Source organism: Ictidomys tridecemlineatus, chromosome 2, assembly GCF_052094955.1.
Source record: "Ictidomys tridecemlineatus isolate mIctTri1 chromosome 2, mIctTri1.hap1, whole genome shotgun sequence".
NCBI classification, from domain to species: Eukaryota; Metazoa; Chordata; class Mammalia; order Rodentia; family Sciuridae; genus Ictidomys; species Ictidomys tridecemlineatus.
In genome coordinates, this window is record NC_135478.1 from 194,540,886 (window position 1) to 194,685,064 (window position 144,179).

Consider the following 144,179-nt stretch of genomic DNA (forward strand, 5'->3'; position numbering starts at 1 on the left):
AAACTGGGAAAAATGGTTGGCTCAAGGTTTGAAGTTTGTTAGCCCCGAGAAAGAGAAAATTGATACAGTGAATTTTTATTCAGTTTTTGTTTCATTCAGTTGTGGTTTTGTTTTGTGTTATCTTATTGGGTTGCGTTATCTTTATAGAAGATTAGAAATTATTAAAAAAGAAGCCGAAAAAGTGTTAAGTAAATTGTTAGAGATTCAGACCATGGAGGAAGACATTTTAGGTCAAGCAAAAGAGAAGGTCTCTCAAGCTAGTCAGAGAAAGGGAGAAAATTTAAAGGAAAAGGGGTTATTAGAAAAAAGGCCACAACAAGAGGCTGTCACTAACTCCGTTTTACCAGAGGGTGTAATTCAACCAACAGCCCCACCGATGGAGACAGCTGAGTGGCCCTCAAACCATATATATATATATATATATATAATAACTGATCTTATTTATTAAAATGAATGAAAGAGCAAGGCACATTGTAACATCCATAGACCAGTTATGCTCCCATAGGATGGTAAGAGATCAAAGACAATACCCAGAGATGGAATGTGAGATATAAAATTTACTGAGAAATGCTTATGGGGAAGATCCAGTGGCAACAGTTGGGCAGGTACTTTATCAGAAAGTCCAGTAGCAATGGGATGAACAGGGGCCTCACCACAAAGTCCAGTGGTGACTGGCTGGACAGGTACATCTCTGTTTCCACAATACTTTTATAATGTTTCATCAGAAAATAGCAGCTCCATTTCTATTAGGGTAGCTGGTGCAAATATTGACAAGAGACACATCTTTTGAGTTCAAACAAAGGTTTTTTGACAAGAGTGTCTGCCAGGCTGAGCCTCTGAAAGATGCAGCAGGTAGAGTAACTTAAATTGAGGTTTTAAAAATATTTTTTTAGTAAGAAACAAGAGAAAGCTGGGAATAACTTTGGATGGAGCAGGTTAGAATTGACTTTGGGTGCAGGTGGCTGTGTAACAACAGATATTTGTATGTAGGGACCTTGGAGGGGGGGCTGTTATAGGAATAGAGCATCCTAAGTTTCATTTTCTTGGCTATAAGTTTTGGTTCTGAGTCCCAGAATTAAAATGGAATTATTAATGTTTAGGCACCTTATAATTTCCCCTGATTCCTTTTCATCGTAGCTGACTGATAAGAATGTCCCTCTTCATGGTGTTCTGCTCCATCCTAATTACTCCAAGGAGAGGGGTTTACAAGTTAGGCTATAAAAGTAGTGGCATCATTAGTTTTCTTTGTTTTTTGTATGAACAGTATCTCAAAGAGCAGCTTTCCTGGTGTGTGTGCAAGAAAGTAGTTCTTGCAGATAACACTAGTTGACTGGCCCTATCTTCAATATGCTTCAGCAAGACAGAAACCTTTCCCTCAAGGTAGTATTTACCTGGACACTCAGTGGTGGGTCCACTCTTATCATTCCTCTGACATTGCTAGGTTCTTGAGAACTGAAAGGGACAACTTAGGAACAGGTGTTTTGCTGTCCTCCTTTTCTTTAAGGATGACAGCATGTAGAAATAAAAACAAAATAAAAATTCTGACAGTATATGAGAAATATGATATTCACTACCATGGAGAGAAAATACTCACTAAGGATTTGGTGAGAACTTCTAGACAATTGCTTATTCAACTTCAGAAACTATTATCAGTTTTCATTAAGTCAAATCCTTTGTGTTTTCTAAAATGCAACTTTTCCTGATTATAAAGGTAATTAATATTTTATGATGAAAACATTGAAAATATAGAGAGTATTGGTGGGCACAGCAAGAATTTATCACTTGACAATTAAGTTTAAAAAATCAGTGCTTAGTGTCTCTATACAGGAATATAAGAAAAGTGGACTTATGACATTCTCATAGCTCAAGAATGATTTCAAACTAATGTGTATTTGTGAGCAGATGATTAGAAAAGTGAAATAAGGGAGAAAAAGAACCATTTGGGGAATTATCTTTCTTTTAAAAAAACATCAGAAATTTATTAGTTGCTCAAAACATTACATTGATCTTGATATATCATATATCATACATCATCTTTCTAAGCAATGGCTGTAGAGGAAGGTGCTCAGACAAAGCCTTTTGTATTGAAGTCTTAGATGTATCCCTCTTAGTGAGTGAGACACCAGCTTCCTGAGCCAGTTGAGTGGATTCAGATGTTTGAATCAGAGAATTAATGTCCTTTTTCTGATAATCACATCAGGCTCATCAAGCCATGTCCTAGTAAACAGAATTCCGACATGACTTTTCTCCAGAGAGAATCTTCTAGTCAGACTAACACAATTGTCTAATCCACCTGATGATTTTATATTTTTTGTTATAAATTCATTGACATTGGTTTTCAACATGGGTTTCTGAGAAATTTTATGAACCTGAATCAGCATCTACCCTAATATACAAGTAAAATCAAGTTTCAAGCCCACTAGACTGAAGCAAGACTTTTGATAATGCTGAATTTTCCACTTTTAGTTGTCTTTTTCCTGGATGACACTTGTCTATATTAATACACATTTATTTTTTCTCCATTGGAAATTCTACAAGCAAAAGAATATAATGTTCCTGTAGATGTAGAGTAGATTTTGAGCACTATTTAAAGAATGCGGTTCTGTAAAGTTTTTAATACCTAGGGCATTAATAAATACAAATATTTACATACAGACATTTCTTAGAAAAAAGTTCATGACTAGTGAAAACTTAAAGTTAACTGAGGTATGCATTTAAGTAGTGCTTACTTGAAGGCACTATTTATGGTTCAGGATTTGGTAACTTATTAAATCAACTAAATATCTAGCATTCATTTCTTAGTCACTTTTTGTCTTCCTTTTTCTGTTGTGAACAATTTTATGCATTGTTCATTTGAGAAAGAAAACACAATCATATTGTGAGGCTGAGAGGGATGAGGACGAAATTTGACATGTCTAATAAATAATATGATGTTTCATTTGGAATACTTAATTTATAAGAATTTACTCAAATCCTTAAAATTATTTTAGACAGATTTATATATGTTGCATAATGTTTTCAGTATACGGATGACCTATATTTATTACAACATTTCCCCTAGTTGGGGACCTTAGCCTCATTTCTCATTGACTATTTCAATAAGATCCTAGTAAGTATATTTGGATGTAAAAAGTTCTCAGAGTGTGAAGGGCAATTTTCCTAAAATATCTGAAATGTTTTCATTTTGGAAAGTGAGTTGTTTTCAGGTTTCTGGAAATGCTCACCAGATTACAGATTGTAATATATATTGCAGTGCATGAAATTAAATTTGACTTGGCTTACAACCTTTTCAGAAATAAATTCTGAGACTCCATTACCCATCTTAATCCCCCTTCCCATCTGGTGTGGGAGACTAGCACTACTCAAACAAGCAAAGTAATTGGCAACTTTTTGAGATTTCTAGCAAAATCTCTTATATCCACAAATATTTAAAAGTATTGCTTAAGTATACATGAATTTATTTTCAGGATTTTAGACAGGGACTACTCTTATATTTCTTAAAAGTCGATGTGAACAACAGTTGGAATTGTTTAAACATCCTTTGATCCTGAGTATAAACAGCATTAAGGATCTATCAGTGAGCCAGGCGACAGAACCAGTTCCTGAGATGTTTGTTCACCTTTCTTTTAAGATGTGAAGGTTTTTTAGGTTTTTTCTTTCACTTTTTTAGTAAAGTAATAATAGTGCCTTTGATCTTAGCTTTGTTTCTTAGGCTCCTTAGCCAACACAAATTTTATCTCATTTCATAAATTAACATCTGGTGGTAGTTATGTATGTCTTTCAGATCCTTAGTATGACAGTGTTGGGGCTTTTAAAAAATTCTAAAATATGTAATATACACTTGTTATTTATAGTATGTATTATCTTCTTATCCAGAAAGATATATACCTTTAAACTTTTACTTATAATTTTTTTCTTGAAACAAGTGTAATATAAATAAATATAATATCAATATAAATATTTCACATTTTACATATTATTTTCCACAAGGAATTAAAAGCACCTTTCAGATATTGCTAAATTAATCTTTACTGTTATCCTCTAGAAATCATTTCAAGACATATAAATAAATTTAAACCTAAAGAATTACTCTTAAGCATAAGGAAACATTTACAAATGTAATAAGAGAACAAACATTTTTTATTAAATGGAGTTTTTTTTTCTGGTCATAATTTTTTTACTTAAAAGCACAGATTTCAATATTAGCCAGCCTCAGTTCTGTAAAGTACCTTCTCAAATAAATTTTCTCACTTGTATAATTTGCAGAATTCTAACTCCTCAGTCAATATTATTATAGATATGCAAATTAAGACAATCCTAATCAAGCAAATTGATAAAAAAACTAATATTTCCTATAACTATTATTCTCCAGTATTAGGCTTTTAAAAAATGGACAGGAAGAGTTGGGTGTGTAACAAAGTGAAAGAGCACTTTCCTGGTATGTGCAAGGTTCTTGGTTTATCACCAGCACTGCCACCCCCACCACATACATACACACATATTGGGAAAAATATTTCACTGAATTCTCAAATCATAATATGAATAAGTAGTTAGAATCAGATAATCTAAAGTAGAATATCATAATTATTACTTCTGTTATTAGTTTAGCATATATAAGTGTTTTGTGTTAAAATGATGAAATAAAAGGAAAATATGTTTCAAATTAAATTATACTGCACATTTTCTTAATTTAAGCTTGAATATAAAAAATAACTTGATAGCCCAGCCCTAATTCTCTTCTCTAAAAAGAATCACTAGCTAACAGATTCACTTGAAGTTTTAGTCATCTTTTAGAAACATGATTTGAATTGAGATCCTGTGTCATGTATTGGCCTAACTCCTGCCTCTCATAGAATTATCTCAATCAATACTAATTGAGAGCTCATGGTGTGCATGGTACTGGAGGAGCTATTTTAATTTAAAAGGTAGAAATGCATTAAATACCTATGGAATTCAGCTTAACTTGAGGTAGATTTTGATAAGTAGACTTATTCAGAACAATTTTAGTTCTCCTTTTATTAATTTGTCAAACTTTGCTTGATGATGTATTTGTTCATTTATTTCAAAAATTATTATTAGTGCCATTATGATTCAAGCACTATGCTAATGCCATAGTATAATAATATAAAGGGGCTGGGGTTGTGGCTCAGTGGCAGAGCACTTGCCTCTCACATGTGAGGCACTGGGTTCGATCCTCAGCACCATATAAAAATAAATAAACAAAATAAAGATATTGTTTTAAAAATTTTTTAAAAAAGAATATAAAGGAGATCTGATTGTAGCTCCATTCTTTAAAAGCTTAACATCTGAGGAAATCAGTCAAGGAAACATATATTTGTATCACTACGATAAGCAAAGAAATACCTGTCAACCATATAAGAAGTATTCAGTTTCTCTGCAAGGAACCACAAAAAAATTTGCAGGAGGATAGCCTGAATGAAAATTAAGTGATTTTATTTTGGTGTCAATGATTAATTCCATAAAAGAAAATTGTAAAGACAATTAAGTTAAAAGATTCCCAACATCTTGGTAATTATATTTTAGAGAATATTTCCATATAGACAAACCCTTGATTGATGTGATCTTCTGATGAATGACTGGAATTCTGCAATGGAAATACACCATAATCTATTAATCCCATTTTGTGAGACATTCATTTAGATCCTTTTGAGTTTATCTTACTGATGTGAGCAATCTTATATAACAAAAAGTAAATCTTTAAAAAATAATTGTCAAGTAGAATGTTATACTTTTTTTAGAATATGATTTAATGTTGCAAATAGTCTATTAAAATGTAATATGATAACACTAGATTATAGATTTCCCAATGCATTCATATTTTAATCTTTGAAACATCTTTGGAGGAAAGAATGAAGATTGTCTTATTTCCTATTTAAATGTTTTTCCCATTATATATTAATTATAGAGAATAGTGGATTTCATTGAGGCATATTTTTATCTGCATATAACAATTTGATCAATAAAAAATGAACAATGTTATCTCAGATTAGTTGTTTATTTTGAATGAATTGTATTATTCCAAGTAAGCCTTAAGTGAACCTATAATGTGGAAGAAATTGCCAAAGGACACAGGTGTTTCTAAATAAAATAGCCTGAGCTAAAGGAGTAAAGGAAGAAAAATGTGAGAAATTTTGCATGCTTTTGATCATGAGATAAGATGCATAAATGATAATCTAAGAGACATTGTTCAGAGCTGGTTTGTTCAACTAAGTTTAAACAAAAATCAGTGTTCCATGAGAAAGCACACAAAATTCTATGCAAGACACTCAAAATTGGAAAAATGACAATCAATCCATGCTTCAAAATTTTAGAAATACAACATGATGGTTCACGATGGACTCATCAAGAATCTCAAATAATATGTAGATGTATGTGTTACATGATAATCTTTTCCCTCAGAGAGTTAACTTAATCAGGGACAACCACCTAAACCTTTAGAACCCATCAAGAAATCTAATTTGTAAATGTTCTAGAATACAACTATTTTAATGATTTGTTAATACGGTAAATAGCTCTTTTACTTAGATGAATCAGAGATGGTTTTGGACATTTTACCACACTGTAAAATTTCTCTAAACTCAATAAAGAACAAGGCAGAAACCAACTCAATAAAGAACAAGGCAGAAACTGTTTTTTAAGATCAAGAATCTGTCAATCTTATTTATTTTTTCAAAGAACCAACTTTTAGTTTTGTTAATTTTTTCAATAGTTTCTTTTGTTTCAATTTCATTGATTTCCGCTCTGATTTTAATTATTTCTTGCCTTCTGCTACATTTGCTGTTGTTTTGCTCTTCCTTTTCTAGGGCTTTGAGATGGAGTGTGAGCTCATTTATTTGTTGGTTTTTCCTTTTTTTGAGGTATGACCTCCAGGCGATGAATTTCCCTCTTAAAACTGCTTTCATGAAGAGAGAGAACTCAAATTACTAACATACGGGATGAAAAAGGCAATATTACAACAGACACAACAGAAATACAGAAGACAATTAGAAATTATTTTGAAAACCTATATTCCAATAAAATAGAGGATAGTGAAGACATCGATAAATTCCTTAAGTCATATGATTTGCCCAGACTGATTCAGGAGGATACCCACAACTTAAACAGACCAATATCAATAGATGAAATAGAAGAAGCAATCAAAAGACTTCCAACCAAGAAAAGCCCAGGACCGGATGGGTATACAGCGGAGTTTTACAAAACCTTTAAAGAAGAATTAATACCAATACTTTTCAAGTTATTTCAGGAAATAGAAAAAGAGGGAGCTCTGCCAAATTCATTCTATGAGGCCAACATCACCCTGATTCCGAAACCAGACAAAGACACCTCAAAGAAAGAAAACTACAGACCAATATCCCTGATGAACTTAGATGCAAAAATCCTCAATAAAATTCTGGCGAATCGGATACAAAGGCACATCAAAAAAATTGTACACCATGATCAAGTAGGATTCATCCCTGGGATGCAAGGATGGTTCAATATACGGAAATCAATAAATGTTATTCACCACATCAATCGACTTAAAGATAAGAACCATATGATCATCTCAATAGACGCAGAAAAAGCTTTCGACAAAGTACAGCATCCCTTTATGTTCAAAACACTAGAAAAACTAGGGATAACAGGATCTTACCTCGACATTGTAAAAGCTATTTATGCCAAGCCTCAGGCTAGCATCATTCTGAATGGAGAAAAATTAGAGGCATTCCCCCTAAAATATGGAACAAGACAGGGATGCCCTCTATCACCACTTCTATTCAATATAGTTCTCGAAACACTGGCCAGAGCAATTAGACAGACGAAAGAAATTAAAGGCATAAAAATAGGAAAAGAAGAACTTAAATTATCACTTTTTGCGGACGACATGATTCTATACCTAGAAGAACCAAAAGGGTCCACAAAAAAACTACTAGAACTAATAAATGAATTCAGCAAAGTAGCAGGATATAAAATTAACACGCATAAATCAAAGGCATTTCTGTATATCAGTGACAAAACTTCTGAAATGGAAATGAGGAAAAACACTCCATTCACAATATCCTCAAAGAAAATAAAATACTTGGGAATCAACCTAACAAAAGAGGTGAAAGATCTATACAATGAAAACTACAAAACCCTAAAGAGAGAAGTAGAAGAAGATCTTAGAAGATGGAAAAATATACCCTGTTCATGGATAGGCAGAACTAACATCATCAAAATGGCGATATTACCAAAAGTTCTCTATAGGTTTAATGCAATCCCAATCAAAATCCCAACGGCATTTCTTGTAGAAATAGATAAAGCAACCAGGAAATTCATATGGAAAAATAAAAGGCCCAGAATAGCAAAAGCAATTCTAAGCAGGAAGTGTGAATCAGGCGGTATAGCGATACCAGATTTCAAACTATATTACAGAGCAATAGTAACAAAGACAGCATGGTACTGGTACCAAAACAGACGGGTGGACCAATGGTACAGAATAGAGGACACAGAGACTAATCCACAAAGCTACAACTATCTTATATTTGATAAAGGAGCTAAAAGCATGCAATGGAGGAAGGATAGCATCTTCAACAAATGGTGCTGGGAAAACTGGAAATCCATTTGCAACAAAATGAATCTGAATCCCCTCCTCTCGCCATGCACAAAAGTTAACTCAAAGTGGATCAAGGAACTAGATATCAAAACAGAGACTCTACGCCTGATAGAGGAAAAAGTTGGCTCCGATCTACATATTGTGGGGTCGGGTTCCAAAGTCCTTAACAGGACACCTATAGCACAAGAGTTAATAACAAGAATCAACAAATGGGACTTACTTAAACTGAAAAGTTTTTTCTCAGCAAGAGAAACAATAAGAGAGGTAAATAGGGAGCCTACATCATGGGAACAAATTTTTACTCCTCACACTTCAGATAGAGCCCTAATATCCAGAGTATACAAAGAACTCAAAAAATTAAACAATAAGAAAACAAATAACCCAATCAACAAATGGGCCAAAGACCTAAATAGACACTTCTCAGAGGAGGACATACAATCAATCAACAAATATATGAAAAAATGTTCACCTTCTCTAGCAGTTAGAGAAATGCAAATCAAAACCATCCTAAGATACCACCTCACTCCAGTAAGATTGGCAGCCATTATGAACTCAAACAACAACAAGTGCTGGCGAGGATGTGGGGAAAAGGGTACTCTTGTACATTGCTGGTGGGACTGCAAACTAGTGCAGCCAATTTGGAAAGCAGTATGGAGATTCCTGGGAAAGCTGGGAATGGAACCACCATTTGACCCAGCTATTGCCCTTCTCGGACTATTCCCTGAAGACCTTAAAAGAGCTTATTACAGGGATACTGCCACATCGATGTTCATAGCGGCACAATTCACAATTGCTAGACTGTGGAACCAACCCAGATGCCCTTCAATAGATGAATGGATAAAAAAAATGTGGCATTTATACACCATGGAATATTACGCAGCACTAAAAAATGACAAAATCATGGATTTTGCAGGGAAATGGATGGCACTAGAGCAGATTATGCTTAGTGAAGCTAGCCAATCCCTAAAAAACAAATACCAAATGTCTTCTTTGATATAATGAGAATAATCAGGATCAGAGCAGGGAGGAAGAGCAGGAAGGAAAGATCAACATTAAACAGATACAATAGGTGGGAGGGAAAGGGAGAGAAAAGAGAAATTGCATGGTAATGGAGGGAGAAGCCCATTGTTATACTAAAGCACTCATAAGAGGTTGCGAGGGGAATGGGTAAATAAACAAGGAGAGAAGTGAAATATAGTAGATGGGGTAGAGAGACAAGATGGGAGGGGAGGGGGGGGATAGTAGAGGATAGGAAAGGGAGCAGAATACAACAGATACTAATAGGGCATTATGTAAAAATGTGGATATGTAACAGATGTGATTCTGCAATCTGTATTTGGGGTAAAAATGGGAGTTCATAACCAACTTGAATCTAATGTATGAAACATGATATGTCAATAGCTTTGTAATGTTTTGAACAACCAATAAAAAATAAATAAAAAAAAAAAATTAAAAAAAAAAAATAAAAAAAAAAAAAAAAGATCAAGAATCTCAAATAGTAACAAAACTGCTATTTAAACCTGTTAGGTCTGAATATTTATGATAAGATACTTCTCAAATTGCAATTGTTTCAAATATGAGAAAAACATCTTATTCGAAGTAGTAATTTTGCTTGAGTTGTACTCAGATCCCAAATCTTCATTGGAATTTCTCAAGGACAAGTGATGATTCTTGACATGTTAACTTTCACTTTCCAAAACACAATACTAAAAGTTATCTACAGATAAGATAGAAAGTCAAGTCTGAATTCTTTCTGGAATATTTAATCCAAATGTAGTTTTACATAAAATTCCAGCAACTCTGTATGAGGGTAATCTGCTTGACTGCTAGATTTTACTGCAGGTGGGTTTGGAAGAGAACTAATTTGGGTCCAGGATAAGCTGGATGTGTTAGAAGGAACAATTCTCTAGATTGCTGATTCTGATGTTAATAACCCAGATGTTAGTAAAAGCTGCCAGCTGGGAACACAAAGACCAAATTCTCTGCATATGTACTCTAATGATGATGAGCAAATCATTTGACCACAACTAGCATTCTTGGCTTATCTATTAAGATAGTAACCTCATTGCCTCAGTTTAGGAAACAGTTTAGAAATTCAACAAAGTGGATGTTAATAAAATATCCTGTTTGTTTTCTATTTCTGTGCACTCAAAATATAATCTGCCTTTATGATTTATCTGCTTTATATGGACTAGTCCTACTCTTTGCACAAAAATCTAATCTCAGTTCAATTTTACCCACTGTAGGAGAATTAAGCAATGTATGAATGTCAGTTCTCAACTATTCCTTTACACAAATAATCATTTGAAATGATGGTGCTTCTCTGTCTTTAAACATGCTCTCTCTCCATAATTATATGGTTATAAGAAATTAGGTACATTAACGACTTGGTGAAATGAGGCTTGATCAAGAGATAAAAATGAAGATGAAACAAATGTGACCTTAGTTCTTATATTAGTATTGTTTTTTAGTGGACATATGAGCAATGTGACATGTGACCATTGTCACTTTGACATGTGACCATTATCACACAGCTGATTTAGTTGCACTTGTATTGCCTAAAACTGCATTTTTTCTCTCTTTTATGGTTTTCAGACACTGCCACCCATTATCCAACTCATATGTTTTCTATCATGTAGATAAAATCCACTGGGAAGATACCTGAAATTGAACCAATAAAATATGTGTAGGGTTAAAAAATTATAACTCATAATAATAGATTTACTTAGTTTCTTTCCTGGAGTAGTGAAAGAAAAAGGGAATCTATGTAATCAGAATTTTTTTTTCAAACTTAATTAATAGTAGATGAATATTTTTCTAAATAGCCCACCTAAATCCTTGTGAGAAAGATAAGAGCTAAACATTAAGTAGATTATCAACTTACAAAGTCTACTGGTTTACATGTGGATAAACATAAGAGAAATTTTACAGTCAAGCACATTATATAAACTCTCATCTTTTTGCACAGCATGAAAACATTTTAGAGCTTCTCAGATTGATGAAGAGAAATGCCTCATTAAATAACATATAGCCCCATACAGTATTTTAAAAACAGCATGTGGAATTTACAAAAGCTGTTTCTTAGGTTGAGCAAAGAGAAATGTCTAGGTAGAAACCAGAGAATTTGTCTGGAATGTGAAATCAGAGTAGAAAATCTTTTACCTTGAAGTGGATTAAAAGTTTCTTTATGCACACACAGCATTTCGTTATGTAAACTAAAACTAAATCAATTGTTTGTACAGAATATAATTTGGGAAACACTTTCCTTCTTAAACTTAAAGAAAATAGTTTAATCATATTATATTAAAATAGGAGGTTTATTTTAGGTTTTTGGTATTATCAAGCTAAAGTTCCTATTTTTTCCCTAAAATACCTTATTATTAATGATGAGTGAGTGCTTTAATGTTTCTCTAAAATAATAAAATGAATTTTCTCTTTTATTAAAAACAATTGTATTATTAAGTTTTCTAAGTCTAAATAGTATTTTCAATTCAAGGATTAAACTTTATTTGGCCATAATACTTTATGTACACATCCTGGACTTCATTTAATATTTACTTTGAATTTCTGCAACCATGAGCAAGGGATTTTGATGTACATTTCACATTTTTCATTTCAGCTTTATCTTATTTTGATGTTAAAATAAGGTAACATAAATATACAAAATATACAAAAATAAATATAGACTTGGAGCTTTCTACTTTAATTCTTAAACTTTGGTGAAATTTTGGCACTAATAAAACCATAAAACTTGAAATAATTATTCTTTCTTAGGAGAACATTTTTAGCTACTGTTAAAAATCTTAAGAAGTTAAAGGTAATTATGTTTTATGTCTATTATTCAGTCAATTTTTGAAATTTATTTTTCATATAATTTTGTAGAAATAATATACATTTTTATTCATGATTCCATTAAAATTTCTCAATCACTGTAGACTCTGTATTTGTTTATTGATTGTTTTCTTTTTCTTTTTTTATTTTTGTAATTTAAACTTATTTTAACTGGTACATGAAAATATACAAGTTGTTATGTTAATCAATACCATGTGGTATTTTGATATATGTATATAATGTTTAATGTTCACATCAGATTAAATATATTTATCTCCCCAATTATTTATCTTTCCTTTATGTTAAAAATGTTCAAAATCTTTTCTTCTGGCTTTTTAAAATATTCAGTACATTTTTATTATATACACAAAAGATAAAAACAATCCATGTGTCTATGAACTGATGAATGGGCCAACAAAGTGTGGGTTATCCATGTAATGGAATATTATTTGACCATTAAAAAGTAATAATATATGCTGCTACATGAATGACTTTAAAAAGATTTTGCTAAGGGAAAGAATCCATTTAGAAAATACTACCTCTTATATGATTCCATTTATATAAAATTTCCAGAACAGGCAATTCTATAGAGACAGAAAGATTTTTGTTGCATAGGAATGAATGGATAGAGGTTTCATTAGTGAGAGGTGAAGGGTAAGTGCTTCTTTTGGAGTTGATAAAAATCTTCTTACATTGATTATGATATTTTGCCTAACTTTGTGATTATACTAAAAAACACTGAATAATAATAATGAATTGTTTGGTGTGGAGATTATACATAATCAAGATGTTGCAAAAGTTAATTTTTGCAGTGAAGATAAGATTGTCTTGATAAAAAGTTCAGATTAATCTGTATAATGTACATAATGTTAAGCTATCACTTAGAACTAATAAGTGAGTTTGGCAATGTCTTAGTGTAAAAGATAAATGTTGTGGGTTGAATTGTATTCCCTTCGCCCCCCAAATTCATATCAATCCACAATACTCAAAACCTCAAAACGTGACCTTATTTGGACATAGGTTATTGCTGAAACAAACAAGATGAAGTCATGCTGGAGCAGAGTGAGCCCCTAATCCCATATTACAGGTGTCTTTATATAAAAAAAAATTGAAGAAAGACATGCAAATAGGGATAACATTATGTAAAAAGATGAAGCAGGTATCATGGTGATTCATTTACAAATCAAGAACTGAAATCCATCAGAATCTAGGGGAGAAGCATGAAGCAAACATTTTTACTGGGATGTGAAGTGCTAATATAAAAAGTGCCTAAACACGTGGATGTGACTTTAGAACCAGGTAATGGTAGAGACTAGAGGATTTTTGAGTTGTATGAGAAACTGATCTTTGATTGTCTTGGATAAATTTTGGGTATGAATATTGACATGAAAGAGATCCAGAGGAGATTCATTATTCAAAAGAAAATAATAATGTTGTGGAGAAAGCTACTATCTTTGAGAATATACATATGGTCATAAAGAGAATGTTGCTGAAATACGAATTTTAAAGGTGCTTTTGGTGAGCTCTCATAGAAATGACGATCATGTTGTTATACACAAACCTTTGCTATAAAGTCGTGGAGAACGTGGCAGAAATGTGTTCTGGCAGATGGAAAGAACTTTTGAGTGATGAACTGGAATAAGAGCTTTAGACCTGAGATTTTTTTTGAGAGGAAAGTGTTAAAGGTACAGCCTATTTAGTTTCTCCTTCTGCTTATAGCAAAATTGGAGAAGAAATAAATTTAAGAAGAAATTAATGGACAAAAAAGAACCATAACTTCAAAATCTGGAAAACATTGTGTTAGTATTGCAACAAATGAGAAAACTTGCTATGGAAAAAATATCAAGAATATCTAGACAACCTATTTTGAATATGGTCTGTCTCCCAAGGGTTCACACATTGCAATCTTGGTCCCCAATGTGATGATTTTAAGACGTAGTGGGACCTTTATGAGGTAGATCTAGTGATTTTGTAATTGGATCATTGTGATATCCTTAAAATAAATTAATTGACTTCTCATGGAATATAAATTAGTTTTGAGATTGATTTTATTGTAAAAGAGGAGGACTAACCCTCCTCAATCACTGACTACCTTCCCCCACCCCACCCCCACCCCTCTCTCTCTCTTTTTCTTGCATAGGATCCACCCAGATGCCATCTACAATGAGCCCTTATAAACTCTTGGTATACAAAAAAAGCATGGGTGAATATAAGCCAGATTCAAAAGACAACCTTTTTTGTCATTCCATTTATATGGAATTTTTGGATAGAAAGCAAAACTTTAGAAAGGCTTAGGATAAAAGAAAAGTCTGACTACAAAGAAGCAACTTGAGTAATGACTTGGATGATAGAATTGTTCTGTATTTTATTCCTTATTATGTTTGAATTTACACATTTGTCAAAACCCATAAATGTGCAGAATCAGAGTGAACTTTACCATGTTTAAATTAAAAACAAAATACTCTTTCTCTTATAGCTAAATATTACGCTACTCCAACAACCGATTCTTTATGGAAGTTAGTCATACATAGCCAGAGAAAAAATATTCTCAAGTTGCAAACATTGATATCTTATATGCCCTACTCAGTGAATAAAGTTTAATTTGAAACTTACAAACCAATGGATGTGCAAAAATATCTAGCCTGAATGTTAGAAAGCATGCTCAATATTATTCTTGGGTTTGAAGAGAAGATCAAATGTAAATTGCAAACTATGTTGAATGGAATGATAATGGTAGTTCTTAATATTAAATCTATGGTATGAACTAAAAGTAGTTTTCTGAGAAAAAAATGCATTTATTGAAATGATTGCAAATATTTTAATAAAAGCCACTATCCAGAGTGAGTCAAACTTAGGATTAAGGATGTAATACCGCAGAATGGCATATGTACCTAAGACTTTTGATTTTGGCTTACAAGGAGTTAGAGTCCAAGTAAAAAGTTAGATAAAAATGCCACACCAGACTATGCACATTTTAGTCACCAATTGAAAGTTCATCTGTTTCCCTAACTACTTTTAGGTTCAATGATCCACTAGAAAATCCCACAGAACTTGCTTAAGATCACTTCTGCTGCTAAAGGATAGTTTTATAAGCAGAAAAGCAAGATTCTGGGTCCATATTTTGGACAGGTAACTGTTATGCATGGACTTGGGATAAATATGTATTTGGAGGCAGAAGGACAAGTTGATTGAAGCATAGACTAATACAAATAAAATAGCAATATTTACTTGCTTACTTTTAAACATGTAATGGCATTTGAATGTAGTTTATCTGAGTTAATTTCTCTGCTTTTAAAATTAATTTTAGTTAATTATCCTACATTTGCCTATTAGCATAATTCGATCTAATTACATGTTTAATGTAAATAGCTCTAATCACATAATTTGTATGTGTTAATGACATAATTAGATGATGTACAATTATAATTTTAATGATGTCATAAAATCTTTATAAAGCATTCGTAAACATAAGCCTACTACACAGCAGGGGTGTGCTTCTTGAGGTCAGATACCGAGGTAAAGGAAACAAGCATATTGTGTAGTTTCACCCACACATTTAGCAAGGAACATTTCATTGAATAGTAGTAGGGGATGGGTATTTATGTCCCAACATCCTAAATTCATCTTAAAATAATATAAATGCAATAAATGGGATTATTTTATTAAAAAAATAAAAGGGAATAAGATTTTCAAGGAGTACACTAGTTCTCTGAAAGAAGGGGAATATTTTGGCTTAAAGAATAGGATGATTCATAGGATCAACCTTGGCTCACTCAGTTTTCTCCTTATTCTGACATTTTGAACCCAGGTTTTCTTGATCAAATAATATTAGATCTTAATGTATATACACTTCACTCCCTTTAAGACCTACTCTGCAATAACAAAAAGGTGTACAGTACATTTCAGAATGTTCTATAAAAACATACCCAATAAACTGATCATAATGAAATGAATAATGAATTTTGCTTTTAGGAATTTTGAAAGGATTTGAAGAAGGTATGATAAGTGAGATAATTTAAAAGGGAAACAAGAATTTAATAGGCAAAATAGTGGAGAAAGTCAATTCTGTCAGAGGTAACCATTTTTTAAAAAATATTTTTAGTTGCCAATGAAATGTTTTACTTTATTTGTTTATTTATATGTGGTGTTGACGATTGAACCCCAGGTCCTCACACATGCAAGGCAAGCACTCTACCGAGTCCAAACCCCAGTCCAAAGAGGTAACCATTTTTTTGAAGATAAATATTGCCACAAAGCCTGGCATGCCTAGGGTTTGTATGGAACAAGTGATGATGTTGAACTTTCTGTTTGGGCTGGAATGTAAAAGACTCAAACTGCTATACTGAGTTGGAATTCTGCTTTATAGACAATAAAAACTTAAAAAAAAATTAAATCTTGGAAGTCAAGTGATCAGAATTGCATTTTAGAATGAAAACTCTGGGGATAGTAGAAAAGTGACTAAGAAACACAAATATGAGTTACAAAGCAGTGACAAGAGACTGAATATTTTTTTAAAAATGAGCTTGAGCAAAAGATAGGTTGAACTAAGGAGATAAAAGCATATATATGAATGGAGAATAAGTTTGGCTTATAGTACAATGAATGGGGAAGGATAATAAGAAGGGCAGAGAAGCATCAGGTTAGAGTGCACACATGATAAAGTCACCTATCAAGAAGAGCAGACAGCAGCTGAAGAGAGGAAACTCATCATGTTGCTAGTGAAAATGTGACCTAACATAAGCTACATATCCTGTCAGTATTTTTCATATTTCAGTTTTGTGATCACTACTTTCAAAATTTTGTTACTATATATTCAATATATTCTATACTGTAATTTCCTGTGTTTAAATTGATTTACATTATTATCTACATGCATTTAGTTAAAAAAAGAAAACCATGTACGTTGTCGAAAGCCAGCCATGGGCTGTGTGTGAGCTATGCGCATGGGACTGGCCTGAATTCCTGCTCTGACTGGACTGAGTGACATCTGTGTCCTTTTCACTGGCTCTGCCTATGATCCCCACACAGCACCTGAGATGGGTGCAGCTTTCCAAGATGTCAGTCAATCTGCTTTTGGCAAGACATCACCAAGCAATCCCCTGAAACCCAATCCCATGTCTTGTTTGTGTTGAACTTTCTTGAATGTCTTTCCCCCCAATAAATAAGATGGTTTCAGGCATGGTCTCTCTCTTTTGCCTGCCTCTCTTGCCTCCTTTGTGGGAGCTGGGGTCCCTGAACCCCCAAAAGATATTTTCTCTGTTTCTGTGTGGTTATTTAGTAGCTAGCCTAATTCACCTGGAGTGACTCTCACTGATTCAGTTGCTTGTCACAGCAGTATACCCATGTAATTAAGGAAAAGAAGTTCCAACAATTTTCCAATGTGGACATAAACATTGAAAACACGATTAAGTAAAAAGACTTTTAAAAGTTAACTAAGCATGATATAATTTGTCATGATGCTAAAAATTAAATCAAAAAGATTTTGTGTCAAAAAATTTTCCGTAAACAGTAATGTTTAGGTTAGTCCTACTTGGGCATGGTGGCACATGCCTGTAAGCCTACATACCTTGGAGACTCAGGCAGGAGGATTGCAATTTCCACACCAGCCTGGCAACTTAGTGAGATACTGACTCAAAATTAAAAACAAAAAGATTATGGATGTGGGTGGAGCAGAACTTGGGTTCAATCCCTGTTGAGGGCCACAGAGAAGTCAAGAATGCACCTGGCACTTTGCCAGGAGGAGTGGTTTGAGAAATAATACCATCGAGCCAGTAAGATGATGGAGATTCCTTAATAGCTGACTGCTGTATCTAGATGATGTTAATTAAGTTAAGCTGTGTGTAATTATTAAGATTATGAGGGTTCCTTAATGACTAATTGATGTATCTAGGTGATGTTAATTGAAACAAGCTATGTATAATGAGTTACGTATAAATACCTCTGCTGTCCTACAAGAAAGCGGCTCCCGCTGTATCAACCTTCACAAGTTGCTTGTCACCCCCCCATCCCCCTCCCCTGTTATTTTGCCCAGCCAGACTTTGGCAAATGCCTAATGTCACAAAGAAAAAAAAGAAAAAGAAGATGAGGTTCTATGCTCATATGACAATTCCACTATTTTATTCAGAAATTTACTGACAGGGAGAAATACATTTACAGTGACAAAGAGTAACATCATTAGCCAGATGTAAATTACATTTTTGCTACAGACTGGGAGTTCCTGGGTAGTAAGAAGGGAGATTGGAGGCAACCTCTTGCTTGCTGATTCTCCCTAGCATAAGTGATTTCAAGAAACTTATTATTAAATAAATAGCATTTTCTTTTCTTCTCCTCCATTCAGAGCTCTCAGGCTTCATGAGACTTAGAGCGGCACCTGGGAGAAGGCAAGGTCTTTATGTATGAGCTATTATGCTTAGCACAGCCCCGAGTAATGGTGTTCAGAGCCATCTAAGTCTTGATAATATAGGGTCTTTTTAGACCCTAGCTCTGCCTTGTGAGGCCCTAACAAATACAAGCCTACAGTTGCCTCAACAGGCTCGGCCTAAACCTAAAATTTTCTGCTAAGTATTCATTAATGTGGATACCACCTTTTTTGATGGAATGAATAAAAATGCTCTTACAGTAAGTTGGCTATAAAGGACTGAACAATGTTAGGTATCAGGTAGTGATTTTCATCAGGGCAATGGATTGATAAAGATTTTAGATGTATCCAGCAACTCTTGCACTCCATGACCAAGGGCTAGGTATGTGTTATCATGTTTACTAAGGCCAGATTTTCATTTTATACTACTGATCATCCAAAATGTGTCTTAATTTATTGTAATGTAAGAATTTGAGATATATTTTGTATATGTACACAGATGTTTTCTTTTCTGTCACTATTTTCTGCTTTTCTCTTTATCCCTTGCTTCCTTCTGCTTGTTACTCTTTAAAAATTTATTGATTAATTATTTTTATTAATTATATGTTTTAAATTAATTTAATATTTATTGATATTTGTATTCAAAGCATGGAAAAACAGAATATAGATTCTTTCACAAATGAACTTATACTGCTTTTAGTTTTAACTCTGAATTTAAATAGTGTATAGGAATGAAATAAAAATAAAAATTAATTATAAAAAGGTATAAAGAATCAGATAAAAGTGCTAGGAGTGGAGTATAGACAACAAATTTAAAATGCCTATAATTATCTAAAGAGGAAAAAAGTAGCAGCATGGGTTTGAATTAGAATTTGTAATCATAGTTCCAGAGAACTTTCCTGGAGATCTTTTCCTTTCAGTAATAAAGTTGACTTTATTACTGAAGCACTCCACTGTGTACCTGGAAAAAAGACCCAAACCAACACTAGATAATAAAAGCAGAGGGGGAAAAAGAACTTTATAAAGGAAGAAAAAAATCAATTTGTTACCAGACATTTTGATAGCAGCATACATTCAAGGCAACATGGCAATAATTTTTAAAATAAATGTCAGGAAACAAAGTATTAACATTCTTTAAAAAAAACATCTCAGAACAGAAAATACACATAAAGAAAATAGTAATAAAGCAAAAGAAATTTGAACACAATTTGTTTATTTTATTTTTTAGTACTAGGGTATGAATCCTGGGCCTACTGCATACTAGGGAAGTGCCATGATATAATTCAAGTACCATACAAAGGAAATGATATCTTGGACTAGAAATTCAGTGACTAAGAGTAAATAGCCTAAATGTGGTAGAGAGGATATTATACAAATTGGACTTTAAAAAATATATACGTTTCTGAAAAGTAAAAACAGCACCTCATAATATTTAAAGTGAGACAAAGGAAAGCTTCAAATTTGAGGAATAGGTAGATGTATGTAATACTTACATAAAATATATATATGTATAATATTTAATTATATTAATTGTATATTATATTTATATATTACATTTATATATAATATTTTCTTTAAAATATATATGACAGACACACAAAGAACTGTTTCAAGTGATTTTTGGGGAAAGCATACTGAGTTCACAACATTAGGCTTAAAAATAATTTATTCTTCAGAAATTTTATTATTGTTATTTGAGTATTTTCCCACATTTTTATTGGTGCATTAGAATTATACGTAATGGTTGGAATTATTGTTACATACAGTAATTTTTTTAATGCTGGTTATTGTGAGATTATTATTTGAAATCATTTAATATAATTCCTAGAAAATAGCTTGGTACATTAACGAAGTTAGAAAAGTCATCTTTTACTTTGAAGAAAAACGGAGGCACAAATACAAAATTAAGAAATGCGAAAAATTTGTCACTGAATTTGAAACTCGGAAATATCAGTGTGAATTGGGACTTGGAAATGGAAATAACAGTGTAAAATCAATGTTTTTTGGCTTACTCTAGTCAATAAATGAACTTCAAAGTAATACCATTTTAATAGCAATGAGCACACCTAGTGCTGAGGTCTTCATTACCCAGTAGGGTCTTGTCTGTATGGCTAAATCTTTCCTTGAACTTGAAAGAAGTCTTAGTACAGAGGATAATTTAACCATAAATTTCACATAACATTTGTCAACTTAAGCAAAAATCAGAATTTGTGCAATAATATTGACCAGTACAGTATAGTTATCACTCTACCTTGCATTCTAATCTTAATATTTGTTTCAGTTTGAGCCTTCTGCAGGCAATATACTCATCCCAAGAAAGGGAAATGATATCAAATTATATTCTCTTCAAATCTATTTATTGCATCCTTACTATCTTTCTAATTGTAGTTCCTAATACATCTGGTGTCAAATATAGGGGAGGGGTGAGAATAAGATACAATGGGCCAGAGAATTCTTATTTGACCTTCCAATTATAAACTCAGTTTGACTTTTTATTGTTGAACATGTGACTAAGACCACTCTTCTTTCTTGGGGGAATTTCTGACTGCCCCTCCCCATCGCCCCAGATCTAAATAGCCAGAAAGAGACTCTTCAGCATTTGACTACTGAGCCTTCCTTTCTTTTCTGGATGGCCCTCTTTGAAAGAACATGAGACCCTAAGCTGTTTCCTGCGTGGCCATCATATGCCTCTCTTATCTACCTGTATTGGTTGCTTTAGACAGACCCTTATTTAAGCATATGCCAAATAATTATCACAGCTTTCCGAAGAGTTACATCTCTTATCCTTCTCTTGGTCTTTACAATCTCATTCACAGATTCAGCAGTGACTCGAGGACAAAAATATCAGTTTTCTTTGCAAATGCATTCAATCAGTTCTGATATAGCTGACCCATAGCATCTTGGGGCATCAGACAAAATTCAACTAAAAATTTTTCTGCATAAATTATCTGCACACTTTGATGCGTTTTCGGTGGACTATATCATCACACTTAAACTAAATGATGTTTGCTATTTCAAGGTCAAATGTTCACTACATATCTTGGGAACTGATGGGTACATGTGGCTTGTCATCTACTAACCAAATTAAACAGAATGAAAGCAAAATTTTTACCTTTTCATATTTTTGTTTTTGTAGTACTGGGACTCAAATTCAGCCTTATGCATTTTAGATAAGCAGTCTGTTACTAAGGAATATCTCCAGATTTTCACCATTTTTTCTCTCAATGATGATTATATTTCCAATTGATTATTATTCAGTATGATATTCAATCATGAAGGCTTTATAAGTATCATGCAAAGTAGAAATTATTTCTATAATGAGGATTTGCTTTTATCTGTAGAAGGAGGAGAATGGAAATTTAATATTATTTCTTGATTTCGAGTTTAATCTCTGATCTCCTACTTTTTAGGGATTCAAGGCACTGCATTTGCTTCAGAGTCTTCAGTCTTTAAGTGATAATGTATTTTTTTTCTCTAGGAAACTTCCATCATTGCAAAATGATTTTGGGGCTGTGTAGGAAATGTTTTAGTAGTACCCTGTCTTTTGTTGTATCTGCTAGTGAGAGTATTGTAACTTTAATAAGTTACTCATAGAAATAAAAGATACAAGTGGCACATAATTGCGCAATACAGCTACCCATGATATGATATTGTAACTCTCCCTTTTATTCAGGGAGCAAGTATACAGTATTTTACAGTGTCCATTGTCCAAAGGCCATAAAATGACAAGTTTTCTTTACAATCAGGTTTTTGACCCTACCTGTCTTACTTGTGACAGAAAATAATATAGTTGTTTAAATTTATGTTTTTACTGGAAATTCAGGTTAAGTGAACTTAGGAAAATTTTTTGCATTTGAATATTTAGTTTATCTACAGGAATATGAATGTTAACAACACTAAGAGAATAAAATAGTATCCAAAGTTCTATTTAATAATATTAACCACACAAATATTCATAAAATACACTGTAATAAGATTTTATTTTTCCCAGGTATTAGGTAGTAATGACATTGATGTGAATATATCTATTCTATTCTCTTTTAGATACTTAGATATGTCTAAAAAGTAGTAAAATTTTTATTTTATGATATAATCATAGATAAAAGTTCATGAAATATAAGAAAAGCATTGATGAAATATTCCAAATAAGTGGTTTTTCTTTGTGAATCAATTAATTCAGCACTTATTGATATGAGAGAAGACAAGATGAATGAGAACAAAGTTCCATCTTGTAGAAGAATATGATACATATATGTATAATTATATTCCACATAAAGCTTTAAAAATTAGAATAAGAATGGTGTGAAAAAGATTGTAAATCTAGAAAAAGGTTAATATGAAAACAGTGTTCATAAAGATTTTACAAAGAATAGATTTGAACTAAAATTGAACTTTTCTCAGATAAATAGGTTTAATAGCAATTTTAATAGTTTAAATAGAAATTCAAACTATAAATAAGAAGAAGTAAAGGGAAACATATTAAAATACTCAGAGAATGAAAGGAATAAAAGTGAGTTAAAAGTGAAAGGTCACATATGAAATATGCTTAACATCATTTATCACTGGGGAAATCATATCAAAACATGGTAAGAGAAGTGCTAATTCAAAGCCAATAGGATGGAAATATATATTATATAAATATACATACATGCACACACACATACATGTACATATACATACACACATATATATATATAATCAGAAAAAGCAAATGAATATATAAGCAGAAAAACAAATAAAGCAAAATAAAAAGTGTTGGTGAGGAAGTTTGAAAATTTAGAAACTTTGTGTACTTCTGGTAGAATTCAAAATGGTGCAGCTGATACAGTTTTCAGTTGACCATACCCCCCAAAATTAAGAATAGCAGAATTATCATATGATCTAGTTATTCCACTTTGAGTATACCCTCAAAAGAATTGAAAGTGGAATATTGACTCTCTTTGGTTGCCAATAAAATACCAAACACTGAATATCTTAAATGAAAGAGATTTCTTTCTCATAGTTCTAGAGGACAGGAAGTCCAACATCAAGGTATTAGCTAAATTGGTGCCTAAAAGTGCCTCTCATTCTGATTACAGGATGCCACATATTCCCTGTGTCATCACAACGCCTTTCCTTCATGAGTCCACACAGGGAGAGAGAAAAAGCTCTTTGTCTTCTTTTTAGACCATCAATCCTATCAAATTAGGACTCTGTCCTTATGGATTATTTCAACCTTAATTGTTATCCTAACAATACTTTCTCTAAATACAAGCCCATTAGAGGATAGATCTTCAACACATGAACTTTGTAGGGGTATAATTCAGTTCACATCATTTGTATGCCCAGGTTCTTAGCAGTATTATTCACAACAACTAAAATGTGGAGGTTACACAGGAGTCTGTCATTGAATGGAAAAATTAAATTACACAAATAAACATACACACACACACACACACACAAATATAAATTAAAAGAAGGAGGAAATTCTAACAAAAGCTACAGATGTTACAGCATGGGTTAATCTTGAAGATATAAATTAGTTATGAAGGAATAATTACTGTATAATTATGAGATGCCCACAATAATCAAGAATAGAGGCAGAATATAAAATAGTGAGAATGGGGAATGTACAACTATTGTTTAGTGGGTATAGTGTTTCATTTTTTTCAAGATGAAAAGAAAAATTGTTGAGATGGTGGTGATCCTTGCACAACCATGTGCCTATACTCAGTGTCACGAAACTGCACACTTAAAATGGTTAACATGGTAATTTTTATCTTACCACAATAAAGAGGAAAAGATGTACAGATGTAATAAAGGAGATAATTTATAAATGTTGGTGAGAACCACACTAATGGTGTAAGGATATGGAAAGTAGCCTACTTGCAAGCTTTGAAAATGAAAAGGCTAGACAAGGAAAAGTGAAATGGATTTAAGTGTGGATCAAGTGTTGAGATTCCACTCACCCAGAATGATGTGACAATTCCTCTTCCCAAAGATAGTTTTAAATTTCCTCCTTCCTTGTGTATGCATTACCATTATCCTATACAGAGTAATCTTTGTTTAAAAGACATTTTTTAAACCATAAAAAATAATTTTCAGAGAATTATTTTAACATTATCATAGTATTTACCTGAGCAATCCCCAATCTATTCATCTCCAATACCATTTCCATCATCTCTCCATCCATGCACTTTTACCTTTTTTATACAAATTGGAACTTTGAAAATTAATTTAAAAAACCATTTTACTCTGCTAACAGTAATGGTGTGTGGTTTATCTAGCAGTCATTCTTTTCTCAAATGTGTGCAGGTTTTAGCTGGTAGCAACATGCTCACTAAGTGTGTCCCTGTCTTAGCTTCAGGGTTAAATGTTTACTGGGCTAAGTCATTTTAGTTGGCCCATTCATTTGCCAGTGATTAATTTCAGAGTAGGGGTACATCCAAATGAAAATAAGAAAAGTCAGATGGGAGATTACCAAGAAGGATCTTCCTTTGAGACAAGTGAAGTAGGAGCAATAACCTCATCTCACTCTCTTTTCTTTGTTGCTATTACATGAAAATGTGTGATTTCCAGAGGAGAGCAGACATGATGAGATATTGTTAATATATTGAGAATTACTGAGCAGACAGACAATGCAACAGATAATTGATCTGGGTTCATGTTAACAGCACTAGATTGCTACTTTGGTATTGCCTAACTTGGGACTTCTTGCAATGTGGGAAAATGAATGTTCTTTTTGCCTAGCACACTTACACAAGCATTTAAAATGCAAATTTGATGATATCTTAACCAACATACTTCTTTATTTACTTATTTTTAAGTCGTGGTGATTAAATTAGTGAAGTTTATTTAGGAAAGAAAATAAAATGGTGATGGGCTCAGGTGGGTGAATGGGTGGTGTAAGGGCATATAATGCATTATATTTTCCTATAATGAATAAATGTGAATGTTCAATGAGTTAGCCATCTATAAAGGCATGGAAAAGTAGCAAGTAAATATTTGGGTAATCTCTTGTCATTGTGTAACTGTTTTCTATTCTGGATGATATTTTAGACACTTTCTAATGTTTTGAAAAGTTGTTAAACTGAATTATGAACTGGCAAGTTCTTGCAAAAATATGTGTATGGGGGGGTATATATAATTTATTCTAATTCTTAGAACAAACATTTTTTAAGCCCAAATCAAAAGTCCCATTTCTGAAGTGTGCAATTTTAAGCACTTATTAATTTCTCTTTTATTCACTCTTTTATCATTTCTTAACAGAAGACAAATTTTTACTTCAATATTATTTTCTGTTAAAGAGGAGTGAATGAAGATGTATTATAGATGTTGGCATCCTGCTAGCTTCACTAGTGATTGCTATGTAGCTGAGTATAAGTGATTATTCTTTAATAAACTGAGATGAGAATCTTAATCATTAATAAAAGTTGTCAGGTGTGGCAGAATCCCAGATGCATGTATAATTCCTCTCATCCTCTTATTTAAGGAAAAATCATCTGGAAAATGTAGTTCATCATTTGTTGCATGAAAATAGTTCTAAAACAGATTTGTAAAAAAAAATAATAATAATAATCTAATTTGCAGACTTGCACCTAATAACTGAAGAATGAATAGGACTTGGAGAAAAATATGCACACAAAACTTAGATATGCATTACCATTATCCTATATGGAGTAATGGTAGTGCATACCTAAGAAATGAAATGTTATTGGTGTTTGAAATTGACAAGAAAGGAAAAGCAATCAGGTCATCCACAATAGAGGAAGGGAAATAATGGACTGCTTCTCAAAGTGGAATAAAATGGCTTGAATAGGAACACGGGCAGAAACAACATTCTTTTGTGATCTAACAAGGCAAAGTGTTGAACAAAATTGAGTATTTATTGATGCAGTAATTTGAGATGGTTTCTTCACTAACTGGTGATAAAATTATGGCAGTAGATCTCAAAATGTGTAGAATTTTTGAATTGTGTTTTTCATTCACATTAAGTTCAGAAAAAATAGAACTTGGCTCATCTAGGAAGTACTTTATTATTAGCAATCTTGTTCAGTTTATCTTTCTATTTTTAATTGGAGAACACCAAGGAGAAATTGCATTTAAAATATATTGATCATATTATTTAATACTTAATGATACATATTTATTTAACATTTCTTCTCTATTTTTCATTTTATTTACCTCAAGACCTGGTACACTGCTATGTTCTTAGTTGAAATTAAAAGATTTAAATGAACCAACTGTATTTTTTTAAAATCATGCACAACAGCAAAATGCATTTTTCTATTTAACTTTCCTGTTAATAAGGAAGTTTAAAATATAAGTAAATGCAAATTAATACATTTTGAAAATTATTAAAATCTGTTAAGTATACAAGTTCATGTTCTATTATTTCAATCTAAACCCCAGATGACAAGTTGTAGCTTTTGAAATTTGACAGCATAGTTGCTAAGTGGGAATGTTGTTGACAGTTTTAACAGCTATTTTCTAAGATGCCATTAACCACATATTTGGGAAAGGCAAGTTAAACATTCTGTGCTATTGGTCTTAAAAATCTTTTGCATTACCCGCATCCTGTTTTAGTCAGCTTTCTTCACTGTTATGACTAAAAGACCTCAGGCGAATAACTTTAGAAGAGGAAAAGTTTATTTGGAGGCTCACAGTTTCAGAGGGCTCAGTCCAAAGACAGCCAGCTCATTACTCAGGACTCCATTTGAAACAGCACACCGTGGCAGAAGAGTATGGCAGAAGGAAGCAGTTCACATCATGATCAGAGGCAGAGAGAGAGAAAGACACCCTAGATATAAAACATCAAAGGCATGTCTCCAGGGACCCACCTCCTCCAGCCACACCTTACCCACCTACAGTTAATCCCATTAGGGATTGGGTTAAGACTCTCAGATCCATGGGCTTTTGGCAGATAACCTAATATATAAACCTTAACATACCACAAAAAGAATCCAGAATAAATTCACATACATAGATTTTTTTAGTATTCATATTTTTATTTTATTTTTTAAAATATTTATTTTTTAGTTATAGGTGAATACAATATATTTATTTATTTATTTTCTTATGTGGTGCTGAGGATCAAACCCAGTGCCTCATGCATGTAGGCGAGCACTGTACCTCTGAGCCACAACCCAGCCCCAGTATTCTTATTTTTAAAAGAATAAATTCCTGAGTACAAAATAAAGCTTAGCCCACATAAAACTCTCAGAACATTCACCAAGAGATCTTTGTTAGCTTTTTAAATAGTGTTTTTCTTAGTAGAAGACAGTAACATGGACTTGTTTTATAGAAGCATTCTGTACTATAACGAATACAAATATTTATAAATCTTTAAGACCTATAAAATCATGTTAAAAAGCAAGTTAAGGTACAATTTCACATTTCTTCTCTAATGCTAATTTCTCAACTTTTTTGTTGGGGTATTTGAAGTATACATATATGTACATTTGGGGGTAGAGTGGGGTGCTAGGGATTGAACCTAGGACCTTGTGAATGCTAGGGAAGTACTCTATCACTGAGCTCCATCTCCACCTCTGGAAAAAAAAATATATATATATGTTTTTTTAGTTGTAGTTGGACATAATAATTTTATTTATTTATTTTTAAATGGTGCTGAAGATTGAACCCAGTACCTTAAACATGCTAGATGAACACTCTGCCAGTGAGCCACAATCCCAGCCCCTGAAGTATATTCTTTTTTTAAGAGTATTTTTGAAAAGTTTGATTTATTCAAAATGACATAAATAAAAACATTAAAATATAAAGGCATTAAAATGTTTAGCATGCATGGTCATATGTGTATTTTCTCATAAAGATAATTATCTGTGTCAACACGTAGGATTAAAGTTAAAACACCTTATAGTTTTTCAAACCTTGGGATGTCTTCTCCAGCATACATATAAGCATGGAAAGTTGAAGAGAGCCAATATTAATTTTAAGAAGGGTTTTCTTACATACATTTGAAGAATTCCATTTCTTTTTAGTGATAATAAGCCTTACGTGCTCTCAGTATAACGTATCATCCTAGGTTTCATCAGCAATTATGAAATACCATTTATCAAGGTGTGATAAACTCAGAAGGTTAACATGATTGCAGGTCTCTAAAGCCTTGACTCAAGCCTTATGTAAAACTTTTCCTATTTAATAGTCTAAAAAGTACATTTAAAAGAAAAAAAATCAGTTAGATTCTTATTTTGCAGTTACTGGTCAATATCCATATTCAAAAGAGCTATAAAAATATTAAGACGTGTGGTTTTGCCTTGTTGATACTGTCTGACTTAAACTGAAAATATATAAAGTCTGAAAAGTATAGTATATCAGAATACAGTATTAAAATTTGAAGCACAAGAGCATTGTGATTCCCCTGTTAAATTATAAAAAGTGTCATGAAAAGATACTGTCTAATAATATCATATGTTCCCACAACAACTAGTACACTGCTAGGTACATAGTAAATGTATTTGAGAAAATTGTTATGAAGCGATAACAAGATTCTAAATTCTAGATTTACAGCAGAACTACCACTACTCCCTTTGAAAACTTTACATCCTAAGTAGTATTTGATCTTTTAAAAAGTATCCCTGTGTCCCAAGCAAACTAAATATCAGTGTTCTTTCTTTGTTAACATTTGATAAGTTTAACTTGTCATGAAGAAGACCACAGATACCACAGATATCCATGAGCAATTTTTTTTTTTTTTTGGTGGGGGGAATGGGAATTGAACCCAGGAGTACTCTACTACTGAACTGTAGCCAAGCCTTTTTTTTTTTTTTTAAATTTTGAGTATTTAGTTAGAAACAGGGTCTTTCTAAGTTGCTGAGACTGGTCTTAAGTTGTGATCCTCCTGCCTCATTTCCCAAATTGCTAGGATTATGAATGTATAATAAGCTCCCAACTTTCCCAGGAGTATTTTTGAGGTTGAGAGGTTTTATCCAATCTGGATAGAAGAGAAATATAGAGACTTGTTAAATTGTTTAAATCATGGTGATGTTTTTTCAATCTATTTTACCATTCTGGATTTGTTTCAAGATTCACATCATAAATATTCTATGTATAATGTTTCTCCAACAAGATCTATTTATAAGACTTATCAAGAATAGAGTAGATGCCAGAAAGTTAGGAAAAAATCTGAGTGTAATCTTTGAAAATTTTTATTATTAAATGTATATACCACGTAGCAAGAGTGGAGTATAGGTCAAAAATGGGAATTTTAAATGATTTTATCTGTAATAACATAAACCATCTAATTATAAAAGCAATTAACTTTGCATTGTGGGAAAAAATTAGTTCTGATTTCATAGAACCCTTGCCCTCCTGCTGACATGCAAATAGTTACTTAATGGGAATCACTGCCCAACAAAAATCATCATAAAACATTAATGATCAAGACTACTTCATAGAGTGGAATGTATATTTTAGATTCAGAATGCATGTTTGAAATAATTTAAATAAATTCCAACATAAAACAGACAAGAAGAAATCTGGAGTCCAAACATATTAAGTAATATAGCACAACTCATTGGTCAGAGCTAGGACTGGAACCTCAGTCTCTTAATTTTGAGGCCAGTATTCTTTCCATCCACATACACATTTTCAGGGAACAAATTAATAATTACTTACTTTATCTCTTTGTGTAAACCCTCCATTTTGTGTAAATTCATGTGAAGGAAATAAGATCTTATATCATGTGTTAATTTGTCAGTTTTCTAGAAACAGTTCATGTTAGTTTAAGGACTATTAAAACAGGGAAAATATATATCTAAAATTTAGAGCCTTATCTTTACATATAAATTAGAAATCATTAGATTAACCTTTCAATTTTTATCATTGTGCCATATATACTTGGCAAATATTTGTCTTGCACCAAGTTGTCTTCAAAATAGTTTAGGATCTAATTTGAAGTTTAAGAACAGGGATAGAGTCACGGTGGTAGAAAATTACACAGCAGTTAATGGCACAGTAACATGTAAGTTTTTAATCTGAAAATAGAATGAACGTAAGGGATACCGAGGATAAAGCGATAAGCTCAAAGGGGGAAGAAATGTGATTATTCTATCAGTCCAAAAGTCTTCTGCTTTGAGGTGGATAAGTCCATCCAACCTGTAAGAACAGATTTGCTCAATGATGCTGAGAGAAGCAAGCTGAGATTTACCAGCAGTCTCTTGAATGGACATGGCTCAGTAGTTCCTAATCCAAGGAGAAATGATTAGGCTGACTGCCCTGGCTAAGACTGAGATGCAGAGGATTGCAGTTAAAGATAAGCATGGGGATAGTATTTACAAGAAAGGAGAGGGAGGTGATTAGGTGCAGGTGTATAGGCAGCATTTCAGAGCAAGATGAATTCCTTTTCATTTTGTGCACATTGGAAAGGATGAATCCAAAGTAACTTTTAGGAAATTTAGAATATATTTCAAATTTTTAAGAGCAGAGATTTTCACCCATGTGGATTTTGTCTAATTAATCTACCAAACTGGAACATGCTTCTTGATGGAGCCTCAACCTAATGTTACCAGAAAGGAATTGGGGCTCCCCAACAGTGTAGGAAGTCATTTGGGAATCTAATTTAGCTTGCTGTAGTCTAGCAGTTTTGGCTGAGGAATAGTCACTCGCTGACTTCAGAAAATATATTTTCCTTATTGTGTGGAAATTTTAAGATAAAATTTCAGTGAGAACTCACTCAGGAATGCCTTCTGTTAATTCCTACCCAATTTGAAACACAGATATTGATAAAGAACATTGCTAGACCACATGGTGTGAGGACTACAACATGGTTAAAACACATGTGAATTCTCAGTGGGAAAAAAAGAATGTTTTCTATATGATTCAAAGTAGGTAGACTTTAACAGTACCTTTCAATTTAATAGCATTTTTCCCTCTGTGGCTCCTACTTCCTATTTTATGTGAACCTTTTTTTGATTGGCACATGTGCCTCACTTCTGAAATAAAAATATCCTAAACAGTCAGACCTGCCATTCTCTTAAATGTTATTTCATCTTCTTTTCCCACTTTGATAATGTCTTGAGTCTGTGAAGCTGAGTATCTTATTCTGTCCCAATCTTTCTCACTCTTTTATTCCTTCTTTAATTCAAATTCTTCACTTAAAGGCCATGGGATCTTAATGAATATGGGTCAGGTTGGTCATAACTTTCCCCACTGAAAAGGCTGAAGTATGGTAATTCACATCAATAAAAATGAGTCCCAGTTCCAAATGGCACATTGAACATATTTTTATTTTCTACATTTCTAAGTAGTTTTGAATATGGCTAGTAACTATTAATAATCATTGGATTAAATTCTATTTGAACAGAGCCAATAAAATGTTTCACCTTTTTTAATGCTTAACAGGTTTTGAAATGCAAGAAGAGATAAATAATGGTGAAAATATTAATTTGTCTCTGTCCTTAAACTTTAATTTCATTTTCTTCCAGAATACCTATTGCGTGGTTTTGCCATTTTCTCATATTTAAGATTTTGAGCAGTCAGAGAAAAATATAATTAAATATGCCCAATTTCTTGATAAAGTACTGTTTATAAGAAGCAAAATCACATGCATAATACAGTTAACAAACTGCAGGTTCAGTTCTCGGTTACCACAGGCCCCTTCTCACATAAAAGAAAATGTAAAGTAAATCGATAAGCATGAGATCTACTGATGGGATCAGGTACTGCTCAACCCCCCTGTTGTAAGCTTAGTGGTATATTGGAAAACACAAGTAAATGGCTCAGTTGAAAGGAATTATTTAGAGGATAGGAAATCAACATTTAGAATTTAATATACGGATTTACTTAAAGATTTTTATATGAAATTGTATCCCTGATAAGAAGAACACATGGGTACAGAAGCAAAAGTTAGAAGGCACTAGTAGCTATACTTACTATTACTTCCAATGACTCACGGGGGGTCATTTATAATCATATTTATAATCATAGCTACTTCTGTGGTAAATGAATCTCCTTATATCCAGGAACCAGCAGAAGAGTGAAAGCATGAATGAATTTGTAGGAAGAATTGAAACTGGTAATGAAGAAGAGGAAGAGGTGTTATATTGAGAGAACAGAAAATTGTGTGGAACCCAGATGTATCTTTCACTTTCCTCTTTGTATTCCCTTGCCCTGTAGTGACTGAAAATGTTCAGGCACCATAAAACTGGCTGGGAAATGGTATGTTGATCAGGAATTTATCTCTTTTTGAATAAAGGTCGCATACCAGTAGGGTAAGTCATTAAGCTCAGAAAATGTGGTAGCTAAGAGTGAAGGGGAGTATAGAATAACAGTTGAAGAAGAGAGAAGGTAAGTTATGGGTTGTAGCCTGATACCAATTACAGTGGCAATGGCTATGGTTTGTTCCATTAGTTTCCTTTTCCTAAGTACCCCTTCAAGAAAGAGGCTCATTAGACATTTGGATGAACTGCTATGGGCTGGATTGTGGAAGACATGAAGTCAAAAGGACCGAATGCCTCGCTATGGGAAATATAGTCAGAAGGGAGCTTCCACTTATAATTTTTAGGATTTATCTCAGCTGCAAAAATCTCTTTTCTTGAAGCCAAAGATTTCTTGAGAGTGCTGTATCCAGTGACCAAATGAAACAGGGGTAAAAAAAAAAAAAAAAAATGGCCACATGACCTAGTGGAAAGTTTAGGCTTCAGAGCTCCCCACTAGGTTTTCCTATGATGGACATCCATCACTGTTCAATTTCTTCCTTTAATTAATTCCCACCTCTTCTCTTCACAGGTATTGCTGATAAATATTTTTGAGACCCAATTTTCAGCTTAGAATCCTGTTTTGAAGAAGACAACTAATGATATTCACCTTGTTCTGGTCATACAAATCTTATTATAAAATAGATAATTGATCAATGTTTTGTAATAATACCAAATTTATCCTCTAAGAAAGGAGCAACTGAGCCAATTGACTCCAATTCAGTTAACAGTTACTAAAATCAAATAAACTGAGAAAAAGTGAGCCATCATTTCAGATGTAACAGTTGTAAAAGAAAAGGATCATGAGGACAAAAAAAAAAAAAAAACTGTTCAAGGAGACTGAGAGAGAGTTGGATTGGGCTATACAAGGAGACTGAACCCGGTTCATGAGCAGGGACTCATGCACTTGGTATATTGTCCCCTAACATTATTACCTTCCAACTATAGTCCCTTTGACTAATTAGGATACATTCCTAATACATATAGGACACATTCTTTGAATTAGGAAGATTATTTTCCCAAGGGATATTTCTCTAAAGAGATTTTTCCTAATGAATGGCCAAATTAAAATTGTAGATATATTTATTACCAAGAATAATGTCTTTGTTAATGGGTGTGCAAACATTTAGGGTAAGTGTTGTTACCAGATTTATTTTACAGATGTACAGAATCAGCCAAAGAAATTTCCATTACTCTATTAACAACTCAAAAAATGAAAAATATTTATTTAGTTTAATATATTATGTTGCATGCTTTTCATTTATTGGTAATAAGAATGAAAAATGGAGTCTTCATAGTGCCATTTCTATCATGGTAATGGCTTTCCCAAGCAAAATTTGAGCACAAACATGGGACTTTTGCAGCAAATAATAACAGCTAAAAGGAAAATTTTTGAGACAGTGTAATGGGTTCTGGAAGAATTTGAGCTTCTGGATGTGTATTAGGTACATCTAAGAATAATGTACTATTTGGACAAAGAAACATACATCTAGTTGCTTACTTAATAGCGATTAACTTCTTCAATTGATAAGAAAAGGAAAAACAAACCAGGCAACAAAATGTTACTGTTTCTGCAGAAACAATTGCCCAACAAACCAGATCTAAGTAGAAGGTGAAGAGAGGAACTTCTAGGAATGCTCCACCAGAATGATATCCACACTTAGCATTAGCCCTTTGGATTTTTTTCTTTTCCTGTTTCTGTTTCTCTGATTGACTTCAGATATGATGCTTAGTATTACAGCCCTTTAATATATGATGTCAAGGTGAAGATCAAAAACAAGTGCTGAGGACACTAAAGCAGAAAAATGAAAAGATTTGGGTACTGATGACACAATGGAGTCGTGGTACCCACCCTAGAGTGCCTTTCTCAAACTACTATGTGAGAGATTTAGTCTTCATTCTTGTTAGAGCTGTTGTTATCCCTGGATGCTGTTGCTATCTTCCGAATGAATCCCTAAATGATAGTGTACTTTAGCTTGGCAACCAAAACAAAAGTTCTTAATGCAATTATTAAATGAAATGGACTTTATTTTGGATATTTGATTCAAATGTAATTTTTAAATTCTATAGAAAATATTGTCTTTAATAATATATAGATAATAATATATAACATAAAAATCTTCAAATACCAAATATTTTATTAATAGGTAGAATAATTTTTCATTCATTGTAACTAGGTTTAGGATGTCAAAAATTAGAATACTTTAAGGACTCTTCAATGATCATTCATACTTTAAAATTAATCTCACACAAGAGAAAATTTTTATTAATTTTAACTGTCTAATTAGTCACTTGTCTGCATTTGGGGATTTGCAACCACATGTTGGGTTAATTAGAATGTCTTTAAAATATTTAATTTCTGTTTTTCTTGCATACAAATGTATTATTTCATAATGTTTTTATATGTAATAATAGGTCTATATAATCAGATCAAATTTCTTTTTAAAATTTACAGGGGGTAATTCACTATTTATGGGTCAAGTATTAAAAATGAGCAACTATGTCTATAAATTAACTTCTGGGTCTAAATTAGGGCTTAGAGGTATAGGATTTACTTAATTATATTACATTTGTTGGTAATGTGATAATTTACAATTTTTAAAATATAAACCTTCCATTCTCCCATTTTATTGGAGAATATTATTTCATAAAAATCTGGTTCTTCAAAATATTTTCTTCACATGTTCAATGTGGTGTGCACACCTGTAATCCAAGCTACTTAGAAGGCTGAGGTGAGAGGATGGCAAGTTCAAGGCCAACCTCAGTAATTTTGTGAGATCCTCAGTAACTTAGTGACACCCTTTCTTAAAAAAAAATTACATCTGGAGATGTAGCTCAATAATAAAGCATCCCTGGGTTCAACCCCCAGTAACCCCCCTAAAATTTCTCATGTTAAAACACAAAGATACTTCCATTCTTTCTCTAATTATCATAATTCAAATAATTCACTCTAAATAATGTTCATTATAAAATATTAGAATTATAAGTATATTGTTGACAATTATCAAATTTGCCTCAGTATATTTTATTTAATAATATACAGAAATATGAACTCTTCAGTTGGCAATGATAAAATTTTAGAAGATAAATGGTACTGTGATTCCGAATAAAATACATAGTATAAAGCTTAAATAATTTAAATAGTTCATTTCTCTCTGATCAAAAATAGGAAAGAATAACCTTTTGGTAAAGATACAACATAAAATTTCTTTCTTCTGTTCTTCTTATAGTCTAGCTCAAATGTGAATGTAAGGCTAGTGCCATCTATTTAAGCCAAGAAAAACTCTTTCAATAACCAGCCTGATTTTAGACTTATGTAATCGATGTACTAATTTATGCTTCTCAAATATTTTTTCCTCCCAGTTTTGAGTTGTGACGCTAGTGATATATGGTAACATCTTTAGGCTAATGCTTTGTAAGAAGGAGGTAACTGCTATGTTTGGTAACTGTACTTTCTTGAAGACTTCCTGGAGGCAGCCTTTGTGAGGCTGGGAAAGCTGAACTCTGTTGCACTCTGCAGCCCAGAGTAGCAAACAACACATTCAGGATGGCTGGAAAAGGCCCCAAGAACCAAGGAGCATGATGTCTACTTATACTTTCTTGTGAAGATGTTCAGGAAAGAATCTGGGGGTTGGGGACAGGTCCTTGTCAGTTCTGCAGAATTTTCCAAGTAATGCTTTGAGACGTGAAAGGCAATATTTGGAAAAAAAGATTCTAAATCTGAGGAAAGGAGAAAAGATGTTGTGATTGGGAAGTGAAGGTTTATGCATTCACTAAGGGAGGCAAGAAGATAAAGGACCTCAATGCTCTCAATACACCACTATTGGGATTTATCCTGTTTTGTTCTGAATCATACTCTAAAATCAAATCCACAAACCCAGGCAACACCATTGGAGGTGTGGAGAAAAAAAAAATAAAAACTGGAATAAGAATATTGAAGTGTTTTTTGAAGTTACACAAACAGTATTACGGTTTTAAATCTGTTATCTATTTTTACATAAACAGTATTACAGTTTTAAAACTGTTATCTATTTTTTAAGAAAAAGACATTTCCCCACCTTTCAGAGATGTTCACAGGTAAAGTTATGCTACAAGAAAGTGTTCACTATTTTCCATATCAGTCAAACAATTGTTACTTAATCAAACAATTTTTGTTTGCTTCTTCAAATGTTATAGCAAATTTAATGTCTGTCATGACCTTAAACTATATGTTGTGTCATTGTAAGTATAATCTAGCTAGTGAACAACGTAGTGTGAAAAAATAAAATATTCATCTATAACCAAGAAAAGTAATGAATTAGTCCTAAAAATAATGATATATCTATAGTGTGCTTTACAAATCAAGGAATCCTTGACTTAAATTGGGTAACTCTTTGCTGTAAGAGGCTGCCATGTGCAAAAGAGGATGTTAAACAGCATTTCTTACTTCGGTAAACAAGATTTCAATAGTGCTGCCCCAGTTACAAGAACCAAAAATATATGTAGAGATGTCCAAATATCCCCAGAGAGGAGAAGCCACAAAATCTTCCTTGATTGATGTTATAGTTTGGATGTGAGGTGTCCCCAAAATCTCACAAGTGAGACAATGCAAGAAGGTTCAGAGAAGAAATCATTGGGTTGGAGAGTCTTAACCCAATGAACCAATTAATTCCTTGGTATGGATTAACTGAGTGATAACTAAAGTTGTAGAGTGTGGCTGGAGGAGGTGTGAATTGGGGATGTGGCTTTGGAGTATATATTTGTATTTGGCAAGTATTTGTATTTGGAGACCTCTCTCTCTCTCTCTCTCTCTCTCTCTCTGCTTTCTGATAATCAGGTGAGCTGCTTCCCTCTGCCAAACTGTTCTGCCATGATGTCCTCATCTTGAGCACCCAGAAATGAAAGTCTATGGATTGAGACCTCTGAAACCATGAGCATTCAAACAAACTCTTCCTCCCTTACAGTGTTTCTGGTTGGGTCTTTTAGTTGCAGTGGTGAAAAAGCTGACTAAATGGTTTATATAATAGTTAATCTGGATTGTCAATTTGATTAGATTATGAAATGCCTCTGATTAATCCTTTAATTAATCATTCCAGAGATGACTGGCATGTGGAAGAGCTAACTGAAAGGGGACATCTGAAATGAATATGGGCAGCATTGTCCAATAGATGGAGAAAAGGATGGAACAAATGGTAGAGAAGGAGAAAATCCTATGAACTCTATTATTTCTGAGCAAGTGAATTGATGGCTGTTGCCATAGCCCAAAGATACTAGACCCCAACTTCTTTACTCTTCAAATCTAAACTCTTAACCAAAGATTCTACAGGGAGTTTTCAATATTTGGGTCTTAAACTGGAGCTGCCTCATTAGTATCTCTTGTTTCAACTTCTTGGACTGAGCAGCTATAGTTTCCTCTGGCCCTCCAGAGTGCAGAAGTTATTGGGGGACTCTCTAGTTTCTAATCATGTAAATCAAGCTAATAAATACCCCTTTAATATTATATATATAATATTATATATATATATATATGTATATATAATCTGTTCCTCTAGATAATCTTAATACAGTTGATAATCAGTGCTCTAGAGGAACTAAGATACATATTTTAAAGTTTTATATGTAAATGCACTGATTAAGATTTGATAATGTAAATCAGATTTAGCATGTCAACAATTTCAGATATAAAAAAATCATATTTGTACCATATAGTCTGGCTTTTACAGGAATATCTTGTAATAGCAATTTTATTTTTCTTACTGAGCCTGATGCTTGGAAAGTATGCAATTGCATTTTTCTTAGATGTAATCAGCTTACATATCATATGCTCCATTGAAATGTATGTTTGTGTAGGAGATGGAAGTTTTTCTATTTAAGTTTTCTTCATATGCATTTTAATAGTAATTTTTAAATATTTTTCTTAGTTTTAAGAAATGTTTCCATTTTTGTACCTGCCAGTCCACTGAAGAGAGATAACTTGTTTATGGGTTAATTGTTACTTTTTTTTTCAAATGATAATTCTATTAGAGAATTAGTCTAGTTTATTACCTGTTTCTAAACCAAATGAATGAATAAATTAAACATTTATTATGCAATTTAAATTATCATAAACTGTTTTTTTTTACCTTTTCCTTGTCTTTGTTTTAATACAAATGTTAATATTTATTATGAAACAGCATTTTCTTTTTCATTTATCATAGAAAACTTACAACATAAAAACACAGGATGCTGAGGACACAGTTCTCAGGTAGAGCACTTTCATAGTATGCTCAAGGCCCTGGATTCTATCCTCAACACTGACAAAAAAGAAAAAAAGAGAGAAAAAAAATAATAATTATCCAGCTTCAAGAATCAACTGTATAGTTATGTGTATATCTGAATATGTCACAGTGAACCCAACTATTATGTATAATTATAATGAACTAATAAAAATATAAAAAGAATCAGCTATACGTCATCAATACCCCATATATTTCCCAAACTACCTGCATTATTTTAAGTCAAGAAACAGAAATTTGGTTATTTTGTCTATAATTCTATCCGTATGCATCCCTAAAATTAACGAATAACCCACATTATCAAATGTTTAGTCAATGTCTAAATATTCTGGTGGTGCTTTCATAAGTTTTATATTCTGAGTTTAATTAGATATCCAAGTAAGCACTACACATTGTAGTTTATAATTTTAGACTTTTATTTATAAAATTCCACCAGTATCTCTTAGTTTTCCTTAAAATTTATTTTGAAGAATACAGATTGTTTGCTCTACAGTTTCATATAATTAGGATTTGCACAGTGCATCCAAATGTTATGGCTTCCACATTCTGGCATGAATGCTTATAACAAAGTTTGAGGAAAATGCTTCACAGTTTGTATTGTGCATTTCCATCTAAAGACACACATTTTGGGGGACTGTTGTCAGCCTCTGGTAAGAATTTGTAGAATTTGTTAATTCATGCCACAGTGTAAAATAAAGATACTCTAATTCAATCATTTCTTCCTTATTTAGTTTTTGGAATAATTCTATACAATCAAATTTCCCCTTTGGTTGCCCTGAGTTAGCATTTATGTGGGAAAGGTAGGATAAATTCTAACACTATATATACCCATTTTCAAAATGAGTTGCTCTGCTAGCATTCCCTATAAATGATCAAAAGACTATCATATTTAATTGTCTTTAGTTAATACTACAGTGATACCGTGAATTGAAATATGTATGCTGTATTGAAATTCACAAATTATCCCTGCTGATGCTTATGTTCAACTAATCTCATCTTTGGACCTTAGGAGCCACTTTAATTTGGCTCCTTCTGTCCTTTTGACATAACTCTTGATGCTAATAGTATTTGAGAATTCTGTTGCCTTTTGAGCATACGGCAAGTATTTCAGGTTAATCTCTTCTATTTTTAGTTCCAGACTTATAACACTACTGACCCTTTGGGCAAAAGATAAAATGTGTACATTTGCAAAAAACGATTCATTTGTTGAAATGTGTAGAACAAACTTCCAAAAATTACATGTTTAGTAGCTTGATTATTCAGAGAAGTAAGAATTCATTTTCTACTAACACAATAATTATTTTCACATCTCTATACTTTTGTATTATATATATATATATATATATTCATGTTTATTTTATGTTAGATATTTACATGAAGTAATGATCTAAACCTATTCCCCCAAAGTTTTCTAGTAACATTTATTGAAGCATCCCCCCCACCATGTTGTGAAATTAACTTCATGATACACTAAATATTTTTATTCTTATGTCAGTTTTGGAATTCTATATTAAATTCTATTAATTGATATTTCTTTTATAGTACTACTATTATCTACATTTGGTAAACTATTAAATATTTTAATAGTTTCATAACATTAATTATAAGTATCTATAATTAATGTTATAAAACTTTATAATATTAATTTTAAACATTTTTAATTAATACATTAAATTTTAATTTAAATTTAAATATTAATTGTTAATTTAAATTAAATTTTAAATTTAAATATTTAAATATTAATTTAAAATTTAAATATTAAATATGACACTTGAAAAATTTCACTGTCACTCTCTTCTTCCTTATGTTCATTGTTCCTTAGGACCATTCAGATATCATTCTTATTTTTGCTTTTCTATAAGTAAGAATTTTTTTCTTCCATCTTCTTTTAATATTTTTTCTATAAATTTGATTTTCTGCACCCTTTAGGCTTCCTATGTATATATTTTTGTTTGTTTTATTTTGCTTTTATTCTGCATTGTATTCTCTGGTGTTTTAAATATTTGATAGCATTTTTAGTTTCTTATTGTTATTATTCTCAAATGTTTTATTGTTTACCATTGCCTATTTATCATTCTGAATAAAGTTTAACATTTCTGTTATGCTAAAAATTAGTTTGCGATTTTGATGGATATTTTAAATTAACTTGGAGATGAAATTAGGAATAGAATGCTTTAGGAGTAATTGAAATCCAAATAATTTGAAAAGTCTGTATCCAACCACATTGCATATCTTTGCAGTTATGCAAAGATTATTAAATTACTTTTTTGAAAGTATTATAATTTAATTTTTAGGAAATGTACATTTTCATTGCTAGTAAAGATGAGAATTTATTTTCATAGTGTTTTCTAATTAGTATATTTGAAGACTTTTTTGATGTCTTGATTATGTAAAGAGTTACTTATTGTCAAAAACACCTTTTTGCTAGTCTGAGCAGGACCCCTCCTCATGAAATTCATGACAACGTTAAAATAGTAAATTTTGCTACCTACTCTCTGTTCAGATATAATCAGATTATTATGCAACTAGACTCCCTACCTATCTTTGATCAAAGCTTAGATAAAAATCTCTTATGCTGTCCATATTGGCACTTCTATTAGCTCTTTGTTACTGTGACCAAAATACCTAACTAAAACAATTTTGAGGAGAAAAAGTTCATTTTGAACATGTTCTTAGAAGTTCAGTCCATGGCTGGATGACTGCATTGTTTACGCCTAAGTTGAGGCATAGCATCATGGTAGGGCATGTTATAGGATGTTGGTGGAAATCTGTTCACCTAATGGTAGCCAGGAAGCAGAGAGAGAGAAAGAGAGAGAGGTGGGTCTGGAGAGGAAGGAGCCAGTAACAAAATACCTAATTTCCAAGGCATGGCCCTAGTGAACTATTGCCCCCTGCCATGCCCCATCTGTCTACAGTCACCACCTAGTAATCCACCCAAATTATTAATCCAAATGAATTAATTCACTGATTAAATTAATCTTGATCATTTTACCTCTTGCATTAATGCCTCAGATATTGGGGCCACCTTATATCCAAACCATAACAGTACTCTAATTCTATTTTAACTCAATTATTTACATTTACAAACTAACAGTTTCTGAAATACAGAAGAGGAAGCATCCATTGATTTTAGAAGTGGTGCTCATTCAACTACTAAATTAGTAGGGGTGAGTTGTCAACAAGAATGTCAGGATTCCCACTACATGGTCTGTACTTTAGTACGGGAGAGTGCTTTTGTCCTCAGATGTGAGAATCAGTTAACCATGGCAGAATTCTCTGTCTTCTTTGAAATTTAATACTAGTGGATAGTGCAAAAACATTGGCTCATATGAAGCTTCTAAAATCTTTAAGTGAAGTGCAGACCTTTAAGTGAAGTGCAGACCTGCCAGGAAGTGCAGACCTGCCAGGAAGGAAGGCAACCAAATTGATTGGTAAGATATGATAGTATGATTATTTTATTTTGTAAATTTTTGAAATTATAAAACCATGAATGTATGTAGAAAGCATTTTACATATAATTTTCTCATGCCTTGCCTCTACTTATTTATTTAAAATTTTTTATTGTAAATATTTGAGATATTCAACATGATGGTATTACATATATAGAAATGTTCAAAATAGTTACTACAGTGAAGATTATTAACAACTCTCTTGTTTTTATAGTAAGAGCAGCAAAATGTACTAATTTAGCAGGAATGTCAAATATGGAACAATTTTATCGACTGTAATCTTCATCATGAGCATTGGGACTTTCCACTGGTATATCCTATCTATCTGCTACTTTTAAATCCCTAATCTAAATGTCTCTACCCTCAATTTCTATACATTTGATTTTATTACTTTTTAGACTCCATGAATGAGATCATGTAATGTTTTTTTTTTTTTTTCTCTTGGTGGCTGGCTTGTTTCACTGCCTCTAATCTCAAGGATTGTGTGAGACTGATTATTACAGACATAATTTTTACTACTATTCTTTTGGCACATATTTCTTAAATACATACCAGTTGCCATGCTGTAAACTAAACTTGAGGATTTACACAAGGTGAAAAGGAATAAACTTTCTTCCTAAGAGCTCATAAACCATTGACAGAAATTAATAAGACAATTGATAATTAAAGCAGTGTGGTGAATATTTTGAGATAGGTAAGTAGGAAGGAATAAGGGGACACACATTACCCAGCATCGAGGTATGAGGAATCCTATTCTGAATTTAGTGCTTAACAATGTGAGATATATTGAGATTTTTATATTTATTTAGATACAGGTTAATAATGATGGATGAATGAATTTGCAAAGAAGGATTATTGGTGAGGATGATGGAATTAATAAAGGACATGCAAAATATGAATTCTTTTTCTCTTAAAGCTTGCTGTGGTTGGAATGTAATTCTGCCACAAAATGTTCTCATCATAATCTCTCAATCTGTTGTATGTTGAATTACATGCCAAAGGGAATCAAACTTACCAATAAAATTAAGGTTCTTTATTAGCTGGCCTTAAAATAGGCAGATTATCCTGATCCTGTATTTTCTAGATGAATCTAATGTAGTCACATGAATTCTTTAAAGTGGAAGAAGACTTGACTCCTCCACCACCAAATTCTTGCTGACTCTGAAGATGAAGGAAGAGTGTCCCAAGAAATGTGATCATCTTCTAGAAGCAAGGAAAGAACAAGACATAGGCTTCTGTCCTGGAGATAAAGAACTGAATTTTGCCAACAACCTGAGACAGCAGGAAATGGATTCTCTTTTGGAGCATCTAGAAAGTTACACAAGCCTATAACTTGATTTCAGTTCAGTGAAACCTATACCTATCAGATTTTTGATCTTCTGAACTGTAAAATAATAAATGTATCATTTTAAACTACTTGGATGTAATTTATTATGGCACCATAGAAAAATACACCAAAAAGTTTAACAAAAAGAAAGATAAAAATGAGATTTAATCTTGTATGTATGTTCACTCTTATTATAGTAATATTTTCTGTGTGGTGGACTTTATATTTCTTTTCAGTCATGGTCTCTAAATTTTTCCATACATTTATAATATATATTTTCAAACAAATTGTATTTTCATTTTTGGAGATATTAATTTTTAAATATAAAATGCATAAACCTCAGTGCAGTTTGAGGTAGGTTATTAATTCTACCTTGTATGTGAGGAAACTGAAGTTTAGTGAGGAAGTACCTCACCTACTTTCAGAATCAGTATTCAAATATAGACGTGTTCTTATCCACTTTGAGATCTATTTTGTGTCCAAGTTCAGAATGGTATTAAATTCAGTCAAGAAAACCATTCGATGAATGATGCCTCTACCTTTCTTTGGTAGCAGTTCAGTTTTTACCACAGAATTCTTGCATTTCCAGGGAGGACTCATGTAGTTTCTGCTCTGAATGAAGTAACAACCAGTCAATTGAACTTCATTTGAGTTCCAGTAATTCACAATGGCAGTGCGGCCCTACCTTTAAATTTTTTTTTCATATAATTTTTAACTTCAAAATTCTCTAGTCTGAGACTATTAGAGAGAGTAAATTTTTCTATGTATCTGCAATTGTGGTAAATGATTACTGTAAATTGTGCCCATTTATTTTGAATTTCAGCTTTAATGTTAATAATAAAACTGCAATATATTTTCACAAAACACTTATTATTTTGTGTTTTTTCTGGATGGCTTATTCCCCTTCAGTTTTTCTCTCCTTCAGGCCCTATTTTATTTTCCATCTCTAAGTGAGCCTGACAAATAATGGAACAGGAGAAAATGTTCCAAATTCACTGTTTAAAAAAAATTGGTTAGTTCTTTTATAATTGTGTTATGATGAATACATGTAAAGAGGAAAAAAATCTATAAACATTTACTTTCTCAGGGAAGCAATTCATTCATTTTATTTATTCTAATTTGTTATATATGACATCAGAATATGACTCAATTCATATTACACATATAGAGCACATTTTTTTCATATTTCTGACTGCACACAAAGTAGAGTCAAACCATTTCTGTCTTCTTTTAAAAGCAAATATTATCTAAGTAAAAATACACAAAAAAACCTTCACATCATAATGACCTCATCAGTGGCATCTGTAGCAGTTGATATTTTTCCTTTAAAAAAATAAAATAAATGATTACTTTTGGAGCAAATAAAAAGAATTGAAAAGATATATATCCCAACATTTTAAATTCAGGAGTGTTAATAGCTGTTGTGAAGGAATAAACTATTTAATTCTCAACTAAGTTGGTAAATGAATCCTAAAGGGCTAATAGAGATCTAACACTTAGAAAAAGAAGATACTTTCAAATTATACTTCAAAGATACTTTCAAAGATACTTTCAAATTGCTTCTCGTGAGCAATGTACCAGGTCATCCAAGAGCTCCAATGAAGCTGTGCAAGAAAATTAATATTGTTTTCATGGTAGAAAACATGAAATTCATTCCACAGAGCATGGATAAAGGAGTAATTCCAACTTTTAAGTCTTCATTATTCAAGAAATATATTGTATGAAGATATAGTTCCCTTGGATAGTGATTCTTCTGGTGGATCTGGGGGAAAGAAAATTGGAAATTCTCTGGGAAAAAAATTCCATTCTAGGAGTCAAGAAAACCATTCTGAATTTATATAGGAAGAAGTCTATTATGGTTTAGATTTGTGGTGCCTCCTAAAACATATTTGAGAGTGAGACAATGCAAGAAAGTTTAGAGGCAAAATGATTGGATTTTGAGGAAGTGGGTCATTGGGTCATACTTTTGGAGTACATACTTTGTCCATGAAGAGTGGAGCTCTCTCTCTCTCTGCTTCTTGGTGCTATGTCCTGAAATGCTTTCCTCCATCATGCTCATCCATAATGGTGTTCTTCCTCACCTGGGGCGCAGAGCAATGGAACTGGCTATCTGTAGACGGGTCCTCTGAAACTGTGAATGCCAAATGAACTTCCACCTCTAAAATTGTTCTTATCAGGTCTTTTGGTCAAAGCAGCAAAAAGAAAAAATAAACTGAATAAAATGAGATCAAAATATCAACATTTACAGGAGTTTGGAGAAGTGATTTCAATCTTCATGGATGGCTTTAAGGGTTTTAAGACATCAGTGGAAGAAGTAGCTAAAGATGTACTGGAATTAAGAGAGAGAATTCAAATTAAAAGTGGATCTTAAGATGTGGTGGAATGACTTCAATTTTATGAAAAAACTTTAATGAATTAGTTGTTTCTAATGAATGATCAGAGTATTTTCTTGAGATAAGAGTCCATTCCTAATGTAGATGCTGTGAACATTTTTGGAGTTATAACATAAGGATTTGTAATATTACATAAACTTAGTTGATAAAACAGTGGCAAATTTGAGAGGACTGACTCCAATTTTGAAGGATATTCCTTTGTGAATAAAATGTAATCAAACAGCATCACATGCTTCAGAGAAATCTTTTGTGAAAAGGTGAATTGATGCAACAAATTTCATTCATTATTTTAAGAAATTTTTATAGTCACCCAAATTTCAGCCAACTACTGTTCTGATTAGTTAGCATCCAATGAAACTGCATCATGATCTTCCATCAGCCAAAAGATTATGAATCTCTGAAGACTCAGATAATTACTACAATTGTCTAGCAATTAAATGTGTAAATTAGTTTATAAATATTTTAGACATAATGTTATTGCACACGTAATTTATTAATTATGGTATAAACATAATATTTATATGCACTGGGAAATCAAAATAAAGTGTGTTTAAAAAATAAGGACATATGCACTGTTTGGAAGACATTTATTTAGGTTGTTGAATCTAGATTTTCATTATCTTTGATAGATTTTAATATGGTTACAAACTTATAAATAATTAACAGACATAAAAATTTTATCCTGTCTGGTGAATGTTTATTTTCTTTCTTCTATCCTGTGGAAAAAAATAGCTTTATCTCCATTTGCATATTCATTTTAATATTCTTGATTCAAATATTTTTCTGTTTTCATATTCTGTTTTGAACCAATTGTAACATCTGCCTAGTTCCTTTATGAGTTAAATACAGTCTTATCATGGTCTTTTTTATATAAATGAAAGTTATAATCTTGCTTTTTTATTAAAATTATCTCTTAATAGATATTGCCTACTATGAATTGTGCATATTTTATGTTTCACTGACACTAATTAAATAATTCAGTTTGAAATATCTTTAAGCTTTTATCTAGCCTCTAACTTTTACAGACTAAGCTATCTTAAATACCGTATTGTATATTTGACTACAGTATGATTAAAAAGCAAAAGAACATGTACATAAATGGTAGAAAGACATTTATAAGTAGGTATTCATGCAAGAAAATTGACTTCTTCGTGATGCTATTTAGACATTGCATTCATTGGGATCATCCTTTATCTCACATTTGTCCTTTCATCTCCCATTTTCCATAATGTCTCTTCCAAACATTCATTTGTCCCCTCAAGCTGGGAACTCCAATGTCTTCTTTCAGGTTGAGCAAATATTTGCTGCTCTCTTCACAAAGAAAATCAAAGCTATTAACTGTAGTATTTCTAATAATCATAACAGTTGAAAATTTAAATATTAACCTTCTTCTTTAGATAAATACTTCTAAATTTCAAGAGGTAGTACTCTCTGCAGAGTATTTTGGTAGGCCTATCATAGCATCACCTAGACTGGGTTATTTAAACAACAGACACTTATTTGCTCACATTTCTGGATGTCAGCAGGTTGAGTTTCTCTTGAGGCCTCTTTCCTGAGCTTGTAGGTGGCTACTATCCTCACATGAGCTTTTTTTTCTGGTATTTGTTCACATCCCTTGCAGTTTCCTCTGTCTTAATATTCTCTTTTTATGATACCATCAGATTGGATTAGGGTTCACTTTAAAGTCCTCATCTGAATTTAATTATCTCTTTAAAGGTCCTATTTTCAAATACAGTAATGTTTTGAGGTACAGGGTTTGGGGATTCGATGTAAAAATGTTGCAGGACACAATCAGTCCATCATACATTCACTCCTCTTCCAGTAGGCTTGTTTCAAACAGTACTGCCTAAATTAAATTACTGAGTTGGGCCTTATCAATAAAATTTTATTTGATACTTTTTATTTTTAAACAATGCATTTATAAGGGAGATACAAAAATAGTAGAGACCTCTCTTACACCTCTTAGCTTTCTTAAAGTTGACATGCTATATACCATGGAATATAGTATTAGAACAAAGAAATTGACATTGTCATAATACTATTGACTAACCTACAAACATACCCACATATTATGAGTTTCCACACTAATGTCGTTTTCTGCAATGTATATCCAGGATAACACGTTACATTTAAACATCATGCCTCTTTTTTTTTCAATCTGTGCTGGTATATCAGCCTTTTCTTGTTCTTCATGTTCTTAATAATTTTTAATATTTTCAGTCATTAAAAATTTTAAATGACCCTCAGATTGAATTTATATGATTTTTTTCTCATTATTAGATTAAGGTCCTGCATAATGGCAAGAAAGCTATGAAAATTATTGTTATTTTTATTTTATCATATCAGAGATTATATGAAGTTAATACATAATATCACTGATACAGCTTGCTTGGTCATTTGTTATGTTAGGTTTCTAGGGCTACTGTAGCATATTACCATAAAATTGAAGGGTTATAACCACAGAAATTATTTTCTTGCAATTTTGGAGGCCAGACGTTTCAAATTAAGGTGACAGCAGGGTTGGTTCCTTCTGGAGACTCTGAGTGAGAATCCAATCCATGCTTTTTTCTAACATCTGGTGATGGCTGGTGAATTTTGGTGTTCCATGGCTTGAGATGCATACTCAATATTACACCGAAGTCTTTTTATGGCCTCTTCTATGTCCATGTCTCAAATCTCCCTCTCCTTAAAAGATTTAAAGTCCAGTATGATCTCATCTCAAGATATTTAATTTCATCATTAAAGGCTCCATTTCCAAAAAGCCCAGTTTAACAAGCATATGGAGTTAGGAGTTTATGTATTTTATGAGGAGACAAATCAACAGAGTTATTATTATTTTTATTTGTAATTGATAAAAACTTGAGAAAAATATTTAGAGACTATTTATCTATATCTTCCCCCCAAACTTTAATCCATTAATTTCAGGAGCCATCTGTTGATCTTATCTAAGATAAATATTCCTCTGATATTTGAATGGTAAATTTTTAATTCTCTCATTTCTTCTACATTAACTCATTGAAATTATTCTGTTATGAAATGCTGTTCTCTATATAATCCATTTTTATATCAGTATCATGATTGTCATATTTTATAAATAGGAACAGGACATGAGTTCAGTTTTAATTTCAACTAAGCAAAACATTTTGAGCCTAAGTACATAATATGAATATTTGAAACATATTTATATAAATTATCTATTTTTAACTGTAATTAAAATTCAGTTCTGTGTCCTACATTTTATCTGGATATTCTATTAAATATAGATACTTAGATATGTATTTTATTGTAAAAACTATAATTCAATACTATGATTTATTTTGTTGACCAAATTTTCATGATACAAAAGCTTTGATCATTGGTATGTCTTTCAGATTAACTTCGATTTCATTTTAGAACATCCACTAACAGCCTATTACTTTGGATCCCTTTAATATTTTTGTACCATAGAAGGCTGTACTGCTATCACACATTTTCAGTGCAACCTAGTTTTGAAATTAACAGCTTTTACAAACAGCTCTAAGATCCTTTCAGTAAGAATAGTATTTCCAAACCAAATTCTGGAACAGAGAGGTGTTTATTACTACTGAGGTCTTGTTGCTTACAGGCCCTCTTAGCAGCCAGAGCTTGAAATTATATACATATATAATGTAGATAGGGATTTCACATAATGTATCATAATTATATATGTGTATGTACACATGCATGAATACACATATCTAGATTTATTTCTAAATATCCATTTGTGGTAGGCCAAATAATGACTCTGTGAAGATGAGGATGTCCAAATACACAGACTCTTGTGAATGGTTGCTTGCATGGCAGAAGAATCTTTTCAGATATGATTAATTTATAGATTTTGAGAAGGAGAGATTATCTAAATGAGCCCAAATTAATTACAAGGTCTCCTGTAAATGAAAGGGAGATATGACAAATATTGAAACCAGAGCAAAATTTGAAAATTCTGTGCTGCAGGCTTTAAAAGGGGTAGGATGCCACAAGCCAAGGAGTGCTGACAAGTGCTAAGAAAATGATTTTCCAGAATGGAGTGCCATCCTGCAACAACTTGGTAGTAACTGGACACTCTTGGATGTATGAACTCCAGAACTGTAAAATAATAAATATGTATTATTTTAACCCACTAAATTTGTGACAGCTTGTTACAGGAGCAATAGGAAACAAGGGAACTATCTGTATTAATATTTAAAACCCATGAATTCATACTGCTTCTTCCAATTCCAGGAGCTTCTTCCAAGGAGCTCATGCTTGTCTTGCCTCTTTCCTTATTTTTAACTTCTTTCTTAAATAATGAGTTATCTAGATTTAATTACATACAGAATATATATTCATATATTCAATCTAATATACCTATAATTTAATTTCAGTGGAACATCCAGTCAGAATACTGTTTTCCAAAAATAAAATTAGATTTATTGTTTTCTTCTTTCCACTTTAATTTTCCAAGTTATTAATTTACATAACTTTTATTTTTATTCATTAACTTAACTTTAAAATTAGGAGTTTTACAAACAGCTCTAAAATCCTTTCAGTAATAATTGTATTTCAAAACCAAGATCTGGAACAAAGAAGTGTTTATTACTACTGAGATATTGTTGCATACAGTCTGTAATTCATTAGGACCTTCATCCTCAGATCCTGGTTATTTTTTTTCATAAATTTATATAAAATCACTGTTTATGAAAAATAATTCTATGAGTTTTGATAAGTGGCTAAGATCATGTATTCTTTTACAGAGACATGATACAGAACACTTCCAAAAATCTGTCATTTCCTCATCCTGTGCATAGGTCCTCTGTCCCATTCTTTACCATCAACCACTGGGAATCATGCACAAGTTGTCCTTTCCTATAATTCTACCTTTTCTAGAATGTCTTGCTAATAAAGTAAGTGAATAATTTTTCAAGTCTAGCTTCTTTCAATTCATAAATGCATTTAAGATTTATTCATTTTATTGTGCAATTCAATAGATTTTAAATTGATAATAGTAGTTAACCTTATGAATATACCATAGTTTTTTATCCACTTATCTTTTGAAAGACATCAGTATTATTTCTGGTTTTCACAAATTATTTCCTATGGCTTATGATATGCATTTTACTCCATAGGAATTATAATGTAATATAATAATATGACATAATATTATTTTATATTATTTATGCTTATTATTATTAGTTATTATAATAAATATTATATTAAAATAATGGCACTTAAGTTATAATAAAAAAGTTTATGACATATATTCTCAATTAGTTCTTATAATATATTTCTCTTTTTCATATATTTTTCTTGTGTATCTTTTATAAGCACATAGTATGTTATTGTTACTTTTTCTTTAGTCTCTTCACTTTTAAAGCAATACAAATAATGAAAATAAAAATAAGTGACTTATTTAGCTTCATTGGATTTCCAACAATGTCCATATATTTGTAAAACTTTCAATTTTTCTCTGGTGTTGTACTCCTGCCTGAAGGACTTTTTCATTGATTGTAGGTTTAGAGTTATAGAAGTTATTGTCATTATTTTTCTGAGAAAGTCTTATTTCTCTTCTATATTGAAATATATTTTGTGTGGAGTAGACTTCTAGTTTAAGTTTGGTTTGTAGCATCTTATATATGACACTCCCTTCTGGCTTGCATAGAATCTAGAAAGAAGTAAATGATAAGTCCCATACTGTTTCCTATGCATGTACTGTCTGTCTCTTTATTCTTTAACTATCTTCCAGATTTTCTCCTTGTCTATTATTCCCAGCAATTTGAATGGCATTAAGATATCAGAGATTCAAATAAATAGTTTGCATAAGGAATTGTGCATGTTTTCCCACCCACCATTTAGTTTGTGGTTTTATTAATTTTCTTGGTAATTAATTTGATTTTGAAGTTTCTTGTCATTATTCTTACCCTCAGAGTATCTTTCTCAATATATTTTCCAGACTTGGATTTAGAATTTTCTTTTTTCCTTGTGTCTCAGAGACAGCCTAGTCTGTTTCTAAAAGTATTTTCCTCCGTATTGTATTTTTATATATGATGCTTATTATCTAGGTGGTTGGAGGGAAAGAATATACTTTGAAATTCTGAGTAAGTTTCAGGCATATAATCTGTCCCTAGATTGCAAGGATGTGATTTCCACAAACTTTTCTGCCCTCTTGCTGTTGTAGTTTTGGGACCTCCCTACATCAGAACAGAGGTTTTTTTTTTTTTTTTCCTGCTTCTTTCATAGATGTTCTAAATGTGGTGATTTTATGGTCTCTCAATCTAACAAGTTAATTTTTATTCCATAGAAGGGAGAGGAAATAAGGGTCTGAGCAATTTCATGGATTTTTCTGTAGCAGCTGTTTGTCATCCTCAGGTCTGAATTGCAAGAGATGTTTTCTCAGAACTCTTCTCAATTTTACATATAAGTTTCTCAAGGGTTTCATAGAGGAGAAAAACTTAAAATGGTGTGCTAACAACTCTTGTATCTGTAGTCCCCAGGGACTTCACATGCTCCTTTTGGTTTACACCTGACCTCAACCAATCTGCCAATTATTCTAGCTGCATTTTTCCTACTCTTGTCTTCTACATGTAAGCAAGGGTTCACCCCCTGACCTTCCTTATAGGTGGCTGCCTTTCTTCATATTTTTGTTTAGTTGGTTGCCCTGAAACCTCAGTTTTTTGATAAATTCAGAAAAGCACTTCCAGTTTTCTCTTTTGTGTTTTAAAATTGAGAATGACACTTTGGTCATTTTTTGTTTTCATTCTTCAGTGAAAATTGGCAGAACCAAAGAAATAAAAATTTCCAAGGTTCATGCCAATCTTCAATTAACTCAGCCACCTTGCTTTTGTGATACTGATTTCTAATGCTGCTTGTAATTAATAGTCTTGTGGTCTATAAGCACTAGAAGTCATTGATTTTGTTTCTATTATTTTTAATTATAATTTTAAAATACCATAATCATTTGTATTTGTTGTTAATAATTTCAAATTAATCATTTCTTAAAATATTTTGCTGAAATTTTTGCATGAAGCCAAATAATGATGGAACCAAAAAAATTCATTAGTTGGCAATTATTACTGTATTTAGGACACACTATATAGCATTAAACAACCAACTATAATATGTTTCCTTAAAAATCAGGGTACTGATATCCAATATACTATCCTTTTTCTGTTTTGTCTGACTCTGAAAGGCACATTTAAAAATTTGTTCTTGAAACCTTGTCTATCTGGATCCATCTTTAAATACTATGTCATTGCTATGCCTCACTCTAATGATTTAGTGGACTTATAAATCATTAGAAACACTGATGTGTCTGATGATGCATTTAAGTAATATATCATCAGAAAAAAGGTGCTTAAATGATCTATGACTCCAAAGATGGCACTGTGTAGAATGGAATCCAGGATCATGTGTACTTACTTCATAAGTGTTCATGTTAGAGATGGGTTTATTTAAAAAAAAAATCACTGTTTTTTGGCTAAGTTTTAGTTCATCATTAAATGCGTTTTAATAAGACTTTCACTCTATTTGTTCCTAAAGCAGACATTCAGAAGCAATTGATCATGTTTTACAGTGAAAATGACTCTCTTTCTTCATCAAGAAATGCACTGACATGATATTTTGGACTTTTATTGAATAATAATTTTCTACATTTCAGTGATACTATGTGAGGCCATATAATACAGATATTTTATCATCAATATTAATCATAATTCTGCATACTCTAAAATAGCAATACTAGAATAATGTGACTCTGGAGATACATTTACAATCACTATTAACAAAGAGCCTTATGACTACCATGTTAGCATCTTTAAAATAGTATAATTTAAAAATAAAGCATTCTCAGAAATCTTTGCATTGAATTAGGGTCACATATAGTTTAAAAGTCATAGTTTTTCAATATAATGAAATTGTAGAACATTTCAAATATTTTCAATTTCAAATATTATCCACACTAATATTTTTTTATTTGTAAGAAAGTGTACAATGTTTTTACACTAGCATATTAGACACAATATTGGATTCTAAAATTGAATAAACAGTGCTTTCTTTTCTATATTTTTTAAAAAAGAATCAATATATCAACTTAAATGAACACCTATATATTAGTGTAAAATGATACAATGTTGACTTTATATCAACCTCACTCTACACTGTGAAATTAAACTTCTGAGTTCTGCACACTTTTCTTCAATGATTCAGACACACATTTAAGCTCATTAAGCATTATTATCTAGTTTTTCAGTGCCCAGGACTTTGGAAATATTGACTCTATGGTCTTAAAGAAGGAAGAATTTTCTTTTATTTCCTACCAATATACTCTACTTCCACCATGCCTAATCTAGGACCCATCTAATTTCTTCCCAAAGATGCTGGTAGGATACTCTTTCTCTTATGATACATCTTTCTTTGTATTAAAAAAAATGCTTAACACTTGAAAAACAGTTTACAATTACTATAGCCATAGATGACCATTCTCAGGAATGTGAGCTATGCAGTGTACATTGTACCTTTTGTATAGTCACAGTCCCCACTCTTTGGCCAGTATTTCATCTATGCAAGGGGAAGGCCAGCCTGACCTATCCAACTGCACAGTACAGTCCCTTCTCTCAGTTCCCTGTCAACAAATAACATACATTCTGAGAAGAAATAACTTTTAGACATAGGACAACTTAAATCCAAATTAACAAGAATAACATTGAAGTATCTTAAGTATGTGATATAGTGGAACTTATTTTCATTATGAACTAGAATATTTAACATATTTCCAAATTCTCCATTTGGTGAACTTTCAAACCACTCAAACTTTTCCAAGGATAATAGAGGGTATTTACTTTAAATCTACTTGATTAAATGACCTGATAAAGTGATTTTCCCCATATAAAGAAGCTGTTAACTCCAAAAGGTAAATTCCAATCTTCTTTTTACATGGTAGAAAATGCTTATGACTTTGAAATTGGCAGTTTTTCCTGCCAGGCTCCACAGGATATCTCATTATACAAGCTTCAGGAAAGAAATTTAGACTTATTAAAAAAAAAAAAGGAAGAAGAAGAAAAAAAAACATAAGAATGCTTTGTACAGAAGCACAATAAGTCCACTTTGAGAAATACTAAACAGATAATCCAAAATATAGGAAATCAATATTTAAACGTATTCACTGAAATATTATTGACAATAATGAAATAATAGGAACAATCTACATGTTTAACAATAGGGAAATAAAAGCAGACTCCGTGGAATGTCATTCCACTTAACAATTGCTCAGAGAAATTTTACCTGCTTTTTAGTATCAAGACTTTATTTAATGTATATATACTTCATTGTAGTCATGTAGGTAAGTTTTAGATTTGTATCTCTAAAATATACACAACAGTTTTACAAAACAGTATTTGATATGATCTCATCACATTCCAGATACATCAGTATAGTAGTTATCTGAGTTTCATCTCAGGGTTGGACCCAGTGTGCCACTGTCATGGACTTTCCTTTAAAAAGGGACCTAGTAATATTGCTTTTTAGTACTGACTTAGAAATTTGTGACTGTAGTCAACAAGAGTCAAAGTCACATTTTGCAATATTTTCATCCTGAAGTATTGATCACCTCCCTGGAGATTAAGGAAAGACTTCCTCTTCAATAGTCTCCACAGAAATGTCATCACTTGCTCTGTGCCTCATGATTTTTCTGAAGAAATATCCTGGTCATCATTTCAACATCAAAATTGCCTTCTGTAATCAGTGACAAACAGTGAAGTGTCAAGTCTTCTCATTATCTTCCTTCTAAATTTTCTTGAGACTTTCACCTTATTGGTGAATTAATCATTAATTTTCAAAATTCTGAGGCTTACACTGTGAAATTTGCATTTCCTTTACATGTTTCGTTATTGACTTGTGTTCATTACTGGGCTGTATTTTAAGGGTTAATGGTATGACATGCAAACGCTACAAGAACAATATTTAAAATATTTATCAGCAATGATATACATTGTCTATGTGCAAGATGGAGAAACATTTAAATTGTAACATGAGCATCCATTACTTGCCCATCTTCAAGTTGGACATGAATCTGAAGAGAGCTCTGCTACCATGCAGTCACTGAAATACCTAGGTTGACAGAGATCTTGCTATGGAGGAAATTGTGTCAACTCCACACCCCCTTCATATGTTGAAATTCTAACCCCTAATATAACTGTATCTGGATATAGAGTGTATAGCAAATAATTAAGATTCAAGGTCCTAAAGATAAAACTATAATCCAAAAAGATTGATTGTCTTTTAAATGCACTATGAAAAGACCAGGTGAGAAAAAAAAAGGGAGAGGTGGTTGTCTGATTCTAAAATGAAGATGCCATATTAGAACCCCAAACCTCCAGGACATTGATCCGAGATTTACCAAAACCAGAACTGTAGGAACTAAATTTCTTCTGTATAAACCATGCAGTCTGTAGAATTTCGTTACAACAATCCTGGTAGATTCACACCAGTTTTAGCTAGACTGATGCTTCCACAATCACAACAATCAAAGGAAGCTCAGAGGATGAGGTATCAGAAATATTCACCATTTCTGTATCAACACTTTGGCTGGGGGTCTTTGTTCTTCCAACCACAGAAGAACCTTCAGTGGGAAAAGAGTGACCCTCAGGGAGCACTCATGATGATCATCATGACCACGGTGCTCCTTAGTAGAAATGAACACCATTCTTCTGCTATTATTTTAAATATAACATGAATGATACTGATAGCAAACATTTCTTTAGCACTTATCATGTGCAAGGCGATATTCTATGTGCTGCATTTCATAGCTAACCTCAGCCTCACAACAAGTACTATCAGTAGTTAGATTTGTGCATGAGAAACCAAGGCAAAGGGAAGCAAATTTTTCGAGATATTAGATTAGTAAACCAGAGATCTGTTTGCCTCTAAACCTGTACCATCACTCTCTCAGCTATGCTACCTTCTTCTTCAATGTAGCAAGTACTTCAGAAATGAATTTTTTTTTTACTTTCTAAAGATTTCCTTTTTATTAATTATAACACTACTTTTAGATTTTAAATAAAATTTTGTGTCAAATTTATTTTAAAATATGTCTGAACAGAACTGAAAAATGAATGTGTGTATTGATAATTTGGTTTATACTCAGGGACAGAAAGTTTTCCAACTGCTAATACACATCCTTGTTAGATTAACTAGCATTTGCTCAAAACACTATATTCCAAAAATACCAAGTACAAGTGTTATACATTTTTTAATCCATGATCAATGATGAATATTTGTATTTATTAAGATGTTAAAAGTTAGTAGAGAACTTTTATTAACAGAAGTAGTAACAATCAAGATAGAAAAACTGGCTAAAGTTGTTTTTTTTTTAATCTCTGCTTTGGCATGAATTTATAATCAGGTAATTAGAAAATCAGTTCCTCTCTCATGTTTTATGATGATATCCAATATTTATTAAGCAGAACCTAAAAGCTGTGTATGATCAAACAAATAGATCAGTTGATAATGAAAAGAGAATGAGTTTACATTGTTGTATTACAAAGAATAAGTTTTTTGTTGTTGTTTTTTAAAGTGGCCTGCATGTTAAAAAAATGATGTTTTCTAGCCGGGCAAAGTGGTTCATGTCTGCAATTACAGAGGCTCTGGAGACTGAGGCAGGAGGATTGAGAGTTCAAAGCCAGCCTCAGTAACAGCAAGGCACTAAGCAACTCAGTGAGACCCTGTCTCTAAATAAAATAGAAAAAGGGCTGGAGATGTGGCTCAGTGTTTGAGTGTCCCTGAGTTCAATCACTGGTAACACCGTCCCCCCCCAAAAAAAACAAAAACAAATGAATGATGTTTTCTGATATTTTGAATATTTTTTAGATGTTGTTATTTTTAAGGAAAAAAATGTTACAAGCATTGCTAAATAAAATTACTAGTACCCTGCGTCTGTATGTTTTGCCTCTCATTCTTTTCCTAGATGTAATCAATATTAGGAAGTTGGCATTCCATTCTTATGCACATATTGTTACATTTTAAACACAAGAATTATGTATATTTTATATGTAATATAAAAGCACATAAACCATATATGCTTATTTTTTATAATTGTTTATTTCCATCAATATAATGTTTTATAAAATATCCATATGCCTACATATAAACATAGTTCATTCATTTTATCTAGTATATTATATTCTATTGAAAGAATAAACCATTTCCCTATATGTGTGATTTTTCAACTTTTAAAGTGTGGAATGTTACAATAAACTTTTTCAAATCTCTCTCTGATGATACATATTTTTTCTGGGTTTAGAAAATAATAGAACATTAACTTGGTTACTTGTTGACAAATGGCTGTTCAAAAGCAGTTGCACCAATATACACTTCTACCAGCAATGGATGAGATCCTAGTTCCCTACAATCACTGTGGTTTGGATGTGGGATTTCTACCTCCATCTGACAGTGACAAGGTAGCAGCCCCCTACTCCTGCCAAAGCAGTGTCCCTGGAAAGCAGCCAAATCAGAAGCTTTAATAACAAGATTCAGAATCTCACAACACAAAGTCCCTGATATCCAGGTTACAGTAGAAAACCACTTATCATACGAAGAACCAGAAGATCCGAATGAAAAGGCAAATTAATAGATGCTAACTCTTGGATGAATTAAATGATAGAATTATTTTCACTATAATTTTTGAAGCAGGAATCATTAAAAAAATGCTTCAATGAAGATTTTAAAAGTAAAAATATAATAACAGAAGAAAAAAAATCTTCAGTGGATGACTTCAGCTCCAGAATAAAAAGACCCCATGAAAGAATTGGCGAATTGGATGGCAGAACAATAGAAATTTCTCAATCTGATCAACAGAGAAAATTGAGGCTCAAGCAAAACCTCAGGGACCTGTAGGAGAATGACAAAGGACTTATTCTCATAAAAATTTAGATTAATATCCAGGTAATCATACTGAATGGAAAAAATTCAATATCAATTTTATAAACTAAATCTTTTTATATAGCATCTCAAAATGATATGTGTATATATATATATATATATATATATATATATATATATATATATATATATATATATATAAATCATGAGGGGAGAGAGAGAGAGAGAGAGAAAGCAGATTAGTGGTGGCAACCAGGAATCAAGGAGAGGGCTATAAGATATCATCAAAATAGATGCATGCGTCTACTAAAGAACAACATTGAAGGACCTAAGTGGTAAAAAATGATCTATGTCTTTACTGCATCAATGTCTACATCCTTGTGGTGATAGTGCACTGTAGCTTTTCTCATATGCTACCACTGGGATAAACTATATTATTTCTTACAAAGACCCAGGACTGTGAAACTATTTCCAAATAAAAGTATAATAAAATGCATATTTGTATGGGTGTGTAGCTATGCACTGTCTTTTCTAGATTCATAAATATTATAAATTTATTTTTTACATAACACATTGACCTGAGCTGAAATTGCTTGTTGAAATTGTATGTGTAATTTCTCCTTGATTCTACATTGGTAAAACCTTTTACAAATATGGTAAACTCATTCCATCCCACTCTAATAATTATCATTTTATTCACACTTTTTTCCTCAGTAAACTTTGTGTTAATAGGTCTCAATGTACTGTGACAGATTTTTGGTCTTTTTAGTAGCATTTGAAAAGCATTGACTTTTTTTAAGTATTTATTTTTTAGTTCCAGGTGGACACAATATCTTTATTTTACATTTACCTGGGGCTGAGGATAGAACCCAGTGCCTCACACATGCTAGGCGAGTAGTTTACCACTGAACCACAATCCCAACCCCTAAAAAGCATTAATTTTTTAAAATATTAATTTAAATACCTCTCTCTCTCTCACACACACACATACACACACATACACACACACACAAACACACACACACTATGTAGTTACAAAATACCGCTTTTGCTATGATGTTTTTGCCACAAATCATTAGCATTAATCAATATTTCACTAGGAAATTTACATGGCACTGAAACAAATAGTTTTGGGACCATTCATCCATCAAGTGAATGTTACAGCAGGATGGAAGACAATTCTTACAGAGACCTATTTCACTTTTCTGAACTTTTTTGTCAAACTTCATGACCTTGCCAGATCAGACAGCTTTCTTGTTCCCTGCCTCAGTGATACCACAATGAGGCTCAACCATAAGCAGTAAAATCAAACGGAGAAGAACAATCAGAGAACCCAGAAACCAAGTGAATGATCCAGGCATCAGCAAATTTCAATAGTTTGGGGCCACCATCCAGAAAGCAGTCTACAGTTTAACAACTTGTGAACAATGTGGGCATCCTGAAACTCCAACACAGTTGCATAACAGCCTCTGATTTGTCTGGGGTGGTTCAGAATAGCTACCAGAAAAGTGAAGCCAAATATTTCCATTGATGTGTTATTTTTGTTGTCATCAATTACACTATTTTGATGCACATCTTTGACAGATACATTCTTGATATTAAAATCCATATTGTAACCAAGAAGAGTTATACTCAATGGAAGCACACTTTATTTTAGTGAACATTAATTCAGCAAACTATTAGGGGAAAATGAATTTGTACAGTTGATTTAAGGTTATTACTGACATTAGACTATACATTTAATATATTTATATTTAATTTATAGATATACATGCACATATATATGTACATATATCCTCCCTTTAAATGAATTAAATATGTAAAAAGTAAGCATTACAAATCTAATTCATTTATATTTTGAGTCTTTATGTCATCTTTATTAGTTCATATGAACTCTAAATATTTTAATTATTTTTATGTTTTGATAATATTTTTATAAATATTTCCTGTCCTTTTGTTTGTTTGTGATATATTCATATTTTTCCCCTAAAGTAGGTGTTTTTAATACATAGAGACATAAAAGATCTCTGTGTGAAACAATGTATCATTGATTCTGTGATTTTTTTTCCATCAATCTGATGGAAAGTCCTCATATACCTATGATAAATATCTAAGTATATTTTGCTTTGAAATTCTCATATTTATTTATGTTATACATTTAAATTTATATGGTATTCATTTTAGTAAAAGCTAGAGATTTCAAACAATTCTTTCTTCATGGGAGGTAGCAGAGTTCTTTGATTTATAACCATTTTGTAAGATAATACATTACTTTCTAAATTACTGAAAACAGTAGGGTCTATCTCTTCTTTGACATCCTCTCTTGTATGTATTCTTTGGATAAATGTCAGAATGTTTGAAGCTCAGAGTTGAGTACATTTCCCAGGATTTTCATGTATTTTGAAGTGTATTATTCACTCTTTGACACCAAAGATACTTGAGAATTGCTTTTTTCTTTTTTAAAAAAATTTGTTTCTTTAATTGACTTTGTAGAGCATTATAATTATTTATAGTATTTGGGTACATTTTGACAAGAAAATACAAGCAATTTGATTTAACCTCTCCCCCCACTCTTCCCTTCCTTCCTCTCTTCCCATATTCTGTCTCTTGTCTCCTATTGATCTTCCTTTCACTTCTTTATATATTTACATTTGATTAGTTATATATATATATATATGTATATATAAACTACATATATAACTATATGTGTGTGAAATCTACTGTAATATATATGTATATATGTGTATATATATGAATAAAATTCTATATAGTAAATTAGTATATGTATATTACAAGCTATTACTATTGCACATTTTATTCCATAGTTCTATTTACCTTCTTGTTCTATTTTCCCTTCTTGTTCTTCTTCTTCTACTCTACTGATTTATCTTATATCTTTATGATATCCAGTCTACTCTCTTGTCATAGTCTTATTTTTGCTGAATCTGGCTATTTAACTTAGCATGATTTAGTGTTTATTTGTTTGTTTCCATCCATTGATGAGCCAATGACATTATTTCATTCTTCTTTATGACTTAGTAAAACTACACCACTTTCTTGATCCATTCATCTGTTGATGGACATCTGAGTTAATTCCATAAGTTGGATATTGTAAATTGTGCTGCTATAAAAACTGAAGTGGGTGGCTGTTATCACTATACTATGATGATTTTAGTTTTTTTTTTTTTTATAAACACTGAGGCATAGAATAGCTGAGTCATATGGTGATTCTACTCCTAGTTTATTGAGAAATCTCCACATTGCTATCCAGAGTGATTGTTCTAAATTACACTCCCACCAGCAATGTATAAGTGTGCCTCTTTCCCCATATTCTCTTCAGCATTTATGATTATTTGTGTTCTTCATAAGTGCCATTCTGATTGGGATGAGATAAAATCTTTGTGTAGTTTGATTTGTACTTTATCTATTGCTATGGGAGTTGAACAATTTTTTTTCATGTATTTGTTGATCGTTTGTATTTCTTCTTTTGAGAAGTTTGTATTTAGTTCTTTGGCCCTTTTATTAATTGGGTTGTTTTTTGGCATTAAGTTTTTTTTAAAATTTTTTATATATTATGGATATTATTTCACTGGGAGAAGAGTAGCTGGCAGAAAATTTTTTCCCATTCTGTAAGCTCTATGTTCACTCTCTTTACCATTTCCTTTCTGTGCAGAAGCTTTTTGGTTTGATAGCATCCACTTATTATTTCTTGGTTTTATTTCTTGAATGTTAGGTATTTTGATGAGAAAGACATTGACTTGCTTATATGATGGAGCTTTGACCCTCTGTTTTCTTCTGCCAGTTGCATAGTTTCTGGTCTAATTCCAAAGTCTTTGATTCATCTTGATTTGACTTTTGTGCAGGGGCGATATAAAGACCTAATCCATTCTTCTACATGTGGATATTCATTTTTTTCAGAATGATTTTTAATAGGTTGTCTTTTCTCCAAAATACATTTTTTGGTACATTTGTCAAGAATCAGATGGTTGTAAGTATTTTAGTTTTTCTCAGTGCCTTCTATTTCTATTCCAATGATCTTCATCTCTATTTTTACACCAGTACCATGCTGTTTTTTTTGTTGTTGTTGTTTGTTTGTTTGTTTGTTAAATACAGCTCTGTACTATAAATTGAAATCAGGTGTTCTGATGCCTCCTCATCACATTTTGTTTGTTTGTTCATAAGTATTTTGGTTATTCTAGGTCCCTTCTTCTTCCAAATGAATTTAGGGACTTTTGTTCCAGTTCCATGAAAAATGTCATTTGTATTTTGATGGGGATTGCATTGAATATGTATGTTGTTTTGGGGAATAGGAACATTTTGATGATATTAATTCTGCCTATCCAAGAACACTGAATGTCTTTCAATATTTTGATATCTTCAATTTCTTGTGGGTGTTTTATCATTTTTATTTTAAAATTCTTTCACTTCATTATTTAGATTAATTCCTGATAATTATTTTTTGAGATTATTGTGAAGGGGACAGTTCTTTTCATTTCTTTCTCAATTGAATTGCTATTGATTTATGAGTATTGATCTTGTATTCTTCCACTTCGTTAAAGTTGTCTTCTTTTCCAATTTGTATCTCCCACTTTTTTTTTTCTTTCTTGATTGCTCTAGCTAGAGTTTCAAGGACAATATTGAATAGAAGTGATACGAGTGGACAGCCTTGTCTTGTCCCTAATTTTAGAGGAAAGGCTTTCAGTTTTTCTCCATTCAGTATGATGCTGGCTTTGGGATTGTCATATATTTACTTCATAATGTTGAAGTAAATTCTTTTTATCCCTAGGTTCTCCAGTGTTTTAAACATGAATGTTTGCTGCATTTTATCAAAGCTGTTTTCTGCATTTATTGAAATGATCATATGATTCTTGTTCCTTATTCAATTTAAGAAATGAATCACATTTATTGATTTGCCTCTGTTGAACCAGTCTTGCATCCCTGGAATAAAGCCCACCTGATTCTCATGTATTATCTTCTTAATATATTTCTGAATCTGATTTGCTAGTACTTTACTGAGAATTTTTGTATCTATGTTCATCAGGGATATTACTATACAGTTTTCATTCCTAGATATGTCTTTGTCTGGTTTATGTATCAGGGTTATACTAACTTCATAGAATCCATTTGGGAATGTTCCCTCCCTTTCAATTATTATTCTTGCTTTGATTTCTAGTTTTATTTCATTATAATCTAATATGATATGTGGGAATAAGTCAATGATTTTGTGTTTGCTTAGGCTCACATTATGATCTAGAATATGCTTTACTTCTATGAGCTGTTGGGAAGACAAATTCAGCTGTTTGGGAATAAATACGTTTTTGTTTTTTTTTTCCTGGAAGATTTGGGGTTTTGGTTTGGAGTTGCATAATGGAATAAGGATTAATTATCCTTAATCCATAATTAAGGATTGGATTAATTATGGGATGAGGTTCCCTGTTGCTTGGCTGTTTCAGTTTTTGCTGTCTATTTCAGTTGTGAGTTTTTTTCCACAGCGGGGTTTGTACTGTGAAAAACTGAGGTGTTCCAGTCACTTTCCAGACCCTCTTATTGGGAGTGTGAGCCAGGAATAGTACTAATGACAGTGACAGAAGTATAAATTTTAAGATAATTGTCCAGTGTCTCCTTTGACATATGTAGCCCTAATACCAATATTTTCTTAGAGCCTATCTGTGCTAATACTATACATTGAAGTGATGTTTGCAGAAAAAAAATTTAAAAGCTAAAAATTGAAATATGAATTAAAAACATTAAGAGCAGGGATATAGTGGAAGAAAAGAAGAAAGATAAAAGTAAAAAAAGAAAAAGAATAAAAACAGAAACTTCTTTCCAAGAAATAAAATCCTTCTTCCCACTGGGGTGGTGAAAACTACTGGCAACGATACTCACTCTTCGTATTTTTTTTAGGCTTTGCTGCCTTTTGGTTGAAGGTTGGAGACTGTGTAGCTCTACAATTTTGGGTTCCTCACACGGCTGTCAGCCTTGGTGGCCAAGTGGCACAGCTGATGGTAGTACATCTGTTCATTGTGGTTTAGCATTATTTGGGTGATGACCAGTTGCATTTTTTTTGTGACTGGGGGTGGTGCCGAGGTCTAAGTTGAAGATTCAGGTAAATGGGATTTAGATTTTACCCAACTTTGGAACTCTGTGAGTGGGAGTTTGAGGTTAATCCTCTTCCTCTGTTGCAGCTGGCTGAGGAGGGATGCTAATCTGGCCCTGTTGCCCTGTCTGCATCAGCTTCTTCCTTGTTAGGAGTGTGAAGTACTGTGTGTTTCTCTTGTTGTGCCAGTGCTCCTGTGTGACCCTGTAGCACTTGCAGGAATGTGGGCTTTCCATTAGGGTCTTGAGGATAAAGGATCCAGGTCAAAAACAAAATTTGCTGCCTATTTCAGACTCTTTGGTGTAGGGACTCAGGGTGTGGGGCAGGGCAGGCTGCTCAGATTGCTCTCCCCTGAGAAACTCAGAGGTTGGGGTGAGCCCTCTGAACTTTATCCCCTTTCCACTGATGTGGGGCATAATCACTGGAGGGTGGAGTGAGTACTCTGGCTGTTCTTCCCATAAGAAGGTCAAGGGCAGGTGCAGTGTTTCTACTGGAAACATGGAGCACTAGGGTGAATTCACCTTCTGGACTGCTGAGGACAGCTGTGATGCCCTTTTCCTGGGGATCCCCTTGGCTAGTTTTACTGCCCAGGAATGTTTTCCGGGAGAGGAGTGAGTCTGTATTTTTTTTTTTTTCTCCTCCAAGCCACCTACATGCACACTTAGAGTCCATTAAAGTAGGACTATTTCTATAATCCAAGGTTTCTCCAAGGCAAGTTAATTTTTCTTCTTTTTTTTTTATTAAAATTGAGATTGGGATGCTTAATCCCTGGCACTTTTTAATCTTTTAATTTTGAGACAGGGTCCTGCTAAGTTGCTTAGGGTCTTCTTAATTTACTGAGGCTAATTGAATTTGTGAAACTCCTGCCTCAGCCTCCAGAGCCACTGGGATTATAGCTATGTGCCACTGTGCCACCTGACTTCTTTTTGTAAAATAAATTATTTATCTGCCCATCATATCTTGTTCTGTGCCTGGGCCACCCTGTCCCTAGCCACCACTTCTGATGGCCAGCTTGGGACATCCAAGGCATCATTTCTCTTACTATTTTTATGTTCAGGCAATTAAACCTGTATATCTAAGTTTTTAAAATAATTTAGTATTAAATTTCAGTGTATTATCTTAGCTACCCAGCTCACAGAGGAGTCGTCCTCTGCCTTTGTAGGCCTGATGTTGAGGGACTGCCTGGCGATGCTTGTTCCCTCTTCCTTGCCATCTTTCTCCTCCTGGAGAAGTTTTTGTAACTGACAGTTGGTGTGATTTTGTTTCCTTCCTTTTATTATTTCCTAATTCTATTGATTTATGCCAATAAAGAATGCCTATTTTGTTTTTCGAAAATTAGTTTTGGTTTTCTTAATGACAAACATAATGTCATAGTTTTAAAATAATTCAAGCCTTTTTCAAAAGTCTAATACTCTCTATGCGTGTGTAAGTATACACATATATGCAAAGGTACAATGTTAACATAGGAAGAAAGGTCATCTTAACATATCCTTAATACTCTATTCATTATTAATTATAAAAGTAATAAATATTGGAGACTAGAAAGTCTAGAAACCCTTTGGAAATTTGTTGCATATGAAAGGAACATTTTAAAAAGCTGCTATTTATTATTGTGAGAAACTGAATAACAGTTAAGAATTATTGATATTGGGATTTTTCTGTTACACATAACATTACTAATTTTACTAATAGAAAAATGAATGTCTCATTTTATTTAAGTAATTATATAATTCTTTAAGTCATTTTTTTAAGGAGGAAATGTTTTTGGGCAGTTTAGTGCACATGAATAAATACAATTTCCCTTAAAAATGTCAGCTTCCCTTTTCTTGGAAAAGATGTCCTATCACTTCACATTTTTCCCTCCAAATTCAGTAGTTTGACTATGTACAGAAGAACATTTCTCTTAATTTCCTTCTGGATTATCTAGCTCTCTGGGTTTAAATTTAAAGTTTAAAAGAACCATTTGATTTTAATAACTTTTATGTGTAGTGCTCCATTGAGTTTGGGCTTTAGCACATAGAACTACTTTTCCATAAGGTGATTTCTAGTAAATCCCTGTGTGTAAAACCAAGATAAACACACATCACTGAGTTTGTTATTGCAATTAAATTATTGGATTTTTTACATTTGAATATGTTCTGAGCATTGAAAAGCATGAAGAGACTGTTTTCTCATGTTGGTCATGGACACTTTCTGACACTTAATAATTTGAAAGAAGCCTGCCAATATTCTTAAATGTCTGAGAATGTGAAAATACTACGTAGTTAATATAGGGAAAACAAATTCAGTAAACCACATCTGCTTAGTGACAACCTAGATAAACTCCTCTGCAGAATTCTTCTGCAGAATATACCTTAATTTTGATTTTACCATTAAAATATCTTCCCTCTCATACATTTTTTATTATTCAGGTTTTATTTATTTTGTTCACATCAACAAACTAAATTTGCTTCCACTAGAATCTCTTTACAAATGACTCTCAATGCATATTACTAAACATGAGTTGTAGGTATTCTAAGAGGTCTTCTAGGTCAGTGTAGATTTTTGCACAAAATGGGTGCTTAATTAATCTCTTCACTAATGTAATTATTTATGTATTCAATATCATTCACTTATCTAAAATCCATTTATAAACTTATAGAAAAATATTTATTCACTTGCTCAAGCACTACAGAATATTAGATACCTTGATGAACATAGAGGAATTTCTAAGCACAATTTTCCTTTATGCTGTGAACCATAAATAGACAGTGGAAACCTCCAGAATAATGTAGCCAGAACTATGACATGTGTGTTTCTAAAAACTTACACTGGGCCTCTATGATTTAGATATTAGGTATCCTCGAAAGCTCAAGCATGAGACAATGCAAGAAGGTTTAAAGGTGAAATGATTGGGTTGTGAGAGCCTTCGCCTAATCAGTGCATGAATTCCCTTATAGAGATTAACTGGGTAGCAATTATAGGGAGGTTTTGTGTGGTTGGAAGACATGGGTTCCTGGGAGTGTGCCTTTGGGGTATATATTTTGTTATTGTTGAGCAGAGTTCTCAGCTGCCTAGTATAATGTTTGGGGATGCTTTTCTTTACCCTTGTCTTTCACCATGTTGTTTTTCCTCACCTCTGGTGTTGAGGAATGGAGTTGGCCATCTATGGACTAAGACCTCTGAAATGGTGAGCCCCCAAATAAACTTCTCCTAATCTAATTGTTCTTGTCAGGTTTTTGGATCACAGCAGTGAAAAAACTGACTAAAATAGCAACCAACACTTTAGATGAAGCCAGAGTGTGTTGTTCAATTTACTGTTACAGGGATGAAATATCAGAGATAATCAACTTAGAAGGAAAAGATTATTTGGGTTCATGATTTCAGATGTTGCAACCCATGGTCATTTGATCCTGTTGCTTTGGACCTGTCTTGGCACCGTACATCATGGTTGGAATATGTAGTAGAGGAAACCTGTTCACCTCATGGTGACCAGCAAGCAAGAAGAAAGAGGAAGGATTTGGGGACCCAATGTTCACTTTGAGAGCATTCCCCCAATGCCTCCTTTCACTAGGCTTCACTTCTCAAAGTTTCCACCAACTCCCAGTAGCATCACAGGCAGATGTTAAGCCTTTAACTCATGGGTATTTGGAGATATTCAAGATCCACAATGTAACACATAAGTTATTTGATTATTCTCTCTGCAATTTTCTAAGAGATGTGTCAGAGTAGTGGGGGGCAGTAGGAGAGAAAGCACATGCTCAAGCGCATGTACATATGACAGAAAGAGAAAATGATAGGGACTCTTTTTGGTCACAGTACAGTTGTGACTACCTGTGAGGTAATTATTTTTAAATTGACTTTAACATTCCATATTCTATGTGATATATGAAACAGATGAAAATACAAAACAATGAATTCCATGATGTATAAAGTTTTAGGTATTGGGCGAGAAATAGCCAAAAAATGTTTTAAATTATTTATGGGTAATAATTTTATGAGAAAAATTGAAATAAAGTTAATATCTATATTTAAGATTTTGTTTTCTGTTAGGCAGGCACTGTAAACTATGCAAGCACCCACCTAGAGGGTTGTAGATGATATTTGTTGTATATATTACAAAAAATCAAGGTGCACAGTAGTCCATATGGCTCCTCGGGGTTGATGTTGGTCTCAAAGCATTGCCTTATTTGGTGATACAGTATTCTAGTTTTCTTCCTCCTACTTTTTCTTCATTCCAGAGATATTTTTCATCTCAAATGAAAACAATTCAGGTAATAACAAAGTTCACATTTCTTGAAGAGTGAAAAAAAAGTCTCTTGTCCATTTTGAGAATGAATACTGTCTCTATTTCTGATTGGTTAGTCTGTTGTTATTCTTATATTTAATGTAGTAGAATGGGGCTTAGAATAAGGTTGACATTGCACTAAGAGGTAGCCCAGTTTTTAATATAATTCATGAGCCCAGTTTGTAATATTTATGAGAATTACTTTTTTTTCCATTATTCTTATTCAAAATATACTTCTCTTCATTACTTTACTTCGTTAGCTTGTAAATCAAATAAGAACAACATAAAGTTTTCTCTGAGAATCCTATACAGGTCACTCTGTTTTAATTTTGAAGAACTTAAAGGTCAATGAAATGTTTTCTATTAGTGCCTTAATAGAAAATATAACAAACCACTACAGGAACAAAGAAGATTACTTTTATCTTCATTGATCATATGAGTAATTTTTTAAAAAGAAAAATAACTTTAAATCTTAAAAGAATAGTTAATAGAAAGTTAAATATCAATATATCAATTAATAAATATGTATTCACTTCCTAGTATAGAATGTGTTGAGAACACCAGTATACATAACTGAAGAAACAAATGCATTAGATTACTCAATCCCTGGGTTCCTTAACTGGGAAATATTTGGGTTAAAAAACAAACAAACAGAATTCTATCTGTGTTAGGTATAAATGAAAAAGTTTGCTGGGATTCAAATAGAATTTTAGAAACTAAAATTCAGGAAGCATTACACAGCCCTAGAAGAATCTGAAATTAGAAATTGGAAAAACAAGAGGTACTAGTGTGTCTTGTTTTCTAGAACATAAAGATCTGCTGTTCCCTGCCCCCTCATTGGTTATAGATTTTTCTAGTTGAATTTTGTGTTCTTTTCTACGTAATGGCATCCTTCTTCCTCTGCTGACTCATAGCTCAATATTGATAAAATAGGGTCTATATTCTCAATCCTAATTCCTAGGAAGGAACATATAATGGATACAGATTAGATCAATAAACCCTCTCTGTCTTGTTACCTGTGAGCCATGACTGGGGCAGGTCCAGCTTTTTTCTTGTCTGGAGACATCATTTCCTGGCCATCAGTGGTCAAAATATTTTGAAAAAGGATCATAAGGGGGCAATAGTCATATGTCACCAGACTCAGAATATTTAATTATTTGTTACAAATTGTCTAAATTATACATATCATGATTTATTTGAAATGGCATCTAAAATAATTTTGTCCATCTAAATTTCTTTTAACATTAACACCTACTGAACTCAGCATAAGTTTCTAAAATATACAATCCTATATTCAAGAGGACAAATAGTTTTATTGAGTGTGTAAGGAGGAAAGAGTATCATGGGATTACAAAATAGCATAGAGTACAAAATATCCACGAATCTATGGTGGTAATTTAAAACTTAGTAGCCATAGTTGTAAATTAACTGATAAATGAGCATTTTCTCTCATGGACTTTATGTTACCTTTGGACATGCCATAAATCAATATGGTTATACACCTGATACCTTATCTTCCACCTCAATGCATAGTGTAATCAGTAATGATCACACCGTCATCTGTTTTCACTCATCTGAAGCAAAACCAAAACAAACTTTGATTTTCTAAGTTCCAGGCTATTCAGATAAGCTCATGGTTCAGAATGTAAAGTTTGCTGATCAATGTCCTTAAAAGTTAAGGACCACTCAGATATTTGAGTGACATACACAGAGCCTCAGCAACAGTTTTTCATTTATTCAGCTTTTTTCTTTTTCAAATTGAAATGATTTTATTCACTGCTAACTTGTGTTAATTCTGCTCCTTATCCTATATATCAAGACTTGGGCATCCTCAAAGACCATTGTATCAGAAGTAAAGAAATGGCTCAATTCTTATGATAGAATGAGAAGACTAGCAATGGGAAGTTTAATGTTAGTCTAGATGCCTTTATTTAATATTAAGGCCCAAGCCTCCCTGAGTCAAGGATAATTTGGTTGCAAAAACTGAGACCCACTGTGAAAAACTCAGTGTAAAGGGGAGTTTTTATGTAAATATGGGAGAATCTTGAGAAATCCAAATGAAAAAAAAAATAGGCTTAATTGCAACTGGATATTAGAAAAATAATCCCCATTTCCTCTCTCTCCTCCTCTCCTTCTCCATACTCCCTTTCTTGACTTCCTTTCTCCCTCTCTTCAATTTAGCACCTTTCAACATCCACAACCCTCTGTTCTGATTCTTTCTTTTGTCTTCATGTCTGGGCTTCTCCTTCTCTCTCACTCACTTTTAGATGCTCCATCACAGCCTGAAGTGGTGATTGGTAGTTGATTTAGTTAGCCCTGGTTAAGGATGCAGACAGAGTTAGTATTAAGGGTCCCACTTCTAGGATTTTAGACAAGTTTGATTCTTTAGGAAAACTTGTTAGACAAGTAAAAATAATTTACATTTCCATTATATAGCCCATGCAGTTTTGAATTAAGATTCAATATATTATTAAGTGTTAATTATCTGCTATATGCCAGGCACCTAGTTTAAGTTTTACTATATTTATTTAACGTAATTTGCCTAACAATCTAAAATAATTGAATTATAGAAAGTATTGACACTCAAAGATTTTAAAAGTATTTTGTCAGTGCAGTCAGGGTAAGTGAGGTCAAAGTTAACTCAACATATTTTTTTATTTTTTGGTTCAAATTCTAACATATCATGCCCAAGTTTCCTTTTCTTCTCTACAATTATGGCAAAGTGCCATACACTATACTCCAAATGTTTGTATTCCCCAGTACTTTTATGTTGAAATCCTAACTTCAAATGTGACTTTATAAAAGGTGAGGCTTTGGGGAAGTAATTAGGTCATGAGGAAGGAGCTTTATTTATTGGATTAATGCCTTATCTGAAAAGACATTAGAGCTTGCTTCCTTTCTCTTCTCTGCCATGGGAAGATGCAATGGGAATGCAGCCATCTACAACAGGAGGTAAACCCTCACAAAGCACAGGATCTGCAAGCATCTTTCTTTTGAATGTCTTGGTCTCCAGAACTATGAGAAGTAAGTAAAAGTGAACTACACCATTCAGTCCATGATATATTAGTTATGGCAGTCCAAGCCAACTAAAAGACCTTGTCAAAAGATATCAATTATCATTTTCTTCTTCAGTAGCATTTTAATTTAAGTAATTTAATTACTTCTACAAAACATTCATTGCTCATTGACCAGCATATTGAGTATTGCTTTCCTACATTCCCACATGGCAAACTATCAGCATATTAAATAGATTGCATAGTAAGTATATGCAATTCGTTTGGTTTCATCGGTTATTCAAGTGCTAAAAATGAAGAATTCATCAACTGTCTTGGTTCCTGTTCTAATGGATATCTGGAGAAAATCTTTGATTTGGGTTTTGATTATCAGATCAGTAAGATTAAGAAGAAAATACAGAGAATAACAGCATAACAACATGGACTTTGAGGTTCAGTAAATATCTACATATGATTCGGAGAAAGTTAAACATTCTATTGAGAGGTATTATGTAATGATTTTGAGAATGAACTCAGAAAACTGAACAAAAAGTAAATGCATGATAAATGGTAGTGATTACTGAAATAATGGAATTTTCATAAAATATATAGTCCTCCCTGTAACGGGTTATGGTTTTATCAGCTCTTCACCATGAAATTGTCAAAATAAAAAACCAAGATTGAAGGTGCGATTTCTTGGACCCATTCTTAGTTTTTTTTTTTCCTTGTATCATTCTTGTTTTAGAATTTGAATTTTTTATTTGTTTCCGGTCTATTTGTCTTTTTACACTACCTTCAATGTTAATTCATACATTGCATGAGTTCTTGCATTTGGTTTATAATTTCCTAAACCTCAGGCTTAGTACAGAATATGTCTCGGTGTCTTTTTCAGGAACAAGAGTTTTATGATCACATGCTTCCTTTGTCAATATAGTAATATAAAGCCACATCAAATACAAAAACAAACAAACAAAACAAATCATAAATATCCCTACAACAAACAGGAAGTGCAGCTTCCCAGTTAACTTCTTAAAATAGAAATGGATTTTTGTATAGACTTCTGTGATTCCATCCACTCCACAAACTTGGTCTTTTATTACTTTCATTGTTACTCTGTCTTCCACAGCTAAACATGAACTCATCTCACAGCCTCTGATCTCTGGGGGAGCCCCATTTCCTCCTGGCCTTCTGGAGTCATGTGAAAGGCATGAGATAAGATTGCATTTCCCTGGATACAGCTGAGATACATTAGAGATTTTCCAAAGGATCAAAAATTTGACCATAAGGGCATAACAAGTTTGGGGGCTATTACAAAGAAAAGAATGTATCTTTCATACATTTTGGAAATAGAAGTCATTGAAAGAAATTACTACTCATCTTCTTCCAGAAGAATGTAAATTTGTGTTTCTAATCTTGGCTGATTAAAAAAAAAAAATTACCATTGTTGCATAGTCTTCCTCAAATTGTGTTCCTTATCCTAGTAGGTGTCACACAACAGTAAAATTCCATGATAAAGAAAATATGGAAATGCTGTATAATCTTCCAAAATATTTAAATGGTATTTTTTATTGTGAATATCCCAAAAAGTTACAGTAAGTGGTATTTTCCAAATGATTTGATGTTAAGACTTTGCTTCTGAGTAAAAGGTCTTGAAAATGTTTCTCAGAAACTACTTGGGGAGCTGGGGTTGTAGCTCAGTGGTACTGCACTTGCCTTGTATGCATGAGGCCCTGGGTTCGATTCTCAGCATCACATAAAAATAAACAAATAAAAATAAAGATATTGTGTCCACTTACAACTAAAAAATATATTTAAAAGAAGAAAATACTTGGGGAAATTCTGTTCAGAAATTGTTGCTTTACAGACTGAGAAAGTCTTCCCCTGAATTGCAACCTTTTTTTTTTTTTTTCCAAGCCAGGTCATGCTTGTGTCCTTGTAATACATTAAACTGGGTATCACAGGATCTTGCTCTGTTGAGGCTTATTTATCTTGCTAGCATTTTTAATTAGTTCTTTCTAATAAATCCGTCCCTTCTTATCGATAAATGTACATAGTTCTCCATACATATTTTCACTTTCAAAAAGAAATAAAAATGGAACAATAAAGACATTCTTTTTTATTAATGTTTTTTTATTAGTGCATTATAATTATACGTAATAGTGGGGTTTGTTTTGACATACTCATACATACATGGAATGTAATTTGCCCCACTTCAGTCTCCAGCACTACTTCTTTCTTCTTATCCCTCCCTCATTTCCCTTCTATTCCACTGATCTTACTTTAATTTATTTATTTTTAATTAGTATTTTAAAGGTAAAATTCTCTGTGGTATAGTTCATATGTGTACATAGCAAAAATGGTCAGTTCCTTTCCTCAGTTCCTTCTTTTTCCATTCCCTCCTTCGTACTCCTCAATATGTTTAAACCACGTTTTTATTTTTATTTTAATTTTTTTTTTACTTTAAGGACAGGAGATTGTGCTTCCAAAGGACACTTAGCAATATGTGAAGAAATTTGGAGCTGTAACAAACTTGGTTAGAGGAGGTTCTTTCTATTGGAATTAAGTGGGTAGACAGACCAGGCATGTTGCTAAGCCTTCTACAACATTCAGAACACCTTTGCACTGAAAATGCATCCAATCCAAAATTTCAACAATGCCTAATCTGACAAAATCTGATTTATGGAAATACATATAAAATTTTTTTTTCTAAAGAACAAACACCTTGAACTCATTTGTTTAAACCTACTCCATTCACATGTTTACCTTTTTCTCCCTAAATCTCATAATTTGATTTCCACCAGATTTAGAAATCATAGTTGAAGGAGAACACAGGCAGTTGAGCATATCTGTGTTCAAATCTCAGCCCTAACAAAACTAGCCACAAGCAAGTCCATGGACCTCAGCTGTTTCATGTGTAAAGTTGGGATGCCTAGCTGGCAAGATTGTTTCAAGGCTTAAAGCTCAAGTTCAAGTAAAAAGAAGAAAAGAAAACACTGAGAAGATGTTATTTAAAATTAATACTGAGACATTGATTACTTCTCCACTATCTTCTCTGAGATCATAATGGGAATAATGACATGCTCTCAGAGGTTGCCACTCTGGTCTGTATCTGTTTTCCATCATTGCTGTGAACATCATCATAAAATCTTGCTAATGGTTCTTCTCTGAGCATTTTCCTTTCTCTTCATCAAATTATTTTTCATATAATTCAAAGTTAATAAAAATGTATTTGAAAAATTTCTTTTACCCACTCCTTCAGTCAGGCCAAGAAAGGGCTGTTATAATGTATGATTGAAGGACATCTGTAACTTGTATTCATTCATTAAAAAACCTAAACAATGAAAAATAATTAACATCATTAACTAGAAAAAATACTAGATAATGATAGATATTTATAATAAAATGCAGATAAAGTACTTTTTGAGCCCAGAATCAAAACAATGACTTAAGGTGCATTTCATGAGAGAAACTTAAATTGTGTCTTAAGGAAGCAGTAAGACATGGCCTATACAAGTGTGTCAGGATAGAATAAAGGAGACAATCACAGGTATAAAGAAAGATGGACAGAGTAGAAGAAGCAGGGACTATGGATAAAAAAAAATTCTGCTGGAGTAATGATTTTCTACCATATCAAATTCAGTACTTATTAGAAAATATTACAAAAGTACTATCCTAAAATAAAATTCATACATAATAATTAACCTATTTATATATGAGTAAAGAAAAAAAATCAACTCAATAGCTTAACTGTTTATGTTAACTGTATATAGGAAAAAAGTATCAAAAGTAAAACAGCATGTATTGCAATATGTAAAGGCTACTTGGATATAGACACTTCTAATATCTGGCCATCTGTATCTTAGTGTATTCTATTGGCTTCTTTTATATTAAAGTTGCTTAACACTCTGTCTTATTATGTATGATATTATGAATACAAATACTTATTCTATAAATATAAAATCTATCACACTGTTACTAAGTAATCTTAAGTATTTTTAATAGAGTTTTGATAACTGGAATTGATATAATTACATTTGTAGCTCTCTTCAGTTTAATCATTGCATAAGTACATGTATGCATAAGTACACCTACACATAGGAGGTTAAATATCAGTAAAGACAAAGCATTTCAACCAACATGCTGCTTTGGATATTTGCTTGCTGTGCAGCAGCATAGTCCTTTCCAAATCTTCACTTCAACACCACAGGTTGTTGAAGGAAGCCAGGCATGTGTCTTCAAGCTGCAGCTATCAGTGGAAAAATGGAAACACAGCTATTCTTAAAGAGATCATCACCCCTTGTTTAGCTGTGATGACCCCAGTTCATGCCTCTGCTCTGTTTTTCCATTTGATTTATCATTTATCTGAATGTCTTGATAAGTTGTTAACCATTATCCTAAAATAATAGAGAATAATTAGGATAGACCTGCACTTTTTACACCCTTAAATTTTCCATGACAATACTCTTTAGGGTTTCCAATGTATGTTTGGGAATGAAAAGTTCTATCATGTGTTCATATTCCAGACATGACCAGAAACAACTCCTATCTCATTTACTGACTATTCCCAACTGCATGACTAACACCATGTTCAAGTGCATGACTAACACCACATTGTGGAAAAATGAAGCACCTGTTAATAAAATAAAGAGATTTGGGACATCCATGGTTGGGTTTAATACCTCCTCATTTTCAGTGGCAGTAGAAAAATTATTGTATATTGATTGGTGAAAGAGCCGATGGGATATGTCACATGCTGTGGCATGGGAGATGTCAAGCACCATAGGCCCCCAGTTATAGGATTAATAAGATATGTGGGTAATTAGAAGTTCACTGTATCTAAAACACATGCAGTAGATAGAGACTGAACATTTCTGCCAAAGCTCATGTACAAAGAAATCTAAAATCTCTTGAAAGGTATTTTTGTCTTTTGGCATATAGTGGTTATTAAAAATCCATTTATTTGTTTTCTTACTTGCCAATAATTTTATTAAAGATTTGCCCTAAATTACTGATAGTAATGAGGTAAAAACAAAGTTACATGCATAAATATTTTAATAATTTTTTTCTTTCTTATAAATCAATAATAACTTAGAAAATAGCCTAGATTGTTTACTGAATTTACAGTCACCTCTGGGATGCACAGTGTTCTCAATGACCAAATGAAAACCAAAAGACAAAAGCTGTGAATAACATGACAAAATCTATTTCCACCCCCCAAGAGTTAGTGAAGAAAAAATTTTGTGAAGAGGATAATTTAACAGGAGCAGCTGCAACATACATATTTATACATCACTCCATGGAGCCTGTACTTTCACTAATTTAGATAACTTTTTAAAAAATTAGTTTTGCTTAATTTTGGCTCTGAGTGGTTTTTGTAAAAGTAGGCAAAATGAAGACATAGCCATTGATTTATTGGCTACATTATAAGAAAAAATTTATGAATAGTTACATGATGCTACTTTGAAGACAATGTCACATGAGCTTTAAATACAAAATTAATCCGTCTCCAAAATAGAACATTACTTTTAATTGAATTTATGGACCACAGTGACATAGACATTCACTCAGTTTAATGTTAAACATCTGACATTAGTGTAAATTCAGATAAAAAATTTAACAATGAGGATTCAGTTTTTTTTTAAATTTTGTGGTGCTCACATGAAAATAAAATCTTTATATTATACTAAGCAGAATTGTCCTAATAAGCTCAGAAACTTAAGTATCATGGTTGTTATAGTAAACAAAACTTATATCAGATTCAAACAAGTTGAAATAATAGTTTTTATGAATCAAAATAGAAGCTATCATTTACAAAATCCTATATTTTTTATATATACACATTAAGTAATCAAACTATGTCAAATTTGAATCAAATTGATGCTGAGAAATGAACACATTCTTCTCACTATGGAGGTATAAATTCTCTGTTGTTTATCATCAATCAGCTTTTAGAACTATTTGATCACTCAAAAAATCACTTTTGGTTAATCATTTTTAAAAATGTCCTACAATGGCATTGAACGTTTTTGTAAATAATTCATAGACTTTGGTTTTTTTGTTTAAAATCAGAAATGTTTAATAAAAGTATTAATAATGAAACATAAAAATTTTTACTTTTAATGAACGTTACTGAATGTAAGGCACATCTGCCACAGACATGTTGGGATGTTCTGGGACTCACAAAGATGCTGGCCATAAGGAACAGCAGCCATTGAACTTATTCATGTCTGCTTGCAATTGATAAAGAGCTGTAAGGGGCACTAGCCATAGGCATGCTTAGCAATGACTGTTTAAAATTGATAGAGAGCACAGCTGCATGGACATGCCCAGTTGCAATTATATCACCTCACTGGACATAACCAATGAACATTGACTTTCACTGGGTGTAGTCAATAACCAACATACACCACCAACTTGGAACTGTATTTAAATTGCTGCTCTTGCCATGTTGAAGAGTTTTGCTCCAAGGACATCCATGAGACAGGCTGCTTTGCTGTCTGTTCCTGGACTGACACCATCATTCGCTGACATCCATCCATCAGCTGGAGGGAACCACCAGTCAAGGAAAATGTCTGCTCTTTGGCTAAGAAAAGTCTTATGACATCAGGGGTATTTTGGGGCTCGTGGTTGCCCTAGGATTGAGTGATTTGCTAATAGTGTTTAATTACTGCTCATTGAATGCTAGTTGGGGTGCTCCCATACGTCAAACACTTTTTGCATTAATTTTTTATATTTGATGATTGGTGTGAATTGAATATATGCTTGCATTTAAAGACAATCCATCTCCAAGTAATTATTAATAAAACTGCTTGTGGCACTGAAAAAAAATTTACAAACAGGACCATCCTGAAATTTACTTTATAAATTTAAGGCTAACTTAGAATACATTCAATAGCACTAATAGAAAAAATATTTTAAAATTCTACAACGTATTTTGGAATTATATGACTTTTGGGAATAACTTAGTCTGTTAGCACAATTTTCATTGTCGTAAGTTACTTTCTATGCTTAGAATGAAATGAAATTTAACAGGTCTTATAATTTTTTTGTATCTAAATTTGACTATTTCTGAGCCTGTGTCATTATTCCATGCTGTACTTTCCTAAGGAATAAACAATTTCTTGAAAATAAAAAAAATTTCCAAGGAATTCCAACAAGCTTGTGTCTTGAGTTTAGTTTTTTCTTTCCTCTTTAAGGAACTCAGAAAAAAAAATAGAGAGAGAAAAGAAAGCTCAGATTGTGAGATTCTGAAGTGCTGCTACCATTCAACAAACCCCAATCTCCCTGGAGTCCTACAGGTTCAACTGAGAGAAATAACCCTGGTTTAATTGGAAGTTCTGAAGAATCCTGGTTTATACTTCCTAGCTCAGAAGTTGATCCCACTTGGACTTTCTTATTTACTTGAATTCCCAGAAGCTATAAACATCAGAAAAGGGATGACAGCAAAGACTTAGGTTATGATAATAGTTCTTGAAAATGAATGTGAAGAGACTGGGGTTGAAAAGAAGGTTATAATATATGTAAAAATCATATTTTATCTTTTATAAATGCAGAAATTCTCAGAAGTTCAAGCACCTGTTCAATCAAGATGCTCTGAAATTTCTTTGAACTCTCCTAATATGGGTTTGATGCAGCCCATTTGTTTAAAGATGTTTAATAACTTATGCACTAATTGCTCGTTTAAATCCACACTGACTGGCAAGCTTTCTGTTACAACTGATAAAATATAGATCACCCTGAATATTTGTGCATGTTTTGCATGTGAGTGACATTTATAATTAATACAAACTTACTTTGTCAGTGAAATAAAATTTAAAAATTTCTTTATGTGTTCTACTAAAATGATTAGCAGAGGTCATTAATCAAATAAGTTCCTTTTGTTCTTAATTTATGTCAGATGAATGAATAAAGACACAAGGAATAGAGTATTTGGTTAATTTTGAGGTCTCATTGAAAGACTTAATTTTTTAATGAGACAGATAATTTCAGTCTAAGCTACTGTGAGAAAGTTAGACATTTTAGAAAACTTCATTAGCATTTTAATATCAAGAAATAACATATGTTCATATGTTTCCCAAATCATTCTTTTTTACTAAAAAAACTATTTGGTGGGTCTCTATGTATTTTCAATAAATACGTATTTTTAAACTACTTCATTGCCCCTTGGAAATCATTTTTAAAAGGCATTTATCTCATGTTAAATGAACTAAAGTTTGGATGAAGTACAACAAATTAAGAGAAGAGGTTCTTATACACGAAGAAGTACTGAAATCACATTTTGCAGGCCAGTTTCTTAACCCTCCAGATCAGGTCTTTTCTTAATATGAATTTGATAAGCTATCATGATCCTGACATTAAAATAATATATTAGATGATTTATATGACTTTACTCATCCTAAATCTCTCTTTGTCTCTCATTTCCTGAGTAAATATAGGCTAAAAAGACTTTAATTTTCCGGTAAAATTAGAAAACTTTCTTGCAAAACTATTGATATTGGCAGCAACAATCACCAACTTAGAAAGTTTCAATCTTTCTGGGCACAGGTGTCACTTGAGTATCTCTCAAGGTAAGAAACCCTCTATATTCTATCATTGTTTAAAACATCAGATCCTATATTTGAGGAGCAAATATTTTCTTCACTTTTTATACTTGCCTTGTTACCAAATCAAACAAGGGGTTCAGAAATTTTGTTTTTTGGAAACACAAATCCACTATGAGTAAAGCAGGAAAATGTAATTTTACTTTTACAAGCATTTAGAAGAGATGAAAATCATATCAAAATTACCATAGAATGGTCTGTATTCTGTCTAACAATGTAGGAAAATATGAAATTTAAGTAGAATAAATAGAGATGAAGATCGAAAAATACATCTGTTTTTTTTTTTGTTTTTGGTTCACAGAAAAAAAAAGATCTTATTTTGAGTTATTATGGACATGCATATAGTGCTAGAAAAATGATCCATCATGCCACAAATAAGGTTGAACAAACATCATATACTGTAAGAGAGTTCAACTATTTCTTTGAGTAATTTTTATTACATTTATACTGTGCTTTCCTCAAGATTATTCCTTATCCTACCCCTAGGGGCCCAACTGACATTCTTTTCCATGACAAAATTATTAAATATCAAATTAAATATCAATTAAATCAATATCAAATTAAAATTTTTGTTTAGCACCATTTAATATTGATTTTCCAGTGTATCTGCAAAGACTAATCAACTTTTAGATGAATAGTAATTGGATTTTGAATTTATCTGTGTGAGGAATCCGACTATGAATTAATGGAGAATCCTAACAAGGTAATGTGATACCTTAGTCCCTGTTTGAACAGTACTTTCCCTAACTTTCTAAAGAAAATATAAGTTAAAGAGAGGTCTTCCTTAGGATTATTTTGTAATCAGTTTCACCAGGCCTAATGACAAGGCTTATTTTAAGAAAAACTAAATTTCTTAAAATTTCTACATATTGAATGCAACATCATCAATATCTAAGATCTTCCCCTTAATAAGGAACTAGGTTAAATACCAACAGTATAAACAGCTACATAACTCACCCATTACTCTTTAACAAACAATTTAATTGTAGGAAGCAGCAATTTGACTGATGGATGAATAATAAACATGGTATACTTTTGTTGGTTTGTTGATGAATGACCACAGGGACTCCAGGTTGCAGAAAGAAGTGTCTTGTATCTTTAGGTAGTTAGAGTATTTCACTGAAGTTAACTTGAACAGACTTCCTGAGTTTTTGACTGATCTCTTCTGGGATCCTACCCTAGATTCCATGCCAAATTAACCGCATATTTCTTAGGCTCTTCTTGATTGTGACAGTTTCTCAGATTTTTTTTTTTTTTAATGTTTGACTTTCACAGTTTTAGGAGGATATTAGTCAAGTGTTCTACAAACTTTCCCTCTCCTGGCTTTTGTCTGATGATTCTCTCATGATTGGAGCAATGGGTTTGGGGTAGAAAAATCACCTGGGGAACCTGCTATACTCATTATGTTATATCAAGAGTTTATAAAATCAACATGACTCTTCACTGTTACTATTGACTTAATCACTTCGCTGAGGTAGTATTTGTCAAGTTTTTTATTGTAAAGTTGTTATTATTTTAAAGTTTTACACACTGTGTCTTTTTGGGAAGAAGATAATAAATGCCACTCACATTAAGGAGTGAAGAGCTACCACACCTTCCTTAAGGATGGAGTGTCTGTATAAATCATTTTGAACTTTTCACTTGGGAAACATGTCATTTTGCCCCCACTTACCAATTGGTCTAATAATGTTTATCTGCATGAAATTATGGATATTTATTTTGTGCTTTGAGTTGTAACTTAATATTGCTTTATGCATGTTGTTGATCAAACTTATCTAATTTTAGATATTGGCAACTCTTTCAGTTGGCTTCCATGTCTCTTTGACATGCTCTGTCACTGGAGAGGTTTATTTTCTGGACTTTTCTGTCTGACACATTTTTCTTCAAGTCTTAGAATTAGCAAGTTCATTAAGGGATGTTGGTTCCTTTAAATGGAGTATACTATAAGAAACAAATATCTAAGGACTAGGTATATTAAGTGCCATTGAAACTCAGATTGTTTTTTAAATTTAATTCACATGTGTACTTTCTAATAGAATTTATTTATTTTTTATTTATTGCTCAGGAGTGAACCCAGGACCTCACATAAACACTGTACCACTGAGCTACATCCCCAGTCTTAAAATAAATTTCTATTTATTTAATTTTATAATATCTATCTTTCCTATTTCCAATCAATTTATTAACATGGAGAATATTTTTCTTTATATAACTGTTATGGTTTGGGTAATAAATACCCTCCCAAAGCTCGGGTGTTGAAAACTTTGTCCCCATCTAGTAGCATATCAGTAGATGGTGGAAACTCTACTAAATGGGGCTAACTGAAAGAAGTAGGTTACTGGGAGCATGACTTTGAGGGGAAAATTTTGTCCCTGACCTCTGCCTCTTTTATTTGCTCCCTGGTTATCATGACTTGAGCAACTCTGCTCCACCATATATTTTCCTTCATAATGTTCTGTCTCACCAGAGGCCCAGATACTGTGGAGCCAAGTGATCATGAGCTGAAATCTCTCAAATTGTGAAGATTAAATCTTTTCTCATTTTAATATATTTAGTTCAGGGCAACTTGTCATAGTGATGGAAAACTAAAATAATTGCTGAATATAACATAGGAACTTCCATAAAATATCTACTTATTCCTAAATCTGAGTCATCTTGTGAGTGGTCTTCACTAATTTTCTTTTCTGTTGTGAAACAGTCATATTTTCCTGAAACTTTATATGTGGTATAATTTTGGACTTAATCATGTCATTATAACTATATATAGTAGAGATTTTGGATTCTTTTATATTCTAATGTCTTTTATGTTATCAAGCAATTGATTTGGTTAGACTCCAAACTTGGTTAGACTGCAAACTCCATTTCTTGGGATGCACCTCAACTTTCAGGTTAGTTATGATTTTCTCAGCTTGGGTCTCATATACGTATGATCTGTAGCTTAGTCAGAAATTTGAACAGTTAGCATTTGAGCAGTTGGCACTCATCTTTCACTCTCCAGTGACTGTTTTTCCTGAAATCTGCCCTCAATTTCTTTAAACTAGAAAACATTGGCCTTCTATTTAGAATTTAAACTCTTCTGCAGGGAACCACCTTTGGAATGCCGAAATCAACCATGAAAGTTGATCACTCGCCCAAGTCATTCCTTTTTAATCAGTTCTAGCCCCACCTCTTGAATTTACTTGCTTTATTTTTCACTATCCAGTGCCCTCAATTCATTGTTAATTCATATTTTTTTCTCGTTAGCTGTTACCTGCAGGAAGAAGTGGATTAATAGGCACTTACATGGACATATTTATAGTAAATCCCCTTTCTTATTTTAGATTCTCATTTTGAATATTTTGATTTTTGTTTCTTTTTGTTTAGTACAACCCAAATTATTTTCTATTGCAATTTTGCTAAGCCATCATGTGGTTAGCAATCTTATTATTAAGTCGCCTTTCTTCACTACCCCAAACGAAGGTATGTGCCAAGTGATTAAATAAATTAGATTTATTTCTGTTTCTTTCATATAGATGTGCATTCTTCTTTGGAAGCATAGATTTCATGAAGGGGTGATTAACTCCGTGAGGGCTACTTCCCCTTGATTTGCTAAGTTGGGCAGGCCCTGGTCTCTTTCTCCTACCGTTTATGCCCTGAAGGCATAAACATCAAAATTCATATTTTTTCTTAAGATAAAGCCAGCTTTAGTGTTCTTTTTATAACCAGTTTCCTGTTACTTCTTCATTGCTCAGTATTATTTTTCACTTCCAAAGTCAAAATTTTGGTTGGTTGTATTCAAAGCAACAGTATGGGATCAGTCAGGTAATGAATGCCATGTTACTGGAAAGAGCACACTCTGATTTATGATTCCTGCTATTTTAGCAAATTTTGCTCTTGATGGTTTATTGTTCTCTCCTATCATATATATGCAGTATATCCTGTTGTTATTGCAGACTATGTGAATATTGTTAGACATTAGAATATTGTTAGAAGTATGTATTATTGTATATTAAACCATAACATAGAGTTGCTACCAATAATAACTAATAAATACTTAGGTTACTAACATTTTAAAAATACTACCAGGATAATAATAATAGACAAATATATTAAAATTGCATTTAATCAATTAGAATAAAGAGAAATGAAGCCTAAATTGAAAGATAAATAGCTTACTCTTAACACGTTAGAGAATAATCTAAAATATGGCAAATGGGTGTGTGGTACAAATGTTTAAAGTGGTTTTAAAATGATGTTGGATAAGTGTTCTTATTTTGGGGAAATTTAATGGAATTTACATCCTCTTACTTGTAAATAAACCAACACTTTATGTTTGTATGTACAAATTAAAAATAATTTGTACATACTAGAAAATAAAGTTGGCATGAATTAAATAGTTCAAATATACATTTATATACTGACATATTTTTTTCTTCTATGGACACTCTTATTCTATTGAAATAAGACTCATATCAGTTGTTTAAAATGATAGCTTATATCATCACAAGGAAAGTAATGTACTGAAAAAAAAGAAAGTATTTATAAGGTGAGAATTTTTGCATTGTACCTTAGAGTACTACCTAACTTTTTCTATGTGATGTGTAAAAGATGCATTGATTTATTTTAAAAATAGTTTATCTCTTAAACATAAGCATATTTTATTAACCATAAACCATGAATAACCCACACTATGCAGTATAAATGGTTGGATGACAAGCAACACACTTTTAATCATTAGCCAAACTAGTCTTTTTCTCTCCAAAAAGAGCTACCATTATGTTCTGGAAAAGTCATGATGCCTTTTGGAGAATAATATAAAGCACATTAATGAGGCAGTTTTTTTTAAGATAATGTTTTAGATAGATATGATAATGTAAATGATAATGGAGTTATATTGAGGGATATAAAATTTAACGTATATTAACAAAAGTTTTGAAAAGAAGTTGAAATGACATCGGGTAAATAACACTCTGTCTTGGAAGTAGCTTGTGCAACTAATGGACAACACTTGCTTAGCATACTCAAAATGAAGATCATTTGTGAACTCATATTATTTTTCCAACTACCAGTTTTCTCAAACTCTGAAACAGTGATATTAAGTAATGGAACAGAATTTAGTGCATATACCACAATTGCCTTTACAATGAGACCTTTCATTTTTTTTTTCTGTTTCCATTGTTTCTGGATTACAACTGCTAAAATGTGTTTTGGCTAACAATGTTTTTTTAGACACAATTTCATATATAACTTCTACCACAAAAGAGCTGTAAACGGGGTACATGTCAACCCATTTTCAATTAAGTTTGACTTCAAAATATCATTAAGTAAGCATAATGCATCCATGGCCTCTTACACTGGTGCCTTTCCTTTTTATTTTTAATTTGCACATACAAACATAAAAATCATTCCTATGAATGAGGAACAATGTGATAAATCAATATTAGTATATCGTATAATCTTTAATCAGGTTAAATATGTCTCCCTAAGTATTGATCATTTCTTCGTGGTACAAATATTTAATCCTCTCTTCTAGCTTTTTGACATATAGAGTACACGATTGTTATCTGTAGTTACCCAACTGTACAACACCTCTCCAAGCTGCTCGCTCCTGTGTAGGAGTAACTTAGTACCTACTGATTAACCTTTCCTCACCCTTCTTCCCACCATCTTCCGTGGCCTCTAGTAACCACTACTCGCCCTGAGCTGCAGTAGTCATCATTCTACCCTCACCCTCTCTGACAGCAATTTTTTTTTAATTGCGCATATGAGTGAGATTATGTGGTGCCTTTCCAATCATGGTTTGAATCTTCTTCTTTATGACCTGCTACTCTACTGATCCACATTGTTCATGGGTTCTCAGTGATTTATTAAATAGTCTTACATATTTTCTCAATTTTTTGGTATGAAGTTAGTACTATTAGAATGTTACTAATGCCATAATGACATTGAGTTTTTCCTTCTACCTATTTGGATATTGTTTTATTTTTGTTATAGTTGATTATTTTTTTTCATTCCTCTTTTCCTTCGTTATCTTGTTCCATCTCCCTTTCTTTCTCCCTCCATTCTTTTGATGTTTTCCCACTTCTTTTCCTCCTTACTTCTTTCCTTTATCCATTCAATACATATTTATGGGGCCTATGCTTTATAAAATCATTAAAGTAGGAATTTTGTGGTGTATGTGGTAATCTAATTATTAATCTCATAAAGTGAACCCAAATAATCAATTACAATACAATTTATTAAATATGACGGCGGTGTACATAGTACTCAAAGAATGTAATAAGGGTGTATAGGCCAGTGAACAAATGAGAACCAAAGATGACTTTCTGTAAGAGTTAAAATAGGATGTGATTATTGAAGGGTAATTGGATTTAGGTGAGCTAAGTTTGAGGATGGGAATGTGATGCTAAAAGGTAAGGAAATAGGTTGACTTTACTGCAAATTGCTTATATAACTAAAATTCTCATGAGAATGGCAGAGTAGGAAACGTGCTTCAGAAAGATCAGTAATGGTATGTAAATTAAGGGGCGGAGGGGGGGGGAGAGAGAGAGAGAGAGAGAGAGAGAAAGAGAGAAGATGACTAAGTCCTATGTATTTATGCCTGGGGATAGAATGCAAGAATAACATACGTCTGAAAACATGATTTAGCTAGCCTCCAGGCTCCTAATTTAAAATGTGCAGTCAAGGTTTGCTAAATGAACACGTTTCTTTCTTTCGTTTTATTTTTTTTTTAGTTATATATGAAAGTAGAGCATATATATTTTGACATATTTATACAAACATAGAGTACATATTATTCTAATTAAGATCCCAGTCTTGGGTTGTACATGATATTGAAATACACTGTGGTGTATTCATATATGAACATAGAAAAGTTATGAGATTCATTCTACTGTCTTTGCTATTCCTGTCCCACTCTAATCTACTGAACTTCTATTCTTCCCCTAACCAGCCCTCCCCCTCTTCATTGCCTTCTTGTGTGTTCCCATCCACATGTCAGAAAGAACATTTGGTCTTTCATTTTGGGGGATTGCTTATTTCTCTTAGTATTAGTCTCCAGATCCATCCCTTTACTGACAAATGTCATAAAGTCATTCATCTTTATGGTTGAGTAATATTACATTGTGTGTGTGTGTGTGTGTGTATAATTTCTTTTTTATTAGCTGCTCATGACAATACAATGATCTTGACATATCATATATTTGAATCAAATGGGGTATAATTTCTCATTTTTCCAAGTGTACAGTTTGCAGAATCACATTGGTTATACAGCCATGTTTATACATTCAGAAATACTAGTGTCTATTTTATTCTGCTACCCTTCCTATCCCCCTTCCCCTCCTCTCCCCTCCCATCACCTTTCTCTACCCAATCTAATGTGACACATTTCTTTTGTTTTCCCCTCACATCATCATACATGTATTTTGTATAATGATGAGGATCTCCTTCAGTCTTCCATGCAATTCCCCTTCTCTCTCCCATTCCCTCCCACCTCTCTTCCCCATTTAGTGGTAGTCTTCTTCTCATGCTCTTCCTCCCTACCCCATTTAGAGTCACCCCCCTTATATCAGAGAAGACATTCAGCATTTGTTTTTTAGGGATTAGCTAACTTCACTAAGCATACTCTGTTCTAATGCCATCCATTTCCCCGCAAATGCCATGATCTTGTTATTTTTTAGTGCTGTATAATACACCACAGTTCTTTATTCATTTATCTATTCAAGGGACACCTAGTTTGGTTCTATATGTTAGCTTTTGTGAATTGAGATGCTATAAACATTGACGTGGCTATATCACTGTAGTATGCTGGTTTTAAGTCCTTTAGTTATACACCAAAGAATGGGATACTAGGTCAAATGGTACATTTTCAAGGGTTTTATTTCAGGTCTATTTCTTTGCAATTCTAAGGAACTCATTTTAAAGTGTCAAGAGATTAGTCAAGATAGTTCTTAGAACACAATAATACCCAGTATTCTCCAAATCAGGATCTGAGCATTAAGACCTCTCTGAAAGATTTCAACTGTGGGCAGAAACAATGATAAGTCTTCTACCCTTTAAGGGGATGTTTAAGGCTCTTAATATTTTCAAATTATTTTTTCAGCTTCACCAAGATTGATGTAAACATTGCCAATAAATTATTAAATATACTAGTTTTTATAAACTCGTGTTGCTAGTTGTTTTTCAGGTAAATTATTTAAAATCTCCAATTATCTAGTCATTTATACAAAAATCACAATGAATTATCTGTGAACTAAACAGTAAGTTGTAAGAATTTGCTGAAGATTGCATTTTGATACCATACAAAAAGAATCAGTTTGCTCTAATATATACAACTTTTGGCAATTATCCAAAATACCTACTGAGGGGAGTGAACCTCAGTTTCAGAAATGAAACTTTAGAGTTTTGGGTTTAGTTTTAGATTTTGTTGTGTCTTTTGTCTTTAAAACCCAGCTCTTTGTTGTTTTTATAACTATGAATTTAGCAGATATGAGCTGTTTGAGTAATCTTATATAAGGGAAACTATTTTCATCAATGGTATTGTATTCTGTAAATTTTCAAAATTTAATCTCTAAGACATGTATAAATTGTGTTTCACATGTGAATCACCCACACCACACTAAAGCAAATACAGCCATGTTACCATATAGTTCCATAATTTTTGTGTTGCTGTGGCAAACTAGTACCAAGGTATGATTGTGATTATGTGTTTGTTAAATAATTTGCAATAATGTAATTGCATGCAATTAAATTTTTAGATAATTTAAGTATAATGAATGGCATGGTTCTGCTTTATTTTGTTGTTTTGGTACTGAGGATTCAACCCAGGGACATCTTACCATTGAGTTACATCCCTATTCCTTTTTTTAATTTTTTTTTTTAATTTAGAGACAGGGCCTGACTAAATTGTGAGGCTGTCCTTGAACTTGCAGTCTTCCTGCCTCAGCCCCTGAGTCACTAGAATTTTAGGTTTGTACCACTTTATCTGGAGACATGGTTTTATTTTTTTCTAAAATCTTTGTTTGGGCATGTCTTCCTATATACAATATATATATACTTACAATATAGTGTGTAAATTTAAAGACAGCATTTTTATGGAAATTTTTTTTTAATTTCAAAAGATCATACTTCCTATCTGTACGGGTCTCTATTCTTTGCGTGGAAAATTATGGAAACCACTTCAATCTACCTCAAGCTGAAAGGATGCTTATTGATGTGTTTAGTTGAGAAGCATCCTCATAGAATGAAATTAATAAGAAAACTAGGGAACTATCACCTGAAAGAAGGCTTCACTGCCACCAGTAGTCTATCTCAAATCTCAATCTTCCTTCCCAGTTCTTTATATTTATTGTTTTTCCACAAGTAGCAGAAAACTGTCATTGACTGTCTAGATTCCAAACACTTTGAACTTGTAATCAACAATGAGAATAGAGATTCTCTCTCATTCTATGTATATTGAGAAAGTTTGGGAAAAGAACTCCAGTTGGTCTTGCTTACATCAAGGGCCCAGCTCTGTGACTGGGAAGGTACAAAATATCACTGACATTGCTGCGAGAATCACTGAGATGGGAAAGAATTTTTTAAAGCAAAGTGTTTCATAAAATCAAGATTTTTAACAAACAAACAAACAAATAAATAAAAAAAAGCACACAAACAGCCAAGAGACAATAAAAGCCTAGAGATTTGGGATGAAATGTCCATTGTGGTGTACAATATATCTGAATGGTTCCCTTAACTCCCCATCTCCTTTCCTGTGAACAGATATATTAACAAAGCAGTGACATAATTATATCTTTGTCTCTAGTGCTGGGTCCAACCCTCGAGTATGCAGATTTGTTCTTTTATAAATGCCCTTTGTGGTTAGTTGAACTATTTTAATTTAGAAGGACTTAGAGGGTATTTAGTGAATTGATTTAGCAGTCATGTGCAACAGGTAAGTACTGTGAGAAAGAGCAGTCCCAAATAAAATGGCTGAGGAACTAAGGGATGTGAGTTGCCTAATGAGCAAGAAATGAAAAAATATTTTGTTTCCAATATCTAGCTATTTCAAATATTTAGTTTGGAAGAAATTCTATCAGTTTACATGGATCCAGTTTATCTAGCACTTGTTCTATCTCTATCAACATTCTCTGTACTAGTCTATTTAACACCACGATGAAGAAGTTAATAAGATGCAAATCTATACATTATATTAAACCATAAAGCCACTTTTGTGACATGAAGGCCATCTTTATTTCCAACACTAATATACAAAAATATATTAATAAAATGAAGAACTTGTGAACATCTTTAAATTGTATTTAATGAATAAATGGAGGAAGCTACTTCTTATCCTTCTCTCTAAAAAAGAAAAAAAATTGTACCAATTATTCCAACATCTTAGGTAATTTATCTCTGATTTCAGAGAGTTGTTTATTCATAGGACTAATTAGTTTCCTTAGTAGAAAAGTGACCATAGTATGGTCATTTTATTGCCTGGTTTAAAAAAAAAGAAATTGCCAGTTATTTTTCTTTGCCATACTTGTTTAGATTTGTTTTCTTGCATCTGCCAAGCATGAATTGCTTCAAGCTTATTTTTTTGTTTGTTTTAAAAACCAACACATGTAACAGCAAAAAGCTTTCAATAAAATATAGATATGTTGCCTTTATACAGAAGTAAACCACTTTGCTGCCAAATTCCATAATATCATTTAAAAGTATATATACACACATGTAATGTGAAAACAAATGCTGGCACAATATTAAGAAAGCAAATGCTCTGTTTGCAAGCTGCTGGCAACTGGCTTTAGAGAAATAAGAGTAGAACACAGAATCCCCAGAAGCATTGATTATCCCAGCTTCACTCCAGGGTTTAGTGTCGAGCTTGCAGGAAACCTTTAACAAAAGCACAGACTTTACTGTTACTAGAATTTTAAAGGATTAAATCAAATTTGAAGTAATTTTTTACATTGCAGAACCCAAGAGATCCTAACCCACATGAAATGCTTGACAGAAGTCCTCATTTTCTGTTTATCTGGCATGTTGTCATAGTTAAGACAAGGAAGGAAAGTGAGAAACAGTACATGAAATTGTTTTCTATAAGCCCTTCAACTGTGATCTATACTAATAGCAAGTAGTAATGATATATTTCCCTTTTTATTTTGAAAGTACTTAAGAAGAAGCTCTAGCACACTGTATAAAATTTAAACAGTATAAAGTTTAGTGTTTCTCATTCCTCTTTTCCAAAGCTTTAGTTTCTTATACCCAAAGACAACGACTTCTATTAGTGATTTATTGTGCTTTCTTTTGTGCTAAACTGTATACAACTAAATTTTTCTTTGCTATGTCAGTTTAGCATCCTATATACACTGTTCAGCAACTTGCTTACTGAGAATAGTATTTGGAGTTGTTCTATACCAGTGCATACAAAATGACTCTTGTTTATGCCTTGTATTTCACAATGTAAACATTCTATAGAATGTTTCTATTCATAGGCATTTTGGGGCTCATCTAAATTTTTGCTGTTACCAAAAAAAAAAAAAGGAAATGATTTGACTTGTGCCTGTGTGCATTTTTATGTGAATGTTCTAATTGGGTAACTTCAGACAAGCAAAATTAAAGAGCAATATAAGGATATTTATGTATATAATATTTTAATGTTATAACAACACTGTAAGAATGCTTGTGCCTTCAACTAGAGAGTACATTATAAATATTTTTGATCTCTACCAACCTGTGTAATAACAATAGTATCCCATTTTAGATCTAACTTATGTTATTTTATTATTATCTTCAAAAATATTTTCATGACTTTTAAACTGATACACAATTAATAAAATTGATACTATAACTTTCATCAGTTATAATATCAACATGAGGCTGAGGCAGGAGGATAGCAACTTTGAAGTCATCGTTAATGAGGCTGTCTCAAAATAAAAACTCAAAAAGGCGGGGATACACCTCAGAAATAAAATACCCCTGGATTCAATACTTAGTACTGCATAACTCTGTATCCAAAGTTTATTTTACTTTGTACCGACATGGGATCTAGTTCCCCATAGATCTTTCTATATTCTCTCTCTATCTCATGCTGATCTCCCTTAGCATCTCATCTCTGTTTTCTCTCCTTAGCTGTGAGCTTCAAGTTTGGGATAGTCAGATACTGCTTTGCATTGAGTATGTGGCTTATACATTTATTTGAATGTCAGTTACCATCACAGGACCTTTCGTGATTATATCCTTCTCATGGGTTAGTATCTTCTAACAGTCGCTGTGGTTAGCAGCCTCTGGCTACTTCATTTTGAGATTTCTAGTTTGATAGCTACAATACTTTTGATTTAGTTAAACTTTCATCTCCAAGAAAACTTAACTTTATTCTTGGTGGTAGTGACATAGTCTGACAAATGAGGATAACTTTTATAAAGTCAAGGAGAGAATGCTTGTAATCTGATCTTTCTTTGGCTCATCTTCCTTATTTATTCACATTAATGAGGTAGCCTTCTAGTCTCCCTCTCAAGAGCCAGAATCACCTCCACAAGTCTATAGTGTTCACTTCCAAGGACTTACCACATAAGATTCACTTCTCCCCTACAGCAACTCGCCCTAACTAGTTCTTTACAAATATAAAAGATATTCAAATGAAAATGCTTACACTTGAATTCAACAATCCTGCAATTATAAGTAATTCTGTTTTTTTCCCTGAGTTTTCTATTACATATTTCATGGAAAGAAGAAAAGCTTAGAAAAAAGGTGATAAGTTTGCTGAGACAGAATCTGATGTAACACCAAATTAAAAAATAAATAGAGGGTAGGATGCTTTCATGAAATAATTTGGAAGCCGATAGGCTAATAGGAGAATTATTGAGTGGCATACTGAAAGTCAGAGTTGAGTTATTTAATTTCAGACTATATCTATAAAATGATGGAAAGTCCTTGGAAAAACATAGTCCAAAGTTTCACCAGACAATATGGGTATACCATCAATAAAAAGTGAAATCTTTATGTACATAGAACTTATTTTCACTCATTATAGTCTGAGGAGATGAATTAATATGAAAGTTAGAGTCAGAATTTTTACCAATAGGTGTAACTAGTAGCTAAGGAGAAATAGCAGTTCAAAACAGGTGTAACCTAACAAAGGTGCCAGATGTTGTTGTGGAGCCCCACCATATTAGAACTAAAACATGAGAGAGGAACAATCTTATTGCCCTGAAGTGTCTTAGCCATCATTCTTCATAAGTTGAGGCCTCAAGCATTTAAGGTACTGTCCTCGTCAAAAATAAAATTGATGAAGAATATGCATTACTTTGTGTTTCTCTTTCCAAATTTCCTCATACTGCCATATGGAACATAGAAATGCTTTTTTGGTTGTTGATTTGTTTGTCTTGGGGTTTTGAATTAGGGAACTATGAAAATGGCTGACATTGATGTGTCTGTACATGCAGCACTGGTAAAATTTCTGGGAATGGAGAGTTCTAATACAGACAATCATATGACTACGAAGCTTCCGTCCCAAGCAAAGCAATGCAAAACAACTACAAATAACCTCTTTGTGTGTGCTGTTCCTCTACAGCTTCATCTGTATAGTGTCAGGGACAGAGTGAGGTCCCAGCTGCCTTTATTCATTTAATAAATTGTGATAATTAATAGCTATTATTCATGCATTTCAGCCTTTTCACATTTAATAACGGTTCATACCAATCAAAAATATAAAAACATGATCAGAATGGAGCGTGTGTGGGAGTCACAATGCAAATAGTAGATTGGAAACCTGCTTATGTCTATCATTGGATTTCTTTCCAGCAGAGAGCATTTTTTTATTAGCTTTGGAAAATGAAATGGGAAACATTTCTGTGTAATTTTAAGAAAGGTCTGACTGGCATCATAGTCAATTGGTTTCTTTTTTATTTTTTATTTCCTCCTGCTCATTTTTTTCCAGATGTAATTACAGATTATTTGCAAAATTTCAATGTCAATCCTTATTAATCTCTAATTTCTAATCATAGGCATAAGGGATTTGGAAACTGCATTTCACATTTCAGGGCTTTAGAGGGAAAATTGACATGCTCTTGGTTCAGTGAATTCCTGACTACATTCCTCTCCATCTTACCCCCCAAGGGACGGTGAGAATAAAATGGACTTTGTGGGAAGTTGAAGCGGAGTTCCAGCTCTTAACACAATTATGGCTAGATTTATTGGTGGGCGTGACAGCTCCTGGTTGTACAGCTCCAGTGAGAAAGAAGATAAATGAGGCTGCAGCACCTGTGAGACGTAGAGGCAATATCAGCCAAGAATTAAGAGCCTCTTCTGAGAGTCACAGGAACCTCTGAAAAGCCTGACAAGAGCTAAATATTTTAGGGGGCAGCAACGAGGACAGCAGGGTGAGAAAGTAAAAAACAAACAGGCTATTTTTAGATTGCTGCTTGATGCAATATCAGATATTGATACTTTAGCTAGGGAAAGGACCAATAAGGAATTTGGGGCACATGATTTAACACTTGCTATTAGACAATTACACATAGTTACCTCGCCCATATTTCTAGAAGAGTCAAAATTCTTGGCAGTGATTCAACAGTGAGTCTCTATGAAAATGAATTTCCTGTGATCACTAGTTAGGCTACTAGAATTGTAATATTTTTCTTTGATTTTTTTTAAAGGTACATAACTTTTCTGTGAGAGTGATCTATATAAAATTATTTGGTAATGTTAAATTTTTTTAAAAAGGACACAGTTTAAAAAGAGATTTTGGTTCATGACACAAATAAGAGAATGGTACAGAGATATCTCATACACATGTCCCCAAACATATGTAGTCTATACTCTATCAAGATTTTCCAACCACAGTGGCACATATGTTATAACTGATGAACTTCTATGGATGCATTTTCATGCAAAGAACATATTTTACACATTATACCTCACCCATGATATTACATGTTCTATTGGGTGTGGACAAATATGTAATGATTTCAATCCACCCTAATATTATCACAGAGTATTTTTATTTCCCGTAAAGTCTTATCTTCTCTGCCTGTTGAGTTTTTCCTCTCCACCAATCCCTAGAAACCATTGGTTCTTTAAATAGTAATGTATAGTTGTGCTTTTCCAGATTTTCATTCATTATATTAATCGACTTTTTATTGCTGTGACCAATAACTGATAAGAACAACACAGAGAAGGAAAAGTTTATTTGGGGTTCACAGGTTCAGAGGTCTCAGTCCATGGTTGGCAGACTCCATTGTGTGGGCATGAAGTGAGGCAGAGCATCATGGTGGCACGGCTGGGCAGAGGAAAGCTGCTCAGCACAAGGTAGCTAGGAAGCAGCAAGACAGCAAGACACAGGAATAAAATATAAAACCTCCAAGGCATTCCCCAAATAACTACTCACTCCAGCCATGCCCCACCGGCCTAGAGTTACCCTTAGTTAATCCACTTAAATTATTAATCCATGTAATGAGTTAATCTACTGATAGATTTCAGGTCTCACAGTCTAATAATTTTACCTTTGAACATTACTGCATCAACACATATCCATACCATAGCAGCCGTATTGTTGGTATCATAGAGTATGCATTTTTGTATGCTCTGCCTCACCTCACACCCACAGCAATGGAGTCTGCCAACCATGTCTTCTGTCATGTAGTCATATGAATTTAGTTTCCATCATGTCTTTTTATGGCTTAGTAACTCAGTTTTTCAGCCCAAAGTAACATTCCACTACCTGGATAGACCACATATTATTTTCACATTCATCTTGAGTGTTTCCAAATTTTGAAAATAGATGACTAAAGCTGCTATAAACATCCATGGGACAGTTTTTGTTTGAACATATTTTTTCAGATTCTTTTGTGAATACTAAGAAGAATGATTACTGGTATTACAAGTTAAATTTTATAAAAATAAAAATTCCAAACTGTGTTCCAAAATGGCTATGCCATTTTTCATTTCCAACAGCAAACAGATGGCAGTACTTGTTTACACTCTTATTAGGATTTAGTATTGTTATTGTTAGATTTTGGACATTCTAATAGATCCATAGTGGCATGTCACTGTTTCACTTTGTAATTTCCTGATGGCATACAGTGTTGGAACTTGTTTTCATATGCTTGCTAGACATCAATGTATCTTCTTTGGCAAGGTGTCTGTCTGCTTAGGTTTCTTCACAATCTTTGAAAAAGTCGTTTTGTTTTCTTATTGTTGAGTTTTGAGAGTTCTTTGTCCATTTTGGATAGCACTTCTTTATCAGATATGTCTTTTTCAGGTATTTCCTCTCAGCCTATGGTTTATGTTTTCATTCTATTAACATTGTTTTTCACAGCTCAGGTGTTTCTAATTTAAACAAAGGGCAGTTTTATCTACTCTTTCTTTCACGGATCATGACTTCAGTGTTGCGTCTAAATATTCACCAGGATACATCATGACCTCTAGGTTTTGTCCTGTGTTTTCTCTTAACAGTGTTTTACAGTTCCACATTTTACATTCAGGTTTATGGTCTATTTTGAGTTAATTTTTTAAAGCATGTAATATTTGCATCTAGATTTGTTTTCTTTATGTAACTGAATCCACAGTTGTTTCAGCACCATTTGTTAGATAGTCTTTGTTGCATTGTTCTACATTTTCTCTTTTGTCTAGCAGACTTTATGTGACATACTGGTTTATTTGTCAGTTCTTCTGCTTATACTATACTTTCTTGAATACTGTTGCTTTTTCATAAGTCTTGAAGCTGGGTAGTTTGGATCTTTTGCCACTCTGTATTAAATTTATAGATTATATATATTCAAAAATGCTGATTTTGGTTGACATTGTGTTGAATAAACTCTGTTTATTTACTTTTTTTGTTGTTGTTGTTTACTTTTTTTTTTTAAGCAACATCCCAAACCCTACTTTGTACTTTACTTAGAGACAGCGTCTCATTGAGTTGCTTAGTGCCTCATTTTGCTGAGGCTGGATTTGAATTGTCCTTCCTCCTGCCTCAGCCTCCTGGGAAACTGGGATTACAGGTGTGCACTACCATACCTGGCTTGTTGATTAGCTTGAGGTGGTAATCATCAGTGTTTTATAGTTTTCCACATATAGATCTTTACATAATTTGTTAGTTTTATATATGAGTATTTTATTATTGGGATTGCTAATATAAATGAGAATTCATTTTCATTTTAAATTTCAAACTCCAGATGTTGACTGTAGGACCATTGAAAATCAAATCCTAAAATATTTGAAATTATTTATATAAGATTAAACATTTATTTAATCAGATATCTATACTATAAATGAAAATTGATCATGATCCCATATTTAGTCACATGAGAAATGTTGTTTAATAGAATATTCATGTAAAACAAATAATTTATTAAAAATCATTTTCACATCAATTATTACATTTTATTACTGACTATTAAATATTTACTTGTATTAAATAATACATATTAATATCATGTTAAATATTCCATAATTATTAAACATTTTGTTACTCATAGCATGGAAACTTTTTTTTTTTTAGCTTTGTATAGACACAATACCTTTATTTCTTTTATTGTTTTTATGTGGTGTTGAGGATCAAACCCAGTGTCTCACACATGGGAGGCAAGCGCTCTAACAGTGAGCCACAACCCCAGCCCAGCATGGAAACATTTTTAAACTTTAATTTGTACACCTGGGGCCTAAATCCCCTATGACTTCTGTTTCTCAATATTTTCATCTATGGTGAATTTTTTTTTATCTTGTGGGTATAATGTGAAGATTAAATGAAGTAAAGTACTATGAAGCCTCAAAACTGCACTTGTAACAAAAAAAAATATCAACAAAAATCAACTGCTTTTCTATTATAGTCACTACCACTAAGACTACCACGGCAACTGATGCAAGAACTTCTGCTACATAGCCAGGCACTCGAGAACTCTGGAGGGAGGGCAGAAGAACTGGCAATGCTCTAACTCTTTGTGTAACGTTGGGTATGTCAAAATATTCATGGACTCCAGGATGAACTAGGTGACATAAAATTTCTTCAGTCCTCAAAGTATATGAGCAACTATAAAAAAGTGTTATCAGGCAATGATTTTTTTTAAAAAGATACATTGATGTGAGAAGAAAATTATAATGCAAAGAGAATGTTTGTTGAATGTTTCACTTAGTTAGAAGGCAAAGAGAAATGTGTAATGAACTAACTAAGAGGAAGACAAGCTATTAATGTGAACAGAGACTGTAGAGAATATCAGAAAATTCCTGAGGTCAGTCATCATATAATTTTTTATTTTGAATTTTAGATATTTAATTATTACAAAGTTATTATCATTATGACCTCTGAGTGGAGGCCTATTTTCTTCAAAGAGTTGTTTAGTTTCAAGCCTTACATTGAAGGGTTCAATCTATTTTGAATTGATTCTTGTGTATGGCATAAAATAATTCATTTTTTAAATATGAATATCCAGTTTTTAAAACACTTTAAATTAAAGTTATCATTTCCACATTGTGCTTTCTTGGTTTCTTTGTTAAAAATCAGTTTACTGTATACATGTGAGTTTGTTTCTGGGCTCCCTATTCTATTCCATTGTTCTATGTGTCAATTTTTATGGCAGTACCATATTGTATCGATTACTATAGCTTTTAATATATTTTAAAATCAACATTGACTATAGTTTAAAATGTGTATTTGAAATTTTCTAAGAAAGTAAATCTCAAGAGTTCTTAACATATACACACACAAAGGCAAATATGTGCAGTATGGATATGTTGACTAGCTTGAGGTGGTAATCATTTCAATCCATAAACATACAGCAAAGCATCACATTTTCCACCCACAATAAATACATTTGTATTTGTCAATCCTACCTCAGTAGAACTTGGAAAAAAATAAAATAATAATTCATCTTTAGTAATATTTAAAATAAGTTTATATATATATATATATATATACATATATATATATATATATATAGTATACAATTGGTCTGTCTATACGTATACTCAAAAATTTTAATGGATTTATGTTTAAATACTTTGGATGTTACTGCTTTTGAAACTTGGTGACACTCCCATTCTGTATCTGATGATAGTGGGGAGGAGGTTCACAGGGACGGTTGTGGGAAGAGAAACACATTCATAAATAGCAAGAAAGGATCACTTCCTCATTCAAGAGCCATTATGAGGATCTCATGGAAGCACTTGTTTTGTATGAAGTACAAATTAAGAGGTCAGACATCTTTTTGCACTTTTGGGTTTTGAAGAGAAAATAATAGGTGAACAATTTAGTCTATGCAGAAGTTCATCTTTCCCATGATTTCTTTTTTAACACAGTCAACAATTAAAGCTTTAAAGAAATTTATCCAAGATTCTGTTATAAGAAAGAAAAAAAAGAATAGAGTTCACTTACTAGCTGCAGAGAGACCTAGTTTGAGTCTAGGCTCTGTGACTTTTGGGCAAATGACCTTGATAAGTATTTAAGTTTTCCAAACATCAGCAAACCAATATTTTTGGATTAGTTATTTTGTAGTTTTAAACTAATATTGTAAGTTATTAAGTACAAGGTACCTTTTCATACCCACTAGAATGGGTATAATTAAAAAAAAAACAGTTAATAATCAGTGTTAACAAGAATGTAGAAAAAATGGAACTCTTACTCTACTAATGGGAATGTAAAATGTTACATCTGGCTTGGAATGCAGCTTTAGAAAACTGTATGGTAGCTCCTCAGGAGGTTAAACAGAGTTACCCTGTGATCCAGCAATGCAACTCCTAAGTAAAGACAACTAAAAACTTACAATCTCACTGAAAACTTGTACTTAGATATTGATGACAGCAATATTAATATATGGAAAAAGCAAAAACAACCATGCCATTAACTGTTAAAGGGAAAAGCAAAATGTACTGCATTCTTACAATGGACTATTATTCAGCAATAAAAAGGAATGGGGTGCTGATACTTTCTACTGTAGAGGTGACCTTTGAAAATACAATGTTAAACGAGAAAGTCCAGACACAAAAGGCACATATATAAATGTTTCTATTTAAATGAAATGTCAAGAATAGTAAATATTCACAGAGGAAAAAATGTGGTTCTCTAGGGCTCGGGAATGGGAGGTGACTACATGGGGCTTCTTTTAGGTGTAATGAAGATGACAAAAATTGAAGTGATGGTTGCAGAGCTCTGTAAATACACCAAAAACTCACAAAATTGACTACTTTAAATCGGTGGGCTGTATGGTTTGTGAAATGCATCTCAATTATACAAACACATAAACTAATTTGCAACTGTTGCTATTAAATAAAGTAATGAAACTAAATTCAAATCTTGCAATGAATGTTGATATTTCCAAAAAAAGAAAGAAAAACAGATTTGAAGATAAATTATGAAAAAATAAACTTTGAACACTTAAGAGACTGATTTTAATTCTAGTTTAGTTGTTCTTTGACTGTTTGACTTCAGAGAACTTATTTGACCTCTCCGGACCTTCTTGGGCTAATGTTGCCCTATTTACAAAGTAATTGTTTTAGCATGAGGTTACATCTAACATTTATACTCCATGAAGCTACAAATGTCATTTGATATGTTTTTTTCCCCAGCTACATGCCTAGCACATAGAAAACAATTAAATTAAAATATTCTAGGATGCCAATAGGTTTTCTTGCAAATTTAGAGGAGATGGCAATTGAAGAGGTGAGAAAATCATATATGAAGATGCTAAGTATTCCACGTCTAGCCGGCTTACATTATCCCACACTGAAGTACCTACTTTGATTTAGCTGTGGTTATGGCCTCAGGGACCTAGAACATGACTCCAGTTAGATTTCCACAAAGGTTAGTGTAAACTTCTCTTTTATTAGATTTCCACAAAGGTTAGTGTAAACTTCTCTTTTATCCCTTTTAAAAAGTTGTTCCTGGTGAAGCCACAAGAAAAGCTTGCACCTCTCCCCCATTTTTTGCCTTCTTTTTTAAAGGGGTAAATTTAAAAAATAAATAAATAAATTTACTTCTGGATTAGTAAAGTAGAAAACTGCAACCCTTCCTCAGTGCCATAGTATGTTACCTGGACATGGTGTGTGGTCTGGAATTCATATCTACTTTTCACCTACCTGCCTTATCATATGCTTGCCCTGGTCCTCCACTAACCCACAATGACAGACCTTAGTTATTCCTCTATCCTTTCATTCCAGGGTAATAACCTTTGAATTAGGATTATACTTTATTGTTCTTTAAGCAAGATTTGAGTTTTCTTGGTTACTGTTTTATTGAATTTTTTTCTTCACCCTGAAATTTGAGTTTTCTTACTTTTATTAAAAAGTAATCTTCCTATATTGAGCATAACTTGTGAGTAAGCTATGACAAATACCAAAAGTTATATAATCAACCCTACCATCAGAGTATAGAACAATTCCTTGCCCCATACAAGTGCCCCTGTGTCCCATTGTAGTCAACAAGTCAACACCTTCCTCTGCTCCTATCCCTGGCAATCGATGGTCTATGCATTTTTTTTCTGTTATGTCTGTAGTTTAATCTTGCAAGAATTTCACAGAAATGGAAGAATATACTCTTGAGAATGGCTTCTTTTGTAAAGCATAACCATTAGAGATCTATGTATGTTGTTGCATGCTTTGATAGAGCATTCTTTTTCTATTGATGACTAATATTCCTTTATATGGATGTGCCTAAGTTTGTATGTTTATTTCCCTGTTGAAGGATATTCTTCTGGGAAAATTAAAAAAAAAAACTTGCTATGAGGATTTGCATACAAGGGCTTATTCACATAGATTTTATTTCCACTGAGTAAATGAAGTACAAATTAAGAGGTCAGACATCCTTTTGCACGTTTGGGTTTTGAAAAGCAAATAATAGGTGAACCACTTAGTCTATGAAGGATATTCTTCTGGGAAAATTAAAACCAAAAAAAAAAAAAAAAAAAAAACCCAAACAAAAAACTTGCTATTAGACTTTACATACAAGGGCTTATTCACAAAAATTTTATTTCCACTGAGTAAATGACTGTACTATGATTGCTTAGTCTTATGGTAAGTTCATGCCAATTTTTCAAGTATTAAAACCACCAGTTTTCCAAAATACCAATACATTCCTAATAGCAAAATATGAGACTAGATTTGCTTTAACATCCTCCCTTTAACTTGTTATTTTCAAGCTTGTTCTTTTCCTTTCTTTTTAACCACATTAGTAGATGTGTTCTGGAATCTCATTATAGTTTCAATATTCATTTCCAATGAAACTAAATTCAAATCTTGCAATGAATGTTGATATTAAACATTATTCCATGTGCATACCTTTCCTGTATATTCTTTTATGAAATATCAAAAATTTTTTGGCAGTATTGTTTTGTTTTTGTTGTTTGTTTTTTACAATTTTGGCTATTCTAGTTCTTTGGCTCCCCCTCCCAAATTTTAGAATTAATTTGTATATTTTTTAAATTTTTGCTGATATTCCAATAAATTCCTATAAAAGACTTTGGAGAATTATTATCTTAATCCTAAATCTTCTAATCTAATAACTATATATATTTATGGACATACATTTAAGGTTTTCTTTGTTCTTATTTCATCAGTGTTCTGTGGTATTAGAATATAGATCTTTTTGTAAAAAGTATATTGATCTATATTATATAAAACTAACTCAGTATGTAACCAATACATAGATGTCATAAATGACATTTTAATTTAAATTTCCAAATATTTTGTTACTATATAAGCATAGCTGATTTTTATATTGACCATATTCCTTCAGTCTTTTAAAAAATCACTTATTGGTTTTCATAAAATTTTAAACGTTTCTAGGAATTTTTTCTCAACTATATTGTTTATAGGTTCTGTTTTTTTTTAATCTCTAAGTCTCTCATTTTTATTTTCTTTTTTGCCTTGTGGAAATGGCAAGGTATGGAAGGATGATATTGGATGCAAATAATAAGATGGGACATACTTACATTATTTTGGATCTTAGAGAAAAATTCACTCTTTAACTGTTAGGTATAATGTTAGTCCTCTGACTTGGTGGATGAACTTCATCATATTGAGTTATTTCCTTCTCTTCCTAGTTAGCTCTGGATTGCTACTATTAATGGCAATAATCCAAGATTTTTGTTACTTGACAATGTTGTGGTCTACTTTTTCTGCCTCTTCATTTTGGCCATTTTAAATATTTATCATACATCTAAACAACCTATACATTTATATTAATAATCAAAGAAATGGAACAATTTTTCTAGGCTTTTACTGTGGTAAATTCTTAATTGTAGACTGTGTTGTGTTCATGAATAATTTGAATACACTTCATGCCTAAATTTGCTTTAAAATATTATTCCTTTTTCTCTAAAAAGAACATTTATAATTCATATATTATGGGTGAAATCTCCTGTTCTTTTTAATAATATTCCATAAAACATTTGTCCCTCAATTTACAAGTTTTATTGTTAAATATCTATATATGAGTATCTGTAGATCCTATTCCATTTAGTTAGTAACCTGTCAGTCATTTTGGGTCCAAGCCATTTTAAAAATATTTATTGGTGATTAATTGTATTTCCTAAATACACACTGACCTTCTCTTCTGTTCTCTATTCCTGCTACAACTTAATTTAGATACTTATAATCTCTTATATCAATTGTGGAAGTAGCTTCTTAACAGTTATTAAACCTCATTCTTTTATATCTGTCATTACCATTATCTTATATGGAAAGTAAAATGTGATAATATTACAAGTAAAATCTTTGTCTCAGGATGGTGACCAAATAGCATGATTTGTAGTCTTTCATGATCTGATCCTTGCATACTTACCTGGCCTCAACCTACATCTTATGTGATCAACTTATCTTTTATATTTTAAACAAATTGAATCATGTATTATTTAATAAGTATTATTTAAAAAGTATTATTTAATACTTTTCTCATCTCTATGACATCATTCTTGCCTACTTACACTTCATTTCTTGGTGCTCATTATTTAAAACAAATTCCACCTTAAATTTTTCAGAACTCTATGCATAGATTTATTATGCTATCAAATAATATCTAAAATATCTGTGTATGTGTTATTTGTGGTCAAATCATACCCAAAATTCTTCAAGAATGACAGTCTGATCTGTCTGTGTAGTATTTTTCCATGCTTACACACATTCTAAGGAAGTGATTGGCAGTATTTTAAAAAGTTCTTGCTATATTTCCTAAGCTTAATAAATATTTGTGATTTTCTTCTATTTTTTTAAAGAGTACTTTCCTTGAAATAGTACCACTATGGATTAAGAAGGAGAAAATCATGTTCCCTAAGTTTCAAAATATTCTGAAAAATACCAACATTAATATATTTTCCTCCATATTAATTTTTAAAAATTGAAATTGAAAATATCATCTGCATGGACTATATAGCAAGTTTGATTTTGAGAGAAGTAATTTTTTTCAAAAATTAGGGTGTTTCTCTTTAGATTAAGAATTTTCTTTTTTTTTTTTTTTTGCTTTGAATGACCCATTGAGCTGATTTAAACCCATTAAATTCAAAGTTATTTTAGCTTAGCTTTGCATTAACTGGTAAAAGTCTAAATGAAATGAGAATATAATCTGCAGATTTTAGCCAACATTTTCTGGACAAAATGCACTTTATGAATAGCCTGTTTCCCTACCCATTATCAGAAACCTAAGGATGCAATTTTTTTTCAATGCAAAGCATTATGAAATTTTATCCACATGGTAATTATTGCCCTGTATTGAAGTTATATAAGGAATACTAAAACCTCTTTGTCCACTGAGCCCCCCTTGGTCATGGAGCTCATGGAGACCTCTGTGGCATTTACCCAACACATTTTGATCCTGGTTTCTTGTGGCTGATGCAAAGTGCAGATGTAGAATTCCGCTGTGCTTATAAATTAGCTCGTTGATCTTTAGTGCAAATCAGAATTGTTTTTATTAGCTTTGACTGTAATTGCTGTGAACTAGAAAATGTTTTCAATCTTGAAAAGATTAGCTTTCCTTCTGAATGTCTAACATCATTCTTTTAATTTATCTCATTTGTATTTACCCACCTTGTTTATTTTTGTAATCATTTCAACTTTTAGCTACTGAATATTTTACATAAGAAAAAAATGAAGTCTGAGTAATATGTGATTCTTTATGCTCCTACCGATCATTGTGAGATGAATTAGCATATGTTTTGTTTTTACATGGATGTATTTAGGTGTTCTACAAGTATTTATACTAAGATTAAAATAAAATTTTAAGTATTTTCTATGATGAAGATTATATTATCAGGAAAAAAGATACTTGAGGAATTTATCATAATGAACCTTATAATTATATATCTTATATGCTTTTTAATTATGTTTAAGGATAAAGATAAGTTATGAGAAATGCATTGTTATATTATTTCATTTTTGTGACAATTATGAAGTGTACTTATACAAGCATAGATGACATCAGGCAATCACTTGTGGTAGCCTCTTGATGCAATAAAGAAACATGGCAAACATGAGATGTATTAGGCTGCTGTCAACATAACATGGCATATTGTTTAATAATAAACATTTTATAAGTTGTAGTACATTCTAAAATTAAGATAAAGAGTAGAGTACAGTATTCTAAATGCATACATCATTAGCATAGTCATTTATAATCATAAACTATTTTTATTGTATGTAATGGTATATGATACAATTTTATATACCTGGCACAGCAATTGGTTTTTTTATACCACCATCACCACAAACATGTGACTAAAGATACAACCTTATGGCACTAGGCAATGGTATTTTTCAGCTTTGTTATAATCCTATGAGATCAGGGTTATATATGAAGTCTGTTGATAACAAAAACATCATTATACAGTGAACGAATGTGTGTCCTTTCAATGTTACAATAAAAACTTGTGCAATTGTAACTGTTGACCTCTTTGAGTGAGACAGGGGTAGGTAGAGAGGTATTTGAAAGAAGAAAGATTTCTCATTTTGAGATTCCTAGTTCCAATAATGCTGTAGCTAGAATTAAATTACAGAGAATGAGCCATAATATAAGTTAAGCCACTACAATGGCTCTCTGAGGGCTCTGTTCACTAATAACATATGCTCATTTGTGTGCATTTTCAAGTGGCTTGCTTGAAAGGGCCTCATGACCCACCACTTCTTAGGAAATTATAGGCCAGTAATAGCCCTTACCCAAGGGGTTACTTGCTATGTGATGTTTCTTTGCAGCCTTATTTAGAGCATCACAAAAGGAAGGGAATGATTAGTAAAGAATGAAGTAAAAATAAAATGAGGAACAGCAAAATGGGGTAGATTATATTTTCAACTGTATATAAATTCTTGATGGGGACAGAAAAGATATTTAATGGGAATAATCAATTCTTGAAAGTTACCCATTGTAAAATAAATCATTCAAAATTTAAATGTACACTTGCTATTATAAGAGGAAAAAAACACACAAAGGCATTCATATGAAAGCAACAGGAATGTGTTTAGTATGTGAAAACCACATAAAGAGGTATCTAAATGAGGATGTCTTCTCAGAATCTGATCTGATGGATCCCTGAATTCAAGCTGCAAATATTTAGTCACTAGTTTCTGAATGTCTTCCAAGATTGATGTATCCAATTATTGAATGAACAATCGTAAGTCTAAAGCAATAACCAGATAATATTTCAATCTGGTAAAATCCAGAGATAGGTATCAATGAAATTCATTCTATTCCGAAGGAAGGCTTAAAAACATTTCTATGCTCTGAATCCCAAAGTTGACATGTCTCAGAAGTGGAGCTAAACAAGATGGCTTTAGTCTCCATCTTCACATTCTTGGGAGAAAACCTACTCTTCCAAAAGGAGATTAATATCCGAAATGTATAAGGAACTCAAAAAAACCTAAGGCAACAACAAAATCCAAATAACTCAGTCAACATATGAGCAAATACACTAACCACATTTCTAAAAAGAAGAAATGTAAATGACTCATAAATAGATGAAAAAATGTTCAACATTCCTAGCAATCAGGAAAACGCAAGTCAAAACTACATTGAAATATAATCTCTCCAAAGATAGAATGGCAAACATCAGGAATACAAATAACTATAAATGCTGGTGAGGATATGGGAGAAAAGATACACTTATGTACTGTTGGTAGAACTTCAAATTAGTGCAACTGCTTTGGAAAGCAGTATGGTGATTTCTCAAAAGACTAGGAATGAAACCACTATATGATCCAGCTATCCTACTTCTTGGTATGTATCCAAAAGAACTCAAATCAGCATATTATAGTGATACATGCATTCTAATGTTTATGGAGGCAAGTTCACAAGAGCCAAGTTATGGAATCAACCCAGATGTCCATCAACAGATGAATGGATTGAAAAATTGTGCTATATATACACAATGGAGTTTTACTCAGCCATAAAGAAGAATGAAACCATGGCATTTGCCAGTAAATGAATGGAAATAAAGAACATCATGCTAAAGGAAATAAGCCAGACTCAAAAAGTTAAGGGGCAGGTGTTATCTCTCTTACACAGAAACTTGTTATCTTTCTTACACAAAAGATAAAGGTAGTTTTTTGAAGAGGAACTTCAAGAAAACAGAAGCAAACCAATAGAGTGTAGGAAGGATATTAAGAGGGAGGGAAGAGAGCAGGGTATGGGCAAATGCTGTGGAAAAAAAATTTGCCAAATTATGCTATGTTCATATATGAATATATTACTAATAATCCCACTTGTAGGCATAATTATAATGCAATAATTGAATTAATACTACTACTATTAAAAGGCAGATCAATAGAAAATCAAGTGAATCACAGGGAGGAAGAAGAGGAGAGAAAAGGAAGATATTAGGGAATGAGATTAGTCAAATTATGTTGTATGTATTGTTAATATGGTATGATGAATCCCAATGTTATGCATAATTATAATACAACAATAAATTTTTTTAAAAGAGGATGGCTATGCTGATTATCCAGTATGTCAAATTCAAGGAGGGTACAGAGAATTTGAAGCAATACTTTTCAGGTAAATATAAGACAATGGGAAAAACATGTGAGTGAGAGTAGAATGGAAAAAAAAAAGACCATACCATCAGAAAATATGAAGTCAGAGAGAAACACAAGTATCAGACAACTGTCATAAAGATATGATGCTGGTTGAGGAGTCTGTCTATGATAGCACTTCAGTTAAACAAGTTGGAAATGCAACATTTAAAAAATTGCATGTAATTATAATTAATGTTCAGGAGTTTTCCACCTTATTCCAATGCATAAAACCTTTAAAAAACTCCTCATGTCTCATTTGGGTAATGAATATTTGTTGAGTGTATACTAAATGCCAGATATAATACTTCATGCAATGGTGAAAAAAGCAGAAAGAGTTGAGTGTTGTGGTAATATATAAGATAAAACTCCTAGTAAGTGTTTGCAAAACTTATTAGCTTCCTAATGCTATAAAAAATCATCATAAATGTTATAGCTTGAATCAACAAAAATTAGATATTTCACATTCCATAGTATGGCTACCCATTACTTGGGTTCTCTTCTCAGGGCCTTATAGACTGAAATCAAGATGTTGACTGGGATTGACACCCAGGTTCTTTTTCAGTCTTGTTCAAGTTGTTGACACTAGTAGAATTCAGTTCCTTGTGGCTTTAGGTCAAGAGTTTACTTTGGCTTTTGCCAAAAATAGTTTATCGTGTGTCAATCCACTTTCTTCACGCCCATTGGAGAGACTTCTCTGACATTTCACCTCCTTTTAAGTCTCCTCTAGACAGGTCAGGTCCCCCCCAGATAACATTCTTTTGGATTCAGCCAATTTTAACTTATTATTAACCCAATTATAGAGTAATATTTCATCATGTTCACAGGTCTTGCCCACACTCAATGAATATAAATTATATACAGTATAGGTGATTATGGTTCATATTTGGATTCTACATATTATAGTGAAGCTTCACTAAAAGTCACAAAACAATTCTACTTCCATACATTGCCTGCATAACTCCAAAAGGATTGTTTGGAGTTATTCAGGCAATTTATGGAAGTAGAGTTGTCTTAGTCTGAGAAATTAATGCTCACCATTCTTCTTCTATACAGAGGTAGAAGAAACCACAGAGTATCTAATAAATTTGGAGTAGCCCAGCTTAGCTTTGGAAAAGAATTCTACATGTTATAAAAATGTACAAGACTAGGTACAACCTAACACTATATGCATCATCTGTCTTATCTATCACTTTTTAGGCTTGATCCCTATATTCAAGTTACACCACATTCCATTATTTTCTTTCATGTAGTCATATATAAGCTACACTAAAATATCATACTTTTAAAAATTTCTTCAAAATAACATACTTTCCCTTATTCTAGTTTTCCAAAATAACTACTGACTGAAAGAATAACCAAATTGATATATGAAGGATGAATATGAATCATTTTATTGAAATGTTTGACCCACAAATACAAGCAAATTGTCATTGTTTTGTACTGCATTAGCATACTATAATGTCAAGTATCATCATATATCACACTATATTGAAATAGCTCATTTTAGTTTGCTGTAGTGAACATAAGATATGTATTGACTATGTGCTATGGGCTGAGTTTCCCCAAAATTCATGTTAAAACTTAATCCCTACTATAATGGTACTACAATGTGAGGTTTTTAGAAAATGATTTAGTTATGAGGACTGTGCTCTTTTGAATGGTGTTTTAGTCAACCTTTTTGCTGCTGTGACTAAAAGATCCGATCAGAACAACTGTAGGGAAGGAAAAGTTTCTTTGAGGGTTCACAGTTTCAGAAGTCTTAGTCCACAGGCCAGCTCCATTACTTGGGGCTTGAGGTGAGGAAGAACATCACAGCAGAAGAATGTGGCAAAGAGAAGCAGCTCACATCATGGTGATCAAGAAGCAGAGAGAGATACTCCAGCTCCAGATACAAAATATATACCCCAAACCCACAACCCCAGTTAACCATTTTTCCTCCAGCCACACCCCACCTGCCTCTATCACTCAGTTAATCCCATCAGAGATTAATTCACTGATTGTGTTAAGACTCTCACAATCCAATCATTTCTGCTCTGAACCTTCTTGCATTGTCTCACATATGAGCTTTTGGGGGACACCTCACATCCACACCATAACAAATGGATTGGAAAGAACTCACTTCCATCCATTTTTACTCCTGTCTTTAGCCAGGTGATGACATAGCATTCAGGCATTGTATTGAAGGAGCGAGTCAAGGCCTTCACCAGACATAGAATATGTTCGTTGATACCTTAATCTTGAACTTCTCACCCTCCAGAAATATGAGAAATAACCTTTTTTTAAAAAAAAAATTACCTGGTCATTGGCATTTCATTATAGTCATATAAACAGACTAAGACACTATTATAACCATGTTACCTAGCCCACTTTCATCTTGTAATAGGTGCTGAATGAGAATGGTGGTGATGACACAGACAGCAACAATGTGGATAAGAGAAATGAGAACAGAATTAAGAACAATGTTATTTTGCTGTTGTTATTGCTGTTGTTTAAAGATCAAATATTTAACATGAGACCATACAGGTATTTCTTCACTTGTTGATAAATTTTAGCTAATTTCAGAGATTATGTGTGCCAAAAAAATGCTTAGACACATTATTTCTTGCCATCAAAAGCTGTTGACTTCATGTGTATTATGTTGTTTATGCCCGCAGTGGAAATAAGAGTTATATGCATGGATAAATTCTGAAGTTGAATGTCTGCTGTATTTGGAATGCATTTAAACAGGCAGTGTCTTTCTAATCAATTTTTGCTTAACGATTATTGTGCATCAGTCTTTTCATAAAAGCAGCTTAAAGGCTAGAATGCTACTGAAGATATTAGTGCCTACCTCAAAACTTAGAATATAAAAATTAAAGCAAAAAAGGTTGCTATTGCAGGGTCCCCTTCCAGCTCAGTAAGCTTCACTTTTGGCCTTGGCATTCAATAAGTTGGAGTTAAGTTTCTTTTCTTTTTTTTTTTTTTTTTTGATATTGGTTTCACAACATTACATTGATTACTTTTTTAAAGAACACTTATGAAAATCTTCAAATAGAGATTGCTCCCCTAGGAGCAATTATTCTTTTTTTCCCCCAAAGCTCTCAGAATTAAAATAATTCCATCAGTCAAAATGTTTTGTGATTAGATTTAGAGGCTGTAACAGAGAGGGAAACTCAGAATCAACATCTGTCAGCCAGTGAGCAATTGTTCTGTGCCGATGGTTAATGTGGTATATTCAAAGCTGCCAAGTATTAATGAAATAGTAGGAAAATACATTAATAGTAACTATTTTAACCTCTAGACTTGGGTGTTGTTTTCCCAAACATTTCATGATCACTATTTATATTACCTCAGAGTAATTACTTTTGACATGTAATACCAACACCTAATATTTATTTCAAGAAAGATGAACTCTTGCATATTGTAAAGTATTTTTCTATATTTTCAATTGTCTTTGTTTCCCTGGGCTACCCTAACAAGGGTATTACAAAATGGAGGTAGGTATGCATAAAACAACAGATATTTATTCTTTCCCACACTGCCGTCTAAAAGTTCACAAATCATAGTGCATCAGGTCATGTTCTTTCTGACACCTTGAGGGAAGAAAGCTTCTTTATTTTTTTGTAACTTCTGGTGGCTCCAGGCAGTCCATAGAACCCTGTATTGGCTCCATTCCTCTCCCTCTGGTGTCACATGTCACAGGGCCTTCTTCTCCAATATACTTCCTATGACTATCTTATAAGGGTACCAGTCTTTGGGTGTACAACCCTCTCAAACTCAACGTGACTTCAGCTTAACTAATTACACCTACAAAGAGCTACTTCCAAAGTAAGATCACATTCAGGAATTCCAGGTGGGTATAAAGGACAATAGTTATAGTGGATAATGGACTTCCTTCACCAATGCTATTATTTTTATTTTTCTCTTTCTCTCTCCTGTCCAAAATACATACCCAAAACACATTTATGTAGTTTCTTGTTTTGATTTTTTTTCTATTGATGCACCAAACTCTAGACTTTGAGCTTCAAGGGAGGCTCAAGATATTTGCTTTACTTAAGAGCGGTAAGTGAAATCAGCCAATCCCCCCAAACCAAAAGCCGACTGTTTTCTCTAAATTGTAGATGCTAATTTGCAATAAGGTGGGGGTGGCCAGGGAGGTGGGGCTAGAGAAGAATGGCATTACCTTAGATTAGGTAGAGGCAAGTGAATGGAGAGGAGGGGAGGGGATGTGGGGATAGGAAAGATGGTAGAATGAAACAGACAATATTACTATATTTATACATGTGACTGCATGACCATATGATTCTACAACATGTACTCAGAAAAATGAGAAATTCTATTCCATCTGTGTATGATATATCAAAGTGCAAAAAATGCATTCTTCTGTCATGTATATCTAATTAAAATAAATTTAAAAATTAATAAAAAAGAGAGTGTTCCTAGTGATTAGAATAGTGCCTTCAAGAAATGAGAACACAATAAACATTTATAAAGCATTAAGAGTACATGCAATAACTCCATAACTGGTTTCTTTATATTAAAGAGCTCTTAAATCAATTTGTTGTATAGTAGTAAGAAATTCTTTCAGTGTGATACTGAGTTTTACTTATTTACTTACTTTCTTTCTCTATTCCTATTTCTATGTAAAGGAACACCTGTGGAGGAAACCTGTGAGGAGGCACACAAAGAACAAAAAGTTCAAGCAGACAGACAGGGTGTAGCAAAGAGGGGTGAAGTGCAGTAGTGAAGAAGTGCAGAAGTGAAGTGTCCGCTCCTCCCTGCCTGGGAGTTTATTGACTCAAAGAACACATACCTCCAGTTACCATGACTTCATTCTAATTAGTACTTCTTTAAGCCTAAGTGCTAACCGAGATAAGGTTCAGGTAAGAACAAACATGGGGCTCCTACCTACCAAGGACATATCCATGGAGACCAGAAAGTGCCTGCATAGTTGTCTTATCACCTCAGAAGGAGGAGGCTGGACATCAGGATAGACTTGTGAAGGACAATGTTATGGCAGCCAGGCATCCATGCTTTTGCACAGGAGTTTCCCAGTCTCCAGGTATTACCTAGCAGCCAGGCATTCTGCATCTTTGCACAGAATCTTCCTAGTCACCAAGCATGTCACTATCACGAAGATTGTAGACCTCAATCCAAAACAGAGAACTCCTACAATTTTAGTTAATTTCTTTTGTCATCCTTAAGTTTTAATAAATATTTCTCAATACCTCTGAGATTTTCTATTTTTGTTGCTTATCTTTTCTATAGATATTTAAAATGTGTTTGCCTTTTTTCTAACTTAACTAGAGGCAAACATGAAACTTCCAGAAATATATACTTAGCATGGCTTTAAATTGGAAAAAAAAAAATGATGCCCATGGAGGAGTCTTGATGGAGAACAACTTATTAAGAAAAATACACCATTGGCTTTTGTTATCCCAGAAATCAGTATGTAATCAGGTTCCATTTCCATTTCAGATGGGTTTTTTTTTTTAAATATATAAAGACAAGGGCATATGGAATAGGTGGCTCAAGAATTTCACTCCTTTCTTCCCAGTCATGTTATTCTGGCTTGTTCAAGAAACTTATGCATTACAAAAAAGGTAAATTATCTGAAGATATTCAATAGCTTTTAAATTTTTAATCTGTAGTGTTGAGTTCTGTTACATTTTGAGTACAGCATATATATTTCAATATAAAACTAGGAAAGTGTTAAATGATTGTTAAGCAAACATTTTTTTAAGAGCTCATTGATTTGTTTCTTGTCATCTTTGTGATTTCTTTTAAAATTTGTTTTCTTTCCTCATTTTCTATTGATGCATATTATAATTGTAAATATTGATGGGACTTGTTATGCATTTACACATGCACACAATATAACAATATGGTTTGGGAAAAATCTTTCAATTAAACTTTTAAGATGAATTTAGATATTTGAACATTCTTGGTGAAACCTTTGCTATTGTTTTAAGCATGCAGTTATAAATTTTATTATTAACTTTGTTTAATATGATGGAAAACATAAAGTTATATATATATATATTTTTTTATTGTGGTTATGTTTTAGGAATAACATAAATCTAAAGAGTTCTCACAGTATCTTACATGAATTTGTTACATACAGACATAAGTTCTAAAGCATTTTTTAAATAGTTTTAGTCCATCAACAGTTTTCTTTAGAGACCAATTTTCTGTCACATCATGAAATTTTACAATATGACAAGGCCAACCATTGTGCTGGCCTGACATTTTATAATAAAGGAAATTATTATTCAGAATAATGTATATTCATTAAATGGCTATGTCTTTTGCAGACTATGGCAACAATATGATACTAATGGGGCTAATTTCTAGTTTATTGTAAAATAGCTTTCACTTTTCCAGGCTGGAAATCTAAAGCATTTGAATTACATTGTTTGCTATTCACTTTTATGTTTAGTATCTTGTTAATGAGCTTACATAAAAGTATCTAGCAATAGCCAAAAAAAAACAATGGTGGATTTGCTTTTATTCAGGCTTATCTGGAAAATAAGAATATATATCTACTAAAGAAGAAAACTAAGCCTGTCTTGATTTTCCAAGGAACATTAGTTAGATCAGTACTTTCTAATCTCAATAATGCTTCTTAGATTGAAGTGAATTTACCTTCTATGTATTACATAGTGGTTTGTCAACACATCATAGGAAGATGTTAAAAAAATAATTGAGCTTTTAGTAAACTCAGACTCCCCACTTAGCTGTGTTGCTCAGCAAGAGATAAATGTTACAGATGGGATTCATAATTGCTTTCAAGGGGATATAGAATCTTTTTAATGATTTCTAAAATTTCATGAGTTTTACAGCTCATCTTAGTACCTGAAAATGTCACATGCACCATCTTGTTGACCATATTTGTGAACTAGAGTAATGTTAGTACCTATATTTGCCATTTGAAAAGCCATCTGTGGATTGCCTACCTATTTTTATTAAATTTCACTTGTTTTCTAAAGACACAGCAATTAGATTTATGATGTAATGATACTTCCATGTAAGCTTTATAGTAATTATTGGCTTCATATATTTAGTTTAGTTATTTCTACATTGATAGGTTGGAAAATGGTTCCAGTTATTTTGAAAAGTGGAGTCTTCAGCCACAAATAAAGGAAGGTAGCCTGTCATTTGTGACAACATGGATAACCTGGAGATAATTATGGTAAAGGAAATAGGTCAAACACAAGAAAACATATAGCACATTAACTCACTTATATTGGAAATCTAAAGAAGTTGATAGTATAAAAGCAGAGTGTAGAATAACTGTTACCAGGGCCTCTGGCTGTGGGTAGGATTGGTCAAAGGATACAACATTTCAGATAAATGGCAGTAATATATTCAAGAGCTCTATGGTACAGCATGGAGACTACAGTTAAAATAATCATATTCTTGAAAATTTTGGAGAGTGAAACTGGTGATACCACCACAGGAATGATTACTATTTGAGGTAATACGGATGTTAACTAACCAAATTTAATAATTCCATTGTGTAGATATACTTCAAGGTGTAATTTTAATACAATAAATACAAATCATTTTATGTGCCAATTAAAAAAAAATAAACAAAAATGAAATCTGCTATATAACAAGAACTATGTACCAAAAACTATATACTCAAACACTATATACCAAGAAAATTTTGGACCTACCTCAAAATTTGGTGTCTGACCTGTGATCATAAATAGAAAGGAATGGTGGAATGAAATCAATTATGCTATATATATATATAATTATACTACCATGAATTTTACCTGTATGTGCAGCTATAAAGCACTATTTTGAAAAAAAACTGTTAATAAATATAATAGCAATTGAGTAAAGGGACAAATAGGGAACAAAAGTTAGGAGGAGAGGAGGGAATAGGGAAGTACTAAGGACTGAAGTGAAGCAAATTCTATTCCATGCTTGTATGATTATGTTAAAATGACCCTAACATTATCTAAAACTATAATGTACTAATAAAAAAAAGAAGTAGGTTTGCCAAACATCTGTACATGAATTTTCGTGTACATATTACAATCTTTATGTCTTTGGGCTTTTGACTATGTCTCAGTAACTTTAACATGGAATCAGTGGACCTTAGAATCACATGAGTAGGCTCAGATGGACCTTCTAATCTGTGGATTTGATCTGATGCTTTGCTGATAAGCATGCATGCCAAACATTATATAAAACTTCCAACAAAGGGCATATAACTTTAATAAGTTTATCATTTTAAAATATCATTTAAAATGTCATCACATATATTTACATGTGATTTCTAAATACCTGTTCTCTGGATTAGATCATTCCAGGATTATTTAACAACTGTTCACTTAATAGAGTATTTTGTAAATATATATATATATATATATATATATATATATATATATATATATATATAAACTTGAGTACTAAGACTGTTAGTTCCCATTCTCACACCAGAATCGCTTAGGTGTATTTTTTTAAAAAAGACATTATAAGGTTCTATGGTCAAATTAGAAACATAGGGTTAAAACTTGTAATCTGTGTTTCAAAAGTCTTTGATGAGGGTACTGCAACCATGATCCCAGGTAGTTTGTCTACTGCTAAGCTGGCCACAAACCTTGACATCAAGTGTGTGGTGCTGGTTCTACAGAAATGCAGGATGTTTGAGATTTCAAAGAAAGATCTGGGAGGCCAGGCAAAGTGTAGAATGGTTGGAATGTCTGCAGGAAGTCCTAGAGAGGGCAATGCATGAAGTTGTGAGGAGAAAGCGGAAACTGCAGTGGAGACCCTGAGTTAAGAGCTGCCTGTAACATAGAGTATATTGTAAGGAAAGTTGTAGAAATCAAACAGAGAGAAGCCAAGGGAGAAGTCATTTGTGTTGTAACAAGCAAGACCATAAAGGAAGAGCTATACAAGCCCTTTGGAGAGACCAGCATGATGCCATATGCCCCAGACTCTGGATGTGAAACTACAGAACTTGTTTGCCCAGATGAATTTCAGTCCCATCTTGCTTTGGTCTCATCCCTTATTTCTATGCTCTTACTTTTCCCTTTTGGGGAATGTTTACTGTGGACCTTTATATATTGAATATACTTAACTTGCTTTTGATCTTTACTATCACAAAAAGAGTTTGCCTTGAGTCTCAGATAAGATTTTGGACTTGGACTTTTGGATAACCCTGGAACTGTGAAGACTATGGAGATTTGAAAATGGACTAAATTTTGAAGTATGATATGGGCATGAATTTTGGAGGACTAGGGGTTGAACGTTATGGTTTATATATGAGGTGTATCCCAAAAGATTATATATGAAACAAAGTAAGAATTTTCATAGATGAAATGATTAAGTTATGAGAGCTTTAGCCTAATCAGTGGCTTAATATACTGAGATGGATTAACTGGGTGAAAACAGGAAGCAGGGAGGGTATGACTGGAAGAAATAGGTTATTCAGGTTGTGCTTTTGGCGTTTATGTTTGTTCCTGGAGAGAAGAGCTCTCTCTGCTTCCTAGTTACCATGCCTTGAGCTGCTTCCTTTGCCATTCCTTTTCACCATGATCGTCCATCTCACCTTGGATCCAGAATTATGTAATTAAGTAACCATGGAATGTACCTCTAAATCCATGAGACAAAATAACCTTTTCTTCTTTTAAGTTGTTCCTGAATGGTCTTTTGGTCACTGTTACACAAAGCTGATTAAAATATGGAATAAGCAATTACTGGACACTCAACCCAGTAATGCCAAGGTATTCTAATTTCATAAGCTTGATACTTGAAAAACTAAAAAAGACTAGGTCTTTTTTATAAGCAATGTCCCTGTTATTATAGGTTTAAAAAATAATCACTATTCATAAATAAAAATGTAATTTGGATAGATAGACATAAAGATCAGCAATGGAAATATTTACTAAGGCTTTTGGCTCTCAATGGATTTGAAAATCTGTTGTTTTGGTTGCTTCTTTTCTTCTCTAACTTGTACAAATTAGCTTTATCTTTTTTATTATAATGTAAAATTTAAAGTTGAGATACTAACATTTTGATTCTCGTGAGTAGGATCATTTATTTGATAACTCATAATCTCTATATGTTTTCTATAAATGAAAGTAATAATTAGTTCAAGCATATCTCTCTCTTTAGAAGACAATTTATTAACAAAACTAATAGTTTTTTTTAAGTTTTTCTTATCAGAGACTCCCATCTTTAAAGAAAAAATGGTTTATTTCTTAAACTGCTTAATCAACTTAAGGCAAGTACTGTCTGTTATATTGTTATTTTTGTTTTCTTGCAAATTATATCTTTTTATTCTAAATTGTTTAAGCAATACAGAAAAAATGCAAGCCACAAATTATTAAAAATGACTCAAATTCCCAAAAAATCTTAAAACAGACCATTTTATTTTTAGATAGACATGCCCTATGCACATGTTTATAGCTCTCTAGATTTCCTCTATTGGAAGTTACAATTGCTCCAACATACTTTTCTAGTAGTGCCTGAAGGGATTGTCTGAGAATATGATTTATTCCTAAGCTTCAAGTGAGAGTAAAAGTTGGAGTTTCACTGCTTCTGTTGCAGAGATATTACAACTATGGAACGAGATGTGGAGGAGAGGGCTTGTTTCTCCTAGAAGTAAAGGGCAGACAGAGCTCATAGATCAGAGTTCCCTGAATGAGTAAGGGCTGTCATGAGTGCTGATTGATCCTTTCTATTTAGACAGGCCATCCAATTCTGTTGACCTCAGTAGGACTCGAGGAAGTTGCTATGCCAGATGAAATTCCTTACAGCTTCTTTCACTTAACCAAATGTCCTCTCTCACTAACTGCACAGCAGAATTCCTGGGGGCCACATGCACACCAATCCAAGGTAATGTAAAATTTTACGATGTGCCAATATCACGGACATGAATTATATATTCGAATAATGAGGTATATATTATAAATTCAAATTTATGCATTATATATTTTATAGTTTATCTATGCATTATGTATATATTTTATATTTCATGTATTCATTACAATAGTTTTCATTTTTTTGTTATTGAATTTCTTTGAAGTTCCTTCTAAAACTACATAATTTGACTTGCATTTACCTCCTTTTGATAAATGCTGACTAGAAAAAAATAGAGTAAGGAGAACCAGCATGTCTGACCTCTACTGAACATCATACCAAGTTCTATGTGATTCAGAGCAGCCAAGCCAACAGTGTTGTTTAAGTCAAAAGCTATGTATTGGTTATTATCTTCTTGGACCATGAGGCTCATTATTTATTCACTCTTTCCTTATGCTTTAGGAGGCTGATGATATTCTTTTGCATCTGACCCTTCTGGTGCTTTTTTTGTTAAATTTAGGTTTGACCATATAAATTCTCAAAAGGGTAGAAAAACTGCTCTATCCCCTCTCCACTTTAGCCTTTGGTAAAATGTCAACTTCTAGCTGCTAGTCTGCATGTTTTACAAGTCATGTCCCACACTAAGCCATCCATTCTTTAAACTCTTCTAATTAATACTCTGTGTACTTAGATGGACTCTGTCTGATAGTGGCAATCATGAGAATTTCTTAAAACACATTTGGCAGAATTTTATTTTTAAATGGTACTAAAATACAAAATGTAAATATATTTCTTCTTGACAGTTCACTGATAGAGCTACTGAAACTTATTTCAAAGGGTGGGGGGAAACCTTTTTCAAAAGTCAGCCATTGTTTTCTTAAAGTTTTACCAACCAGACTATGTACTGGGTCTCCATGGTCTTCAGGGTTGACTTATTTATAAACACAATCAACTGAGCCTACAATATTGGATATTGACCTTGATCTTAAGCAATAGTGTCTATGGAACAACTTTACAACCAACTTAAAATTTCAGGAAAGATTTGGAACACACCCAAATATAGACTTGAGTAGTATAAAGTAAGATTTTTAAGTCTGGGATTAAACAAAAAACTCTAAAGTAGATGAGATAAAACTGGAGCCTAGAGTTATTAATAGAGACACCAAAGAAAGCTGTATACCAAATATATAACTAAAAATTCATGCTTTCTACCATGGATGAGCTTATAATATGACTTGGAATCTCCTACTAATAAAGATATTATTATTCTTCTATACTTTGGAGATGTATTTAAGGTACTGTTATTCAGAAAGTGTAAGAGCTGGGTTTCAATTCTTTTCTCCCTGGCTTATTTGGTAAGAAGTGTTGTGAAAAATTATGCTATTTTCTCTGATATCAAAACAAAACCAAAGAAATTTATTCCACAACTGTTTAATCTCTTCCTGAGTGTTGGAACATTTTAACTGTTTCAGCTATCTATTGCTACATATGTACAACAAACTTTAGTGGTTTAGAGCAAACATTTTATTTTGTTCACATTTTTGTTGTTCAGGAAATTGGAAGGGATTCAACTAGGTGATCAATGTCTGATCCACATAATGTCACTTGGATACTTTGTGATCAAAGGTGTACTTTCTAAGGCACTTCTTTTTCCTAATATTATCTGGCACCTTAGTGCTTCTCCACCCCTGGCCCATAGATCATTACAAAAATGTCTCACAGCATTCAGACTTCCTGAGTGATGGGCCCCAATATACCAACATATAAGCTTCCAGGTCTCTGGAATGTTAGTTCAGAAGTCGAAAACTGTTACTACCATCATGTGCTAGTGATCCAAGCAATTATAAGCTAACCCAGATTGATAGGAATACAAAATGGATTCTACTTATCAAAGGGAGGAGTGTCAAATAAGTTGTGGCCTTCTTTAACCCAGAATTTTAAATTTTTAACATGAACTGAGGCTTTACTCTGTTCTTAGCAGGTATTGAGGTTACAGTGAAATTCTGTTTCATTAAATTCTCTTAACAGTACTGTACAGGAATTATGTTTAAAAAGTAACTGTTTAAAGATGATACAGAACTTAAATAACAATTATGGCCCTACTCTGGTTTCCAGAAAATATTCATTCTATTACTTATTATGATCTTTAGGTTTAAGTTGAGAAGCTCAGTGTCAGCGATGTCAGAGATATTTTTTAGTGAAAGAGTCTGGAAGAATTTTATTTGATAGTAATTCTGCCTGATGTAATTCTTGTATTCCCTAAGAATTTCCATTTACATTTCTGGGAAAATAATTCCATTGTTATGCAATATAAAAGTTACATTTACTTTATTTTGTTCTGTACTTGAACTCTGAAAAGTACTCGCTTTTTTTTTTTTATGTGTGCGTTATCATGCATTTTATGGATAGGAATGTCCATTTTGTGGTTGTGTTGGGTCAGGCCCTGCAGGAAGCCACACTAAGACAACATTAGTTATATGGAAAAATAAGATACATGTTGAAGGGAATGCTTTTGAAATATAAAGAGGGAGGAAACACAAGTACATATGAAGTGCCTTCAGAACATGATGCAGACATTCTACTTGTGAAAGAAAAAAAATGTAGGAAGGGCTGGGTTTGAAGTGTCTTATACCACACTATAGGCAGTCAGTCTGGTGTGGAGTATCCAAGCAAATATTAAATGTGGAGGAGACCCATGACAGACAGGAGTGGACCTATGCTAATGTATTCTATCATACTTACTCAGAGACTAGAAGCAGGTGGGGATTAGTGGAGCATCATTATGAATACTGTGGTGGATCAAAAAGAAGGTAGTTGGAAACAATCAGAGAACTGCTTCCCATGGCAGTAACTTAAGTGAGATCTGAGCAGCGTACCTCCAAGGACATCAGGGGCCATACCTTGCTCTATGGAGATCCATTGTTCAATATATTTGGAAAGCAGCTTCTATGTGGTTTTCAAGGTTCTTTCCTTCTGAGGGTAATGTTGAAGAAGGACATCAATGAAATGAACTGTAGCCTTCAACATGGAAGTTTATCACATGGTTGCCATTAAAACTCCATTCTTCCATGTCCTGCAGACTCTGCTATCACCTTGGCAGGTGATGGATGGTTACCTGGTAGTATAAAATGGGTCTTCATTTCTTAGGGTTCTGAGCACAAGGCAATCATGTATTCTCAGTGCATAATACTGCTTACAATTAAATTTACAATTAATGAAGGAAATTCCAAGAACCACCCAAGTACATCACTTGAGTTTTACATATGTTCTATTATCTAAATGTCTCCTATTAACAATGAGAATCACCAACTCTGAAGGATAGTAAATTTTCCACTCACTCCAAGTTTATTATAGCCCCTTTTGTGCCTGACAATAGCATGACTCACTAAGGGAGTAGGACCACACCTTGTAGAATACAGAATTGCAAGATGGAAAATACAAGGAATTATTCAATCAATCCTGCTTCCATGATTTCCTTACCAACGTGTCTTATTCTTACTGGGGATAGAGAGATATCTGATTTATAGCATCCTCAGCTGACTATGATCAAAAGCAAACCCATACCCAGAATAATGTGTCTTTTTCTACAAGGACAAACTGATTCCCATGAATATCACAATGAATTCCATTTGACTTGCATCTAAGTTTGTCTGGTTTTTGTTTCCTTAAAGGGTCTTGCAATTTTATTAGCTTAGCACTTGCTCTGTTGCTGGCAAGAATGACATTTATCCATAATAAAAGCCAGGTATTCATTATATCCATGAGCCCATTGTGCCAATTCTGAGATGACCAATTAGGAAAGCTGAGTACTATCAGGGGGATGAGTCATTTTGTCTATTAGGTTTTTCAATGCCTACCACATGAAGGATGCTATCTGGTGGGCATAAAAGTGACATTTTTTTTTTTATCATTTGCTATATGGGCCATTGTCTTATTACCAACAGAGAACGTGTTGTCTCCAAACCAAAAATTGGAACTTGCATTGTGCTTTCTTCTTTGCAGCATAAAATGTCAAATGTCATGACTTTTGTCTCACATGAGGCCGATATAATTATCATGCCCTTGATCAATAAACTTCTATCTTCACTACAGTCCAGATTCCTAAATCATTGCAGGGAATCTTTTATTCTCTGAAAAATATGCATATCATGATAAAAGCTTTGATACACTAGTCAATTTTTGTTCATGTTGTTCAAAGAGCATGATATCACTGGTATAATGATTCAGTGTGATGTCTGAGAGATATGCAGATAGTCCAGATATCCTTGGGACATGAAAGGACAAAGGGACAGAAAGCAGGGCCATGTAAAACTGTAAAAACTACTGACTTTTTCATATGAATGTAAACTGTATTTGATCTTCTTTGATTATAAAGTGAAAAAGAATACATTCAGCAATTTAATGCAGCCTCCTATGTATCAACACAAAATTCTCTTACAAGGTGAGCATCAGCTACAGCCACTAAAGTCAAAGCTACAACTTGGCTAAATTTGCAATAGTTTATAATCATTCTCCAGATTCCATTTGATTATTTTTATAGGAGCCAAGTAGATTATTTAAAACGAGGAACTCTATGTATTTATTCTTCAATATTTGGGGGAGTGGGATACTGGGGATTGAACTCAAGAGCACTCAACCACTGAGTCAAACTCCCTAGCCCCATTTTGTATTTTTATTTATAGACAGGGTCTCAATGAATTGCTTAGCACCTCACCGTTGCTGAGGCTGGCTTGGAACTCTTGATCCTCTTGTCTCAGCTTCACGAGCTACTGGGATTATAGGCATGCAGCACCATGCCTGACTAGTCTTCAGATTTTTAAAGGTGGTACTAAACTCTGCCATCTTTCACCGAATATATTGTTCTTGATTTACTATCACTTCCAAGGAGGGAGTAGGGAATGGGGGGTTTGTGGTTTTAGAACCTTTTTATACTTTCTCTACTACAGTAACTCTATTAATTTTTCCAAGTTTATAACACCTGCTTGGTTATAAATACAAATGACAAACTCAGGCAACAGGGAATTACCTGAGTCAATTTTCTGAGTCAGCAGACCTAAGAGACTCACTGTAAACTAGACTTTAGTCAAAATTCCATACCTGGCTCTAATAAGCCCCTGAACAATTCCCTTTTGGCTGATATATTGACAACATAAATTTATTGTTCACCATTGTGGAATTTGGGAAGGTCAACATCAAGACACCAGGAGTCTTCATCTTGCACGGGCTTGCTTCCTCAATGGCAGCACCTTCTTTGTCCTCATAAGATAGAGTAAATCAGGTCTGTGGGGACTCCTTTATAGATACATTAATCTTAGTCTTAAGGGTCCAATTCTCATGACCTAATCGCTTCCCAAAAGAACCACACCCTGATATCATCATGTGCCTTAATAGGTTTCAACCTATGAATATTGGAGGACTAACACTGTCATTCCCTAGCATAGGCATTCTATCTGTGGACGCATAGGCAAAGTCTTATGGTGCTCTTGTTCACCACACATCCAAAGAAACTCAGATAATGTGCCCATTTGTTCTCTAAGAAATCCCTTTCTCTCAGTGTACAACCACCAGAGTAAATAGTGTTAAATCATTTGGGAGAAGGCTGAGGAAATCATTGTATTACATACTGAAATCTTATAGAATTATTCTTTCTGGGGACCTGGTCACCATTTTGGTCTATGGGTTTTAAAATAAAAAAATGACTAAATTCCAGAATCTGAGCAAGGGAGTATGACCGTGTATTGGAGTTAGCACTCTCAGCCTCAACTTGGTATTCTTGCCTTCTTTTAGTTGCAGGAATTGAGTTATACTCTTAAACCTTGCTGTGATATTTGAGATATGAGGTATCCCCCAAAAGCTCCTGTGTGTGATTAAGAAGGTAAAATTTTTTGGATTATGAGAAATGTAACCTAATCAGTGCATCCATCTTGGACTGGGTTATAACTCTAAGCAGATGGAGCTTGGTTGCAGGCAGTAGGTCACTAGAAGCATGCTCTAGAAGGGGCCACCTTCCTGGTAGTACCTTCCTCTCTCTTCTTGCTTCCTGGTTGCTATGACTGTAACTTTTCTCCACTGTGCCCTTCCACACTGATTTCTGCATCACCTTGTGCCCAGAGTAACAAAATCAGATAATCATGGGCTGACATTCTAAAACCATGAGCCAAAATAATCTTTTCCTCCTCTGAGTTTTTTATTGTTTGGTATTTTGGCAACGGTGACAAGAAGCTAACTATCACACTTGTTAACTTTTACTATTTGCAATCTACCAATTTATGGTAGATAATCATTGTTACTATGTCTCTATTTTTAAAGGCCTTACCATAATCATGTATGTTAATGAATCCAGCTCCATGGTCACCACCCTTACTGGCAGATCTAGTATTAGTGACAGAGGGGACTAAACTTGTGCAGTTCTGACAGGCTTGGACCCTTGGGAGGATTATGGCCTTCATAGGGAGCATAATGCTCTTGTGAGTCTTCAGATTTAACCTAACACATCCACTGTGGCGTGATTGCATTTCTAAGGGATTCTTTTTTTTATTATTATTATTGCTTTCCCTATCATCTGCCAGCATAACTCAGGAATTTCTGCTTCACTTAGCATGGACAGTTTTCTTGTTTAGGCTTCTTGGAGTACCTCAGAAACTAACTTGTCTACTCATTCAGAACCTTTGAACACAACACCAAAACCCAACCTCATGTTTCCTCTCAGTACATGCTGTCTAATATTTATAATAGATTCGAGGTGTTATTCCTTTCTTCCCTTAAATTCAGCCTTCCATTGCCTAATTATCAGGAAAATCATCAGGAGAGGAGGTGTGGGAAACTCCTAAGAGGGAGACCAACCATGTCCTAGAAGTGTGGCCTTTGTTGCCTCTTCTTCCCTGGGTTAAGTATTGACCATAACTAAGTAGAGGTGGTGTTGTATTTTAACCTGGAATGTTCCCCAAAAGTCAATGTGTTGAGAGCATGGCTCCTAATGCATCATGTTTCAGAAGTGGGGCTTTTAGGCAATGATTGTGTCATGAGGGCTCTGACCTCATCTGTGGATGGTCCATGGGGAGGTGGGTTTCATTGGAGGAAGTAGATTAGTGGGAATGTCCCCTGAAAGGATTTATTTTTCCCAAACCCTTGCACTCTCTTTCTTTCTCTACTTCCGGGCGGCCATGAATGGAGTAGTTCTCCTCTACTATGCCCTACTTTCATGATATTCTGACTCATCTCAAGCACAGAGTAATAGAGGAGTCAGGTGACCATGAACAAAGACATCTGAAACCATGAGCTAAAATGCACTATTCCTCCTCTAGGTTATTTTTATCAGGTATTCTAGTCACAGCTATATTATGCTAACACAGATGGGTCACCACTAAAAGCTCTGTGGGTTGGGGTGGATGATGGCAGGTTAGTCTGTAGAATTAAAATTCTTCTGATTATTTTCTCATTTCCAAAGAAATATAGATATTTTGTGGTCCAATATTCTTGTAACCAGAACACTGACTTTATGTATAGAATTGATGTGACTGAGGGGCATAAACCTTTGGAATTCTGTAACTCAAACTAGAAAATCCTGAGTCTACTTCTAAATTGTGTTTGTTTTTCCACTATAGGAAATGAGGCCTCTTTTGGTAAGCTACGAAAGACGTCCTCTGACTTGTACACATAGTCTTTAAGTGTCTGTTAAGCCTTTGTTTTCTCACAATTCTTCTGAAGGGGTAATATACAATTTGATAATGACCATGAGAATTATGTTTCCAAAGACAAAATCTGTCAATTACAACTTACCAATACCAATTTTATAAGTGATTGAATGGTCAGATTCATAAGTTAAACAAGAACATTTTCAAATGCCTGCTCCTTCAAATGCCATCAGATATTGGCTATTTCACTGGTCATTTCTATCAGTTTTAAGAACTGGATATCTCCAATAATAAATAAATATTTTCAAAATTTGAAAATAAAAACAAAAAAAAACACTTCCTAATTTTTTGCATGATTTAGATATAACTTTGAAAACAAAACTTAGCAAAGATTATTCTTTTAATGAAATCCTTGATTACATTAGCCAATCAAAACTTTCATTAAAAGGATAATTTCAACTTAGTAATTATGTTTTATGACAAGAATGTAGAGAAGGCTTATTATTGGCAATCTTAAAAATATAATTTATAATAATAGATGAAATCATGAGTATTTTCCTGACTTCTAGTTTCACTGAAGATAATACTTCCGTTTTTTTCATTTTCCTGAATGAACTTAATGATGTTAAGAAGAAAATCAGAAAGACCTAAAACTAAGTCATGGCAAGGTTTATGAAGAAGGGCTTTCGTTAGTTCTTACATGTTCTTGTATTTATACTGATTTACCTTAAAACTCATGAATTAACCTGTGGCTGTTAATCTAATGGACTAGTGAATGATATGTTCTGCTCTTTGTTTAAAGTTTCACACATTTCCAGCAACAATTATATTTTAAAAAGAACACATAACTTGAGATATCTGACCTACTATATATTCTTAAGAAATCCCAGAAAATTTAAAACAGTGCCTCATAAGCATGTGCTATCAAAATGTCATTCATGTCTACAAATATTCAGATGTGTTGCTATTTTTCCTCATCAAATCTATGCTCAGAATTGTTAATGAAGTTAACAAAAACATTTTTCCTTCTGAAAACTAAAAAAAACATGGTGAGAAATATTACAAACATAGATTGAAACAGAAACAGAATAACAGAGAAGAAGATATATGACACTGAAGAAACAAAAACACTATATCAAACATAGAAGACATTTAAATTTCTGACATCAATTTTTTTTCATTCTATAAACTCAATCTATCAGAAATGTTGATTTATAGATGACTCTCTGTACCTTTAAAAGACTAGCACAGGAAAGTAGAAAACTATAGTTATCTGAAACTGGAAAGTTTTTCCTAAAATAAAATGATAACTACTTGTAAAGGCATACTACACATTTTTTCCCAAGCTCATACAAAACACATTCTGTGCAATAAGCACATATTTAACAACTTAAAAATATTATGAAACAGAATTTTTTTCTTATTACAATGAAATTAAATGAGACATTAATAACAGAAAATTGCTTGAAAATGTGCAAAATATTTCAACAAATGTATATCTAAATAATACATGGGTCAAAGAAACATTTTCTGGAGAATTATCAATAACCAGGTCATGATTTCCAAGTTTAATATATAAAATATATAAAAGGTTAATATATAAAAACTAACTGTATTACTGTGGACCAGTAATAGGCAATTAGAATATGCAATTTTGAAAAATCAGTTACATACAGCTTAAAAATAGTTAGATACAATACTAAACAAAATATATACAGAATGTGTATGTAGGAAGCAGGAAAGATATATATTGAACAATCAGATAAATAAAAAAATATAACATGTTCATGAATTTAAAGACAATGTTCATGAATTTAAAGACAAATTAAAGGACAGGGTTTCAAACTGTAGAAACCCGCAAATATTATTGAACTACAGGAAAATGAAAATACATGTTATCAAAATTTATGGGATACAGTAACACTGGTTTGATGGAGAATTTATAGCATTAAAAACACATATAAAAAACTTAGCCAGACACAGTGGCACACGTTTTTAATCCCAGCAACTTGGGGGGCTGAGGCAGGAGGATCATGAGTTCAAAGCCAGCTCAGTAAAAGTGAGGCACTAAGAAACTTACTGAGGCCCTATCTCTAAATAAAATACAAAATATGGCTATTTTTAATGCATTTACTTTTTTGCAACTGGATTAACTTTCCTGAAAATTTCCCAAGTTCTGGAATTGTTTACTCCTTTGTAGTGTTATTTTTTAATTTTTTTTTTAGTTTTATATGGAGACAGTACCTTTATTTTATTTTTATGTGGTGCCAGGTATCGAACCCAGTGCCTCACTCATGCTAGGAGAGCGTTCCACCACTAAGCCACAACCCCAGCCCCTGTAGTGTTCTTTAATGTTTCTCAATCCTTCTTATGAACTGAAATAGCTCTAGAGGAGTTATTAGATTCAGAACCAACTTTTTGGACAGTAATATTTCATAAGGTGAAGCCATCTGCTTCATAGTGCCTCAGGAGGCACAGAGCTGGATGTACCAACTTAGTGATACTAAGATTGATCTGCAGTTTTATGTGAAGATAGAATTATCTCTCCAAGTAAATTTCTTCATCACCTTTTTATCTCACTCAATAATGATTGTTATATGAATAAATTATTCCACTAAGGGAAACATAAATTCCTCATTTTTCTAATTGGGTTGATCTTTCATTTATTACATAGAGTTCAGGGCAATAAAGAAATTTTCTCATCAACAAGAAGCATTTAATGAACCTGAAATGCAGTTAATACAAGAAAGATAAGATAAATGGATAGTTCTTACTTTTTAATTGCCATTTGTTTTCAGAGAAGAGTCCTTCTTATAATCATATCCATTATATTTTCTCTTTGATTCTCTCTCTCTCTCTCTGCCTCTTTGTATCTCTCTATATATTCCTCTACCTCATTCTTTCTCTTTGACATATACCTTTTTTGATTTTATAAAATCATGAGGTTTGTCACATGCAATGTACTACTACTACTGATATTAATAATAATATTATTAGTTCTGGGAACTGAATCCAGGGGTTCCCTGCTGCTGAATTATACCACAGCCTTATTTAAATTTTTACTTTGAGCAAAGGTCTTGCTAAATTGCCTCAAAATTGCAATCCTCCTACTTCTGTCTCCGGAATTGCTGGAATTATAGGAGTATGTCATTACATCAGCCTATTATTTGTTTTTATATTAAAATTTATATATTAAATTTTCATATTGAAATTTATATTCAGTTTCTATATTGAACAATATGTTTTAGTCAGTATTGTGTCACAGTGACAAAAAGATCTGACAAGATCATCTTAGAGAAGGAAATGATAATTTTGACTCACCATTTCAGAGGATCAGTCCATGGTCAACCAACTCCATAGCTCTGGTCCTGAGAGGAGACAGAACATCATGGTAGAAGGGTGTGGCAGTGGAAGGCTGCTCAGTCATTGCAGTCAGGAAGCAGAGAAAGAACTCAACTGTTGGGGACAAAATAGAAACCCCAAAGTAATGCTCCCAGTGACCTACTTCTTTAAGCCACACCCTGTCTGACTACAGTTACCATTCTGTTAATCAGTTCAAGTGAATAAACCAACTGGTCAGGTTGAAATTTTCATAATGTAATAATTTCACCTTTGAATATTTTTGCAATATTTCATACATGAGATTTTAGGAAATATATCATGTTTAAAGCATTTCAAAAATAACACTTAGATATTGGCTTTTGTTACTTTTTTTTTCTCCAATGTTCCTAAATAGCTTCCTTGCTCTGTGGTACACTAAGATGTTGTTGAATTATCTATCATCTTTTTTTTTTCCTAGGCATAAAATCTGAACTTTCTCCAAGGAATTTTCTTTCTGGTGAGAAATGACATTAGAGATCACAGTACAGGTAATAGATGTGCTCAATGCTATTAGATTTTCAGTCTTTTAGTGGATGAAGTTAGAAAATACTAAAAACGAAATTAACTCATAGTAATAGTATTGTTTGCAATTATGATATTTTAGACAGGATGATAATTTTACTTGCTTATATCTTTTCTTTAATATTAAAAAGTGATTTTAAAAGTATTATCACAGTTACCTACTTTGTTACATGTGGAATTAATTTTCTTATATTTTTTCCTTAAAAAAAAATCAGAGCTTTTGAGTATTTGATTTTGTATCACTATTATGTTTACTTCTAGGAATTTTCCTTTTGGTTAGGTCAAACAATTACTTTGTACTGAAGTAAATGTACTTCTAAAAAGAAAAAAAAAGAAGAAAAGAAGAAAGTTTTAAAAACTGTTTTAATCAGTTATCACTAAAAAGCTAGGATGCTTCAAAAATCTGCAGCAGTGAGGATTTTATGGTACTATGTCCAGATTAAGAGAAGGAGTTTTGAAGTATCATAAATTTTTTGGAGAACATTAAAGATTCTTCTTCTATATTTGGAAAATTATTTTCTTTCACAATGGAATCATCTTCAAAGGCAAAAGTAATAATACTATAGATATACCTCTAAACTTCAGTTTTATGCATTTGCAAAATATTATCCTGATCTGTTGTTTCCAAGACTGGTAAGTAGAATAATGGCGGCAACAATATTTTCCTATCTCTTACAGAACTATGATAGCCATTTACAAATGCACATTTGGTGATTTTATATACAGTCTATTATTATTTGTTTATCATACTTTATTTTCTTTAAATTATTTTATAAATACTGAATATGACTAAAATGGTACAAAGAAATGGCTGCTGCTATTCATACCACCAACCTAAAGAAATAGAATATTGCCTGTAACTTAAAAGTCCTGCCTAATACACCAAGTTACATTTCTTCATTGTCCTTGGAAATAATAGTTACTATTGCAGATTTAATGTTGATCATGTTTATGTAGCTTTATGCTTCAATTGTAATTCTATGAATCCATAAATAATATATAGCTTTGTTTTTTCATGGTCTAAATCATACTGTAAAATTTTTAAAATTTTATACATTAAAAAGCTTACTAATTAATGAAAAGATTTATGCTAATCTTTGATTCAGGGTGAAGATAGATTCAAGGGCAATGTAAACTGTTGTATGAATTCTTAAGAAGAAATACATGGTGTAAAATCCTCCATCAGTGACAAATTGGCCCATTGTTCTCACTAATGAAATTATAGTACTGTTCTTATAGATATAAGGGTTCTTTCAACCAAAACATTCTTATAATACCTTAATTTATTTTTATTAATAGCTCATAACTGGAAAGAAGTCAGAAACATAAAATTCTTCAAAATAGTTTAGGTCTTGTTCTTATATTTCTATTTTATTTCTGAAATTATATACAGGGAAATTCTCTCAAAAAAGGGAAAATGTTATAGTATATCCAATTTCCAAAAGTCATATTCCATTCTTAGTGAAAATTTTAAAACAAAATAACCATTTGATACTATATAATAAATGTCTGTTGGAATATTGGGAAACCATCAAGATTCAGATATAAAAGAATATTTATGGTAAAAACAAATGAAAGATTATATGAAGTGAAAACAGAATTTGAAACTACACAAAAAGTGACATCACGCTCTTAAACAGAGCAAATAATTAATTGTTACCTGGGTGGGGGTATAATTCAGTGGTAGAGTCCTTGCCTAACATGCATGAGCCCCTGGTTTCAGTCCGTCACACCACAAAAATAAATAACAAATAAATAAATGTAATTATTGGTGAGAATTAAAAATGTTGAACGTGTTTTTATTTCCCATGATTTTTATTCTCCATTAAAACTTTATTATAATCAATCTAATAGAAAAACAAAAAAGGCCCTCCCCACTTTTATTTTATCAAGGTCATAAAATCATCATTTATTAGAGATATGTCAAAACAGTCTGTCAATGTTTAAAACCAGTTCTAGTTAATTACCTCGTTCCTGTTCTTGGCCATGCTTTCTTCCAGTAGCTTTCAAGATTTCTTTCGGAGCCTGGGAAATATATGTGTGTGTGTAGGTCTCGGGGGGTTGTGGCTCAGTGGTACAGGGCTTGTTTCGCATGTTTGAGGCACTGGGTTCTATCCTCAGCACCACATAGCAATAAATAAACAAAATAAAGGTATTGTTTCCATCTACAAGTAAAATAAAAGTATTAAGAAAAAAATTGCTTTTACTATCCATTATACTCACACATACACATGCACACCCACCACCACCAAACACACACACACTACAAATCCGGGACCCATGCTTTCAATCTAATATATTCTGATACTTTCTGTATTCCATACTATTCTGTTTTAATATTGGTTATGACTAAGCTGATTTATAATATCTCATGGGTTATGATCCACAGTTTAAAAAAAATAATAACATTCCAACTCACTGGGAAAATGTTAGTCAAAATACTTTGTGTCAAGTTAATGTGAAGTTTTTTTTTTTTTCCAATGCCATTAGAAGAACTTAATAAGCTAAACTGTACACTTTGGGGTATAGCTCGAAGGATATGGATAGCTCTTCAGGGTTTGCACTATAAAAATATCACACAAACGAAAGATCTCTTCTAGGGTCTTCTTCTCAGCTTCTCTCCAGGGGTGGGGTTCTCATCTGATTAACTTGGATCCCAGGAACAGGGGTTGTTACCCTACTTAGAATCTGGATTAGTCCAAAAGAGTGTAAAATTATATATAGTGTAATTTTAGGCTATTATTATTATTATTATTATTATTATTATTATTATTATTGAAGATTGAATTCTGGGGCACTCAATGACTGAGCCACATCCCCAGGCCTATTTTGTATTTTATTTAGAGACAGGGTATCACTGAGTTGCAAAGCACCTCACCATTGCTGAGGCTGGCTTTGAACTTGAGATCCTCCTGTCTCAGCCTCCCAAGCCACTGGGATTACAGGCATGCACCACCAAGCCTGGTTTAAAACATTATTTTGATGGTTAAAGCAGTAAGAAAAAACTCATAGATCACCTCACTGGTGTATGTGTATATTGTTTTCACATTTCCCACTATTGTATAAAGGCAGAGAGAATGTTTTTGCAAGAAAAGGAAATTTTTCTTCTGTGTTTCGAGACATTTATTTTGAATATATTTCACAAGTATAATACCTGAAAGTGGATAAGCATTGTCAATAGCAGTAATGGCATTAGCAGAAGAAAGTTTCATTATAATCTAAACAGCAAAGAGTGTTCAACACTATGCATCTAAAATTTTGTTCCATTCATAGATAAAAATCTTCTCCCATTTCTTTAATTTGCATATCTATTATACCTTTTGAAATTATAGTTTACATATGCTGATTAATAATTAGTGTCTTTTCTTACATGAGCAGTCTATTCATGTTTCTCACCCCCTTCTTTATTTTTACTGGATGTTTCTTAGTCTTAATTAAAAATATTTACCTCATTTAAATATTTCTGGTTCTCTGAATTTGTATTTTGGAGTAGGTAAAGTACAGATGCATACTTACACATGCTTTTTTTTAATCAAGTCTAAAATATCATTCATTTTCTAAACTTTCAAAATAGTTATTATCAACTCTCTTACAAAATGCTCAGCACTATACTCTTATATTTAATTTATGTATTTCATTAAGTATTTTGCCATTTTTCTAAAAGTATCTATTTGTTTCACTTGTGTCTCAATCCAACATAACATTTATTGTGTTAGTACAAAGTTTCAGTCAGAAAACACTTTTAAATTTCTGTAGTGTTATTTTCTCAGTACATTCTTTTTAGATGCATGTTTTTGCCTTGTCCCCTTTGAAAATAGTCCTGACAAAAGGATTTGAATACTGGTAGTTTATTTGGAGAAAATATCCCAGAGAGCAATAGTGAGGTACCAAGAGAGTTGAAGTAAGTAAAGATGAAAAGCAAAGGTACTTATTTTAGCAAGTTGGTTAACTGATGTCAGGACCTTCAGATACTTCTATGAAGTGAACAGGTCACATTAACATTTCTGACAAAAGAAATAAGAACTAAAACACTGTCCACTAACCTGTGTCCTCCACTGGTGGAACACAGTTTCTTGAGTCCCAGTCCAAACCAAGCACCTCCGGGCTGCATATATGCCAGCACTAAGCCAAATCGCAGAGGTACTTCTTACAGCTGCATCATAGAAGTGACACAAATGGCATGACATTGAAGTGGAGTGCTTCAAGGGCAGAGTGGCTCAAAGCACAGGTGGCATTTCAGCCTCTACTGAGACCAGAGGTGACGCCAAAGCATATGCCATGCCTTGTGCACGTGCACTCTGTAAGAGACCCTCAATACAAGAACGGATTTAATGTGAAAAACAAAAGTATTACATATTTTACACTTTATGGTCTATACTATTATATGCAATTTTAAGAAATCAATTTTTTCATTACTTAAGGCAGCTCCTATTAGACCAAATTTTGAGATACAAGCTGTTTTTTTCATGGTATATTTTGACACTTTCATTGTGCAGACAAAGGTGTATAGATTAAACTGCATCTGATTCAAGAGCAGAGACTATCCTTTAATACTGTATTCCAATAGAATAAAATGCCATTAGTATATTGTCATTGAGAAGTATTTTAATCAAATAAAGCTAGTTAAATTAAATCGATGTTTACCAAATGAAAGATTGCATAGAAAATATGTTAGAAGCTGTGAGACCAGTGGGCACACTCTCCTGATCACATATTTAAAGAATTTACTTTGGTAGTAAAAAAACATCATTCTTCTTTTGTAAAATAGTTTGGTTTTATATTTCAACAGGGGCATTAAAGAACTGAAAAGCTGGGTTCTAATATCAGATGGACTACCAACAGTTTGTGTTTCCATAAAGCACACATTAGCTACATTTTCTGTCCAGTATTTCTCTACATTTTCCTATGTAATAAATTCTGCATTTGGAGGCACTCAACTGATACTACCCTCCCCATCAGGTGTCTCTCAGAGAGTCTCCAGGAAATCAGTTCTCACACATATCTGTCAGCAGTGCACCACCACTATGGAAAGCAGTTCATCTATCCCTGTGACCAAAAAAATACTCCCTTCTGCTGTCCACAGTGCCTGATCCCTGGGCAGCAGTACTCTCTTCACTTGATGGGCTTGTGTCCATAACCCTGATCAATAGTCTCTCGTCACCTCTAAGTCATGCATCCACCACCCTGTCCATAGTGCACTAAAATCTCCCTAGTCAGCAGAGGATTCTCTGAACCCAAGGGAAAGAAAGTTAAACTACTTATCTGATCTGAGGAGAGTCATTCTTCCTAGTGCAAATACTCAGGAAGTGTGGATGTGGAGGCAACCATCTTCCAAGCATGAAGAGAAGTCACATATTTATGTCCTCCCATAGATGACCAATTAATCAACTCCAATCTGTATTTCTATGCTCCTTTGTATTAAGAGTCGGACTCTAGAAAGCAAACAAAGTGACAATAAGGAAAAGGATTTTTAAAAACCTCTGTGCCTTGGGCTATTTATCCGTGAAACCATAACACACTGTGGTTTCTTATAAATGAAGGGAGTTTTTATACAAGGGCAACATTAGAATACTGCTAATGAATACTCAACACAGACGAGTCATTGAGAAACAAATCATACCATTACTATTACTATGATTTTAAAAATTAAAGTTCTATTATATAAATGCATGCTATTTTTAAAGAAATAATGATAAAACATTTTCTTTATATTCATTTTTATACTATTTAAATTTTCTGTGATGAATGGTTTTAATATGAATTCTAATAATACAAATAACATTTACTCAATAAATACTTATTTAAGATATCTACAACTCATAATATCATTGATTAATTTTAAAAAATCATAGTTTTTTCATCTATAAAATAAAAGTGGTATATTATACTTAAAAATATGGGGAAAGAAATTTACATGAATACAATCTGTGTGCATATTTTTATTAAAGACTTTCATAGATTGAAATGTGAGATGATATACTCAATTTGAACATGGTGCTTTTTTTGTCATCTATTATGCTAATATCTTACTTTAGAGAAACCAAAAGAGAAATACCAAACATGATATCTCATAGGTGAGACTCATGAAATTTATTTTCCTCCTCCATATCTAAAGAGAATTAAAGTTCAAACTAATCTTAGTCTTTAAAAAGATTTTAAAATAGAAAGCACTCGATGTGATTCCACATTTAACAGCACTGCCTAGAAATACAGAATCCTGACATCCAAGATAAATGAACAACAAATGGAAAAGGCTACAGAAAGGGTCAAATCCATTTGGTGTGCAGACAGTTTTAAAGAATGTTGAGCTTTCCATTTTTTATTTCTTTAGAACTATAGGATAAAAATCAACTCCTGGAAATATCGCTTAATGTATCAATTAAGTAAAATAAAACAAACTCTTTTACTCGACATCATTTACTTAGTAACCATAATATACACCAACACAATATTTTATTGCAGAAAAAATATTCAAAAGCCTTAAAATTTTTTTGAAGATTTCTTCACAATGAAATATCACCCCACTCCAGTTAGAGTTATCCTTATCAAAGAGATGGAAGATAGCAAGTGCTGTTGAAGATTTAGAGAAAAGATAATCTTTGCAAATTTTTGTGGGAGTATAAATTTGTATAGCCATTATGTAAAGTAGTATGTAAGTTTCTACAAAAAATAAAAATGAAAATAAAAATAGAACTACTATATGGTCTAGCAAATCACTAAAGGATATATATTCACAGCAAATGAAATTATTGTCCAAGACACATCTGTACACATGTTCATTACAGCTATATTCACAATGACCAAGAGATGCAAACATCCCGTCAACTGAGAAATGACTAAAGAAATTGTGGTGAATATATACAATGGGATATTACTCAGGCATAAAAAGGCAAACATTTTGTCATTCAAGACCATATGGATGGAACTGGAGATAATCATGGAAGTGAAAGAAGACAGAAAAGCAAGTACCATGTTACCACATGATCTCACTCATAGGTGAAATCCCATAAAAGTTGATCTGAAATCCCAGTTAGAATAACATGTACTCCATGTTTGTATAAATATGTCAAAATATACTCTATGTCATGTGTAGCTATAAAGAAACAATTTTTTTTTAAAAAAAAGAAGTTGAGAGTAGAGTGGTGGGTTTCAAGAACTTGAGAGAGTAGAAGGAAGAGATGAGGAGAGGTTGATCAATAGGTTCTAAGTAATAGACAGGAGCAAGATGTTTTGGTGTTCCATTGCATAGTTTGATGACTATAGCTAGCAACCATATGCTGCATATTTAAAAAAAATAAAATAAAGGAGTTTGGATATGTTTGCCACAAATAAATGATACACAGTTAAGGAAAGAGATATGTTTAACTTGATTTAAACATTATACAATGTAAGCTGGGTGTGGTGATATTGCCTGTAATCCCAGCGGCTCAGGATGCTGAGACAGGAGAATCAGAAGTTCAAAGCCAGCGTCAGCAATTTAAGCGAGGCCCTAAGCCACTTAGCGAGACCTTGTCACAAAATAAAAAATAAATATGAGACTGTGGATGTGGCTCAATGGTTAAGTGCCCCCTGGGTTCAATCCCTAGTAACAACAACAATAACAACAACAAATTACAGAAAGTACGCACATAATGAAACATCTTGATACTCAATAAATGTCTACAAATCTTATGTTTGAATATATCAGTTAAAAAAATTTAAATGTAAAAACCTAAATAAAGTTATAACTGATGAGAGTTGAAATAACTGCATAATGTCTATTACCTCTTAGACTCGATTTCTTCATATTGCCTGACATTGACACTCCAAATAAAAATGTATTTTGAATAGTTGATTTACATTACTTTCCTATAGGAAGGTTAATAAATGAAATTAATAAGGCAGAACCCTTGTCTAAATAAACTTATCAACTCTTGGAGGAGACACAAAAGTGAAAAATTACCATAAAAATCAGTATATGATGTGATAAGTGCTCCTATAAATGTAAATACTTGTATCTGAACATTTAAAAAATAAGTGGTATTTTACCTGCTGAAATTGAGTAGGTCTTCTTTGAAAAGACGGAATTTTGATTTATTTTTATATTACCTGATTCAGTAATATGATTTTGTAGGCATGGAATGTTTTCAAGTTTCCTTATCTATGTGAGTGTGAATATAAGACATTAATTCCAATTTCTCTTTAATACCAAGGCTCTTTTACATTAATTTTTTTTCAATTGCAAATGGACACAATACCTTTATTTTGTTTGTTTATTTTTATGTAGTGCTGAGGATCAAACCCAGAGCCTCACACATGCAAGGCAAGTGCTCTACCGCTGAGCCACAACCCCAACCCCTGCTCCCTTACCTTTTTACATTTCATCTATCTCTGTCTTATGTTCATATTCTCTCTATATATATATATGCTCCCCACCCCACACCTTGATTTTTCCTTCCTAAGGAATGTGCCCAGTAAAAACCAATGATGGTCCTATGAGGAAGAATTTGAGCTGAAGAAGTGCATATTAGATTCCAGTTAAGAGGTTGCTATGATCTCAGGATCAACTGATAAGACTGTGTGAAAAAGAAATGTCACTGAATATCATCAAATGGTCATTAAGATAAATAGAATAAAGGAGATATTAATAATGCTTTGATTCTAGCTTTGAAAATGTAAAAATAAATGAGCAAGAGTAGAGAGTTGTGATTTCAGCTGGGCTGGAGTCCATAAGGATGTGCTTAAAAAGGGGGGGTTATACCAGCATCCTCCATCGGCCCTCCTCACCACAACTTGTCTTCAGTGGTCCTCAAAGCCAACCTTCCACACCCCCACACATACTGTATAAAAATATAGTTTTAGCCAGAAGACATCTTCCTGAGTTGCTAGTCAAACATGCTGGTGTGTCTAAATCAAATTGTGAAGGCTGCATTTTTAGGAAGGAAAAAGCTAAGTACATTTCTTGTATAAAGGGAGTACCAAACAATTAAAATTTGGATCATTGAAAACAATATACAGAGTACATATTGCTGAGGGCCATTACCAAGTAGGAATGACGCATCGAAATTTCCTTGCCAAGCGTACCCCATGCTGCTTAGAGGACATTTGATGGAACATTGCATGCATGCTTTAATAAGGTGACCTTGCTCAAGGACCAAGGCGGATCTGGGTTTAGAGCTGATCAGGTTTGAGGAAGTAACCGGCTCCTTGAGTTTAAGGCGTTGCCAGTTTAAGATAATGGGTTTTAGGGAAGTTGGAAGTTGAAGATTATTGCTGGGATTAGGGTGTTCCTGCTGCTTGTTCCCGTTGAGTTCTCCTGAGATTAAAAGGGGATTTGGAGATAGCCTCGTGGAGTAGGTGGTTTGTGCGGGAGACAGCAGAACGCGTTTGCCCCTGGACCTGTGTGGAGGCGGTGTGAGAGCGGGAATAAAGAATTGCTGTTTGAACCTACAAAGCTGTGAGTGCCTCGTGATTCTGGTGCCAAGCCGAGACATTGGCCTTGGCAACATATGGAAAATCTAACTCAAAGATTTTTGATAAAAAACATTCCCAGTGACCCAGCTTCTTCCATTACTGAAATAACACTTCAGAGTGAAATTAATCACTTATAATAGATTTTTCTTCAGCTTGAAATATTTAGCTATATAGCATCATCTTTGTCTATAGTTTAAGGAAAGGAATCACAAGGAGTCTTTGGAACATAGTCTGTACTCCCACCCTGAAGAACCTTTGGAAAGTCAAATTTTTCCTTTCTCCTGTCAGGGTCCTGAATATTATGGGCATTTCTTCCCTTAATCATTCCTGTGCCATTATGTGCTTTTGCATCTCACTTGGGCTGCTAAAACAAAACATCATCAACTGGGTGGATTATAAACAGCAGAAATTTACTTTTTAAAATTCTGGAGGCTGGGAAGCCCAAGATCAGGCCAAACCAGTATCTGGTTAGGACATGCCTTTGAGCTCACACAGGGCATCTTCTTGCTGACTTGAGATGATGGAAGAAGCAACAAAGTTCCCTTGGATCTTTTTTTCTGAAGGAACAAATCCCTCTCATGAGAGGCCTGCCCTCATGACTTAATCATGTTCCTAAAGCCGCATTTCCTGATACTTTAACCCTGTGGGCTAGAATTTATGAATTGGGGGAAGAACAGCTCTCAGACTATAACTGCTTCTATAATTGTTGTCCTTAATCAGCAGCTGCCTCCATGACGGTCCCTACAGTAACTGATGCTAACTTGTCCTCCAGGTGGCTACTTTTGGTCAGATTCTGCATCTGTAGCCAAAGTATGTTCCATTTGGGGTTGGGAGGATAGGTCTCCCAAAGCTAAACAGTTAGCATTGTGTTACTCTTAGAATAGTCTGGGATTATTCCTCTCTATTAAAACTTTCCAGTAAAGAACATGAAAGCAACTTGACCACAGATGTGTAAAACGTTTGAAAGGCAGCATTACATTTCCCACCCAAAATACCTTTTCTTCTGAAGATAAGGGTTAATATCCTAGGACAGAACTCAGACAAATATCTTAAATAAGAAGATTTTAATTCAAATTTAGAGTAAACTCTTTTTAATTATTCAATTCCAGAGCCTTAAAAGCCTGCTAGTCTTGTTTCAAGTATGTGTGACAGTCTGGCACTTTTCTTAGCACAAAATGGCAATGTGACTTGTGTAATCATCAAGGCCATCTCCTTCACAAAATTTTAAATCTTTTGTATCAGTTATTTGCCTTGCAATATGAATCAATTTGTTCTAGGCAATCAGTAATTAATTTGCAAGGAAAAAGGCAAGATTAGGGGCTGGGTTTTATGTCTGTTATGATTAAAGTGCTATTGTAAATAATATTAAGAACATCATCTTGGTGGGATAGTATTATTATTTTTTGCCTAATTAGGAAATGTTCTGGTGGCCAGAATTAGTTCAAAAAGTTTGAAGAGTGTTACAGTTTCTTGCAAAATTTAGGCCATAAGTGAGCTATGGAATGGAGACTGTCAATAACCCTAATCTATCAGACTCAGCTGGTCCCTTATTATTTAGCCATGGCTGTCATCGTGAAAGATGAACTCTTTTGTACTTGGTCTGTTAACAAAAATGAGCTTTATTTCACTTTGAGAACCCTTGATTGAGAATTCCTGAGATTACTGAGGTCAATTTTCTGGGAGGTTATTCTGAGAGGTTATAACTAATTTAGAGCATACAATATAAATAGTTTAAGCTGGTAATTCCAATATGACATACTTTATTTTTGGTTTGCATTTCATCTGCTGCCCTGAATTAGTTAGTTATTTTTGTTTTTTAAGTCTTCCTAAAGGTCTCACAAAGTCCCAACTAACCAAAGCATGAAGGGCTCTCCTAGTTATCCACATTTTAGATACTTTGAAATGCAGTGTGCAGTGCTAATCCCTTGGGCACCCCACTAGCAAATACTTTGTGTCCTGAGAATTGTCTAATTATTCCTCTCCTTTGTTTCCCATCTTTTAATCACACTTTAACATCTCTCCCTATGATTTCTTTGGTTTTATTAATAGAACTGCATGAAAAACAATCAAAATCCTCCATTTCAAGTTTAAACAAATCAACTATTTTTTTTTCATCCTATACAATTTATCTTTTATATTGTTTTTCTTGTCAAAAAACTAACACATATTCCATTTTGAAAGTCTCAAAATAGATTACAGACCTAATAGTTCACCTATTTATTTCTGTTAAATATTACTTTTCTTAATTCACAAATATTTATGAGTATGAAATATGATTCTATAATAGCCTATATGGTTTTTTTATACTTTGACTATAAAATGTATTAACTTTATTGGTTTTTATCAAAGAAAATTGACAATGAACAAGTGAGAAAAGGAAGGTTTTATTCAAGACTATTGCAACAGGGGATATGGATTGAACTCAATGGTCTTGAAACAGAAAGCAGGAGAGTTTTTGCTGGGGTGAGCTAGTAGAAATTAATGGAGGACAGGGAGGAAAGGGGGTCAATGTGATTAGGTCATCTGTGTTTGCTAAATGGCAATTTTGAAGTTAGGCTCTTACTGTCCTATGCACACTAGAGGAAATGGACCCTATTTTTCTTCATAATTTCATCTTAATGAAATGACTGGTCTTTGAGAAAGACTTTTTTTTTAATTATGGCAAGAGGCTAAGAGAAAATTAACTTATCAAAGAGAAAAAGAAAGAATTCATAATTGCAAGTTTTCTAATGTAAAGTCTCTGAAAAAAGGAGGTCAGATATATCTATGAAGAGATGACTATTAAATTTATCTCATTCAGTCTCAAAGCTATTAATAAAAATTATAAGATTAATTTAATAAGACCAATATTTTCTAAAATATCTGAATATTTTCAAATTAATAATTCAGGGACATTGCATTTATAATAGTTTTTGATTTTACCAATGCAATGTCTAAAAATGAAGATGATATAATAGGTATTAACATTTTGTAAAACTTCTTTATATTTTACTGCATTAAAGTGAGAAAAATATTATCATCATTTCTTAAATTTTTATTTGTTCCTTTTAGTTTTACATGACAGTAGTATCTATTTTGTCATATTTATACAAACATAGAATATATCTTATTCTAATTAGGATGGAAGTCTTGAGGATATACATGATGTTGAGATTCACTGTGGTGTCCTCATATATGTACATAGGAAAGTTATGTCCGATTCATTCCACTGTATTTCCTATTCCTATCCCTA